At 36.6% G+C, this 144,179-nt stretch overlaps 2 long non-coding RNA genes across 2 annotated transcripts; one reads left to right on the top strand and one right to left on the bottom strand.

Annotated features, from left to right (window-relative positions):
* The first annotated feature begins 42,247 nt into the window (after positions 1-42,247).
* On the top strand, positions 42,248-67,047 carry LOC132673593 (uncharacterized). The gene is made up of 3 exons (XR_013557037.2): positions 42,248-42,414; positions 61,501-61,623; positions 66,349-67,047. It is a non-coding gene; the product is annotated as an uncharacterized LOC132673593 (long non-coding RNA).
* A 1,242-nt stretch (positions 67,048-68,289) lies between these two features.
* On the bottom strand, positions 68,290-112,007 carry LOC132671889 (uncharacterized). Its single transcript, XR_013557036.2, has 7 exons — positions 111,943-112,007; positions 107,395-107,584; positions 99,373-99,439; positions 94,329-94,469; positions 85,871-85,958; positions 79,889-79,979; positions 68,290-70,421 (listed from the first exon to the last, which is right to left on the bottom strand). It is a non-coding gene; the product is annotated as an uncharacterized LOC132671889 (long non-coding RNA).
* Between the last annotated feature and the right edge of the window lie 32,172 nt (positions 112,008-144,179).

Here is a 144,179-nt window from a genome sequence, read left to right as displayed (position 1 = left end):
TGAAATCTTTATCCCCACTGCCTCAGAATTTGACCTTAACTGGAAACAGGGTCATTGCAAATGGAGTTAGAATGAGGTCACACTGGAGTAGTATGGGCACCTAATTCAACGTGACTGGTGTCTTTATAAAACAGAGAAATGTGGACACAGATACACAGAGATGCCATGTGAAGATGTAGGCAGGATCGGGATGATGCCTCTAAATGCCAAAGAATGACAAAAATTGCCAGCAAACCATCAGAAGCTAGGAAGAGGCACAGAACAGGTTATTTCTCACTGCCCTTGGTAGGAACCACCACTGCCAACACCTTGCTCTCAGACTGCTAGCTTTCAGAGCTCTGAGACAATCAGTTTCTGTTATTGAAACCACTCAGTGTGCTGTACTTTGTCATAGCAGCTCTAGCAAATGAGTACACGGCCTTAACTGAGTGATCATATTTAACATCACCAGTAGTGCAACAAATGGACATTATGTTTTCCCCACAGAATGTGCCAAAAAGACACAACATCATTTCTGTGGGATTTTGCCAACAATGCATAACCTGAATTTCACAACGATCAAATGATAGATAAATCCACATTGAGGGACATTCTATAAGATAATGGGACAGTATCCTTCATAAGTGTATTGGTCATGAAAAACAAAGACTAAGGAATTGTTCTAGACGAAAGAAGAGGGAGGGGTGACATATAAATAGAATGCTGGTTCTAGGTTGGATACGAGACCAGAAATAAGTCATTTAGTGGAGCTATTGGAAAACTTTGAAGGAAGTCTCTAGATCAGCTGATATTATTATATCAATATTAATTTCCTCATCTTGATAATTATACTATAGTTATATAAGATGTTAATATTTGGAGAATCTTGAAGGAGGGTGTACAGATATTCTTGTACTATTTTACACCTTTGTGACTAATAGTTTTCAAAGTAAAAGTAAGAACACTAAAACAAAATGAAACAAACAAACAAACCCCAAAACAAAAAGTTATGCTTTAGATGCAAACCAACAGAGAAAAAGATTTTCCCTTTATCAATCTGCAAATTAAACCCTTACAATCCTGTGAGTGGGTTAGAAGCAATTCTGCACAATTATATGTTACCCCCCATGGCCTTATGCAATACTATATCTAAGCCTTCAGAGCCCAATAATTTGGAAATAAGATTCAAATATTAATTTCTTCTTTTATATCATTTACAATTCTTTTTCCAAGACTTCTGTGATTTTTAAGTTGTTTTAAACTTGTTCAAAGATAAGAATCAACTCTTCTGATTGTCCAAAATTGCATTTAAACATGGTAAAATTGAAGGTATATCTCATTATCTTGGGAAGGACTTCACAACTGTCATAGCCACAGAAATGTTTATTGGCCTTTCAGATAACTAGGCAACCCTGGTGGTAGACAGACAATGTTTTGATGTAGCCACATGATTTCTTTTTTTTCTTCCTCATTTTTTTTCCTCCCAAGATTTTATTTAAATTCAAGTTAGTTAACATATAGCGTAGCATTGGTTTCAGGAGTAGAATTTAGTGATTCATCACTTACATACAACACATCACAAGTGCCTTCCTTAATGCCCATCACCCACTAACTCATCCCCCTCTAGCAACCCTCAGTTTGTTCTCTGTATTTAAGAGTCTCTTATGGTTTGCCTCCCTCTCTGTTTTTCTCTTTCTTTTCCTTTCCTTCCCTTATGTTCATCTGTGTTTCTTCAATTCCACATATGAGTGAAATCATGTGGTATCTGTCTTTCTCTGAGTGACTTATTCGCTTAGCACAATACACTCTAGTTCCATCTGTGCCATTGCAAATGGCAAAATTTCATTCTTTAATGGCTGAGAAATATTCCATTGTGTGGTGTATGTATACCACATCTTCTTTATCCATTCATCAGTTGATGGACACTTGGCTATTGTTGATAGTGCTGCTATGAACATTGGGGTGCATGTACCTCTTCAAATCTGTACTTTGTATCCTTTGGATAAATGCCTAGTAGTGCAATTGCTGGGTCGCAGGGTAGTTCTATTTTTAAAAATTGTTTGTTTGTTTATTTTGAGAGAGAGAGAAAATGAACATGAGTGGGGGAGGGGCAGAGAGCGAGGGAGAGAGAGAGAATCCCAAGTAAGCTCCATGCTGTCAGCGCCAAGCCCGCTGATACAGGGCTTGATCTCATGAACCACGAGAGCATGACCTGATGCAAGATCAGGAGTTGGACACTTAATCAACTGAGCCACCCAGGCACCCCAGGGTAGTTCTATTTTTAACTTTTTGAGGATCCTTCATACGTTAAAGTCACCACATGATTTCTTAACATAGCATGGTCTCCTCAGCAGCATTCCTGATGAAGAGAGTTTGCGTCTCTTTTCAGAGAGCAGCGTCCCTTTTGGATAGAAAGGTTGATGGTACGTACAGCGTGCACACAAAATAAAGAAAGAATTTTCAGCCTTTTCAAAATGAGAAGTTTTAGTCTTCTATATAGGCTGGACTTCTCAGACCTTATTTTTGTTTTGTTTTTGTTTGTTTGTTTTTGTGGGGCCCAAGGGGGTGTGTGGTAAGGTTTCAGAAATGTTTGGAACCATAAATGAAGCACATCTAACATACAGATAAATAATATCTCACAGTGTGTTTGGGTATTTGGTGTTGTCACAATGGAGGCTGGTAGATGGTCCCTACCATGTCACACAATTAACTTACAGTTAAGTTTCTGAGATGATGTCTGCAACTGAGAGCAAGAGAGAGGCTGTATCCCGAGACACTCAGGTGGATAGATTAGAGGAAACATGACTTGGGTTGAGTTCCCTAGAAGGGAAAATAATTACCATATCTGTGTTTTCATTCAGGTTGGGATGTCATTAATTTGCTGTAGGACTATGATACACATCTTTCTATTGGTGATATGAGTGGTCATGTTCTTGTGGTGGCCACATCCTAACATGACCCCCCCAGTGAGTCACACCTTTGTATAATATCCTCCACTGGAGTGTGGTTGGGTCCTGTGACTTGCTTCTAACCAATAGAATAGGGCAAAGGTGATGGGATGTCACTCCCTAGATTAGGTTATACTATATAAGATTTCCTCTTAGCAGATTAATAGACTTTCCTTACTGGCTTTGAACAAGTCAGCTGCCATGTGCTCTGGGCCTGTGGAAAGGATTGAGAGTGGCTTTTGGTGAATAGCCAGCAGTAACACAGGGACCTCACTCCTCTAGGTGCAAAGAGATGAATTCTTCCAATCACCTGAGGAAGGCTGGGAGTGGATCTTTCCAGTAGAGCCCTGGATGAGAATATAGCCCCAGCTAACACCTTAATTTTGAGTAGTAAGATCCTGAAGTGGAGAGCCCAGCTAAGTATACCCAGATTCCAGACCCAAGGAAACCCAAGAGATACTACATGAGGGTTGCAAGCCATTAAATTTGTGGTAATTTATTATGCATCAGTTGAAAACACACTCTCTCCCTGCCCAAATCCTTGTACTACCATGAAATACTTGACCTTACTTGAATAGATGGCCACTTATTTGTCATTCACACGAGGCATGGAGCGGTTCCTGGTTGTTTTTTGTTTTGTCTTGTTTTTGCTAACAGATAGAAATGGTAGATATTATTGTAAATTTAAATGTAATCAATTATACACAAAAAATGGTACCTTCTCCAGCACTAAAGATCAGGCATTTAAGGAATGTTCACTGACATGAGAAAATGCCTGTGGCAAAAAAAATCATACTGTTCACCATATACTCCATATGTTTTCCACGTTTCTCACCCCCCTCCCAGGGGCCATGTGACTATTCCATGCCATTTACAGTAAGCAGAAATAAGTTCACTTCCAGATTGAGGTACTGAAAAGGCTTTGTATGAGGTTAATTCTTTCTTCTCCTGTGATGACTACTGCTGTGGCCTCATGTTCCAGATGGCCCAGCTAATGATGCAGCGGCCCTCAGCCTCTATCCTGGAGACACTTTCGGAGAGGAGTGCCTGCTGTCCTGTATGGTGCATCTAGCTTGATAAAAAAAAAAAATAAAGATTTGTTATCATAAATCACTGGGATTTGGGGGTTGCTTCTATAGCATAATCTAACTTATCCTTAGTAAGTCAAATGCTGTTATAGTAAGTTTAACATACATGATAAAACATTGTTTCATACAAGGAAAAACTAAAACAAATAAAAAGAGGATGGATATTTACTAAGAGGTCAATAGTGGCTATTTCTAGTTGGTGAGCTGAATGGTGAGACTGCAAGCAATGGCTAATTTCTTGTCATATGACAAGTTTTCCAAAATATTTGTGGTAAACACACTTGCATGGTGCATGTATAAACACACACATGTATTATTATCTAAAAAATAAAGGTTATTTTTTTTCAACTGGAATCCCCAATGAGATACCATAATGTTTGTTTACTTAAAGTTTTCTTTTTATATCTAAGTCTTCCTAAGTACCGAATTTTACCAATCACCAGGGTAACATGCTATCCCACACCAAGATACAAAGGAACAGTTTGATATTAGTGTTAGCATGAAACTGTTCGTGTATATTTTCAAGGCTTTCAGAAATAAAAATAAAGACCTAGGTTTCACTGGGAAGGAATAATAAAGGAAAAGTGGGGGTATGATAAAATTATCTTACCTCCTGGAGCAAAACTGTAAGCCATTGCTTTCTTTTTCTTGTTCAAGACTCCAAAACACCAAAGGCTAATGAAATCTAAAAAAATAATGTAGCAACTACTTAGGGGTATAATTTCTGACAATTTTTAAAATTCTGAAGTCTTCAGATTTCACCACAAGTGGATAATGTCTGAAAGGCACCTTTTTAAATATTTGAAATAGCTAACTTTGGTTCATTCTAGATAGAGTTGATATTCCCCTCCAAATTCTCTGCAATTAAAAGAACTTGATCACAGATGGAGGGAACCAAAGACAGGGAGCAATGGATTCTGACCTTTAGCAGCATCTCATTTGTCAATCTGTCACTTTTAACTAGCAGATATTTTTTTTGCCATTTCATGAGAGTAATCCCTGTTTTTAGCTTAAAATCAGAGAAATGCTAGGTAATACAGTATAAAACTTTTATAAAAAATAGACTATTTGATAGAACATTGTACCTAGCCAAACTATTTCTCACCCAAGGCAATGGAGCAGACAAGTCTGGGTCTTTTCTGAGGACTTCTCAACTGAATAAACCAAATGAGTTTTATCTTGAGACTGTGCTTTGGGACCTGTCTTCCTTTTGAATGCAACCACACACACACATTCAATCACTCACTCACTTATACATTTTATGGGTAAGAATACCTAGAATTTAAGGGGTGCCTGGGTTGCTCAGTAGGTTGGGCATCCGACTTTGGCTCAGGTCATGATCTCACAGTTTGTGAGTTCAAGCCCCGTGTTGGGCTCTGTGCTGACAGCTCAGAACCTGGAGCCTGCTTGGGATTCTCTGTCTCCCTCTCTCTTGCACCCTCCACCCCTGTCCCCCACCGACTCATGCTCTGTTTCTCTCTCTTCAAAAATAAATAAACATTAAGAAAAAAAAAAGCATACCTAGAATTTCAGAGAGCAGAATTTGAGAGCAGAAGGTCTTTGGCCTTCATTACTCTATAAGAAGTTTACCAGAAACTGGATTTATAGTCAATTGTGCTGGATTGAACCACATGTATAAAGAATGATTCAGATTATTTAGAGGTTCTTGCTGGTGTTTTCATTCTATGCTTCAAACATAGTTAACATTCCAATTCTAGAAAGATGACTTCTACTTCTGGCTCAACTACATTCTGATTTATGAAATGATCCATAAAGTATCACATATCACAGTACATTCTTTGATTCCACTGGCATAGTTAGCAAGGGATTAAATGCCAAGCTGGCATTACCTCATAAGGAAAAAGATGTTTGCACACTATTTCTCATGGAATGAAGGAATCAAGCACTCTTGTATTCTTCCATTGCTATGGCCCTTCAAGCAACACTAATGCAAATGGAAAATTCTGGCTTTCTAAGTTAGCTGATGACTATTACAGCACTTGGGGTTTTTCGGGGGAGTGATTCTAAGTGTGTTTTTGTTGCTATCTGGTTGAGTGCTAGCTCTAATATAAACTCACTTGTATAAAAGACACAGTTTTCCCAGCCTTCTTTTCTCTCCAACCTGGAGTTCTGACTTTATTATCTATGCTTTCGTATGACTGATGAAAGAACCAAGTGATTTTCCTAATTGTTCACTTTTTACTAGCAAATATCCAGTCTTGAACAGAGGAACTACGTGCAGAAATGAATGAAAACAGATGTGTTCAGCAGAACTCAAATGAATTGCTTACTTATATCCTATATATATTTCTTAGTTAATGAGACCTACTGGCAGCTGGAAAGACAATTGATGAGAATTCGGACACAATAGATTGCTCTCCTCTGTTCAATATTTTAGAAGCTGAAGTGGAGTGAAGAATGTGTTACAGGCAATTTTTTTCACTTATTGACCACTGATTTTATATTGTGCTTAAATAGAAACAATATAAAGACACAATTCTACTACGTTCAAGTGAAAATAAATTTTATAAAACTTGAATCTAGCACAGGTGAACAAACAGGGCATTTATTTATTTATTTATTTATTTTTTTTTTTATTTTTTAATATATGAAATTTACTGTCAAATTGGTTTCCATACAACACCCAGTGCTCATCCCAAAAGGTGCCCTCCTCAATACCCATCACCCACCCTGCCCTCCCTCCCACCCCCCATCAACCCTCAGTTTGTTCTCAGTTTTTAACAGTCTCTTATGCTTTGGCTCTCTCCCACTCTAACCTCTTTTTTTTTTTTTCCTTCCCCTCCCCCTTGGGTTTCTGTTACGTTTCTCAGGATCCACATAAGAGTGAAACCATATGGTATCTGTCTTTCTCTGTATGGCTTATTTCACTTAGCATCACACTCTCCAGTTCCATCCATGTTGCTACAAAAGGCCATATTTCATTTTTTCTCATTGCCACGTAGTATTCCATTGTGTATATAAACCACAATTTCTTTATCCATTCATCAGTTGATGGACATTTAGGCTCTTTCCATAATTTGGCTATTGTTGAGAGTGCTGCTATAAACATTGGGGTACAGGTGCCCCTATGCATCAGTACTCCTGTATCCCTTGGATAAATTCCTAGCAGTGCTATTGCTGGGTCATAGGGTAGGTCTATTTTTAATTTTCTGAGGAACCTCCACACTGCTTTCCAGAGCGGCTGCACCAATTTGCATTCCCACCAACAGTGCAAGAGGGTTCCTCAAACAGGGCATTTAAAGAGGTGGATAAACAGGGCATATCTACAGAGCCAGATCAAATATTTTAAGTGGTTTTGGTTTTTCTGTGAGAAAATGAATTTCTGTACTTGACCCCAGAGACCCCATTCCTTCCCTTTTTATCTGCATGGATTATATTTACATTGTTCACCTGCAAATAGATCTGTGGGCTTTGGAGATTCTGTCAATATCAATGTTGTATAGCATTGGAAGAGGGGGTGGGAGAGAATGAGAGAGAAAGAGCGAGTGAGAGAGAGAGAGAGGGAGCTAGTGCAAGTGCAATGACTACTTCCACTACTGAGGGGTCTGCGGAAGGTCGGGTTTACTGTGTTCCTGGTATACTAATACCTAATGTGTAGAATCACTAACGTTAGGCCATAGAGGACAAATTTGTTCTCTGATTGGCTTATCCTGCCCCACAACTAAGCAGCAAAATAGTGCCTTATAAATGAGATACTTTATTCAGTGGATGCCCTCCACTGAAGGTTTATGAGCTCTGAGGTTTATGTATCCCTTTCACTAAAATCCCTGTTGCGCATTGTGAAAGAAGGCAGGATTGTTTCAGTAGCCGCCTAAGTCAGAGATTCTTCAAATTCACCTGCACCTTAGACCCACCTGGGACCCGTGCATATTAACCTAGAACCTCAGGGCACGTGTCAAATGTCGGTATTTTGTCCATCTGTTCCAGCTATGTCTGATGAGAGGCAAGATTGAGAATCCTTGCACTGAAAAATGCTCATGGAAGGAAAACTGAGGAAAGAGCACTAGCAACGCAGGGTAACATGGCCTGACTCCAGTGCTCGGCTGTGCCTGGGCAGAGGAGCCCTCCAGACACGGGGAGCAACAGGGGCACCTGGCTTTCCAGGTTCCACAGAAGAAACAGGCAGTACCAGGGTCAGTAGGCTCCAGCATGGCTTTAGGGATGTTGGACGACAGTGCCCTCGATAGGACCAGCTGGGTTCTGGACTTCAGTGAGTAGCAGCAGTGGTGACCACACTGAGATGGCTCACACAGCATCCAGGCATAGAATTCTCTGTTACAGATGTGGCTGGGGAGATCCCACAGGGGAGGAACAAAAGGGAAAATGTCACATCTGTAACACATGTGAGATGTGCCCTGGAGATACCAAAAAATGACTTCAGGAAGAGCTACAGGGCTTGAAATAATGAGCAGGAACAAGAAACATAAATGCTGTTAGTTACAGCTAATATGATCATATTTTCCCCTGGGCTGAAGGGGCCTATTTATTGATACAGGGTAATATACTCAAATATAAGTTTTAAAGTAGTAAACAAACTTTGCTCAGTGACTCATTAGGCAGATAACAAAAGTTATTCAACACACCATGGTTTGGCACAGACAATACACCTGTGCTAATCCTGTTTGCCTGCTTGAAAAAAAAAAAGGTGTTAATGTAGGCATAAGAAGCTGCCTGCCTTAGTGGTTAAAGAGCATGGTCTGAAATTAATCTGAGTTCTGGCTCTTCAAGGAATTAGCGATGTAACAGTATTTCAACGTTTTCATCATTGAATTGTGGAAATTAAATGAGATAACACAGTTTGGTGTTCAGTTAGTACCTGGTACATAGTAAATTTTCAATAAATAATTAGTTTTTTTCATATGCTTTAATATAATTCAGTGAACAAGACGGATTTAGAATCTTAATATTTGGATTTGGCTTGTTCTGCTTGGGTGTTGTCCTATTTCCCAAACATAGAGTATGAAATACACATGGTAAGTTGCAAGCTATTTTTTAGTGGTTATGATAATAAAGTGTGCATCTTTAACTTATCATGATATATTTTTGACTAATATTACAGTGCTTTATAAACAATGTCAGAACTTGATACCAGTATGATTTCATTTTCTCCTCTCCTTGCCCTTTGTGATACTTTCAAATGTAATAAACTTCACAACATATTGTTATTATACATATACTTTTAAATCAGAGCATAGCCTTTTAAAAATATGAATATAAATTCTGACTATATATAGAAAATATGTGTTAAAATATTATATATTTGTATTCTGAGTATATACATTGACTATATATTAAAAATATTGCTATAGACATATTTTGCTTTGGTCTTACTGATTTTCTAAGATATTTTGATTGATATCTTTCATAAATCTTGGAAAATTCTTGGCTATTCTCTGTTTTGATACTGTCCCAAAGATCTTGATATATATATATGTATATATATGTGTGTGTATATATATATATATATATGTATATATGTATGTGTATATATATATATATGTATATATATAAATGTTTATTTTTGAGAGAGAGAAAGAGACAGAGAATGCAAATGGGGGAGGGGCAAAGAGAGAGGAGACACAGAATCTGAAGCAGGTTCCAGGCTCTGAGCTGTCAGCACAGAGCCCGAGGAGGGACTCAAACCCACGAACTGTGAGATTATGACCTGAGCCGAAGTTGGATGCTTAACCAACTAAGCCACCCAGTCGCCACTTGATACTTCTATTTTTTGTTCCCTTTGGGGAGAGGGGGCAATTAGTTTGTGTAATTTCTGTTGACCTCTTTCCAAAGTCACTGAGGCTTTTTTTTTCTGCTGTGTCCAATCTGATATGCCTTCAAATGAGTTTACTGATCAATGTGAAAATTATAACTTCATATCTAGCATTTTCATTTGTTTGTTTTTCAGAGTTTTCTTTCTCTGCTGGCATTCTTGGTCTGTTCTTTAATATGACATGCAGTATAGAGAACATTTCTATCTCCCTAAAACCCTCCTTATGGCCCATTGTAGGTGATCCTGTCTGTCCATTAGCACTGGGCCTGAGGCATCTACTGATTTGCTTTCTTTCACTATAGCTTGTCTCTTCTATTTATCTTTCCACTTATTTAAGTCAATCACTTTTTAAAATACTTTGTAGTTCTTAGGGTATTCATCTTACATATCTTCTTAAAAATATGTTCCTAAAAAGTTTTGATGCTATCATACCAAGAGATACACGAAAAGGTGTTCAACATCACTGACTAATTGTCAGAGAAATGTGAATCAACACCACACTGAGATATGATCTCATACTAGTTAGGAGGGCTATTCTCAAAAAAATAGAAGGTAAGAAATATTGGTGGGACACAGAGAAACTGGAAACCTTTTACACTGCTGGTGGAGATGTAAAATGGTACAGTTGCTATGGAAAACAGTATGGAGTTTCCTCAAAAAAATTAAAAATAGAACTACCATATGATCCAACAATTCCATTTCTAGGTATATACTCAAAGGAATTGAAATTAGGATCTTGAAGAGACATCTGCACCCCTAAGTTCATGCAACACTATTAACAATGACCAAGTTATGAAATAATCCAAATGTCCATATATAGATGAATGGATAAAGAAAATGTAGTATATACATACAATAGAATATTGTCCAGCCTTCAAAAAGAAAGAAATATTGTCATTTGGAACAACATAGATGAACCTGGAGAACATTAGGCTGAGTGAAATACTGTAGTTATAGAAGAACAAACAAGTTGCATGGTTTCTCTGATATAAGTCACCTGAAATAGTCAAACTTATATAAGCAGAGAATAGAGTGGTGGTTGCCAGGAGCTAAGGTGACTGAGAAATGGGAAGCTGTTCAATTGGTATAAAGTTTCATTGTGTACTGAGATGTATGTTGTGACTGTACTCAACAATTTTGTTCACTTAAAAATTTGATAAAATGCTGATTCGAAGGGGCACATGCACCCCAATGTTTATAGCAGCACTATCAACAATAGCCAAATTATGGAAAGAGGCCAAATGTTCATCAACTGATGAATGGATAAAGAAGATGTGGTATATATCTACACAATGGAATATTACTTAGTGATGAAAAACAACGAAATCTTGCCAATTGCAACAACATGGTTGGAACTAAGAGTGTATTATGCTAAGTGAAATAAGTTAGTCAGAGAAAGACATATCATATGATTTCACTCACATGTGGAATTTGAGAAACTTGACAGATGAATATAGGGGAAGGGAAGGAAAAATAAGATAAAAACAGAGAGGGAAGCAAATCACAAAAAGAGACTCTCAAATACAGAGGACAAACTGAGGGCTGCTGGAAAGGATGTCAGTGGGGGGATGGGTTAAATGGTTGATGGACATTAAGGAGGGCATTTTGGGATGAGCACTGGGTGTCATATGTAAGAGATGAATTATTGGATTCTATTCCTGAAGCCAAGGCTACACTATATGTTAACTAACTTGAATTTAAATAAAAAAAAATTGATAAGGGTAGCTAAGTCTCACGTTTAGTGTTCTTACCACAAAAAAGGAGACAAGTAAACAAAAAAGGAGACACAAAGAAACTTTTGGAAGTGATGGATATATCTATTATCTTGATTGTGGTGATGGTTTTCAACGGTGTGTACATATGTCTAATCTCATCAAATATGTATAGTTTTTGTATATCAATTATATTTTAATATATTTAAAATTTCATTTTCTTACTGTTTGTTACAAATATACACAATTACAACTAAATTTGTAAAAACATTTACCTTGCATCCTGTTATCTTGCTAAATTTAATTATAGTAACTTACAGATTTGTTAGGATTTTCTACATAAGTAATCATTAAATCTGTGTGATTGTTTTATTTTCTTCTCTCATCTTTGTGACTTTTTTCTTTTTCTTATATTATTACACTAGCAAGGATCTTCAGTGTCATAATAAATTAAAATAATGAGATGAATAGCCTTGCCTTGCTCCTAACCTAAGGTAAAAAGCTGGAATTTCAGTACCGACTGTGATGTTACCTACAGATTTTATTTTGTAGATATTCTTAAATGGTTGAGGAAATCCATGCTATTCCTAATTTGCTGACAACTTTTACCATAATTAACAGTGGAATTTATCATATGCTTTTACGACATCTATTAGATTGATTACATGGATTTTCTTCTTCTTCTTTTTAATGACTACTTTTTTTAAGAGCAGTTTTAAAATTGAGAGGAAGGTACAGAGACATCCCAAATACTCCCTACCCATCCCACCCCACCCCACATGTATAGCCTTTCCTATTATCAACATCCCCCACCACAGTGGTATATTTGTTGCAGTTGATGAATGTACATCATAATATTCATAGATAATGGTATTGTCATTCAGACAATATATATCAAGTCATTGATATATGATATCTAAAATAAACTAAAAACCTTATACAAATCTAGATTAAATTCAAGAAGAAAATCACCATTAGTTACAAAATATTATCAACACATCTTTGTTCACTGAGAAAACATTTTATTAACCAGGAATGTTAGATAAATGTTTAAATAAGAATCCATTTAAAAGATAGCATTTTTTTGGATATGTTATTGATTGAAACTTAGGTTGATTTAAAAAAATTATGTTTATCTATTTTTGAGAGAGAGAGAGACAGAGTAGGAGTGGAGACACACATTCAGAGACACAGAATCCGAAGCAGGCTCCAGGCTCTGAGCTGTCAGCACAGAACCCGATGTGGGGCTTGAACCCACAGACTGTGAGATCATGACCTGAGCTGAAGTCAGAGGCTTAATCGACTGAGCCACCCAGGCACTCTTAGGTTGATTTTTTAACAAAGCTAAATTATTTTAATTATAGTTATAGTCATTTCATTTAGAAAGAATAGGTTTAGTGTTTTATTTGTTATTGTAGTTTAAAACTTAAAATAATACCAATTAGTCCTTTAAATGTGAATAAAATGCCTCTTTTCAGAACGTTAATCCTTTATTCCACAGAAAAAGATTGTTGTTTTTGTCCTTTCTAATACTTTGTGTGTGTGTGTGTGTGTTTAAATTTATCTCCAGCTGTCAACTTCTAAATCAGTATGATAAAGCATTCTGAGGGGAAATCATATTTTTGATAACTTATCAAGTCATAGATATTCCAAGGAACATTTTCTTATTTCCAAAAGTCAATGTTAGCAAAAGACAAATATTTATGTGTTTTAAACTTCAGCTTATTTTGTTTGTCTCTCAGCTAAAAATGCAAGCAAGAAGAAAGAAATGGTTATCTCAGTGATGCAGGAGAGCAATGTAAGAAAGTAAGCTATAAAAATAATAAATATAGGTTGGAAAATAACATTAAGTTTTGACATCACAGAAATATACACAGAAGTCCCAGGACAGCCTGATTTATAGTTTTGCTGAGTCTAAATGGTTATTGATAATAATCATTGAGGAAAAGTTTTCACTTCCCATATCTCAACTGTAGACTTTTGGTTTTATAATCCATCTAGTTCAGCTACCTCATTTAACAGATAAAATTATTGAAACTCAAAGATTAAGCAATTTATTGAAGCGCCTGGGTGGCTCAGTCGGTTAAGCTGCCGACTTCAGCTCAGGTCACGATCTCGCGGTCTGTGAGTTCGAGCCCCGCGTCGGGCTCTGGGCTGATGGCTCAGAGCCCGGAGCTTGCTTCAGATTCTGTGTTTCCCTCTCTCTCTGCCCCTCCCCCGTTCATGCTCTGTCTCTCTCTGTCTCAAAAATAAATAAAACGTTAAAAAAAAAAAAGATTAAGCAATTTACTCATGGTTACGTAATTGTTTAGAAATAGCTGGTCATGGGCTTCTGACTTCCAATTTCATTAAACTTGACTGTGTCTTACCTCTTTGATTCCAGTACATTTAATCTTGTTGTTTCTAAGTATTCTTTTAACTGTATTTGTTGTGCTTAGATATTTCTCATTTAAGAAACATATATTTTTTCAAGGATCAAGCCATCAGTTTTCTTAGAGACCTACTGTCCAGTGTTGGTTCATAGCATGGCCTATATAGTGAAACAAACCTGAGTTAGAATCAAGGCCCCACCACGGTACTGTTTTTGTGATTTAGGGAAATTATTTAACCTTTATAAACTTAAGTTTCCCCAAAGCTGTTAAGGCCAAACTATTGCTTTTATTTATCAGGTAAAATAGAAAAATTACACGAGCTATTATTATATCACTCAATCGGTCTGTGTACTGTAAACCTTCGATAAATATGATTTCAGATATTTTGGTGAAAAGACCAGAAAATCAAATAACTTACTTTTAGATAATGCCACTCAGTACTATTTGTTTTGTAAGTGTGTATATACTTGCAAAGTACATACTTGCAAGTGTGCTATAATAAAATTAAAAAACAAAGTAATATTAGTATCTTCCTTGAGGAGTGCCTTACTTACTGAACACAGCTTATGAAGATAGAATATAGGGATATGGAGCTGGGGTTCAACAGATATTTGAGAAGTGTTAATTTGGGTCAGGTTCATGGAGGATGTAAACTGAAAGAAGAAGAGCACACATTTTGCCAACATAAAGGAAGAAGGACATTCTAAATAGTAATAACAGCAGGTGAATTAGCTCAAAACTTTGATTAGGGAAACCAGGTGTATAGTTTCTGACTATAGGATATGTCACCCAAAATAAGTCTTTAAATTTATTTATTCCTTATTTCCACTGTTTTAAGACAATAAAAACAAAGATCTCATAAAGCAACATAAAAATAAGAATAAAGTGATAAGAGAGTCAGAGGGAGAGGTTCTTGACCATATTTACTGCCAAGAGAAGCTTTTTTTGAACAACTATTGCTGTCATGGGAAGCTTTGTTGTGTCTGGATCTTTCTCCAGGCCATTTATTGTGTTCTTAACTTCCTTATTCTCCATTGTTATTCCACTGCCAAATAAATTTTGAGTCAGTAATAGTTTCATATCCATATTAACATGGTATTTGAACACAAAGAATACTAAACTAAGGTGATCAAAATCAGATTGGGGTTTAAGACTATTATATTGCTTATGTGATAGTTTACTTTAAAATACTCCATTTGAATTATATGATGCTAGTGGCCAGGTATTTTACCTTTAATATATAACCTTGTATATATTGTAGTATACACACTACAGTAGGATAGTAGCATTTGGAAGATCTTAGCTAGAATATCTTACTCCAATTTTGTTTTCATATATTCTTTAAATATTACAACAATCTACTCTAAAAGATTCACTAATTAGTATGAAGAATGTTAAAAATTTAATTGGCGAAATGAGTGAAGTTCAAGATATAAGACTGGCTAAAACAGTGGTATAGGCACTATTACCTTCCATGATCCAAGTACAAGATCATTAAGCCTGGCTGCCTAGCACTTATACAGTGTAGTGTTGCAGACCTTAGAGATTTATTTAGTAGTGTGTATCTTGCATGTTGCCTGTTGCTTGTCCCCAAAATGTTGGATGACCTATCAGGATATTTTTTATATACAAAATTATAAGATATATCTGTCTTTATCTGTCTGTCTGTCTGTCTGTCTATCTTAGAATGAGGATCTCCTGCATCCTGTGGTGGGCTTGTTGGAGTGAATCTGGATGGGAATTTCTTAGTGGCTGAGCATAAAAAACAGGCTGCATGGCTTTTTTTTTTTGTATCTTGCTAATAAATGTTCATAAGTTTGTCATTTGCTCTTACTATAATCTAACAGAGAGATTATTGGAGAAGGAGGTGCCTAAATTTTTCTTTCTTCTAATCACCAGAGGTCACTGATATTTATCCTAAAGAACTTGGTATTACTAACTGCCAAATGAGCTTGGTAAGTGCACAGTGCAAAATCTTTGAAAAAGTATAAGAGCACATTCCACATTTTCCCCTAGAACCTGAATGTCTAGCTGCCTGTTGATGACCTGACTTTTTATGCCTTCTCCTCATGATCATTCATAACATGTGGGGTCAACTATAAAAAGAACTATATCACATACTTCTTTTAAAGCATATTTTAATAGAAAACAAACTATGGACCTGAAATAGAATTGTAACGTTTTTAGTACAGATATATGAAGATCTATTGAAAGAAATGAAGGACATCAAGCTGTTGGACTTCGAAATTTTTGAGATTTTATTGGCCAGTAGGATGAGACCAGGAAAAGATAGAAGTCATGACGCAAAAGAACAAAGATCATCACTTTGAACAACAGAGTTTTTCTAAGTCCCTACTGTATAGAGAAACACTGGCAGAGAGGTAGAAGATCTAAAATAGAACTTTGTGCCTTTAAGGGGTGACAACAACAGGAATGTAAGTAGAAGACAATGAGGAAGTCTTAGATGAGAAATCACTGTGTGGTAAGTCTTAGATGAAGACTTAAACGGAGCGTTTTCTTTCCCTTTTCTTCATTTAATTAAGGAGTTTCATCTCCTCTACAGAAAAGAGATGGCATTAAGAATCTTATTTGGAATTGGGGTATTAAGAAGTATAAGGACTGACTGAAATGACTGTAAATGGGACAAGGATCTCTCCAAAAAGATCCCTTCTTCCTTTGGTTCCTATTGTCTGTTTTGAGAGCACTCTGGCTTTTGGTCCTTTTATTTCTGATCAGTATTTCTTGGACCCAAAGTGCACTCAACACCCAAATATAATTTTAATATCAATGAATGGAAGCCAGAATAAAACTGGCTAGTACCCAACTGCTTTATCTACTTCCAAGAAATCATTCTTTCAGGAAAGAGGAAGTGAGACTTTTTAAAATTAAAAACTGGGGTGAAGAATTATTCTTTTCACTTTTGGTTGAACGAGCTCTGACCTTTATAGTGTATTATTCAAAGATCTGGGATTTTAATAGCACACCCCTCTAGCTATGTTTCTTAGCTCTTTAATGAAAGCTAAAAATGCCCTTATTTCTTCTCCTTTTTCCATATAAAAAGATGTATTTTTTAGTTGCTGAAGATCTGAAATCGTATAAGATCTACCTTTCCCTGTTTAAACCTTATCTAAGGCATTTAGCACTTTACATTTTAAAACATGTATATCAAATGAGATAAGATTAAGGCAAGAATCTAAAAGGGGAGAATCTGTAATGTGACTCCTAGATTAGTCTAGGATACCCCATGGTACAAATTTAAAATACCTTCTGATATCTCTGGTAATTTTCATGTCTAAATCATTGATAAGATAAGTATTACTTGAATATTAATTATGTGCTCCTTTCTCTTCTATATAATTAAATAATAGGAAGTGAAGGATAAGAAATGGTCTATGCATTCTCAGCCACTTCTGACCTGTTGGAGTTTATTCTCCTGTATTGCTCATACGTAGAGACCTTGCATACATAGTCCAATATTCCCCGAGTATTATAGTATTCTGGGGCCTCCCTTTGCTTTAATGTCCTAATGAAAGAGTTCACACTCTGTGTCATGTAAAAATGGAAAGCAGAATCCTTTGTTTATATTGTTCAAGATTCTACCTGGTGGTTTTCTATCACTTCTTCCTTTGAATTTCTTTTCCTTACTCAGTTGATTCCTATCTGTCAAGATACCTTCCTAGGCTGCTGTCCCACTTTATTTTGTTCTTCAAGTGTCCTCTTCACCTTCATTACTTATAGTACCACTAACACAAGGCTCTTGTGTAACAGTCTTTTGCTGGAGATTAGTAGATAAGAGGAAGACTTAAGCAAAGCAAAGAAACAAATGAAAACAATATCAAATATCTTGAATTTCACCATTCAGTTCCTTTTCAGAAAATTGGTTTCCTTTTTTTGCCCTGGCTGCTACCCTGGTTACTGGACTCCTTTATTGAGTTTCTTTCTTTCTCTCTTTTCTCACTCTGTCAATTTTTCTCACACGTTTTCCTCTTCAAATCCCAAAGCAACCAAAACTTCTATCTTGAGCACCTCATCAGTCACATTATAAGTCTGTTTTATCCAAATCAAGAAATTCAACTCCTTTTTAAAATTTATTCTCTTATGTCCATATTTGTTCTGGGCTTTCACTTTCACACCAAATGACCCCAAGCAGATCTTTCCAAACTAAAAGCAGTATTTACTGAAATGAGGAAATCAGTTTGAAGATGGGTTCCATTTTAAACGGTGCCATTTTGTTTTACCTACAGGCATATATACACGATTGTAAATTACAAACAGTTTATATATACTGTTTACTGAATTCTTAAGAATTCAGTGGATAAGTATAATATCCACGCTGTGGATAAGTATAATACTTCTGCTGGAGATTGTACACAGGCATTCCACATTTATTCCCAGCACCTTCTAGTGCCTGTTGTGTGGGGGCTAAAAGTCCAAGAACTGGATTTTCCCAACTCCTTTGTCAGAAGGGTTGTGCCAATTGGATGCATTACACAAAATTTGGAAGATAGAAGGGAGGTAGCAGTCAGTTTTCCTCCAACATCAGTGGGCTTTGGCAGGCAGAATTTATGTAGCAACAAACCTCCTCATTTCTCTCCTAATACTGGTTTTGGGGAGTGTCTAGAAGTGGTGTCCTGAAGTTTTCTGAATCTGGATTTAGTGGTTTTCCAGCTCTTCCAACAAGTTTGTAGTATTTAATTTCCACACTAAGATCCGTACCAGTTAGTTTTTTCTTTATAAATGTTGCTTAATAATTCACCCCAAAATTCAGGGGCTTAAAACAACAATCACCTATTCTCATGTATCTGCAGTTTGTCTGGGGTTGGCTGACCTAAGCTGTGTGTGACTAAGCAGTGTGGTTCTGTTTTAAGTTATCTGTCCAGCTGGGCTTAGCTTGGGCAACTCTATGCCATGTATGTGCAATCTTGGCTCTCTGTGGAAGATGCAGAAGCTACCTAGCTGGAGGGGAATTCTCCTTATGGCAGTGGCAGAAGTACAAGGGGGCAAACAGAGACATGCAAGGGTTCTTAAATCCTGGTTCAGAATGGTACCTTGGTACTTTTGTCTACATATCACTGGCCAATGCAACTTACATGTCTAAGCTCAAAGCCAAGAGCTGGTGGAGCATAGTTTTTGCAGCAGTTATGCCAATGGTGTTAGTAACAAATATCCAAATTTATGGAAAAGACTTCTGAGACTCTGTAGAATATATTCCTGCAACATTTTAGTAACAAAAGGGTACAGTGAAGCAGGAGAAAGAAAGCACAAACACATTAAAGAGGGCCAAGTTGCTCGGGATAAACTTGGTTTTTGCATCATAAACCACTAGGAGATGCATGAGATACCTTGATTTCAAAGAAGTCATAGTCTCATCTGAGGAAGAAAGGTCTTTTATATCCCACTGGCCATATAGCTAAAGGCAACCTGTGTGATCAAACTCAATGTGAGAAATTCACAGAACATAACAAAGCCAGGAGTAAACCACCAATGCATATATTTCTATAAAAAAAATACAAGTTCATGCAGGCTTCTGTTTGGTATGTTCTGAACTCTAGCACAGGACTATGCTAATGATTTGTTTGTATATTCTCTTCAGGTCTTGTTAAGGGTCAATACCATGATTCCACAATTTCCTGGAGAAAAGCACAAGGTTGTAATGCACACACTCTGTTAATGTCGAGGTCATGGCAAAGATGTGGAGAATTGAAATCTGATGCTATCTCCAGACGGATCATGTCAGAAGTGAGCTGATGTGTGCTGGTGTCTGAGAATTGCTTGTTTGTGTGGGGAAAAAGCCTCCACACATTTGGTGATCACTATGAGCACCAGATTACATTCATGTGAGAATCCACTTCAAAATTCCTCATTGCTTCTGTTTTTCTAAGAACAAAGTCCAAGCTGCTCACCATTGCTTACTAAAACCTTTTTCATTTGCCTTCTACATGCCTCTCTAGCTCTCTCACTGTGACCCCTTTATTCTACCCTCTTGACACAGGGAACCACCTATATGGATTTCTAGGATTACCTCAGTTGTGTCCTGCTTGCCCATATTTGTTTACATTATCTTCTCTACCTGGAATGCCTAGATCCCTTTCCTTCACCTGCCCAACCTCTGCTCACTATTTCTGATCATTTCCCAGACTGCTTAGATGCCCCCAAAGCACCTTTTTTATAGTTCTGGCAAAGGCACTATTATACCTCATCATAATATTCTTCTTGTCAGTATGTGTGCTTGGAGACTGAACTATTTAGACAATGGAATGCTCTTTTACACCCTAATTCCCAGTGCCTAACACAGCAATTGATGTTTATTTTTTTCAGCAAATATTTATTGAGCAAATACTATGTACCTGCTGCTGGGCTAGGTTCATGAAATGCACCATCAACAAGATGCTCAATGACCTCCCAACAGGTGAGATAGGCCATAAACAGGAATTTGGAATGCTAGTTAGCCAATGAGAGCTGCTATAAGATCATAGAAGCGAAGATGTAGTTTGCCTCCTGTAGCTCTGAGAATTATTAGAAGGAATCTGGCAGGCAATGAAAGGGGAGCTTAAGTTAATACTGTATTTGTGGGCTGACTGAACAATTGAATGAATTACCTGGATGAATAAATGAATGAAGAGGGAGCTTTATCTTTGTGAATAATTTTTTTTCCCCAGGAACCAGTGAAAATGACAGGCTTCAAAAATAAGTTCTATTCATAGGGCTCTGAAAGCCACTTTTTTTTTTTTTAATGGCTTTCCAACAGAGATAATGTTGGCTCATAATGACAAGATTTGAGAGCTTGCCTCTTACAGGTTAATTTGAATTACTATGATTTAATAAGGATATCTGGTTATTTCCTTATATCAATGAAGTTTCCTGTAGATAGATAGGTATCAGAACTAAAGAAAAGGATTCAAAGACTACAAAATACATTATGGAATACTTGTATAGAGGATGCTAAAGAAAGTTAGTAATATGCTTCATGCATTTCCTTAGAGATAGGCATTCCATATACATATTAACATTATTGTCAAATATTAAAATGCAGTACGTGGTAAGGTGAAAATCCTTTAGATCTGTAGGGTGTGAACTCCCTCTAATTAGCTAGTTTTCCACTCTGAATTTCAAGTTCTCTATTAATTATTTGTGTTCCATCATGGAATATTTTTGTTGTTGTTGTTCTAAAATTTAGTGTCTCTGATAGAGTGGGTGCATTAATTTTCTACTGTTACATGACAAATTACCACAAACTAGTAGTTCAAGGCAACATGGTTTTGTTAATATTGCACAAAATGTTAAAATATCTCAAGTTCTTCAGGACACTATTCAGGGGGGCTCAGCTGGGTTCTCCATGTAGGGTCTTAGGAGCTCACTCAGGTTGTTGACGGAATTTAGCGTCTTGTGGCTTTAGAACCGAGGTTCCTGTTTTTGTATGAACTGTTGGCCCAGAAGGTTGCTCTCAGCTCCTGGAGACCATTCTTAGGTTCTTTTAATGTAGCCTGCCCCATCTTCAAAGCCAGCAAAGGGGCGCCACCTTCTTCTTGTGCTTCAAATCTTTCTGTCTTCTGCAACCAGATGCAAATACTCTCTTTGCTTTTACGGGGCTCACATGATTGGGGACCACACCATAACCACATGTTCCACCTACACTCAAGGAGAGAAAGTTATTCAAGGGCAAGGGTCATTTTGGGGTCATTTTAGAATTCTGCCTACCACAGTGGGGGTGAAGAAAAGTCTGTGGGTAAACCTTACTTCCACCTAGAGGAATGTTGCACCCAACCTGTGTCCTCTGAATGTCTCATCTTAAAAAGGGAAAACCCCAGTCTTTCCCTCCTATTGTAGGAGAAAAAAAAAATCCTCAGTTCAGTCTATGTCCTGTATGTTTCTTCCCTGTGAGTCTCCTTTACTTTTACATAAATACTTCACTTCTGACACTTCTGATTACCAAATGTGTGGAGATTTTTTTCCCTACACAAACCAGCAATTCTCAGACACCAGCAGACATCAGTTCAATTCTGACACTATCTACCTGGAGACGGCATCAGATTTCACAGATTAAGGGCTCATCCCCCATGACTTCCCCCTGGCCCCCCAACTTCAGATGCCAATAGCAAGCCCAGATTGTCACGCCGGCTTCTTATCAACCAGCTGTAGATCAGAGGTTCCAAAGATTCCTCCTCAGGTTTGATTAATTTACTAGAGAGGCCCACAGAACTCAGAGAAAATTTAATTTACTTTTACCAGGTTTTTATAAGAGGATATGATAAAGGATACAGTTGCCCATCCAGATGGAATGGAGATGAGTATGGCAAGGAATGTGGGAAAGGATGCGGGGCTTCCCTGGCCTCTGGATGCACCACTTTTCCAAGACCCCCTGTGTTCACCAACACAGAAGGTTTCCAAACCCTGTCCTTTTGTTTTTTTTTATAGTGGCTTCTCTATACAGTCATGATTTATTAAATCAGTAGCCATTGGCAATTGATTCAACCTCCAGCCTCTCTTGCCCTGGAGGTTGGAGGGATGGAACTTAAATTTCCAGTTCTCTAATCACAAGATTGGTTCCCTGGCAGCCAGCCCCCATTCTCAGGGCCAGTCCAAAAGTCACCTAATTAACATTACAAAATCCATTTAAATTGCTCTCCTCCCTTAGGAAATTCCAAGGGTTTTAGGAGGTCTGTGCCAGGAACTGGTGGGCAGAAAACAATATGTATTTTCTATTATCTCACACATCTGAAAGGGCCACCCAGGGAATTTGCCAACCGAGAGCTGCTAATTTCACAGAGAGGAATGTTTCTGAAGAGGTAACTCCATTTCTGATACAGGGCTTGATTTTCCCAAAGGAGAGTTGCTGTTACCAAGGCTTAAGATAGAAATCAGAAAATGTGTACTCTGTTCTCACTTCTGTTACAAATCGAGGAAGATCTTGTATAAGCCACATATATATTCTGCTCCCTATTTATTCAGGGAGTAGATCTTCTTGGCATTATCAAGAAGTTAAAAGATCAAATTTAAGAATCAATTTGGAGTAGGAAATGAAAGAGATTATAAAGAATAAGTTTGTGTTGGATTACAAAGTGTGAAAACTTCCAACTCTTTGACCTTAGAAATGTGATAAAAACTCTCAAAGCATTCTTTGATTTTGATCAAGGTACCGTTTAGGAACTTTGAGTCACTGCACAGAATTTTATTTGACTAAGTAAGCGTCCAGCTAGTTTCTAAGTTCTATATACTCTTGGCTAGTTATAATGAAGTCCTTCAGTTTGTCTTTCAGTTTGTCAACACAGGCCACATGCTGAATTCCTGCTGGAGTTTTACTTTAAGAAAAAAGTCTATCTCTAGAAATGACTGAATCTGCTTTTACTTGTCAGAAAATGAAAGTTGTACAATGAAACCAAGCTCATTGCTCAAATGCTTTAATTTTTTATTTTTATTTTTTACATTTATTTATTTATTTTTGAGAGACAGAGCACAAGTGGGGGAGGTGCAGAGAGAGGGGGACACAGAATCCAAAGCAGGCTCTAGGCTCTGAGCTGTCAGCACAGAGCCTGCTGCGGGGCTCGAACTCACAAACCGGGAGATCATGACCTAAGCCAAAGTCTGACGCTCAACCGACAGAGCAGCCCAGGCGCCCCTCAACTGCTTTAAATCAACTCTACTATCTTTGTTTTATGTCAAATGGACTCAAGCCCATTTTAAAGCAAGAAGTTTGTTCTTTTGAAAATCTCACAATATCCCAATCTTTTAGGAATCTCTTTTACTTTCAAAAAGAGGCTTGACATAACTTCAGGAATATATACTGAAAAACCTGAGAAAAATGCTTACAGCTTCCTATCAGAAAGAAAAATCATTCTTTGTCTCCCCTAGGCTCTAGAAAATGTGCAGTGTTCTCTGAGAATGAAGTCTGAACTACATAGGTTATATAATACTTAAAAGATGCATTTGTCATCACCAATATAAAGAAGGTTTGTAATGGGAAGCCTCATTTTCTGCATGCAAAAAGGCAAAAAGGAGAGAGAACTTCTGAGTTAATGAAAATGAATTTCAATCAATTATCTACTTACAATTACTTGCAAGAAATCCCTTCCCATTGCCCAGCCAGAGCACTAAAAATTTATTCTTTTCCTATACAGTAGAAGCATCTTATGTGAAACTTCAAATTTAGTGTACTTTTTTTCCACATTGACTATCCCCTCCCCTTTCAACAATTCCTTCTTTCATACCATCCCTTCTACCATCTACTTCTTCATCATGTTCTTTTCTTATTGTTTATAATGTTTTATTTATTTTTGAGAGAGAGAGGAAGAGTGCGAGCAGGGGAGAGGCAGAGAAAGGGGAGACACAGAATCCAAAGCAGGCTCCAGGCTCTGAGCTGTCAGCACAGAGCCTGAAGCAGGGCTCGAACTCAGACTTAGAGATCATGACCTGAGCCGAAGTTGGACACTCAACCACTCAACCCAGGCGCCCCTTCATCATGTTATTTTTAAAAAAGTATTAATATTCAATAGATTAATCCTCTTTACAACCCACCTATATACAGATACATTTTCACAGGAAATTATTAAAGATCCAAAAGCTTTCAAAACCCAAGGAAATCTTCTCTCATGTCAGGCTGTCGTTATGATAGACAGTGGGGAAAAGTTAATTATCAATTTATTGTTTCAGTTTTTAACAAGTTTTCCAAGAATGGGAGGCAGGTTATTTTCATGTATGTACTCAAATCACAGGGGGGAAAATACATTCACACATAGCTTCTCCATAGTCTCATTTCATTTTTTTAACTAAAAATGGTGTTCCCCACGCAACTTATTCAACTTATTCAAAAGTCTTGGTTGGTGCCGAGTATATTTGGGTTATTTCCATACAATGATTCCAAGTCAAGTAAGAAATTTGTTCTCATGGACAGTACTCAAAAGAATGCATCAAAGGCTATAATGGCATTTCCAAAAGAAAGTAATCCCCAAAGCCCTTCTGAAAAATGGCAGTATTATTGGAAACTTTATTTGTTTATTTACTTATTTATTTATTCGTTCATTCATTCATTTATTTATTGTTTATTTTTATTTTTTTTGAGAGAGTGAGAGAGAGAGAGAGGGCAGGGGAAGGGCAGAGAGCACAGAGCCAGACTTGGGGCTCAATTTCAGGAAACAGGAGATCATGACCTGAGCTGAAATCAAGAGGATGTTTAACTGACTGAGCCCCCCAGGCACCATATAAGCATTGTTTAACTACCCAGCAGAGCTACTTTGAAAAGCCAGTACACATGTTTTTAATTAACTTGTTTAAACATTGAGACATATACTATATATATTAAAAATTCAGTGATGTGAACTTCTGACATTTTTCTTAGGTAGAGCATGAACTCTTGAGGCCTGACTACATAATACATGAAAAACACATCTGAATTCTTACCTTCTGAAGTTTGCTGATGGCCTTTGGAAAATTCAGTGGAGGGAGTTCCATTCCTGTCTCTGACCAGCCCCCTCTTCTACAACTGTGAGTCGTGCAAAGAAGGGACTCCAGACTATTCTTAACTCTGACTTAAATTTTTAAAAGAAAGAGGGAATTTTGTCCATTTTCTTGCATTATTTTAAGTAAAGCCACTTGTATTTTCCTGTGTAAAGATTTCTTTTAAAAATGGGATTGTTTCTGATCTTTCAAGACTTGTAAAGACTTAATTCAAAACCTAGTTGCAATCAGGATGTTGATCATACCCACAATGGAAACTCACATATATACTTGAGTTAGTGTTGTCTGGAGACCTGACTGTATCATTTAGGAAGTTTTTATTTGCAAGTCACAGAATACTCAATCTAAATTGAAAGGAAAAAAAAAAGTGAATTTTATGTAATTCAACAGTCCAAGACTAGATATACCTTTAGCCAAGTTTAATCAGCCAAATCCTGATTAAATCCATGATTTAATCAATGCAACTAGTTCCAGTTTCTTTCTTTATCTCAATGTCTTGCTCTGTTCAGACAGTCAAGATTTTATCAGAAAATGACTCTGAGATGTGATTAAATGTGCAAGGATATTATTAGGGGAAGTGACTATGTGAATGGAAATGGGAGGAAAGCTGGGAGTATCTAGAGAGCCATCAGACTTCAATGCTGCGAAGGCCAAAAAGAGAGAGACAGAGAGACAGAGTTAGAAACACAGAGAGAAAATTGGTAGAAGTGTCCTAGAGATCTGTGCAATGTAAGGAAGTCTCAGCAAAACTTTCTGGGAGTCCCTGAGCTAAAGTCAATGAGCAAAAAATATTCTGTGTCTCCTAGGAGCTCAATCACCAGTGGGGAGCAGCGCTTGGTACACAAGACCTTGTCACAAGTCCAGTAATGAGTTTCAAAGTGCAGCTCCTGAAGTTCCCTGTCGTGTTTGTATGGTAGGAGGTCTGTAGGCTCATTCTGTTGGCAAGTTATCCCATCACAATTCCAAGAGAGCTGTTAGTAGAACCTAGGGCAATGAGTATTCTTATTTATATTCATTGAGAAATAAAAATAAAGTCAATGTCCCCCAAAGTTTAAGGTTCAGATTCAAACTCCTTTAACGGTGATTGGCCCTCCCTGGTGATATGCTCAATCTTGACCTACTCCCTATAGCTGGGGTCTGGATACAATTATTGGCTTAAACCCAAGAGGGCATCTCTGGAGCTGAAAGAGATAGTCCTGTATCTGTTGCTTCCTGTATCTGTTGCTTAGCAACCCTGGATAGGTTGTTTTTGACTACATGTGAGAGAAACTGCAGCTCAAATTAGCTTAAAAATGAAGATAGTTATGATTTTGTGTAATAGAAAAAAAGAGAATATGGGTTCTGGGAATGGTTCACATATTAACTCCATCTATTCACAATTATCTAGCAATTAACTTTATTAACAGGCTTATTTCTCATGAGGTTTCAAGAGGTCTATCAGTAGCAACTGAGGTAAAATGCTCCCTTCGTTCATACCAAGCATAAGAACCAACCATGGAATGAAAGACAGTCACCTCAGCCTAGTTGGGCCACATGTTCGTCATATACCTATTCTTGAACAAATAAGGGCTGACAGGAGAATTCTATATTCGTTTGGCTCACACCTGGCTTCTAAGGTAACCACTGGAAAAGAGGACAGGACCACTATGATTGAGTTGTAATAATCAGAATCTGACCTTGAGCTGGTGATGAGATCAGTTTCCTTGAGCCATATAGACAGGGCGATAGTTACTTTTATGTGTCAACCTGGCTAGGCTGTGGTGCCCAGTTGTTTGGTCTTCACATCACTCTTGTGAAGATAGCTTTTATGTGTGGTTAAACATTTTATCAGTCAACTTTGAATAAAGTAGATTATCCTCTATAATATGGATGGGCCTCATCCAATCAGTTAAAGGCTTTAAGACCAAGGACTGAGGTTTCTCAAAGGAGAAATTCTGCCTCAACTTTGCAACTTACAAATCTTTCCTGGGTTTCCAGTCTGCTGGCCTGCTCTTCAGATTTCATGCACAAGGACTACATTAGCTCTAATTTGAATTTCCAGCCTGCCTGCCTGCCATACAGTTTTGACTTGTCAACCCTCACAGTGGTATGAGCCAGTTCCTTAAAATAAATCTCTCTCTCTCTCTCTCTCTCTCTCTCTCTCTGTCTCTCAATCATTAGTTCTGTTTTTCTGGAGAGCCCTGACTTAAAGACCACACGGGAGAGGATTAAATACTAGAACAGAATTTTGATTTCTACGAGAAGCAAAATGGAGGAAATGGCTGTACAGTTGTCAATAATAACATTTCTTACACTGCTAGTAACTCCCATCAGGAAATTTAGAAAGGAAGGAAGAATGCGAACATGTGCACTGACAACAAATGGTCCTACAACAATGTAGGGTTTTCCTATCAAATTTTGTTGATGAAATGAATTAGACTTTAGTACATTTTGATAACTGAGGACTAATCACTCCTAAAAAAAACACCTATAGATTTCAATTTCAGTTACATTATAAAGGAAAGGCTCAGCTCGCCTAGTTTTGGTTTGAGTCTTAGGACATGCAAAGACAATCTGACACACCATTTGTGAGAGAAAGAAGCAGGAAAATGTAACCGGTACTTGAAAAAATTAAATAAATGGCATGTAATAAACTGTGCAGGTTAATCTCTAAAATTATTGTACTTATTGTCATTATTATCTGATTTTATGATGGCTAAACCATTTTCTCACAAATGATATTCTTTTTAGTCTTGGTTCCTGTGATGGAGAGAGCACACACATTAGACCAAAATCATGCTTCTTTCATGGAAGGTGCACCTTTCCACCATTTTCCAACCTGCCACTTCTTGCTCTTGACCTTGGAGGTTCCTTTTTTTTTTTATTTTTTTAATTTTTTTAATTTTTTTTTTTTAACGTTTATTTATTTTTGAGACAGAGAGAGACAGAGCATGGACGGGGGAGAGTCAGAGAGAGAGGGAGACACAGAATCGGAAGCAGGCTCCAGGCTCTGGGCCATCATCAGCCCAGAGCCCGACGCGGGGCTCGAACTCATGGACCGTGAGATCGTGACCTGAGCTGAAGTCGGACGCTTAACCGACTGAACCACCCAGGCGCCCCTTGACCTTGGAGGTTCCTAAGAGGGGTCATTGGAACAGAATTTGACAGTCCCCGATGAAAAGAAGTAATTTTTTATTTTTTATTATTTATTTATTTATTTTTACTTTGACACATGTATTTACTACATAGGATGACTACTGCATCCTAAGGATCTACACTTTTTTTGAAAATTTTATTTATTTACTTATTCATTCTAGAATAAACCAGCTCCTCTGTGTTCAGTCACACCTTTTGTCCTGCAAGAGGTCACTTCTTTCTGCTGAATGCAGTCATTTCTTCAGTGTTTATTCCCTGATTCCTAAAAGAAAGATTTCCAATTCACTCTAGTACCTGTTCCGTGTTACGTCATACTGAGTGGCAATAGTGGCTGTGGCTAAAAGACAAAGTAACCCAGAATTCGCTTACTCAGATCAGACCAGCTCTCAGTTCAACCACTCACTGTCCTTTCCCTGCAGAATCCTTTGGGTTTATTTCCTTCCCTTTCTTCCCCTGATTAGCTCATCATGCTTCTGGTTTGAAAGAAAGAAAAGAAAAAGAACGGGGCTAGTATAAATGACATTTTAAAAGTAGATACTAAATCCTGAAGTTATTGTACTATGAGAGCATTTCCTGGACTGTGAAATAATTTACCTGTGAATTTAAAATAGAAATGCATTGGGTGAAATCCTATCAATATGTCAGGAGGCATTACCAGAGTTCAGAGAACCAAGAATTTCTGTTCTAAGATATTCTTGTCTTATTTTATGTCAGTATTGCCAGTTCAGGTTTTCAGGGAAAACCAACTATGGTAGGCTGATTTTTACTTTTCAAGTATCCTATCAAACTAATATAGTATTTTATAAGTTTCAAGTACACTAACTCTAAATAAAGAAAAGAAATTAACCTCACATTTATTGGGCCCTTACTCTGTGCCAGACATTGTGTTTCTCTCAATATCTCCATTTTACTGATGAGACAACAGAGGCTCAACAGAGGTTAAACAAACTGTCCAAGTTCACACCAGTGTCAGTCTTCTATAGTCTGCTGAGCTGAATATTCCAGTGCCTTTAAATGTGTTTCATTGTGAATCCCCAGATTAATAGAGCAGTCATTTTCAGGGAGATGAGAAAGTCACCCCCCAGATATTGAACAGCCAATTTTCACCAAGGGGGGCAGCATATACATTTCACCAAGGGGGGCAGATTTGCATACGGCATCTTACATTTACTTTCTAGATGATGAAACTAATAGTTTGAGAAAGTAGGTAGGGAGCCCAGAATCACGTGGGTGTGAGTAAAGAGCAAGGAACTAAAACCAAATACTTCTGACTTCACTTTCCTCCACTGGGCAAAAGAGGCATCACCTTGGGCTAAAGTGTTTGAGACTTCAATGTACCATTGTTACTGGGACTAAGTGATTAGTATCCTTGAATATCATTTTGTAAAATTTGCAAAGCACTTAAGAGCAAGTAATGATAAAGACCAAGAAGAGGTATGTAGAAATTCGGAGACTGAGAAACATATGTCCTCTCCCCACATATGGATAGGCCAAGAAAGGTTGGGTCCTGTGAAAGCAGTTTAGAAAATGCTCCATACTCTTGTGTTCATAAATCCAATATAGTTAAGTAAAATATTAATCGTGTTGGAAGAATCCATTTTCCTCCATGCATGCTCCTTCTCCCTCTCTTATATGATGTCAATATCAGGGCATTTTCATTGTGAAATAGCAGCTTTGAAAGAATTAATTAGGGTCTTCCTTACAATGCATTAGGCCATCCCACCTTCCTTAGCATTACTGTGGATACGGCACACATATAAGGAAAACCCTAAGTATGTTTGAATTGGGAGTCTTGTCTTTTATAGCAAGATCTGAAAGTTATGTGACTATATTTCTATACTAACACATACTATGAGAGTGGACAATTTTAATTATTCTAACAATTACTTTTCAGTTTATTCCACCGTAACAAATATTTTTGGATACCTTTCATGTTTCACGTACCAGACTAATGGCTAGAGATGTTTAGGTAAGCAAAGCAGCACCTGTGCAGCTGTCCTTAAGGAGACAGATGGATAAACAGATGGTTCCCACATGCTGGGGTAGAGATAAGATAAAGATGTAGGAGAGCACAGGAAGGTGGGAATATACAGCTGGTAGACTTTCTTGGATCAGATGATTCAGATTCTGAATTCATAGACTTGTTCATGGTCTGATCTCTCTGTGGCTCTTGGCTCTTAGTGAAAGAGGACATGAGCGTTCTAAGTTCTGCTTCCTTGCATATATTATTTTCGTGCTTGCGTCTTTCTTAGATAACTTGTAAGTTAACTTAGAAGGGGCAACAATGTGGGTTTTTAAAATTATTTTTAGAATTTATGATAAATGATTAGTTACATCAGGAAAATACTTAATACAGGTCAGAAACTGACCTGAATTTTGAGCTCCTATTTAGTATTCTGTAAAGTGTTAGTATTTTTCTTTTCTTCCCCCTTTTATAAAAAGTGAAGTTGAAGGGTGCCTGGGTGGCTCAATTGGTTATGTGTCTGACTCTTGGTTGCAGCTCAGGTCATGATCTCACAGTTCGTGGGTCTGCGCCCTGCATCAGGTCTTGTGCTGATGGTGTAGAGCCTGCTTGGGATTCTCTCTACCCCTCTCTCTGCCCCTCCCCTGCTCATGCACTCTCTCTCTCTTTCTCTCTCTCTCTCTCTCTCTCTCAATAAATAAATAAATAAATAAATAAATAAACAAACTTAAAAAAATTGCAGTTAACACAATGTTACCTTACTTTCAGGTGTAAAACATGGTGAAGAATGTGGTTTTTAATGTGGGTTACTCTGAGTAAGATGTATTTCTAATATTACACTGAGATGAATATAACCATTAAGTATACCCCACATGTGTGATATGAATTGTATATTAAATTTGATCTGGAGATTTATAAATTTTTTTAATGTTTATTTATTTTTGAGAGAGAGAGAGAGACAGACCATGAGCGGGGGAGGGGCAGAGAGGGAGAGAGGGAGACACAGAATCTGAAGCAGGCTTCAGGCTCTGAGCTGTCAGCACAGAGCCCATCGTGGGACTTGAACTCACCAATCATGAGGTCATGACCTGAGCTGAAGTCAGACGCTCAACCAACTGAGCCACCCAGGCATCCCTGAGCTGGAGATATATAATTTGATCCTATAAAGCTGATTTTCAGGTTATTTGTGGAGAATCAACCATTGCAATTTATTGCATTCCCATTGTTCAGTAAATGGGCTATTTAGGTCTTAAATTAGAGCAAAGGGTTTTTACAAGACCAATAATGTTCATTAGCTGTTACAAAAACAGTTCATTAAGAGAGTGAGGATGTAAAGGAGTTAATAAATAGGTCAAAATTTGGGGAAGCTTACCTTAAATCAGGATTTAAGTTATCTCCATGTCTTTGTTGGATGTGCTCAAGTATTCTAATAAACATGCTCATGGTGGACAGGAAAGCAAAGTTTTCGATGAAGTCACAAATAGGAGGATACCTAGCCATCTGAAAAGATACGCCACCTCATTCATAATAAGAGAGATGTAAAATAAAACAATACCGATACATTAGCTTTTCCTTTTATATGGGAAAATGCAGCATTTCAACAACACACTCTATGGGAAAGAATAAATAGATACTATAATATGTTGGTGTTGAGATTGCAAAATGGTGCAATACCAGTGGGGGAGGATTTGGCAGTTATGTGGTGTATAAATTGATTAGTGATGGCTAGCAAACTACACTGAAACTTTGTAGTTTCAAACAACACATTTATTCAGCTTACAGTTCTGTGGGTTGGAGATTTAGGCTGCACTCTAATCATGGCTTAGCTCTCACATGTCTGTCATCAGCTGAGGACCAGCTTTGCTGATCATGACCGACACATCTCACATATCTGGAGCACTGGCTGAGAAAAGCAAGTTGACATGGTTCTGTCCTAGGTGGTCTTTTAGACTTCAATAGACTTGACTGAGCTTGTTCACCTGACGGAGGCAATGATCCCAAGAAAGTGAGCAGAAGTGTCACAAAACCTTTTGAGGACTGGAATCAAAATTTCATGTAGTTCACTTTCACCACATTATACCGGCCAAAGCAAGGTACAAAGCCAGTCCTGATTCAACCAGTAGGGAGATAGCCTCTATTTGTTGAAGGGAAGATTTGAAAAATCTCAAGACAAGAGTGTATAAATGCTATACATAGGAGAATAGTTGAGTTCATTTTTGCAAATAGTGTACCACATCCAGTAAAATGACAATTGCCTTTACCCTTTGACAAAGAAATCCCAAGTCTAGGCATTTACTTCATAGGAGACATGAAAAAGTCATATGTATAAAACTGTTTATTGGAACACTGTTTTTTGTCTTCTAGAAGAAGACAGAAAACAGCCCAACAGTCCATCGATAGTCAATTTGCTCAATAAAATATAGTGGACCTACTCAATGGCATATTGGGCAAGAGTACAGGGGAAATAAGTGATAGGAGTTCAACATTGTTGATTAGTTTTTCTCTCTACTTTCACATGTGTATCAACCGTTTCATAATAAAGAGGGAAAAGTGGACATGATTCCTTTTTTCATGACCAGATACACACAAAATTAGAAATAAATGAAATAGAAACTGAACCCCATAATCAAGTTCTTGTCAGAGGATAATGTCTTGTCTCCTAGAGGTAAGCTATTTACATCTCAGGTGCCGTAAACAACTTAGCAGCATTCCAGAAATACTCATCAAAATTCAAGTTTTCTTGGCTGAGGGAAAGTTTCTTCAATCAGTAAGACTGACAGCATCTCCCTAGGGGTACAAATGTTACAGGAAGAAAATAATTGCACGTTCAGAGTAAACATTCTCCAACTTTTCTACAGCCCACATCTTGTTAAATAAACTACTTGAAGTGAGTTTTAGAAACGAGCAGTTGATGTAAAACAATATGGTTTTCCCTTTTTGACATGTCTTTTTTTCTTTGCCTTTGTTATATCAGCACTTTGTGTAAAACATAAACTGCTACTGTTTATTAAGACACCACACATCCAAAAGTTTAGCTCTTATCCTGAACATAGATTGTCCATAGATTTTTTCAAAATAACCCTATTCTCATATCTCAAGTTTCATGAAGAGCTGCTCTCATCCAACTATTTGACAAATATTTCCAACCACACAAGTTGCCATAAAATATCAGACGTGTCATATATTTAAGAGGGAAAAAATCTCTCCCCTGGCATCCCTCTTGGGGCTGAGGAGCAGGATTCTGTTGTATCCCATTTTTGGAATGCGAATTTATTCTGAGGACTGAGCAAAGGCCTATAGATGTGTTGACCAGTCAATAAAGTAGAAAGCATTTTGTGTTTCCAGTTTGCCAAGTTATCCTTCTAGACTCACAACACTGAATATTATAACAGTTCCAGAGAGTCATTAATTGGGCTTGAGATTATCTGACCTGTTTTGGTAGGTGAATGAGTGCAGTGAGCAGACAGCAAGGCAGCTGTATTAAAAATTTTTTAATGTTTATTTTTTGAGAGAGAGAGAGACAGGGCATGAGTGAGGAGATCAGAGAGAGAGAGAGAGAGGGAGACACAGAATCCCAGGCAGGCTCCAGGCTCTGAGTTATCCGCACAGAGCCCGATGTGGGGCTGGAAGTCATGAACCATGAGATCATGACCTAAGCCATAGTAGGATTCTTAACCAGATGAGCCACTAGGTACCCCAGGAGGCTGCATTTTACAGTGACTTTGAGTTTTTTTTAACCATTTGCAACTGATGTCTTCATTCACTATGGTATTAAAACTTTTAATGATTACCAGACTGTGTAGCTTCTTCTCCATGTTTATTTTTAGTTGATTGCCATTTCATTTTTTTCATCAATTTACTTCCATTAGCTCACCAGGAGCCTCCCTTATCTGTAAACTCCCCCCTTGTTCATCCCACACTCTCCTTGAACATCTCTGACCTGTTTATGGGTTAGCCATCAAACTCATCCTTGAGTTTATTTATAAGCAATAACATGAAGCATATAGTAGCCAAAAATGTATAAAATATCTTACACTTCCAAAACAAAGTATTTCTTTGTGAAGCACTGAAAAACAATTATCTGGATGAGGGCATTGGATCATATGGATCTCTAGTCTTTGAAAACACAAGTTGCAGCTGTGATAAAAAATGCATTCACCAAAAAGAAATTCTGATGTTAAGGCAGATGGGGGTGAATAGAGAGAATAAAAGAAGAAAAAATTAAAGTTTATGGATTTGAATTCTATTTTATAATTGCTGAGCTATTTTAACCAAAGGACCAAAATATAATAAATTTCAACTATCTTATTTCATATTATTTTACAGAATGAAAAGTAAATCCAAAACCCAGGGAACAGGATTAGTGATTGTAGATTTTTTTGGGGGGAGGGGCTTACTATTAACATACTCATTTTAACAAACTTGGTCCTTAAAGAAGTTAATCAGAAGGAAAGATGTGACTAAAAAAGAATTTCAGTGGAAGTCAAGTTCTCATCTGACACTCAACTTCTTTGAATTACCAGCATTAATATCCTTAGTAGAATCATCCCATGACACAGATGTCAGCAAGAACATCAAAGTATTTTTTTTTTTTTTACGTTTTTTATTTATTTTTGGGACAGAGAGAGACAGAGCATGAACGGGGGAGGGGCAGAGAGAGAGAGGGAGACACAGAATCGGAAACAGGCTCCAGGCTCCGAGCCATCAGCCCAGCGCCTGACGCGGGGCTCAGAGCCTGACGCGGGGCTCGAACTCACGGACCGTGAGATCGTGACCTGGCTGAAGTCGGACGCTTAACCGACTGCGCCACCCAGGCGCCCCTCAAAGTATTTTTAAAACCTAGAGAAATGTGTGCCGATCAATTAACTTGTTTTTAATCTGTGATTCTCTTGTATGTTAAATTAAATAGGTAATTTTGTGTAAAGCAGACTCCTAAAAAATTGAAGTCTGTGTTTTTGAAGAAGGAAAATGAAAATACTGAATTGAGGTTACAGTTAGCTTAGAATCCAAATAAAATACAAGAAATTTTATCATGTAAAAAAGTGAGAACATAACTAGTATGATTTTGGCCAAAGATACTGTGGCAGAGAATATTTAACATGAGTCAAAATTATGTTGTTAATTAGCTGAATGACTCTAGGTAGCTCAAGTCAAGGCTCACATTTTCCTTCCTACAAAATAAAAAGTTCAAGCTATTTAAGCTTACAGAACATCTTCAAGATATAAAAATCTATTATTTCATTTTATCATAGGGGAAGATTTAAAATTTATCAGCCAGGGGTGCCTGAATGGCTCAGTGGGTTAACCTTCTGACTCAGGCTCAGGTCATGATCTCACAGTTTTGTGAATTTGAGTCCTGCGTTGGGCTCTGTGTTGGCAGCACAGAGCCTACTTGGGATTCTCTATCTCTTTCTCTCTGCCCCTCCCTCACTCGCACTGTCTCTGTCCCTCTCAAAATAAATTTAAAAAAACTTGAAAAAAACCCCCGAAATCCAGCATCCATATGAATATACACTTGGAGTGGTTGTATTGGGCTACCTTTTTACATGGGATGTTTCTCAGATTACCTCTGATTTTAACAGGCAAATTAACTCATCATTCTGATGAAGATCTCATTAACAGAAAAGTATTGTTCCTTAGAAAAAGGTGTTTCAAAAGCCTTACATCATTTTAATGGATCTCAAAATAATTATTCTACCTACTCTATCAGGGAAATGAAGTAACTTCATGATTAATATTTTGCTCTTTGTGAATATCTCCTTTCCAAGTTCCACCATAGTTAACTCTAATGTCCAAAATTTTTCTCAAATATTGCCCCAATGTTTTCCTTAAATAGCTTCTACCTGAAAACACGAGACTTGTTTATCTATATCAGAGTTAAATCACCATGATTATAAATTCTTTAACACTAAAAGTTAAAAGTGGAGTCAATGAATTATTCTTGATTATTAAAATTTAGAAAGAAGAGTGAAGTCTCCATAAGGAATATGAAGTGATGAAAAACAAAATTCTTTAATAGTTACTTTATTTAACAAAATAAATGTGTATATTATATAGTATGTTAAAGGTGATTAGTACTATAGAAAAAAGAAAGTACAAAACAGGGGAGGGTGATCAGTAAAGCAGGGGGAGGGGCAGAGAGGAGAGAATCAGTTTCAGATTTAAATGGAATGCTCAGGGAAGCCCACATTGCACAGACATCTGAACAAACACTTTAGAGATCAAAGAGTTAGTCATGAGGGCTTATAGGGAGAGGAGCATTCCTGATGGAGTGCAAGCAGTGCTTGCAAGCTGCAAATGAGTCTGGTTCATGGGAGGAACAGCAAAAAAGAACATTGGGGCTGGCAAGCAAAGCAAAGAATGGTAAGAATAAGGATCCGATAGATAACAGGGAAGGAAGAGTCTTTGAAAAGCATTGTAAAGACTTGGCTTTTGTTCTGAGTGAAACATGGGGCCTTTGGAAAATTTGAACAAAAAAGTAATAAGATCTGACTTGCATTTAAAAGGATCAAATTTTTGTTGGTTGTATTGATAATGGATTGAATGAAGTGGCAAGGGCAGAATCAAGGAGCCCAGTCAGGAGGCAACGGCAGTAATCTAAGGATAAAATGATGGTGGCTCAGAACAACATGATAGCACAGAAGTCATGAGCAATAGTCAGATATTGATCATGCTCTGAAAGTAGAACCAAAGGATGGTTGTATTTACTTCCTGGGGAAGGCTGAGCTTATATCAAGTGTTCTGGTACTGAACTGAATTCCCATGATAGAGTTGAAACTCCAAGTGCTTGGGCATCCTCTCCTTTTCTAATGAGGGTGGAAGGTCTGGGGGAGCCGTGTTCTTAGGCCAGTGTAGGGTCATTTTGGACCCCAGTAGGGTTGGGATGAATTCACTCCATATGTTGTCTTCATCATGCACCCTGCTGATGGATGTTCTTTTATCAAAATAAGAAATGTATTTCATGTTAATGTGAAATCAAAACTTATTTAGTAAAGGAAGTCAGTTGCAATCCTCTATACATAATTATTATAAAATGTTGTCCACTGAAGCATCTAGAGGCAGTATAGAGTAGAGGTTAATGAACGGCATGACTTCAATAGCCAGACTTGCCAGTTACAAATTCTGGTGCTGATATTTTACTGGCCTATCTTACTTACCTTATTAATCCTATCTTACACCATTGTGCATTGTAGATTAATTTATACATGTAAAGAACTTAAAACATTTTCTACATAATGATAAGCACTATATAAGTATATGCAAATATTATTATTTCCTTTTGATGCTGGGTAAATGTGATGTTATATTACAGTGCTAACTACTGTCATCAAACACTTCTCATCAAACCTTCTCCAAACTCATTAGATCCCCAGCTAATTCCTCATCTATGAAGACAGTTAATCTTCATAATTATGAAGTAAACTCTTCTTTGCTCTTCTTTGCACATGTATACACCAAAAAAACCTGGTTACTGTGTGACTTCAACTCCACAAGAATGACTTTAAATCAACTACCTACAGGTAGTCCCAGTTAGAGGTCCTACGATTATCCAAAACATATTTTAAATTTTTTTAAACGTTTATTCATTTTTTGAGAGACAGAGAGAGACAAAGCATGAGTGGGGAAGGGGCAGAAAGAGAGAGAAACAGAATCCGAAGCAGGCTCCAGGCTCTGAGCTGTCAGCAAAGAGCCCGACACAGGGCTCGAACTCACGAACTATGAGATAGTGACCTGAGCCGAAGACAGTCACTCAACAAACTGAGCCACCCAGGTGCCCCTCCAAAACATATTTTAAACTAAATTTAGAGATTTTTGTTGTTGACAATATGGCACACTAAATATTATGAAAAGTTCCTGGTACCTGATGTCAAAAAATGCTCAATAAAAACATTTTTAAATTGCCATTTTAAATGAATTGATAAGCTTACAAGTAATCTGCTGAGTGCTAGATAAAGGCCACATTCTTGGAATAATTTCACCCCACCCCTGATGGAAGTCAAGAATGCCACCAAACATTCAAGAAAGATATTACATTTTAATCTTACATAATTACTTACAGAGAATAGAGAATAGAAAAAGGAAACACCGTAACTTATTAGCTTGCAAAACCTCGATACCAAAATTTGGTAAATAGAATTTAATATCATTCAAGAACAGAGATATAAAGATCCTAAACAAACAATGGATCCAGTACTGAATGAAAAAATGATCTTATGTTATCAATGAAGTGGGGTTTATTCTAAGAATGTAAAGTAGATTTAGTATCGTATAAATAAGTAATGCAGTTTCCCTAGGAATATGCAAATGGAGTGAACTGCATTAATATTTTACTAGATGCAAAAGGCATTTAATAAAACCAACATACATTCATGATGAAATCTCTTAGCAAACTAGAATTAGAAAGGAAAGTCATTAATATGGTCAAGAGACTATACAAAAAAAAAAAAAGCAAAAGTCGATCATGAAGCATTGAAAAGTTTCCTTTTGAGATCAGGGACAAGACAAGAAAGTCTGCTACCTCTACTCCACTTCTATTCACTCTTGAACTGGTAATCTCAGCCATACATTAAGTTAAAGAAAAAGACATAAAAAATATAGGATTAAAAAAGAAAGGTGAAAAGCTATCATTTTTGCTTTACAGATAACACAATTTTGTACAAAATATTGGAATCAATAAGAGAGTTTTACAAAGTAGTTGGGCACAAAATTCAGTTTGAGAAATTTGTTGCATGTGATATATTTGTACAAACCAATTATAAAGGTTTAGAAAATATAGTTTTTTAAAAAGGTAAACACTTAAAATAGTACCAAGAATAAATATAAGGACAGATGTTCAAGGTCAATAATATACAAAATAAGATCAATACAGTGTGATAATAAAAAGACAAACTATCAGAAAACTTGTTAGTTTTGAGCAAATCCTCCACAAAAGAAGAAATCCAACTCAGTAATAATCTTATGGAAAGAGGCATTACTTTAGTAGTGATTAGAGAGATGCAAAATAAAAACACCCAGCGGTTACACAAAAAATACTGACCATCATGTGTTGTTGAAGATACGCATCAAAGAGATTTCTCCCACAGTGCTGGTACAACCACAGTGGAAAAGAGTTTACTTAGAAAAGTTGAAAATATGCATAATCTCTGACCTGGTAATTCCAGTCCAAGAGAAGGTTTCTTACGTGTGCACCAAGAAAAAAATATAAAAATGTTTATAAAAGTCCCAAGATGAAAACAACCCATTTGTCTATTGATGGTAACCAGATAAATAGTTTAGGATACATTCATACAGCAAAATACCATATGGCACTGCAAATAAAACTATAGCTGCTCACTAACTTAGATTAAGCTCACAAACAAAATGGAGGCTAAAAGTAACAAGTTACAAAAGGAAGCATGTAATCAGAATTCATACATAAACAAATTTTAAATTTTTTTTTTTTTCAACGTTTATTTATTTTTGGGACAGAGAGAGACAGAGCATGAACGGGGGAGGGGCAGAGAGAGAGGGAGACACAGAATCTGAAACAGGCTCCAGGCTCTGAGCCATCAGCCCAGAGCCTGATGCGGGGCTCGAACTCACGGACCGTGAGATCGTGACCTGGCTGAAGTCGGATGCTTAACCGACTGCGCCACCCAGGCGCCCCCATACATAAACAAATTTTAAAATCAGACAACATTAAATTGTATTGTTTAGTAATGTGTGGTAAACCATAAAGAAAAATAAGGACCTTCTTATACAAAAAGAATAGTGGTTACCTTTATAGGATGGAAAATGGGATATAATCTAGGAAAGGTAGGCAGTGGGGGTGGCTTCTAAAATATTAGTAATGTTGGAGCACCTGGGTGGCTCAGTAGATTGAACATCTGAGTCTTAATTTTGGCTCAGGTCATGATCCCAGGGTCGTGGATCCAGCTCTGCACTAGAGCTGGCTTAAGATTCTCTCTCTCTCTTCCTCTGCCCCTCTTTCTGGCTGGCACTCTCTCCCTTTCTAACATACATACATACATACATACATACATACATACATACATACATAAAATTTTAAAATAATAAAAAAATAAAATCTTAGTGATGTTGTGTTTTATAACCAAGGTAATGATAGCAGGGGATTCATCCGATGATTATTTTATTTATCTATTTGTCTATGTATCTATCCATCCATCCATCCATATATACATGTATCTATTCATCTGTTCATCTATCACTAATCTATCTAACATCTATCTATCTATCTATCTATCTATCTACCTACCTACCTACCTACCTCTATCCATCTCTCTTCTTCTGGAAATATTTCACAATTGAAGAAGATTTTTAAAAAATTCTGATAACTATCTATGTGCTAATTAGGTAAACTATGTGCTAATTAAGAAAACTCCTTTAGAATGTCAACTTACTTGCCAGATTTTTCTGAGGTATTCTGTATTAATATGCCCCCTGGATGACTAAATCATTCTAAAGGAAAAGTTTCTGTAAAGTGATGCAATATAGTATTTGAAAAGATAACCTTCAAAGATGAGGCTTTGCAAAATGCAAATTATTGTCTTGCTTTGAAAATAATTGCAGTGGCCTGTCATTACTCTTTTTTTCATATAAAATAAAGGCAAATTAGAAAATATGGTTATAATTTAAAAGAATTAATTTTTATTAAGCAGTCATATGTATTACTTTTCACAGACATTTAAAGCTAAAATATATTATTTTTGCTTATTTTCTAGCTACTGTTAAGATTTAATTAAATGAATGTCAACAGTAAACAAACCATCTCTAAAGGCTGTCATGAATCATAGGAAAATCTCAAAGACACTTGATTTGAATTCTCTCAAGTACAAAAATAATAAATTCAGTCTCACAAACTTATAGTGAATGAGTGATTTAAAAAAAAAACAAACTTGAAAGGCCTATTTTCAGAAAAATTCCAAGTGACAGAGGTTTCAATTGATCTATGGGGGAGAATATTTTTCTCTCCCAAGTGTCTCTCTTAAATTGGCCAACACAGACACTTATTATTAGATCTCTCCTACAACCTATGTTGAGATATGCGCTAATGAAATGTTAAAATTTACCTTCCCTTAAAGTAGATTCAAGAGTCAATGGTATGTGTGCCATTTCCTAGCAATGATCTCCAAGGACTTTGGGACTCAACCCTTCAACTAGAAATTAAGTGAAATCCCATTCTTTATATGTGGTGTAAAATTTACTTTTGAAACTCTTCATTTTTAAATATAAATGCATTGTGAAGGAATATAGACAAATCTAAGGAAGGTTTGGTGTAGTTTTTTATATGTATATACAAGATGCATTTTGAATGACCAGGTGTGGACCACTAGATCCTAGGTTATTAGAAAAGAAATCCAAATGGAATTAGAAGTTGTATCCACTGCTTGAAAGTACCTCTCAATGGAAAGGAGAAGGCACAGACCTTGCAAACTACAAGATGAATATGGTAATGGGCATAGACACCAAGGCAGCAAGGGTGATTCTAGAAGAATGAGCCAGAGACCCACATAGAAGGCAGTGTATGGCCCAATGCCACCTAGGGCTCAACACTGTCAGATCTGAGGGTTTGACAATGCACCTGGTTTTAGCATTTCACTGTTTATATTTTCCCAACGCAAACAACTCTTGAGTCACCAGAGAAAATGACATTGTCTTTTTTTTTTCCATTTGGGGAACAGAACCTACATTTTTGAGTCAAAGTACCTTTTTCATTTTAACCTAAAAGCTGTATCACCTGTTAAGTCGGCACATTGTGATGCAACAGAGAAGACAAGTTTGTTGGATATGAGTATGTGAGAGATTTGGTAAGCAGGGAGTAGGTTCCATTAATGCAGCAACTATCATTTCATTTGTAATTAAAAATACAAATGTCAAATACTAGTGAGAAAATGAATTTGTAGGGGAGAAGATATGAATTGGAAGCTGTCTTATCTACTGCTGATTGGTACCTGAAGAGAGATGCCAAAACTAAAGTAAGTTAGGTTGCATCTTCTGAATTCTTTACATTAGATTCTTAACATAAAGGATAGGACATTTTCTAGACCCTGTGACCACTGTTAACTCTATAACACAAGAATTATGGTTGAAATTAAATATTTACCCTCACTCATACTTCAGATTTATATTTGAGATAAACATCATGGAATCAGAGATTCTGAGGCAGATCCAGCATAGAGAAAAATATTCATTTTTTCCTTAACTTACTGACAATTTATTTACTATGAAATATAAGCATACCCTTTGAAGGATTTTGGCAAACATATATGCTCATCTAAAACAACAACAGTTAAGAATAGGGAACATTTCTTTTTTTTTAAATTTATTTTTTATATTTATTTATTTATTTATTTATTTATTTATTTATTTATTTAATATATGAAATTTATTGTCAAATTGGTTTCCATACAGCACCCAGTGCTCATCCCAACAGGTGCCCTCCTCAATACCCATTACCCACCCTCCCCTCCCTCCCAGCCCGTATCAGCCCTCAGTTTATTCTCAGTTTTTAAGAGTCTCTTATGCTTTGGCTCTCTCCCACTCTAACCTCTTTTTTTTTTTTTTTTTTTCCTTCCCCACCCCCATGGGTTCCTGTTAAGTTTCTCAGGATCCACATAAGAGTGAACACATATGGTATCTGTCTTTCTCTGTATGGCTTATTTCACTTAGGATAACACTCTCCAGTTCCATCCATGTTGCTACAAAAGGCCATATTTCATTCTTTCTCATTGCCATGTAGTACTCCATTGTGTATATAAACCACAATTTCTTTATCCATTCATCAGTTGATGGACATTTAGGCTCTTTCCTTAATTTGGCTATTGTTGAGAGTGCTGCTATAAACATTGGGGTGCAAGTGCCCCTATGCATCAGTACTCCTGTATCCCTTGGGTAAATTCCTAGCAGTGCTACTGCTGGGTCATAGGATAGGTCTATTTTTAATTTTTTGAGGAACCTCCACACTGTTTTCCAGAGCGGCTGCACCAGTTTGCATTCCCACCAACAGTGCAAGAGGATTAAGAATAGGGAACATTTTGGGGCACCTGGGTGGCTTGGTCGGTTAAGCATCCGACTTCGGCTCAGGTCATGATCTCAGGTCCGTGAGTTAGAGCCCTGCATCGGGCTCTGTGCTGACAGCTCAGAGCCTGGAGCCTGCTTCGGATTCTGTGTCTCCCTCTCTCTCTGCTCCTCCCCTGTTCATGCTCTGTCTCTCTGTGTCTCAAAAATAAATAAAACGTTAAAAAAAAATTAAAACTAAAAAAAAAAGAAAAAAAAGAATAGGGAACATTTCTACCACCATAGAAGGTCCCCGTGCCCCTTTCCAGTCAATATCCCCTTCTCTCTGACCTCAGGAATCATTTTTTGGATTTCTATCACTATAGATCAATTTTGCCTATTCTAAAACATCATATAAATGGAATCATTATGCATTATTTTGTGGCTGGCTTCTTTTGCTTAATATAATATTGAGCAATTCACCCATGTTGTGCATTTCAGTGATTCATTCCGTTTCGTTGCTGAGAAATACTCCAGCAATATATGTGGTACATATGAATATACCACAGTTTATTTATTTTCCTGTGGTTGAAAATTTTAGGTTGTTCCAATTTTAGCCATTGTGAATACAGTGGGGTTGTGACTTTGTTAAATTACCATGTGTTAAGTAGAGCCCCAGGGTGTGAAAGGGTGAGCCAGGTTTTACCAGACAACAGCAAGGGAAAGTGAAATAGAGTGTATTACTCACAGGAAGGGAAGGAGGTACACAGGCAAGCCATTTGGGGAGATCAAGACAGGGTCCAGGGAGAGAGAGCAGGGCAGGACCTGGGCCCCATGTCTTCACTGGTGTCTTGAGGGTGAAGTGCTTTAGAGTTCCCAAGCTAAGGCAGAATTTGACAATTTAAAACACTAAGCGGGATTTTGGTAAGCTTTGGGTGCGGTGGAGTGGGGTGTCTCTTCTAAGGGAAGGGCATTGACAAGGGTCATTGAGGTAGTTGTATCAGGAACTTATATTTACTTGTGACCCTGCAGGCTGTTCCCTAGGTCATGCACCTCCTGGAGGGTCTAGCTGCCAGTTCAAAGCTCCTGCATGGTTCCTTGGCCACAGGAAATGGATGAAATGGATGCGGAGGCAGCAATATTATGTAGTTCAGCTAAACTCCCAACAAGTGGCTACTAATATCTTTGGACAATTCCTTTTGAGAATAGGTTTAATTATACAAGAAAATGACAAGTAATTTTCAAAAATCAAGTTTGTCATTTTTCGTCTTACAAATGATGTAAGAGATCCATTTGTTCTACAGGCTCACCATTTGGTATTTCCAGTCTTTCTAACAGCAGCAACTCTAGTGAATATGTAGTGATATCTCAGTGTGGTTCTAATTTGCATTTTATTGATGACTAATTCCATTGAGCAACTGTATATGTGCAAAACAGCCAATCTGATTATCTTCTTTTGTGAAATATCTCTTTTACACATTCCATAAATAGAGTTGTTAAAATTCTTAATTTTGATGAAGTCTACTTTATTAATTTTTCTTTTATGGGTATACTTTCTGTGGCCTAGGAAATTTTTGCTTGCTTCAAGGTTACAAAAATATTCTCCTATGTTTCTTTTATGAGCTTTACAGTGTTGACTTATGTTTAGGTCTATGATCCATGTCAAAATAATTTTTGTGTATCATGTGGGGTAGGATTGAGCTTTTATTTTTCTTTCTAAAACAAGGATTTGAAGTCATTCCTGCGCCATTTGTTGAAAACGTTTTTCTTTTTCTTTACTCATTGAATTGCATGGTAACATTGCTGATAATTTATTTTATACTGTTGAGAATATATTGATCAAATATGAGTGTGTCTGTGGTTCCATTGATTTATTTGTCTATCTTTACACTAATGCCTCACTGATTTAACTTTATCGTAAATGTGAAATTCTGATAATATAGGCATTCCAACTTTGATCTCTCTTTTAAAGATTGTTTTGCTATTGTAGGTCATTTTAATTTCAGTATAAATCATGTAATCAACTTTTCAACTTCTACCAAGAAATCTGTTGAGATTTTCTTTTCTTTTTGTCTTTTTAAATGATTATTTATTTATTTTGGGAGAGAGAGTGTGAGTAGAGGAGGGGCAGAAAGAGAGGGAGAGAAAGAAGATACCAAGCAGGCTTCGTGCTGTTAGCACGGGAGCCCGATGTGGGGCTCAAACTCAGGAACGGTGAGATCATGACTTTAACAAAAACCAAGAGTTGGACGCTAACTGACTGAGCCACCCAGGTGTCCCTGTTAAGACTTTCTTTGAGGAGGTATTTGCATATTGTTATCTTAACGATATTAAGTCTTGTCATCTATGAACATAGTTTAGCTCTCCATTTAATTAGATCTGTATTTTCTCTCAGCAATGTTTTATAGTTTTCAATATGGTAGTCTTTCATATTTTTTTAAATTTCTTCCTAAGTATTTTATATTTTTGCTTACTAATGAAAATTAGTTCCTCATTTTTATTTCATTTTATAATCGTTTCTAATGTACAAATTTTTTTTTTAATCCTGAATCCTACAACTGTTTTAAGTAACTTTTAGTTTTATTAGATATTCTAGGAATTTCTATTGATGCAACTATGATATCTGCAAATAGAGACTGTTTTACTTTTTTGTTTCTAAGTTTTATGCCTTTTTTTTCTTTCTTCTTTGTACTATATTTCACTGGCTAGTGAAATATTGCACAGAGATTTGGAGGGGGAGTATTCATTAATTCACTATGCTGTTAGCTACACATTTTTATGGATGACTCATATCAGAATGAGTTTTTTTCTGTCCTTAGCTTGCTGAGAATTTTTTTCATGATTAGTTTGAATTGTTTCAAATGCTTTTTCCACATTTCTTGAGATAATCACATGGTTCTCTCTCTTTTTTTATATCATGGTGAATTATACTGATTTTATTTGAAATGATAGACCTTGCATTACAGAGATAAACTCCACTTGGTCATGATGTATTATCCTTTTCACATATTGCTAGATTTAATTTGCTAATATTTGATCAAGGACTGTTGTATTCATGAAGTTTATTGTTCTGTTAGTTTATACTTGCCTCATTGAACAGGTCAAGAAGTATAACTTCTCTGCTTTCTAAAGGAATATTTTTGCATATTTGATATTATTTCCCCCTTAATTATTTGATAGAATTCACCAATGAAATTATCTGGGTTTGGAGTTCCCTTGGTGTGAAGGTTTTGGTTATGAATTCAACTTCCTAAGAGCCATTCAGACTTTCTATTTCTTTTTTTTTTTTTTTTAGTAACTTGTGCTTATGAAGGACTTTGTCCATTTCTTCCAGTTTTAAGTGTATCGTCATCAAGTATTATAACATTCTTTTATTATTCTTTAGATATTTGCAGGATCTTTGTAGTGATACTTCCTCCTTTTTCCTTATACTGGTTATTTTCTGTAAGATTTGGTGTCAGGGCCTATGATGTGGTTGATCCTTAAAAAACAGCATTCTTTCTGTGGCCTTTCCATTGCAAAGCATCAGAAGGCCCCCTCTGGATCTGTCCATACCTAGGTGGGCCTGATAGAATTGCTATAAAATGAGTGAACTGCAAATATTAACCAGCATGTAACAACATAAGCTAAAGGGGTACCTGGAGGACTGGGCATTTTTGTTGATTAATTCAGGGGGCATAAGGTTGAGAAAGGGAGATATTATGGGCTTGAGGGCACTTTCTCAGGACACAGTACTGAATACCTAGCAAACATTCCAGTAGATGGTTCCAACTTGCTGCCCCTGGGGGCCTGGAGATAGTAATGGCTCATCCAAAGTGATGTTGCAATGCTTAAATTCCTGCGGGAGAAAGTGATGAAGAGACTAAAAGGGCCAGGGAAGTGAGAATGCTGAAGTGGATAAATTATGTGAGAACAAAGGACATATTCAAGTGTTACATTTCCCAGAAGACATCCATTTGCACTGGTAAGAGAGTCACCAGCATATTCAGTTGTAGCTGGTTGGGCCAGCACTGTTGGTCTGAGAAGATTCATGGGGTTTGGTTTGTTAATGGAAAGGAGTATGAAGAGAGGACGCAGTCAATGGCTCTTAACCACCCAATGCAAGGTGTTTTCATCATTGCAATGACAAGCAAGATCAATGGTCTTGACCTTCAGAGGAACATGGAGATGGTAAATGGAACATGGCCTTCCTAGAAGAAATAGATGGACAGTTAACAAGAGTACTGCTTAATTTGCATGATCAAAAGAAAAACAGAAGGGAGCTGTGAGGTTACTGTTATTGGATAAAAAGGATATTAATCAATATCCTTACAATGTGTCCCTTTCATCATATTACTAACCATGTGAGCCCCTCATGATATTTCATTAGATGTTTGATGTGGGAGATGCAGGAGAGAAGCATCAAAGGAAAAGACTTCAAAAGGGAAGGGCTGGAGAAGGTGCAAGGCCTTAGGACATGTTTGCATAGCTGAACGTGGCTGCAGCTCCTAAGGAATGCCTAGAGCCATTAACATTGTCCAAGATCAGATTCTCCTTCACACCTGACCCTTCCTAGTGATATAGAAACCAGTTAACTGGAAATTCAACCTTGAAAAACTAAACCATTAGATTGATTAACATACTTGCTTAACTGACTTTATGTACATAGTCTTTAGCAATTATCCTAATAAAAAGAAGCTTCATTCTGGAGCTCATTCCTACTTGAGTATGAGGACCTTCACTTAACTGCACTTTGTTTGCAGACTCATCTTTTGCGACTCCGGCCATACTCCCTGCTACAGTTATGCCTTTATTTATCCAGGTTTCTCCCATTTCATCAGTCAGTTGGCTGTTAAGCATATTGAAATTTAATTAATAAACAATTCACTTCAGTTTTTCCTGTGAAGCTGTTCTCATGTCTTTGAATCACAGAGCTCTGATGCTTATTAATTTAAGTTTTCATTGTACTGACAACCACAGTTTTTAATTCTGCACTTACATACCGGGTAGCAATTGGCTCTTGTTTACTACTGGGAATACAGTGGTAATGGAAATTTCCAAGTCTGCATATGTTTTGATACGTGGCTCTTACCACTGTCTGTCTCATTTCTTTATATTTATTTATTATGAATAAAATTATAATATCTATGCCAAGATAGCAAGCATGGTTCTATCCAAACTAAGGATTTATTTTTATTTCACTTTACTGCACTTTTCAAAATCTCTGGGATAGCAGGACAATAACAAGAATGATTTTCTCCTTTTTTATCTTCTTGATCCTTCTTTATTTGCCATTGTACTCAGGTACTTTTTGCTTTGTCATTTTAAGAGTTGAATAACTTTGGCTTTGGCCTTGGGTAATGATTTTTATATATTGATTACTTAATTTATTGGATTTAACGTTGCTTAACAAGTTTCTATTTTATAGCTAACACTTAAGTGAGTGCTTAAGGCAGAATTGTTGCTAATCCTCCTTTCAAGACCATTTCTTTTTTTTTTTAGTTTTATTAAAAAAATTTTTTTGAGAGATTGAGACAGAGCAGAAGCAGGGGAGGAGCCTAGAGAGAGGGAGACACAGAACCTGAAGCAGGCTCCAGGCTCTGACCTATCAGCACAGAACCCAAAGCACTGCTCAAACTCACAAACTATGAGATCGTGACCTGAGTGGAAGTCAGACACTTAACCAACTGAGCCACCCAGGCGGGATTTCCTTTTTTATTCCACATTTAATTATTAAAAAATACTAAGATATTTATGTTAAGATGGTTATTTTTCCCCAGCAGAGAAAGTATTTGCATTTGAAAGTAGCCATTAATATGAAACACTTTTGATGTTAAGGAAGCCTTGTCATGGGGCACCTGGGTGGCTCAGTAGGTTAAGCACTCAACTTTTGGTTTCAGCTCAGGTCATAATCTCACAGTTCATGGTTTCAATTCCTGTGTCAGGCTCTGTGCTGATAACTGTGGAGACTTCTTGGGATTCTCTGTCTCCCTCTCTCTCTGCCCCTCCCTGTTCATATTCTCTCTCAAAATAAATAAACATTAAAAAAAAAAGGAATCCATGTCATTTAAAGCAGAATAATTCTACTTAACTCTGTGGAAAGTAAATTCTCTTCTATTTTTATCTTCAACCTTCCAAATCTGTGTATCCAACATATAAAATAGGTTCCGTCCCAACCCTCCCATCCAACGCCACCAACCACCAAGTTGAACGATGTGAAGTAACATAAAATTGAACAAGTGGCCTGTCAGCTGAAGGCAGTCATTCTTGTCAACACTGAGCAGAACACTCCTACAGAATCAGTAACAAACTCAATTTGCTATAGGGTATATATAGTAGATAGATAAGACGAAGGGGAAGGAAATGACCATATTAAGAAAGAAAGCCATATGTAAAACTAGTAATGACTTTTCCATTGAATTGGTAATTTCTGATTTATCACAGACACGTGGCTGAGCAGGACTATTCCAGCTTTCTCTTCAGTCTGAACTTCTGGAAAGAGAAAATAATGGATGATTCACAGTTGTATTTCAGATTGTATTAATAATCCTCATCTGCAAGTGATCAAAACCTAATTTAAATCAGCTTAAGCAAAGAAGGGATTTATTAACTCATATAAGTGGAAACCCCAAAGGAGGCAGCTATTCAGATGTGGCTGGATCTTAGTGTTCAAACAATGTCATCAAGTCTTTATGTCTTCATCTTTCAGCTGTCCTTCGTCTGTATTGATGTCGTTTTCAGACAGGCACTCCCATGGTGGAAAAGGAGTCTCTCATAGCTCCAGGCTCTTACATTTACTGTTTAGTAACATGGGGAGGGAAAGAGCTTCTATTCTGCTAGCTCTGAAGGAAAATGCAAAACAAGATTCTATTTGATCTGGATTGGGTCATGTGGGCAGAAGAACAGAGGTCAGACTATCCTGCCTGCTCAAAATACCCTCATGAAATAAAGAGTATGTTACCAACAAAATGGAAAAGGAATATTAGACTGGCAAAGCTGGAGGTCTCTACAAATGCCCACTTCTCCTACCCTTGAACTATCCCTCCTTTCCCGGTGGGTGAAACATTACGTTATGATCTGTAAATTGGGAGAGCACATTTTGCATAACTGGTGCTACAGCAGCCAGTTCCAGCCTTAAGGAAAGGTAGAAAAAGAGTTGTTGCCCTAGGTGGAGAGCAGAGAGGCTGGAGCTTCTTTGTACTCTCTGTGCATCTATAACAATCTCTGTATATACTTCTACCCCATTGTATTCTGATTTCTGCTGACCCATATGTCTTCTTCACTATGCCAAGAATGTTTCCAAAGTAGGGAATCTGGCTATTCATCTACGTACAATGGGTGTTTAGCCCAGCCTCTGACAGTAGGTTCTGATGTGCTTGTTGAATAAATATATAAATGCCAAAATAAATAATTTTTAAAAAGGCAAAGTTTTTTAAAATTTTTTTGTATATAAAAGAGGATTCTATTTATACAACATTCTAGGAAATTCCGACTAACACACACCAATGCAAAGTTTATTTTAATTACCATCAGTGTCATGACTAAAATGGGAGAAAGAGGCCTGTCAGTCTTGTTTCAGAATTTATGAATCCAATATTTTAGTATCAAAGATTTCATTCTTATTGTTGTAAATGAGAATAGAAAGCCCTTAAATTTGTATGGTACTTCATATTTTTTTCAAGGAACCTTTACTACCATTAGCTTTTTTGGTCTGAAACAATTAGTTTCTTTATCTTTGATTTTCTGTAGTTTGAAAATGATATACCTAGGCACAGTGGTGTTTGTTTGTTTGTTTGTTTTGTATTTTTCCTGTTTGGTATTCTCTGAGCTTCCTGGATCTGTGGTTTGATGTCTGACATTGGGGAAATTCTCAGTCATTGTTGTTTCAAATATTTCTTCCGTTCCTTTCTCTCTTTCTTCTCCTTCTGGTATTCTCATTATGTATATATTATGCCTTTTGTAGTTGCCCCACAGTCCTTGGATATTCTGTTCTGTTTTTTTTTTCCTTTTTTCTCAGTCTTTGATCTCTGCTTTTTGGATTTTCAAGAATTCAATTAGTGTATCCTGTAGTTCAGAGATTCTTTCTTAGCTGTGTCCAGTCTACTAATAAGCCCATCAAAGGCATTTTTCATTTGTTACAGTATATTTTTATCCTTAGCATTTCTTTTTGGTTCTTTCTTAGGATTTCCATCTCTCTGCTTACATTATTTATCTGTTCTCATAGGCTGTTTCTTTTATCCATTAAAGCCCTTGGCATATTAATTAAAGTTGTTTTAAATTCCTAATCTGATAATTCCAACATCTCTGCCTGGTCCGGTTTTGATGCATGTTCTCTTTAATATTTTCTTTTTCCTTTTAGTATGCCTTGTTATTTTTCTTTATAGCCAGGCATGATGTACTGGGTAAAAAGAACTTCTGGGGCCCTTAGTAGGTTAAGCATCAGACTGTTGATCACAGCTCAGGTCTGGATCTCAGGCTCTTGAGTTGAAACCCCACATTGGGTTCTGCATTGGGTGTGAGGCTTACTTTAAACAAACAGACAAACAAACAAACAAACAAACAAACAAACAAACACTGTTGCAAATAGGCCCTTAGTGATATGGTGGTAAGGTGTGCGGGGAGGGGAAGTGTTCTACAGTAGGTCTCAGTTGTTTAGTGAGCCTAAGCTTCTGAACTGTGAATTTCACAAGTGTTTCTCAGTTTTTTTCCTCCCTGGTTAGGTGGGACAGGATGGGTAGGGTGGGTTGAAGTTTGGTACTTCTCTTTCCCCAAGTCAGCTAGGCTCTGATCATACCTCCTGCAGATTAGGCTTTGGTTAGCTAGTTTCCCCTGAGGGCAGGCCCTGTTAAGAACAGAGTGCTTGCTCTGGCATATTTCAAAATTTTTCCTTATTCCCTCTTATTGCCAGAAGACCTAAGGCATTTTTCTCCAGTTAAAAACTGTGGGAACCTGGCTGAACTCCTGGAGGTAAATCTCACAGTATTGTAGGGCACCCTCTACAACTAGGTCTCCCTGGACTTTATAACTCTCAGAATTGTCTGCACTGAGCTTCCAGTATTTTGCCAATTACGAGTCAGGTTTTCTTTCTTCCTCTAGCTCTGGTTTCTGTGACAGTTTTTTCTTGTAAGTCTCTGCTCCAGTGAGCTGTGACTTGTGGTATTCACCTGTCTTTCCAGTTTTGGAGGCAGTGGTTTGCCTTGCATCCCTCTCCCCACCCCCTTCTCTTATAGATCCAAGAAGAGTTATTGAATTTTCAGTCTGTTCAGCTTTTGCTTGTTGTTAGGACAGAATGGTAATTTCTAAGCTCCTTACGTGTGGAACCAAAAACCAGAAGTCCAATAAGTTTCTCAGAGCAGTTGTTATAATTTTTATATTGCAGATGAGGTACAGTGAATTTAAGACAGATTACTGTGGGTGCACAGCTAATAAGTATTTAAGCCAGTAGAAAAGCTAAATATTCTTGTTCTATAATGGATTGGGTTTGTCCCATGTTTCTTCTCCATTATGGGTAGTATATTGCAGCATGAGATCCCAGGACATCTGAAAATAAATAAAAGCCCTGAAAAGTAGGAAAATGTGAAAAAGCAGATGAGTGAAGTCAGCAAAGTTACAATGCCATTGATTCATGCTCTATATTAACAAAACACGCACACACACACACACGTACACACACACATTTCCTAGACTGAAGACAAAAGTTTAATCAGTCATTCATAGAAACATAGATCAAGATTTTCCTTGGGAAAGTATATTGAGAGCTTTTCACATGGTTGTGGTCCAGAAATAAATAACCATAATGTAGAAAAAAAGAATACAAAAAGAAATATGACTAGGATGCAGAGACCCTAACCATTCCAGAATACATGACACGGAGAGTTGTTATTAACAACTTAAAGGCTCAGTTTGGGCTTGAACAATACTAATATCAAGATTATTCAAACAGAATATCTTGATATGAGCACTTCACTCATATTAATAGTAAAAATATAAAGGTCAAATACTGCTCATCTCAAGGTATGATCTTTGCTGGTCACTGGAGATTTAAATAATCACAGAAATGAGTGTAAACTACAATGGGCAAATTTGGGCATGAGAAATGGAAGCATAGCTCAAAGGTGGCAAAGCTGAGCATTTTTAATGGTGCTGCCTGATGAGCATTTCTCTTCTCTATTTAAAAGATAGAATGAGTATGTAAATAGCTTGGCAATAAAGTCTTTCATAAATAGAATCTGACCAGGGTGTCCAGGATCTGTCCTAGCCCCATCTCTCACTTTGTGAAGTAGGACTCAGGGCTACTGACAAACAATAGTCAATAGGGATCTCTGTGGTGATGGATGGTGGCTTAATAGATCTTGGTGAGCAGGATTCTTTAATCCTGAGTATGTGTATAAGATCCAGGGGACAAATGGATACCTCAAACTGGACAAAAATGTTGTTTGCATGAACTTGGAGATATTGAAAGAGAGGAAATAGAGCTTTCTTTATAATATCGAAGACATTTTTGGCAAAAAGTTTAAGAACCACTGTTGTGGATTTTCACTGACTGTCCTCATAACACCTCTTGCAATGTAATTACTCTAAATCTCACATGCTTCACCTGTAACATTACTATTAATCATTTCTATCTCCCATTTCCCCAAAGCCATGCCTAATATTACATATATTAATTTCAACATTAAATATTACATTACATTCTAAAACTATTTTTTCTATATGAATGCGTTTGCATTTATGTAGTCTGACATGCAGTCTAATATTTCCTGGACTATTTGAATAATGTCCAGTTTTCATATAATTACTTTCTCTCTTTTTTTGCCATTACTCCCAAAGGTACTCAGGTTGCTATTTAAATTCCAGATATCCAGGAGAAAGACTAAATGGAGACAATGACTGTAGTTTTTCTCCCTTTTAATGTCTTTTCACTTGGGACACATGCATTCTCAACATTGACAACCAGCTGCCATGTGTAACTGAGATAAGGGCTTTCTTTGATCACCCCCCAGCCTGAAGCCCTATCTCCTTGGGAACACTGACACTCTTAAATCTTTGCCAGTTGATAACTGATCGCTTTCTGCTGTTCCCCATGACATATGTTTTCTTTCATTATCATCTTTTTTATTTTGTCTTATTTGCTGCATAACATTTTCACACATGCATATCTTTTTTTTCTCCTCATAAGTTACACACTATTAAAATGAAAGAATTGGGGCACCTGGGTGGCTCAGTCGGTTGAGCGTCCGACTTCGGCTCAGGTCATGATCTCACGGTCCGTGAGTTCGAGCCCCGCGTCAGGCTCTGTGCTGACCGCTCAGAGCCTGGAGCCTGTTTCAGATTCTCTGTCTCCCTCTCTCTCTGACCCTCCCCCATTCGTGCTCTGTCTCTCTCTGTCTCAAAAATAAATGAACGTTAAAAAAATTTTTTTTAAATGAAAGAATCATAACTCTTCCTACATTGTATGTTTCCTAGTTCTTAATATAATGGATACCAGGCATTTTATTTATCAAGTAAAATATATCAGTGTTCTCATGCCCTATAATCTTTGCATCCATTAAATTGATCACTTCTTCCTCAACTCTCCTTAAGAAAAGAATTAGCGAGAATTTGGTTAGAATTTTAGGATTTGGTTCCATATCTACTATAAGCCATAGGTCAAAGCCTACAGGTCAGCAATTTCATGTTTCTTTCTCACTGCTATCTTTAAAAAAAATTTTTGTTAACGTTTATTCATTTTTGAGAGACAGAGTGTGTGTGGGGAGGGGCAGAGAGAGAGGGAGACAGAATCTGAAGCAGGCTCCAGGTTCTGAGCTGACAGCACAGAGCCTGATGTGGGGCTTGAACTCACCAACCATGAGATTATGACTTGAGCTGAAGTTGGATATTTAACCTACTGAGCCACCCAGGCTCCCCTTACTACTATCTTTTAAATAGTGAGTCTCAAATTCAAATGCCTACAGAGGCCAAGCAGATGACCTGTCTGTGTATTTATGATGAAGCTTTTAATAATTCCCAGGATACTCAATGCTATCATAAAACAAAGGAGCTAGAAAAATGAACGTCCCTGATGCTGTACTATGTATGTGTAGGAATTAGATAAAATGTTCTTTGAAGAGAGAAGAATAGCTCATTAGTGGCCTCAATTAGGTCAGCCTATTAATCTCACAGAGTGGCAGTTCCACAGCTGAAGCCAAATGAAAGAACCTTCAGAGACATTCACAGGAATCCAGGAGTCCAGAGGTCCTGTGTTATCATCAGATGTTTTCTGGTCCATTAAACAATCACTGTGACCTCATGGGTGCATCAGGGAGAAAAGTAATAGCAGGAAGACAATAAAATTGCCTAATTGGGTATTCATGATGACAGTTGAGATCCTCCTCCAGGCACAAAACACAAAAATGTGGTTGAATCAGTCAGTAACAAAGGGAGAGAAAACAGAAGGGTAAATGTTCAACACATAGGTAAACTATACACAAAGAAGGCCAGATTGGCATGGGAGAAATTAAAGGAAGATTTGGAAAACCGTGCAGATCTTCATAGCTCTTTAGGAACATATTCTATCCTCTAAAAAGGATCAAGATAGTTTAAAATCAAAGAGTGGTTCTAGCTGAGATTAAATATAATATGAAAAGTAAAACACTGATATTTTATTTTTTATGCTTTTCTGTATTTTTTTTTTTACATAAGCATGTAAAAACACTGATTATGTAAATCATTAGTTTTAAGTTTTCATGTTGTTGTGTAATGAGCAAACATAGAAAAGGCTTTCTCATGGGGTTTTTGGGAGACAATTCTCCACAGGTCTCCCAAATTTCTATATAGTTTCTGAGCAGTTGTACTGACTGCCCTTTGTTCTAGACTATCTTTCAAGAATGCTTGTATAGTCCATAGCTTGGGTAACATAGATAGTTTCTTTCCTGGGACCAGGAGAGGGTTTGATTATAGCCTTGGATAATGGAGATAGTTTCTCTCTGAGCAAAGGGCAGGTATGCTTACTGCCCATTTTGAGTTCCCTAAGCTCTGGGTTCCTCTCCTGTAACACAATCTATCATGTGTTCAGTTACCATCTGGCAGTCTTCATTTCCCTCTGTGGGAATTAGTCTCAAGGAATCACTGCAAAAAATGCTGATAAGTTGACTTCCATTATTGCTGAGTAATAAACTGTTTCTTGTCTCTATTTCAGAAGTCTTGTGTCTTCTATCAATGTCCATAAAATCATATATTTAAACTATTCACAGCTCTTGATAAAGTTTAATTACTCCTTAGGATATATCTTAGTACCTTCTTTCAATGAGTTGACAAAAAGCACATATAGTACATGGCTATGTACTCTTTGGCTAAAGCATAGGGCTTCCTTTTGCTTTCTTGCTTTCTTTCTTTCTTTCTTTCTTTCTTTCTTATCTTAGTTTACTCTTACTTGTCTTGTCTGATATTCAATGAACTGTATCTTTTGTTCCTTTTCAGTGATAGAAAATCATTTATTCAAGTTGCCATTTTATCAGAAAAACAATAGGTTAGGGTATTAGCACAGTTTAGTTGTATTTCAACTTGTTTTACCTACCTAGACTGTAATAGGTTTATAATTACTTTAAAATCTAAGACTGAGTCTGGGTGTACCATTTTTGTGTATGATTCCTATGTCAGCTATTCCGTTAAGAATTTATCTAATCATTTAAAAATTTCCAAAGGAAGGAATTGTCTTTTTGCTTGCTTGAATTTCTTTAAATAAATTTAGAAAATATCTTCAAGAGTTACCATTACACAACTGAAAAGCTAAAAGTAAAGATGGAGAAGCAAGAACACTTAAAAATCCAAGGAAAGTCTTCTTTTACCAGTAGTCCCAATTGGCTGGCAAAAAAAAAAAAAAAAGGGAAACACTCCATTTTTGAGGTGGGTGGAAATATCTACTTAATACTTAGCTATTAATAAGTCCATAATCTATGCTCTATATTAGTGTTTGTTTATTAACTATTGCAATACATAACCATAAATCTCAGTTACTTAACAAACAGGGCAAATCTTACTGTATTCTCGTCTGATATTAGTTGATTAGTTGATGGGTAGACTTAGGCTCCAGGGAGGCCCTTAGGTACCAAGGATTCATTATGTGACTACTCCACCTACTAAGATCTCCAGCAAATCCTCTACATAAGTCTGTCAGCCCAGAGAAGAGAAAGAGAGGAAATCAGATCTGCTTTCCATTATGGTGGCAGGATGGGTTCCTTAGGAAGAACCCTCGGAGATGAAGATCTGTGTTCAAGAAGTTTCCTGGGGAGTGCTTTTGGAATCAAAACCTGGAAAAGAATGAAGGAAGTATAACTGGGCAGAAAGAAGACTTAAGCTGTGATGCCGTCAAAACAAAGGCTTCTGCTGACCCACAGGGAACCCTGGAACTCAGATTTGTCCAGAATTTAGGGTAAAAGGCCAGGACTTTATACCCATACAGCAATATCACTGAATGTGGTTGTCCCCAAGAAGCAAATGCAGTCCTTGGAGGAAGTGCAGCTCTCTTCAGGTGAGAGCCATCACTGGAAGAGGCTATTTAGCTGTGAGCATTGAACTGTCAACACTGACAGCAGATAGCAGAGTGAGGGCTTCAGTCCTGAAAAGGGAGATCTGAGTGGCACAACAGTGTTCACTACAAATATCTTGGCTGGAGTTGACTTGTATCACTTCTCACATTGCAGTAGTGAGATCTAGTCACATGTCCCCAGCAAGCTCTGAGGAGTTGGGGGAGTGCTGTCTACAACAGTGCTGCTCAGAGTAAACTGTTCTACTAAATCCTTGAGACTTAAATGAAAATATAAATCAACACATTACTTCCTTCATTGGGAAAGTTTTTCTGGGGAAAAAATGTTAGCTGAACTTAACTGTGTGCTTAGTGATGTAGTTGATTCATAGTCTGCTCTTAGTTCTTTATTTTTGTTTATGTGTTTATTTTGAGAGAGAGAGAGAGAGTGCATGTGAATGTGCTTGTGCTTGCACCTGAGTCGGGTAGGGGCAGAGAGAAAGAGAGTATCCCAAGCAGGCTCTATGCTGTCTGTGCAGTGGCCATCTTGGGACTTGATCTCATGAACGATTATGACCTGAACTGAAATCTAGAGTCAGTAGGTTAATTGACTGAACCACCCAGGTGCCCCTGGTCTTATCTCTTCACAGCATTATGAGTTATAGAGTTCATAGAACAGTGCCAAGCACCACACGCTGAGGAGCATAGGACTAGCTGTGTGCCCAGGAAGAGGAGAAGGCATGGATATAGTGAGTGCTACTGATCTCTACCACTTCCTGGTATGTCTGCCAGCTAGCTTCTGCCTGTACCATTCTGCTCTGTCCCCCATCTTGATTTAGTCTCCTTGCGTCTCAATTTTATAATCTGAGATCACCAGTTGTCTCTTCTCTTCTCTTTGCTGACGTTACATTGACTTTCAGCTGCTGGTGAGATGCTACTCTTGCTGTTCCTTATTTCCTAACTCCACAACCCAGGAGATGCTGTGAACTTTGGCGAAAGGACTTATGAAGATTATTCATAGAGCATTGGGACAATGATTCTGGAGGCAGGTATAGGAGATTCTGGAAAATCAGGGGAAGAAAATAAATGTGTATGATTTCATTTTAAATGTTTAAATTTGTTTTAAAGGCCAACTGTTCCTCAGTCTGCTTTTTCACCTATTTTCAAAAAATAGGTAGCCCTAAGATTCTTTTATTAAGTTCATTGGGATGATCTTGGAAACTGAAATCCAACAAAGTCAGATGATTTTCATGTATAATAGATTTATGCCTCTTAACTATTTGATAGACCCTACTACAGAGAAAACTCTATTGGAGTTTGAATAGTTTCAGGAAGTTGGAGAAAATACAAGAAGAGAATAATTTAGGATTTGGACAAAGAAGCCATTTATAAAAGAATGGACAGAATGACACTGAATGGTGTCAACAGATTCTACCAGACAGACCACATGCTTAGATCAATGGTGACTGCAGAATAAAAAGCTCTGACGCAGTCTGATGGGCTGTTATTCAACTAATGTAAGAAAATTTTGTGCACCAAATAATGACAAAGTGGAAAGGATTGAGGTCCTCAAAAGACTGCCCTACATAGTGGTAACCCACTATCAAGAAACACTCACGTAGGTACTACGTGAGTACTATGAGAGAAAAACGTGTTTATTGTCAGACATATTTAGGTGACCTTGGACAACGTCTTCTTAGCTCGACTATCAAACATTCAGTATATTTGATGGTCAGATTCTCAGAGGTGTTAAATTTCTCTCAACTTTATTCCACACATCTTCGTGTCCTAAATAAAAGGTGAATTTTTCTTATTTGACTAAATAATGTCTTTTACATTTTCATTCTAATTTATGCAATTTCATGATAATAAAAATAAGGAGTTTGCTTCTTTCTTTCTTTCTTTCTTTCTTTCTTTCTTTCTTTCTTTCTTTATATTGCTTAGGGACCCTTTAATCTTAACTCCTAACTTGTGACAGATGTTTTTATTTTATTTTATTATTTTATTTTATTTTATTTTATTTTATTTTATTTTATTTTATTTTATTTTATTCTATTTTATTTTATTTATTATTTTTACCTTGCAATGACGAATACTCATCCCAAATTTTGCTACACTGGTGTGTGGCATTATGAAATTTGTGCCCGTAAACTTTATAGCTATTTTGGGATAGTTTCTTTTTTCTAAAGAACAAGAGTCTTGCATCATTCAGTTATACTATTGTTTATCACCTATCAATTCTTCTCTGCAGAAATGAATTCACTGAGATAACTACAGTATGATTATTTCTAATAACCAGACATTTAGAAATGACATTTTAACCTAATGTGGCATAGCTTCTTTTAGAAAAAATCTAAAACATAAAATTGTAAATATGTTTTGATTCAGTTAGTGTTGGCATACAAGGTTCTGATCAAATGGGATGCATTTGAAAAGCTGTAGATTTTCAAACATAAATTCAGACTGCAATTATACATTTTTATCTTTTATCCTCCAAAGAAGCTCCATGAAACAGCAAACCTTCTGTTGCCAGTCATTTCACTTCTGATGAATGGAAAAAGACATACAGCTTCAGAACCAACTATGCTAGTTTAGTTAAAAAATTACTCAGAAAGTATCCTCAAAATTGAATCAGATGACCACATCAAAAAAGTCAACATGTCTTTTTAGTTGCTGGATGACTTTGTACTCTTAAAGATTATTGAAGACTTTTGTTCATGTGGATTATATTTATAATATTTATTATATTACAAATTGAAACTGAGAATTTTAAAACTATGAAGCTTAAAGACTATTTATTTATGAAGAAAATCCTGCTTTATCAGATATGTATAGTTGGAAAAGGTATTTCATATCACTGAACTATGTTACATTAAAATATGCTGTTTTATCTTGTACTTCAAATAGATCTTTCAACCATGTAAGATTTTGAAACATCCGACATTGGTTATTTTGGTTATCATGAGTTATATATTTGGCCATCCTGAGTTACACCGATCTTCCTAATGTCAAATTTAATTATTAACATCAAAAAATAGTTAGGATCCAAATGCATTCAACATAGTTAAGGTTTTATTTATGTGGTTTGTGTTGTCTGAGAATTAAGACTCTTAATATTTATTTTTCATTTAATTAGATCTACCTAACCCCAGAGAATGTAAGTAGAAGCCATATGATATGAATCAGCTATCATGTGAGATTGGAGGCTATGTATACTAATACTAAGCCTGGGACACCTGGATGACTCAATTGTTTAAGGATCCGACTCTTGATTTTGGCTCAGGTCACGATCCCTGGGATTGTAAATTTGAGCCCTGTATTGGGTCCATGCTGTGGAGCCTGCTGGGGATTCTGTTACCCTCCCCCCTCTCTGCCCCTCCCCTGCTAGCTCCCTATCTCTCTCTCAAATAATTAAATAAACATTAAAAAATTAAAAAAATACTAAGCCTGTTAGCATATATGGAAATAATAGATTTTTTTCTTAAATTCCACGTTTCTATCTCATTATGAAAATGTAAAATATATTGTGTCCCTCTGCATCACCTGAGATGCTCAAATTTATGTTCTTTTTTGTTTTTTATAGTTGCAGAAAAGTAATTGAAACCTAGCACCAAAAGGACACAAAGTGGAAAGTCACTGGAGGATAAAATGCTGACCACTCATAAATTCCACTTTCTACTTAAATTTGTAATGGTAAAAAGTACAGGTATAGTCCCTTGCTCACCTGATCACTAAACACCAGGGTTGACCGCAGTCCTGGGTTCATACCACTTCTCACCACTCAATGCCCAGGCTCTACGTACTGAAACTCTAGCCACCATCATTTTTCTCTCTAGGAAACCTCTCTTAGTGTCACTGGGGATTGTTTGTGATTCTTCAAAACCCTGAAAACGTATAAATCAAAGATCCAATAATACAGATAAGAGCTAATACCATGAGCCAGACACTGTTTTAAATAACAGTTTATTAGATTAGTTAATCCTCGTGATTACATGAAAACCTATTATTATTTCCATTTCATAGATTGGGAAATTAAGGCAGAGAGAGGTTAGCTTACTCACAGTCAACCACATGGAAAATGGGAGGGTCAGAATTCAAACAGACGCAATCTGATATCCAAGCTCTCACTCATAAACTTATGCGATATTAAGAAAAAGGTCTGGGGGTGCCTGGGTGGCGCAGTCGGTTAAGCGTCCGACTTCAGCCAGGTCACGATCTCGCGGTCCGTGAGTTCGAGCCCCGCGTCAGGCTCTGGGCTGATGGCGCGGAGCCTGGAGCCTGTTTCCGATTCTGTGTCTCCCTCTCTCTCTGCCCCTCCCCCGTTCATGCTCTGTCTCTCTCTGTCCCAAAAATAAATAAAAAACGTTGAAAAAAAAAAAATTTAAAAAAAAAAAAAAAAAAAAAAAGAAAAAGGTCTGGTTAAAGTGAGAAAGTTACTTCTAAGCAGAACAAATACCCCTACTTTCATCTTAGTATATAGTTTTTAACTACCTAAGTCTTTTTATTTTGTTTTACTATTTTACTTACAACATTATTTTATGCCTGATATTCCAAAATTTCCTATTTAGTTAATTTGTCAAACTATGATTTTTTTTTCAGGTCTTTAGCAAATAGTGCAACATACTATTTTGGAAATTTATATTTTAGTGTAATGTTAAACTTACAGAAAAGTTGCAAGAATAGGACAAAGAACTCAATATAGCTTTTCCAGAATTCACCCTTTGTTAACATTTTCCCTAATTTTTCGTCATTCTCTCTTTCCTTCATTGTTTTTTTTTTTTTTTTTGAGACATTTGAGATTGAATTGCTGAAATGATGGTTTTTTGCTCCTCAATTTTTCACAGTGTATTTCCTAAGGATATTCCCTTGCAAAATTACAGTTCAATTATTAAAATGAGGAAATCTACATTGGTACAATACTATTAATACAAGTAAATGTTCAAATGTTGACAATTGATCCAATAATCAACTCTATTATTCTAGTTTGCTTTTTCCAAGTCCAGCATCAATCATGAATCACATTTAGCTATGATCTTTCCTGAGTCTTTTGATCTGGAACATTTCTTCAGCCTTTCTTTCCCTTTCTTGATCTTGACAGTTTTATGTGTCAAGTAATTTTATATCATGTTTCTCAAATTTGGCTTGTCTGATATTTCCTCACAGTTGGATTCAGCATATTCATTTACAGATGGAATATCACAAAATGTGTCTTTCTCTGTATCACATCAGAAGCCACATGATGCTGGTTAGTTCCATTAGTTGAGGTGGACTTTGATGACCGGGTGTTCTCCAGGTTTCTCTGCAGTAAAATTATTATCTTCCCCCTCTATAATTGCTAATTAATTTGTAGCGAGTTATTTCAAGACTGCCATGTAAATATTCTCTTCTTTATCAAATATCAGTTTTTGTTTGTTTGTTTGTTTACCTCCACTCCTTTTTCATTTGTCTCTTTGGTGTCTGGGTTCCAGCCAGGACACCTTGCCTCCCTCCCTGTATATTGCTTTCATTCTAAGATCATCTGTGACCTCCTTCATGGCAATTTCAGGGGATTTGTTTTTATCTTCATTTGTTTAAATGCCCTGACAGTTCTTAACACTATTGACTTTCTAACTTCTGAAACTCTTCATCCGTCATTTATATAATACTCACTTTTTCTTTCTTTTTTTTTGCCTATCTCCCCCGCCCACCCCCCCCACCCCCCCCACACTCTGCCCTATATCTTTCATCATATCTTTACTGTGGATATTTCCAAATGCCTCACTGTGGGAACTTCTCTCAATGGTTTCACCTCCTCTGAATGTTGGCCTTCGGTGTATCCAGTTTATTCGTCTGGATCAGTGGAGAAATAGTATGGAATAAGGAAAAACATATGGTTGCTAAAAAGAGAGGTTGTGTAGAGAGATGTCTTCCTTTAAATCCTCATTCTTCAACCTACTATCCCTGTAGTGTTGGTATTTTATTAAAATTTGCAAAGCCTTAGTTCTCTGGGTTCTTTGTGGTATCCCTGTCCTATACTGTGTCACCTGAAACATGGAAAGCAGACCCTTCCAATCACACATCTACAATCACTTACATTTTCTATTATTTTCTCTTTATCAGAGAAATAAGGAAATAAATGAATCTTGGTTATATAAGTTCTTGAAAGTCCTTCAGCCTTCCCTGGTTTCTAAAACTCCCTACTTCTGTATTTCCAGGTACCCCTTCCTTAGGCTCCTGGTCAAATTCAATTTCTCGCCCTTTATGAGACAAAGCTCTTTAACTCCACAGTCTCTTCTCTGCTCCAGGAACTACTCCTGCCCATGTAGACCCTCTCCTGGGCCCTGCAGACCATGTGCCTTCCTGTGGTCCAGAACCGATGATGCAGGGATTTTCATCTTTCCTGATTCCTACCCTCACTGATGTTAAAGAGATTTACCCACCTACTCCTACTAATGTGAATCTGCAACATCCTTTAGAAGACAGAGTTACAGTCTTGGCATATCATATCATTTTTGTATATACAAATATATATTTCTATAAAGAGCTTTAGAAAATATTGAATTTAGAAATACATAGAAATATTTAGAGAATATTAAATAGAGCTTATGTCTCTAGGCTGTGTGACTGTAAGATTTTTATGTTCTTTATGCTTCAAATTATCTATTTTGCAATGGGCGCATGTTACTTCTATAATCAGGAATTAAAGTAAGGAAAAACTCTCCCGTCCTCCCCTCTTCCCTGGCCTTCAGTTCTGTATTTCCAAGAGACGATGAGATGCCTCCCCCGGGCTTATCAGAATTCACAAACATGGCTGTTCTCTCAAATTAGCTTTGCTTCCCACCAACTCCATTAAGCCTCCTTTCATCTTTATTTCTCCTATTATAACAGACCCTGTGCTCAGTGCCGGGCCAATCTGTGAAATCGTACATTTTCCTTCTTTTTATGTGTTCCCATAATAAGTAACAAGAGAGGTATTCTGGCATTTAAAAAACAATAGTGTGAGACCCGGAATTTAAAAACTCTTCCAAGCACTAAAGTGAGTTATATATGTGAACAGTGTTTCCACTGTAGAGTGCTGTAAGTCATGTATTGGTATATATTAGTTTTTATTTTCAAGAGTTTTGAAACTCCTCAAAGGTTTTGTTTAAGGAGTTGCATTTTGGGAAATATGGCCCAAAATAGTTTGAAGAAAGATGTTCATAAGAGGCTGGAAATGATGAAACATACCAATGTTTGTTGTAGGCAACCTCTAAGATGGCCCACAGTGACCTCCACCTCCTAGTATTCAGGCCTTTCTCATGTAATTCCCTCCCCCTGAGGGTGGGCTGGTGACTAGAAGTGACTCACTTCTAACACATAGAATATAGCAAAAGTCATATATATGTCATGAGATTAGGTCATGGAAAGGCTATGTTCTCTCTTTCTCTCTTTCCCTGTCTGGGGAGCAAGCAGCTATGTTGTGAGCACTTCCATAGAGAGGCCCACACATCAAGGAACTGATGTCTTTGACTAACACTCACTGAGGACCTGAGGTCACTCAACAACCACGTGAATGAGCTTGAGAGTAGATCCTCCCTGAGTTGAGCCTTGAGATGGTTGAAATCCTGGCCAATGCCTTGAATGCAGCCTAGGAGAGACGCTGAGTGAGAGAACCTAGATGTCATCTCAAGAGTCTGGATCCACAGAAACTATGCAATTATAAATGTTTGTCCTTAAAAGCTGCTAAATTTTGGTCAGTTTGTTACATAGCAAGATTATTCATATGGCCTGGTGAAAAATTACACTTTATATATAATGCATAAAATAAATGTTAAATGTTTTATACTTATATAAAAATTTTTTTTTAATGTTTATTTATCTTTGAGAGAGATGGAGACAATGTGAGTGGGTTAGGGGCAGAGAGAGAGGGAAACACAGAATCTGAAGCAGCCTCCAGCGCTGAACTGTCACCACAGAGCCCAACGCAGGGCTTGAACTCATGAGCTGTGAGATCATGACCTGAGCTGAAGTCAGACCTCAACTGACTGAGCCACCCAGGTGCCCCAAATGTTTTATATTTATTATGGCGTGCAAGTGAACAAGCTAATTATTCAATATTTTTGAACTGGCATATAATATTTCCCATACACATCTGTCTGTATAGTCTACATGTTTATAAGTTTACCGGCCATGTGGTAATATCATTAAGATACATCTGAATTTTCATAATGATTAAGAGTGCATTCTCTAGAACCAGACTGCCTGAGTTTTATCCCGGTGCCCTTCTGCAAGTTTCTTTACCTCTCTGTGAAATTGAGAGACTAATAATGTTTGTCACATAGGTTTGTTGTAAGGATTACATAAATTAACACAGGTGAAGTGTTTGAAATAGAGCCTAGCACATAGTAAAAGTTTCAATGAATGTTAACTAATTTTTCTTCTTCCTTTGTTCTCCTCCTGTTGGATGGTTTAGTTGCATCCAACTTGTGATGCCTTTTGACCTGCATCACCGATGCCAGCTGGTTGGCTGCTTCTGGACTTCTTGTGGCCCTTTTGTCAGGGTGTCTTGTCAGAACACTTGGCAAATGTGTATCAAATGCCCAATGCCTGCCATGTTCTTGAACAGCAGCTGTACAGAAGAAGTAGAAGAAGTCAAGAGAGATCTGACTCCAAACTCACGTCTGCTGCTTCCTGGCTTTGCGATTGGGCAAATTGCTTTCCTTTTCAGTTTCCTTGTCTGGAAGTGGGGCTAATCGTCATGGTCTCTTAGGGTTGTTAAAAGTATTGGAGGCGGGGAATATGAAGATAATGTAAGTTGAGCCTGTGGCATATGGTCAGTGCTCAATAAGTTGGAGCTGCTACTTCTCAGCATGTGGCTAAACCCTCCAGATGCTGTACCTTTCCATCTACGTCAGGCTCCTTCCCAGGGCCTTCAGGTGGGACTGCTTCTTTCTCCGTGGCTTATTCTTTATGATATGAATAAGCCACTAAAGGGCTTTGTTTATTTATAAATGGTAACTTACTCTCTCAAGTGGCTGTAGTAGGACAGATGTCTTCATGTTAAAAGTAATCGCTTCTCAAAAGATGTCAAGGGTAGAATTTGTGAGGCCTGTTATATAGTTCATAACGTGTGTCCGATAGAGTCATCCGAGGATATTTTTGAGATGGACTACCCGAGGCCCTAAAAAAAGATTGTGATTCAGCAGGTGTGGGATGGCATTTGTGTTTCAGAAACAATTTAAAGCAAGATACTCAGAGCAAATCAATTCTCAGCTCCTGTGAGGTTTCTCTAATCTGGAATCAGATGAAAAACACTGATGCCCCGTCTGAAATTTTCAAGGCTGCATTTGAAAATGTTCTCTCCCCTCAGAGTAAGTTTGAACACTTGACACTAAAATATTTTGGCACTTACTGATTTTTAAATCAGAAAGCAATTCTAAAGTTTTATTAACAAAGCCATATTTCAGGAGAGCAACAGTAGCCAATAACACCAAACATATATTTAAAGTAAACCCTAAACGCTGATTATGACAAAAAATCCAATAGTTTTTATTTAAACCATATTGACTGGCAGGGCATTCACTTTAGTGAAGACCAATGGTTCTCAAATTTGAGGGAGCTTCAAACATCTCCTGGAGGCTTGTTAAAATAGATAGTTGCAGCTCATGGCCAGAGTTCCTGATTCACCTGGTCTTGGGCAATGCCCAGGAATTTGCATTACGAACCAGTTTCCAGGTGATACCGATGCTGCTGGTAAGGGACCACACTGTGAGAACACTGCCCTAGCCAAAACGTGAGGATAGATTCCTATTGGAGAATGGTGACAAAAGTCTCTCTCAGCTGTCAGGTAGACAGAGGACTACTGACAGTCTTGGGATGAAATTTACTTGTGATTCATCTATATTTTGTAAAATGTTCACTATTTCCTTCTGGGAGAAAGAACTGAAACAACAAAAGAACATAGATTTTTTTTTCCCCAAAAAATCTTAAAAAGGAGGACCCTGGACATTTTTGTGCTTCCTTCAGGAGTTTTTATTATGCAGTGCAGACAACTCATAGATTCAATCATTTCCCAAGTTATATTGGCTCCCCTGTGCTCTGTTGAACACATGGAGGCACACGACATGCCTGCTCTCTGTGTGGCAGCTTGTGGTTTCTAAGAGCTCATGATCCTCTCTGATGCCCTGCCTGAAGAGAGAAAATCTGCAGCTTTGCTGGCAAGCCCGGACAAACACCGCCCCACCCCCCAACCCCCCAATAATCCAGTGCTGAAGGGGTTTCAGTTGAAAAGTCTTCTTGTCACTCAAGGTTCTTTCCCTGACCACCTGAAGGTCTGCTGGGAGATCATTAATAATTAATAATCAATTAATTATTAATCAACCTAATTAGCAAATTGGCTGACTCAGAATGAGTCACTATAAATAAGCAATAATACATCTTGGTTGGATTATGTTTCCCCAAAAGATGTTGAAGTTCTAACTTTCAGTACTTATGAATGTATTTATTTGAAAATAGTCTCTTTTTAGACAATCAAATTAAGATAGGGACATTTGTTCTCCGTATTTAAGAGTCTCTTATGGTTTGCCTCCCTCCCTCTCTGTAACTGTTTTTTCTCCTTCCCTTCCTCCATGGTCTTCTGTTAAGTTTCTCAAGTTCCACATATGAGTGAAAACATATGATATCTGTGTTCTCTGACTTATCTCACGTAGCATAATACCCTCCAGTTCCATCCACGTTGCTACAAAATTTCACTCTTTCTCATTGCCACATAGTATTCCATTGTATATATAAACCACATCTTCTTTATCCATTCATCAGTTGATGGACATTTAGGCTCTTTCCATACTTTGGCTATTGTTGAAAGTGCTGCTATAAACATGGGGGTACATGTACCCCTATGAATCAGCACTTTTGTATCCTTTGGATAAATTCCTAGTAGTGCTATTGCTGGGTTGTAGGGTAGTTCTATTTTTACTTTTTTTGAGGAATCTCCACACTGTTTTCCAGAGTGGCTGCACCAGTTTGCATTCCCACCAGCAGTACAAGAGGGTTCCCGTTTCTCCACATCCTCACCAGCATCTGTTGTTTCCTGAGTTGTTCATTTTAGCTACACTGACTGGTGCGAGATGGTATCTCAATGTGGCTTTGATTTGTATTTTCCTGATGAGGAGTGATATATATTTTTTTAAGTAGGCACCACGCCCAATGTGGGGCTCCAACTCATGACCCTAAGATCAAGAGTTGCGTGTTCCACTGACTGACCCAGCCAGGTGCCCCTAAGCTACCTAGTTTGTGGCATCAGGTTATGGCAGTTCTAGAAACTAATATGGCATTTATTTATGAATACAAATATTATTGTTACCCATGATATTGTCATATTTCCACTTCATTAAAACTTTTCTAATTTTTTCTCAATGTTAGTTTTATTTGGTATAAACTGTCAGGGAAAGCAGAGTGCATTTCAATAAATAGTTGTTAATATGATTTGCTGTGTACTTTGAGTGGGGAAAAAAGTGTTCTGAGTGTATTTCTGTACTTGTTTTACTTCTATAGGCACTTGTGGCCTTAGGTAATTAACACTGCTTACAGATGTTTTTGCCTAAAATGAAACCCACTTGTCAATATATTTAGGTAGATCCTAACTTTACAAATCTTTCTCCTCAGAGCAAAAGGCATTTTTTTTTTGTAGGACAGGCATAAAATTTATTTTTCTAAGTGGTGAGTCAATTGTTCCAAAACCACTTAAATGTTAGCTTCTATTTCCTTATGAGACACTCTCTAAAGGAAGCAAATTTTATCTTCAGTAGGTTAAGAGATAAAGGTTTTTGTTTTTGTTTTTGTTTGAAAGTTCATGTCCTAAGGGAGAGAAAAGTCAGAAGAAGAAAGTCTATCAGATGAAAATGTCAGCCAACTATTTCATATTTTACACACCAAAATGTGTCCTTTCTTCCTCATTCATTCTCTCATCTTCCCCCACTCTCATACCTTAAAGACCACAGTGTAAACAATATTAAAGGAACAGTATCTCAGTTTTCTTCAATAAAGACCCAAATAATAAACCAGTTTTCAATTTTTTTTTTTGAAGCGCCGAAACCCTCTAAAATTGTTTTATGGCACTTTGTGTAGTGAGTCATATCATGTAGAGGTCATGGGTGCTGTAATTAAATTTTTTGTGCAGTGAGCTCTAGAAAATGTCCACCAAACCTGTCATTTCTTTGGAAGTCTTTGGGATTCACTGGTATAATAGCATTCTCCAAATAATTTCTTTTTTTTTTTTTTTTGAAATTTTGGTTCCTTATTAATTCCTACAGGTAAAAATGATACATTTTCTGATCTCTCAGTGAGGTGAAAGGCATACAGTTGTTTGTTGCCTCAGACTCCACCGACTGGTAATACTGGAGGGGATTCAGGTTTCTGTCTTCGAAGAGCTACACATCTTCTCAAATGTCAGTGTAGTGGTGATGTTCTGACCAAACTGCCAAGTCTACGGTTAAAATCCAAGAATCCGGCTGGCATATGACAAGTTTTCTGAAGATCATGTCTTGTCTGAAAAAAAAAAATTAGAACATAAAGTGATTCAGAGAGCAAAACATTTGCCATTTCTGATTTTGAATTTTGTTAAATGCTTGGGAAGTTTTTGCCACCAGGATGAATCCACAAGGCAAGCTTTAAAAACTTTGACCTTCAATTTATTGCTTCTAGGCTTTTTTGTCTCCCTGTGCATCCCTCTCTCTCTCTAACCCACTAAACTTACAGGCCCATAGGAGCTGCCCTGCCTCTGGTTCTGTGATTTTCAGAGCAAAGTTTTCTAGGTTCTTCTCAGTTTTTTGATTATTCTTCATCAACATCTATGTAATACTTTGTGCATTTGTGATTTACACAAAATATTATCCCTTTTCCTGGTTGTTGGGATAATTTGTCCTTGTGGACTTGAGAGAAACTGGATATGGTAGACACCCCAGAAGACCTTTTATTCGTTTCAAGACTAAGAGATTAAAACCCAAGAAAAGAACCCTGTTATTCTGATCCTTCATTCTGCCTGCAATGCTAATCATTGCCTCTTCATAAGCCAAGAAGGAGAATTGCTTATGTTCACCCTCCTCTGAACTCCCACCCACAGAGGTCACATATTATCTTCAAAACAGGGTCATCTTATTGTTTAAATGTAAGTCATATGCTAGGAAATTTAGTGCTAAATCAATGATCTGTTTTCCAGCTCTCCACCATGAAAGAAAAATCATATGAATTTTACTTTCTGTGGGGGATAAGCTTAGGAATCCCCCGGGCTTACACTAATGGGTTAACAAGGCATAAAGAAATACAAAGCCATAAAATGCTCACACCCGAGTTTGGGTAAGCCAGATTGGCACCCCAAGAATGGGGGGGTGCAAAGACACCTAGAGAATAGGGAGGCACAAAGGTGCCAGGAATAGGGAGGTGCAAAGGCACCCCAAAATAGGAGGTGCAGAGCCCCCAAAAATGTATAGAGAGAGGCAAAGGCCTGAAATAGAAACAGTGCAAAGGTGCTCAATACATAGGAATAACAAGATTAGATATTCTGGGTGAAAGCACCCCAAGTTTAGTACTATAGCAGAAAGCTGCTTTCATAGGAGAATAGGGCCAGGTTGGTGAATTGGACTATGGACCACTGCGCTGCTGGCAAAGCAGCCCGGAGTGGAGATGGTTAACAAAAGAAAAGGTGTCTTATCAACCCTGAGGTTATTCTCCCGATCTGTCTCATCCCCAAGGCTGGCAAAGATAAACAGGCATGGCACCTCCTGTCTTCTGTTAACAAACATATACCCATCTGCCCAGTGTCTGGAATTTGTTTTATATTGACCCAAACCCCAAACATTGTATATCTTCAAAGCCCCCTTTTCCCCCTCACATCCTCAAGTTAATGTTCACAGTTTCTTTTGTTTCTTTGTGCACACCCATCACATTTGTAAGCCTTCTGATCTGAGTAAATTCCAGGCAAGGACACTTATTTGGGGCTCTTGTCTTTTCCCCAGACATTAGCCATCTCTTGTTTTAATCCTGCATGTGGTCTTTTGCTGGCCAAAAGAGAAATTTAGACCTAGAGTCTACGACAACTTTGTAAAAGAAAGGGCACAATCATAAGTAAATCTAAGAAAAACAAAATCACAAATTCTTATAGAAGTTGTTTGATACTATTTTGTTTTGTGCATATTATATGTTGTTTGAAGTCTGAGGACCTTCCTGGTATTGGCTTTCCTCTCACAGAGAATCTGTCCATTAGGAATCAGTGTGGTTTTTTTGTTTTTTGTTTGCTTTTTTTGTTTTTGTCACTGAAAGGTAGGTACAAAGGCATCAGTGTAATTTAAAATGAACTTGCCTACCATGTACCAAAAAATGGTTCGTTTGATGGGGAACCTAGTTGGCTCAGTTTGTGAAGCGTGCAGCTCTTAATCTTGGGGTTGTGAGTTCGAGCCTCACACTGGGTGTAGAGATTACTTAAAAAGATAAAATCTTGAAGAAAATGGCGCAGTTGAAAGCTCAAGGCTTTGGAAAGGCTTATTCTAAAGAACTTGCTCGTTTTGTCGCCTGATTTTTTTCAGTTTTAGAAAACTACCTTTGTTGTCTGTTAAAGAACAAACATTCACAGAATGAATTTGAAGATCAAATTTCCTTTATTCAATGATTCATGAGTGGGGGGAGTGGGCAGTGTCCCTTCTAATAAATGGATAGGTACTCAGAGGAGCTATACAAAGTGAACGTTTTTTAATAGGCAGGAGGGGGATGGGTCAAGGAGGTTGTTAGCAAAAGGAAAGATTTTTTTCAGGCCACATAATCTTTTTGGGAAGGTGGGAATGAGAGGGGGTTTTATTATGCAGATGACCTCACTAGTACTGATCAAGAAATTGAAGATTGACTGTTTAAAGGTGACATCTCTGGGCAAGGTTGAAACTGCAATTAAGTCTTGGTTTACTGTCATGGGGACAAACAACTCTATTTAGGGCCAAATGAGAACCAACACAATCTATTCAGAGTTTTCTAGAGCAAGGGAGTTAGCTGCCATCACTTGTGTTTGGTGGAGCCTCAAAGGCAGGCAGGGGTGAGGGAAAGTTTTATAGTGACAAAAAGGAAGATCTCACGTATACTCTGATTGGAGGTTGTATACATGGAGAAGCTGGAGGCAGATTAATGAGAAGGGTTATGGGATTTGTTTGGGAGCACATTGGCTTTCTCTGGTTGATCCTGAGTTGCAAGCATGGACAAAAAATTAAGGAAGCTAGCAGTCACTAAGTCCTGATCATTTGGGGCTGATGCCTGCAGAGGTTGCTGCTTGCGTCAGAGGTCTGTTGTCATATATAGTCTGGCCATTGTCCATTTATGTATTCAATGTCTGGTATAATATATTGAGCCATCGTCCTTTTGATGAAAATTTCCGTGTTTTTTTTTATGCTCTATTATAAGTAATGCGGGTATTTCAACTTGATGAAATTAAATGAGTGTCTCAATCAACAGATATGCAAATTCCTTTGTTTCAACAGATACTTTTATCTGGCCCTCAAAACTGCCCTTCTAATTTACCTAATTATACAATTGTGAAGCTTCGTTTCAAATAGATGAGTTTGAGAATGCTCTTCTCTTCTAAAACATTGATTGATGAAGATTGAGTTAGACATATTCTATTGACATTAAATCTAATGAGATAATTTACAAGTGAAAAAGAAATTAGGGATCACATAAAGCATCAATAAAGTGATAAATAGATTAGGTCAGTTTGGCTATTTTCCATTTACTACTTCTGTGTTGTACTAAAGAAGAGCATTGGCAGTTAGGATGGGATTTCATAATCCAGTTGGAAATAGCATAAATACTTTTTTAAACAGTAAAACCCAAAATGCCTGGAGTAAGAGCCAAAGGAATAAAGATACTTTATACACAATTAATGGAACAAGTATGAGAGGAAATGAGAAATGAGATACAGGCAAGAGATAATAAACGGGCTTTAAAATATTAAAAGACACCTGGAATGGAACAGAATGTAAAAATTGGAAAAAGCAGTGTTTTAAACATTTGAAAAAAAAAGGATGATATGATTCTGTCTCCTTATCACACATTATGCTATAGGAGGCATTAAGAAAATCAGAGGTTCTAATCTCAGAAACCTCACAATTTGATTAACATAAGAAATGTTAATGGTATAAGTAAATAGAAACCAACTCACACTTCCTAAAAGAATAAGGAAATTTATTCACTCATGTGTCTGCAAAGCCAAGAAGAAAAGCAAATGCCAAGGTGGTTTGACACAGTGGCTCAGCAAAATCAATAAGAATCTGGGGACTATTTGGTTTATTTGTTTTTATTTTCTTCACTTCAACTTTCGTAATGTCACCTTCATTGTAAAAATGTCTTTCCTCCTGGACCAGCTGCTTTTGTGCCAAAAGCTCTCCAAACAACTTGTTTTGTCTCCAGACGTTGAAGGAAGACCTGAGTTTTGCCTTCATAAGCTAACTTTGGTTCATTTGTCCATCCATGAACCAACTGCTTATGGCAAAGAGGATGGGAATGTGCGACGTGTCTTAGATCAGTCAGGGCTCACACCTGAAGTTCTGAATGGGGACCATGCAGCCATGTGTCCTGGCTGTTACACAACGGAGGAGGGCAGGTTCTTAAAGGAAAATCTGGGCGCTGTAGGCAAAGGGGAAGGGAGGATTGATGATGGGGCTAGACTGGCAACTAAAACATGTCCACTACCCTATCCCAGTTGAGGGCAGTAGTCGAGTGTGCAGATAACCCCAACCCCCAGTGGACAGAGTGTAGCACGTGTTCTAAAGTCAAACGAATATGCATGGGAGGGGTCCACATTTACATGAGACCGTTTTGCTTAAATTTTGTCAAAGTAAGCTCCTTTGACTTTTATGTTATTTGTTTAGTATCTTCCTATTGCTAAAAGACCATTTTTAAAATAGGGTAAAATCAGGACTCTTGTACACATCTTGTACAGATTAATGAACGCAAGTTAAAGATTTTCTTTAACTCATTAATGAGGAGATCTGTAAGGTATTATAACCAGTTCCAAGTAAAAGTTCAGAAAGTACAAACTTATTTAGAGTAAAGGAATACTGAAGTGAGTATGCAAATGAGGACAAAACTAGCTAGGAAAGTCTACTGAACAGAAAAGAATTTGCGTGTTTGTAGACAAGAATTATTTTGCACTGTTATCAGTTATTGATAATTTACAAAGGTGCAAAATGGCTCCCATAGAGTCACAGTCATAAAGAGCAAACGGGTGAGCTATAAGTAATGCATAATTTTCTCCCGAAGCACACACATTTTCCCTATACTGTGGCTCCAAGAACATTCAGGTTAAAAAATTATTTTAATGTTTATTTATTTTTGAGAGGGAGAGAGAGAGAGAATGGGGGAGGAACAGAGAGAGCCAGAGACACAGAATCTGAAGCAGGCTCCAGGCTCTGAGCTGTCAGCACAGAGCCCAATGCGGGCTCCAATCCATGAGTTGTGAGATCTTGACCTGAGCCCAAGTCAGATGCTTAACTGGCTGAGCCACCCAGGCATCCATACATACATCCAGGTTAAAAAAGTCCATTAACCTTCCTGAAAGGGAGGTTACACTCAATATTTCTTTATTCCCCAATCATGGATGTAAATTTATTCGCTATATGTCCCAGTGAAAGGAAGAGTGGTGTGTGTTCATTTGGAACACAGTTTAAGTGTAAAAAGCAATAAGATTATAAAGTGGCTAGAATTAAATCAAGACCATCATTATTGGCAAAATTATAAGACTTCCATTTTGTGAGATTTAAATACAAAAATATAAAGATTTAAGGGTTTTTTCATAGGCTTAGTGCCAAATCGATGAAATTATTTAACCCCTAATCACTATGCTGCAGATTTCATTAAGCTTGCATGTAGTTTTGAAATAAAAGTGCTTGATTGAATTAAAGGACAGTTCAAACACAGGTCAGAGATTTTAGCTGATTGTAGTGTAGGAGGATGGTTATTAAGGACCCTAAGGAAGTTCCATCCCTGGAGACTTTCCACAGGAGAAAGCCTATTCCTTGCCTGTTCAGCTTGCTCCAGGGGCATCTCTCTTTGTAGCTTAGCTCTAAAGCAGCTCTCAGGTAATTTGCTACAGCATGGGGAGAGAGTGCAAGAGTGGACTCGCCTTTCTTTGCTTCTACCTCCATAACCTCTGGAGCAGAGAAAAGAACAGAAATATGTTTCTCAAGAATGAGAGAAAATAACCCAAACGTTTTAATCAAGCAAACAGAATTAGGAAATAGAATCATTCTCTTCTCAAGTGACGATGCTCTTTAAAATTTGACTTTGCTAAAGAAACAAGCATGAATGCTTCCTTTCCATTTTCAAGGTGCAACATCTTTATATACACAAAGGCATTCAAGCTTAAAAGGAGAGGCTGAAAGAGTCTGAATGCCTGTTTGAGTTTAGATACAGCATCTGAAGCAACCTACAGGTAAAGCGGATTCTAATCAGATACCCCAATTACCAATTACCCAGACCTGGATTTGTGTGTGTGTGAGAGTGTGTGTGTGTGTGTGTGTGTGTGTGTGTGTGTGCGCGCGCGCACCTGTGAATGTTGTTTCCTTCTAAATTAATCTTTTTTCCCTTCCAACTACAGTTTCAATTCAAACAGAATCCTAGCTGTACTTTGTCTTTCACTACCTCCAAAAGAGGCCACAGAAATGAGGAGAGAGCTAGCAATCATTCCTCTCTCTATGAACCGCCATCTCCAGAAATTTCCCTAAAGGGCCAGTCTACACTTTTGGAAACCAAGATAAGCTTATCTCCAAAGGTATGTGGGTTTTTTCCCATACTGATTTCTATAAATTTTTCCAGCTGGCTGGAAAGCAGGTACAAAATATACTTTTACACTGATATATTTGATACTCTAAACTTCTTTCCTGTGGCAAATATTCTACTGATGCATCTATGCTACAACTTGCTTCAATTATTCTGCAGCGTGTGCCAAAGACTCTGAGGAAGGGGATGGGCTCAGAAAGTCTTTGCTGCTCATTTGCCTTCCGAGTTGAGAACAGTCGCCACCTTGACTTTAGCATAGGATAATCAAACTGTATTATCCAGAGTTCTGCTTACATTTTTATAGGGATGAGTACTTTTGCATCTGTAATCCAATTCATATTACATATTTAATATGCATCATTCACCTGTTTGGCCCATCTCTCCACTCCTCTGCTCTGACAACCACCAGTTTGTTCTCTGTGTTTATGAGTCTGTTCCTGTTTTTGTTTGTTTCTTTGTTTTGTAGTTTAGATTCCACATATAAGTGAAATCATATGGTATTTGCCTTTCTCTGATGTATTTCACTTAGGTCTCTGCCCCCCACCCCCAGATCTATCCATTTGTTACATATGGCAAGACCTCATTCCTTTTTATAGCTGAGTAATATTCCATTATATATCACATATATAACACATCTTCTTTATCTAGTTATCTATTGATGGATATTTGGGTTGCTTCCATGTCTTGGCTATTGTAAATAATGCAGTAAATGCTATTGTAAAAAATGCAGGGGTGCATATATCTTTTTGAATTAGTGTTTTTATTTTCTTTGGATAAATACCCAATAGTGGAATTATTAAATCATATGATATTTTTATTTTTAATTTTTGAAGAACCTCCATATTGTTCTCCACAGTATTTTCATCAATTTATATTCCCACTATCAGGGTTACCCTTTCTTTGCATCCTTGCCAACATTTGTTATTTCCTGTTTTTTTCATATTAGCCATTCTAACTGGTGTGAAGTGAAGATATCTTGTGGTTTTGATGTGCATTTTCTTGGTATTTAGTGATATTGAGCATCTTTTCATGTGTCAATCAGCTATCTGTATGTATTCTTTGGAAAAATATTTATTCAGGGCCTCTCTCCAGTTTTCAATTGGATTTTATTTTATTTTATTTTTTTTGGTGTTGAGTTGTATAGGTTTTTTATATATTTTGGACATTAACCCATTATCAGATATATCATTTGCAAATATCTTCTCTCATTCAGTAGGTTGCCTTTTTGTTTTGTTGATGATTTCCTTTACTGTGCAAGAGATTTTTTATTTTACTGTAGTCCAAATAGTTTACTTTTGCTTTTGTTTCCCTTGCCTAAGGAGACATATCCATAAATAATGTTGTTAAAGCCAATGAATAAGAGATTACTGCCTATGTTTTCTTCTAGGGGATTTATGGTTTCAGGTCTCAAATTTAGGTCTTTAATCCATTTTGAGTTTATTTTTGTGTATGGTGCAAGAAAGTGGCCGAGTTTCAGTACAGCATTGTTGAAATACTATATTGTAAACCTGAAACTAATAGAATACTGCATGTTAACTATACTGAGAAGAAAGACAGAAAGAAAGACAGAAAGACAGAAAGAAAAAGAGAAAGACAAAAAAGAGAAAGTAGTCCAGTTTTTCCAGCACCGTTTGTTGGAGAGACTGCTGTTTCCCCATTGTATACTCTTGCTTTCTTTGTTGTAGATTAATTGGCCATATAAGTATGGGTTTATTTCTGAGCTCTCTATCTTGTTCCATTGATCTATGTGTCTATTTTTGTGTCTTTTTTGGTGATTTTATGGAAATTTTAGTGTTTAGACCTTTTATAATGCTGTTGCAGCGTTTGCTTCTTTAAGTGCTATTAAAGTTGATACAAAACAAAACTACATAATTCTATAAAACCTAATCAACTCATTTATGTAAAGTATATGGGATGATTATGCAAGAACAAGTTGTGTTTTTGCCCCAAATCACCAGTATCTATGATAACAATGGAAGAACATAATTCATATTCATGAAACATCCTTTAAGCTGCTGAAAGCCTTCATTTCATTTGTGGATAATATTATTTTGTGTCAGTTTTGAGCAAAAGGTGAAATATAAAAAGTGCTTTTAATCCCACATATAAAGTATTCTGTTGTTATTCAGAGCTTTGTTTTGTAATATTAACAACTGAACATAGATGTGACAGGTTTACACAGATTCAAATTAATCTCAGGAAAAGAAGACACTTCAGAAAATTACTATCCATACTGAATGGGGTAAAATAATACAAATGCAGGGGTCAAAGTTGGAAATGAGAAGGCAGCTGCTAAATGAAGTTATTAAATGCCTCTGCCCTGAAGAAGAAAGGCTTATTTAAGCAGAAAACTGCTTGGAAAACAATGCTCAGTTAAATAGAGTGAGACAACAACTACATTTGCTAAAACTGAGACATGGATCTTTCTTTAAAAATTTTCTTCTTGTTAATAAGTCTAAATTTTGAAGCTGTGCTCAATAACGCCTTCCATGTGTGTTGTTTTAGATTTCATAAAGCTTTGTGTATCTGCACACTAATTGCAGATCAGAAAACTAAGCTTCTGAGAAAAGAGATGGTGATGTTGAGGGAGATTGAGTAATTTATCCAACATCGTGAATGTATTTACTACCACTGAACTGTATGCTTACAAACTATTAAGACGGTAAATTTTATGATATGTGTATTTTGCCACAATAAAAAAAGGAAAGAAAAAAGAACAAGCAAGGAGATGGCCCAAAGCCTGAAAATGAGGCTCCCTTGCATTTTGTGAGCTACTTATTCTATTTCTGTAATTCATGTCCCCCTTTTTTTAAAAAAATGTTCATTTATTTTTGAGAGAGAGGAGTGCAAGCAGGGGAGGGGCAGAGAGAGAGAGAGAGAGAGACAGAGAGACAGAGGATCCAAGGTGGGCTGCACGCTGACAGCAGAGAGCCCGATGTGGGGATGGGGGGCTCAAACTCACGAGCTGTGAATTCATGACCTGAGATGAAGCTGGCCACTTAACCTACTGAGCCACCCAGATGCCCCTCATGCCCTCTTTTGTATTAGATTGTTTTAGCAGATGTCCCACTAAGCCTGAAAAGTAAGTGTAATCGTTAAGCCCATTTTATAGATAAGAGACTGAGCATTTTAGTTGACTTTTGAAGTGTAACAGACTGTCACAAAATGGTTTATGACCAAAAGAAATTTATTTTCCTTACTCATAAGTCTGTGGGTTCAACGGAGTTTGGCTGCTTCAGCTGGGCGAGTCCCAGACTGCTTGTCAGGCTCAGGTCTGTTTTCCTGAAACATCTTCTCACAGCCGTTGGCAGAAGTACATGAGAGTAAGCAGAAAAACACATTATCTGAAAGGCCTCAGTTTGGAACAGTGCCCTGTTCCTATCCCCACCTTCCACTGATCACTGCCAAGCTCATAGTGTTTGTCATTAAATTACCGATTCTGCGCTCCAAACCTACCTTTCTATACTCTGATTTATGTTGCTGGATCTGGGGCCATTTTTCTACTTTGTCAGATGGCTCCCAGCCTGGGCTCATTAACTGGAATTACCAGAGGGGATTTGAAGACTGGAGAAGAGATACTCATTCCCCTGTTTTCTTGTTCCTGACACTCCTCCACAGGAAAGTTTCTTCACCCTGACAACGGCAGTTGGCTCCAGTGTTTAGTTTAAAAAATTTTTGCCACATATCACCAGAAAAAGTCTCATTGATGCTCCCTCACGATACCGTCACTAGCCGGGCATCGTTTCTCTTCAGAGGCCTGAACCCCCCAAAATGGGCCCCTCCTCTAATCAAGAGAACCAGCAGCAGTTGGGCAACACCTTCAAGCCATGTTTGGGCATCACATTCCATACCTTCAGACTCTGACTGCAGGAACTCTCCTCCTTGTGTTCCTACATTCCCAGAACCTTCTCATCCAACAGAACTGGGATGGGGTGAGGTGAGTGAAGTGTCACAGGAGTCCTTTGTTGGACATAGCCTTCATTTGAAACTTGCTGTTTTGTTTACTGTGGATTTTCACATTCATATTTTTTATGTTGCTTTCTGAGGTTTTTGGTGTCCTTTTACATTTTTCCCCTGAGGACAGTGCCTCCCCTGCCTGATTGTAGTCCCTGATGGGTAAGGCACAGGTGCCCACTGCAGATGTCCCAACACTCTCTTATCTAGTTACTGACTGTTCCTCAACACTAGCTCAGTATTTGTGATGACAGGAACCACATTTCAAAAGGAAGGCGCTCCTTCTGCCTGCTTGCATGTGAGGCCGACTTCCAGAGTCCGTCTCAGCCCTGTTTCAGATGTTGAAAACAAACCCAACCATGAATGTTTTCCGCATAACTTTGTCAACCTTGATGCCTTTTTTGCCCTTGGCACTAACTACAACTTCCAGTATGTTGTTGAATAGGAGTCATTAAAATGAAAATGTTTGCTTGATTCCTGATTTATACGTGGGTTTTAAAAAGAGGTTTTTAAAAGAATGGCCCTTAAAAAAACCATAGAGATGTGGTGTTCCAATCAGCAGAACCTCAGGCGGTGGACCCGGCCATCTACTTTGCCGAGAGTTTTATGCTACGTTGCTATAGGAATTTAATGGATATTTTTCCTGCAATAACTTGAAGAGTACTTGCTTGTCTTGAAGAGGTCTATTGATTCTTATGCATTACTTTTGTAATTAAGAGACATGAAACATTTTATTTCTAAATTTGTTCATGTTTTCTGAGTACATATTTAGCTATTTTTTTTAACGTTTATTTATTTTTGAGACAGAGAGAGACAGAGCATGAATCGGGGAGGGGCAGAGAAAGAGGGAGACCCAGAATCCGAAGCAGGCTCCAGGCTCCGAGCCATCAGCCCAGAGCCTGACGCGGGGCTCCATCTAGCGGACCGCGAGATCATGACCTGAGTTGAAGTAGGTCGCTTAACCAACCTAGCCACCCAGGCGCCCCCACATTTAGCTATTGAATTGAATTAAATGAAAATATTTCTTAACAAAATAAACTTTATTTGTATTCTCGGAATTTGTTCATCCTCATCATGGTACATTCTAGTTCCAAAATACTGCTAAGAGATATCTCCTAATACTTTATTCAGATTTGCTCTATGTTCATAAATGTGATTTACCTATAGGTTTCTGTCTTTGTGGTAATTTTCAGCTTTGGGTGTCTGTGTTATTCTGGCTTTATAAAACATTGGGAGATTTCTTTTACTTTTTACCACTTAAAATGTTTAAACTGTATGGCCATATAGTGTTTCTTGAAGGCTTAGGAAAATTCCTCTTTGAAACAATTTGGGGCTTTAGATTTTTTTTGGTAAGGAACAGTGAGTCAACTCTAATGGGCTTCATTAAAGTTGATTCCTACCACTATTGATTCTTAGAAATAATTTGTATTATCCAAATGGTAAAATTCATTTGCTTTGCAATTTGCATGCTACTTTTATTATTATTTTTTAATATTCCCCATGTATTTGGTTATTTCCCATTACTTTTTTTATTTAGTATACTTTGGCTTTTACTCTTTTTTACTTCATGTGGCTGGCTGGTGATCATTGTATTTTGCTACTTTTTTTTCTTTCTGTTTTCAGACACAAAATGTTCGTTTTATATATCTGTCCTAATTCTTTTTTTATTTTAAAGTTACTTATTTTTATGTATCCTTTACAATTTGCTTTTTTTATGTTTACGATTTGCTTTTACTTTCCATAGATTTACTTGTGATTTTTCTTAATTTTTTGAGATCAATAGTTTATATATTTTTATTATTTCTTATTTATCAAGCAAGATTTAAGACTATCAAGTACAAGTGGTTTTTAGTACATATTATAAAAATCCTGAATTTTGTATTTTTTTTCTTGACCTCAATGTTCAGAGATTATTTTCTAAATTCGAGTTTGTTTCTAATGATTCTTAAAATATTTTGTTCATTTTATTGCCTTGTATCTGAGAACACAATTTCTCATATTTCTACCTTTTGAATTCAGTGACTTTTTTCTTTTGATTCAGTGTATGATCATTTTTTTCTCTAAACCCTGTGGATCTGAAGTAGGTGGGCCCGTCCAAGGACCCCGAGGACCTTGGCTTCCGTAGGATAAAAATCAAAGATGAGCCAGAAGGAAGTGAAAGCAGAGTTTATTGAATAGGGTAAGTGATAGATATTAGTACATGGAGTGTCTGGGAGACTCAGAAAAAAAAAGGAGAGTAAGTCTTGTCATCGCTTGGGGTTTGGAGTTTATATTGGAAAGGGGTCTAGGGTATGTGATCCTTCAGGAATCCAGGGTAATGTCCGATCAAAGGCAAGTGACAAGTGAGTAGTAGGTGCTATTTCATAAATCACTGAAGGTAGGGGCTATTGATGCCAGCATGGGCCAAGGTTTGTTTGAAGCTGAAGTCCTAAAGTTTTAAGCTAAAGATCCCATGTTTGGGATCCAGTTGGATCCGGTGTTGGGGACCCAGGATGAAACTCAGATTAACTTTCTTGTTTCCCCCTTGGAGGGGGAAATCATTTTTATGGTTTATTCAGAATCAAGGTGAAATGTAGAACATGAATAAATGGGGCCTAGCAGAAAAACAGCAGAGATGGAGCCTTCCTAAAAATGATGTCAGAAACTGAGGGGTCAGTTTCCCTTTCTCATATCCTTCAAAAACAGTATGTTCTTTGTGTTCAACTTAAACTAGCCAGGATAATCATATTCAGATTTTCTACACCTTTCATAAATCTTTTCCTACTTGATTTGCTACAGGCTAATAAGTGAGAGGTATTGTCTCCTACTACCCCGAGATTTATTTTGATATTCACTATGGCATTTTTTTCCCTTTTGTCCACTATTATGTCTGACTGGTGCATTGTCATTGTGAATTGCTCTTTTTTTTTTTTATCATTTTCAATGACTTTTTTTCCCCCTCATTTAACTTTTTTCCCCCTTGAGCTCGAACTTACCTGACATTGTCCTGGTGAGTTGGGCTTTGATTTCCTTAGCATTTGCCAAGCATATTTTTTCATTCTTTGACTTCCATCCTTTGGGGCTTTAAATGCAGCATTTGTATGAGGCAGGTAGTTAAGTTCTACTTTTTAACTCCCTCCTTTGAGAAATACACATTTGTGTTTTTTTTTTTTTTTTCTTTTCTTTTTTGGTGTATCTACAATCCCACTCATCTCATTCTTTTATTTAATTATCTATCATCCCTTTTTTCATAGATTTAATGTTCTTTTCAATTTTCTCCAAATGGCATGTTTATGGCAAATTCCACCCTTATCACATAGGGTGTTGCTGCTGTTATAGTGGATTCTCTATCTCTTTTGTGGGTTATATTCATTCCCTGTTATTTTTCCTCCTCAGAATTTCGCTGGGGTTGCACACAATCATAATTGAATAGGTTTGGTTTCTGCTATATATTTTTCCCATAATTTTTTAAAAGTTATTTTTCAGAGTTTATGTTTTTCTCTTCTGCCATCTATTCTTATCCCCCTGGGGTTGCTCACAGATTTTCAAGCAACTCTCAAATTTGGGTGAGACTTTACTAACGTAATCAAAACAGTAGGCATTTAGTGTTTATTCTGCCCTTACCACACATGTCAACAGCCTGTCTTTGGAAGCCCTATTCATCCTGCTCCAGGTGCACAAGAGAAAACCTGGACCTAACATGTTCTGTGTCCACAGCATTAGTGATCCACATGGAAGGAGGAAAGGTCAGTCCTTTCCTGTGCCCCCATTAGTTGTTCCTGTAGTTGGCTGTTTCTCTTCCATCTTGATAAATCACAGTAACTCTGTTGTTGGAGACCATTGGCCCTGAGTATTATTCTCTTTCCTGTATGTCTTAGCAGCAGGTGCTAATAAAAAGGATGCCCTGGAAGATTTTCCTGTCCTTGGTGAGACTCTTATAATTCATGGTGTCAAAGAGGCTTTTCCCTAAGACTGCCTATTCATTCCCTGTAGGCCACTTATTTCATCCAGGGACTCTCATGAGATTTTTTTTCATTAAGTACCTACTTTTCCCCCTTATTGGTAGACAGGCATTTTTTTTTTAATGTTTATTTATTTTTGAGAGAGAGAGAGACAGACATGAACGGGGGAGGGGCAGAGAGAGAGAGAGAGAGAGACACAGAATTGGAAGCAGGCTCCAGGCTCCGAGCCATCAGCCCAGAGCCCGACGCGCGGCTCGAACTCACAGACCGCGAGATCGTGACCCCAGTTGAAGTCGGACGCTTAACCGACTGAGCCACCCAGGCGCCCTGGCAGACAGGCATTTTTTTTGCCACGTGCATTTTTCCTTCCTCTTACTTTGAACTCAGATACAAGAGCTGGAGAGATAACAGTCATACTAAGACGAACCGACAGAATTGTAGAGACTGGCCATGCTATTACTCTGGAAGTGTTGAACTGATGCTTGCAAACAAGGTGACCTACTGTGGAATCCTACTAGGTGTGAAGAGAGGTCCCTGAGCTCCATGTACTTTTGGAACCGCCTCTGCCCTTCACTTCAACCCTTTTCTCAGCAGGGGTACAGAGGAACCCAGAGCTGGTGGAAACACTCACAACCTGCTGGTAGGTTAACTTTTCATTCATGCTCACTAGCCTCATGTGAGCCCTTAGTGCTACCCAGAAATCAGACTACATTTTCCTGACATACATTTTCCTGATAGATTCATTCTCCTTTTCTCCTAAGTGACGATTTCATTATTCTCTCCTTATTCCTCCAGCACCACAACCCCCTCTCAGATGATGACCTAATTTCTAATCTTCCCTGGGAAATGAAGGCAAGCAGGAGAGGATTTCCATAGATGCCCACAGTCATGCCTCCCACCTACTTGCATCTATAGTCAGAGGTCCTGCCTTCTCTATTTTTATAATAGATTAATTTAAATAATAATTCAATTCATCTTGCTCAGAACGGATGTTCTTAAAGTCTCCCACCTCTACCAATCATTTCTGAGATTCCTTGTGGGCACCCAGGCTTTCTGAGTTCCTCAGTCAGTCATTATGCTCTTTCCTGGGTCCACCACATTCTGTTAGTAGGATACTCTGGCATGGCTGCCGGCAATATGGTGCCCGAGAGAGTTTTTAATGGAAGTCTGTTTCCTTTTCACTCACAGCATCTTTGCTCTCTACTGGATTCAGACAGAAGTCCCTTTAGGTCACGTAAGGCAATTCCCAGTACCATAGCTAGGAATGACTTTGTAATAGTTTCTCACCTCTGGCAAATAAACTCAGTTTTCTTCCTAGGCCAGTTACTTCTTTGCTCATGGATGAGTTCTTTCCAAGGGAGCTCCTCAGACTTCCCTACAAATACAGTATCGATAAGCCTCCTTTACCAACTGATTCAGCAAACTCAGATATATATGAATCAAACCCATGGTTTCCAAATTTTATTTTACCCTTCTACCCATTGCAGGGAAAATAAAGGAAATTCTTTTATGAGTAACTTCTACTTTCTTTTTTTATTATTATTATTTTAGAGAGAGAGAGAGTTTGAGTAGGGGAGAGGGGCAGAGAGAGGGAGAGAGGGAGAATCTTAAGCAGACTGCACACCCAGCTCAGAACCCAAGTTGGAGCTCGATCCCACAACCCTGAGATCATGACCTGAGGCAAAAATCAAGAGTTGGACGCCCCCTAGGCAGCCCTGAATGCACTCCTGAGTAACTTCTACTTTCAAACAAAACTGTTGCTATGGTGCCTATAAGTGAAGGCACTGTCCATACAACCACCCTCCCTTTTCTCCCAAAGACATGGGACCATGTTGACACTCAGCTGTTGTTTTCTTAAGACAGTACCAGAATCAAAGAAAAGGCAAACTGAAAACTTTATCTCCAAGTCCAGAAAAGAGAGGGATGATCAGCAGCATCATACCCACCCTCTCAAATGAACTGGCTTTCCTCTGTTCCATTCCCAGTATTCTGTCTTAGGTATGGGGTAGCTTTATGCATTGAGGCTACCAATTTATAGTGAACAACCCCACACAGGAAGTATGAACAGAATAGAGATCTTATCACCATATTGCAATTACTCACAACGATTTTCTCCTTTGCTTGTGCATCTCTCCCTTTCTCTTTCTACTAAGCATATTTAGTCATAGCCTCCTTTAAAGTGGTTTTCCCTAACTGGCTCCCCAGAGGCTGCTGAAGCAATGGAGAAGTAGGAAGAGGGTTCTTATCCACTTAACATTGCCATTTAGTGCCATGTAAACTGGGTTAAGGTGCTTGACAAGGGTAGAGTGTAGGACCAGATGCTGGCTTACATAGCTGGCTGAGGGCATCCTTCCATGTTAAGGAAATTTAGTCAGGGAAAGAAACAATGGAAAAGTAAAGAAGATAAGTTTCACTATTATTAAAGTTTCTTTGGGGTGCCTGGGTGGCTCAGTTGGTTAAGCATCCCACTCTTGATTTTGGCTCAGGTCATGATCTCATGGTTTGAGTTTGAGCCCTGCATTGGTCTCTGTGCTGACATTGTACAGCCTGCTTGGGATTCTCTCTCTACCACCCCCCCACCCCCCACCCCCTGCCGTGCCCCTACCCCACTTGCTCTTTCTCTCTCTCAAAATAAATAAATAAACTTAATTAAAAAATTAAAGAAGTTTTTTCACAGCCTTGATAAGGCAATTTGCGTGGGTGTCATCTATTTTTTACCATTGTATTCCTTCCATCAAAAGAAGTTGTCTGCCTTCTTTTCTACCATTCAGAAGGGAATCACTTTCATTTTTAAAACAGCTAGTTCTCTGTAGATATTCCCTGTATAAAGCTGCATCAGTATCTGCTAAATCATAATTTGGGGTTAAAAGTAGTAACATTGCATGATCCCTAACTTATGTTACTCTTAACCTCCCATACATGCTTCTGTATATGGTGTATATTAGTTTTTATCTCTAAAGGTTATGTGGTGATATTACTCATTGATGTGCAGGAAAATATGTTTTGCTTTTTCTTTTTTTTAGTGGTGATTGAAGGGTTAGTCTAGGCATTCAGATTCTTTAGCCAAGAATTCCCATTTAAAGAAAATATTTTATGCATTTATATTTTGAGTTAACTGACTAGGCTATTATCAACACCATAGAAATATATTTCATGGAAGCAAACTTAAAAGTTAATTTTAACTTCAAAAGTTTTCTGTTTTGCTTTTAATTTTCATTTACCTTCTTTGGTAAGCCTAAAGCAGATATAATAGAAAAGGGAAGATTCTGGACATAGTTAATTAAGAGAGTTGAGAATTCTCTTCCAGCCATATTATACAAGGTATTATACATCATGGATAAAGCTGTAGGATGGCCATTGTCGTTGCTATAGCCTTAAAGTTTGTGCCCCCTCCTAAATTCATATGTTGAAATCAAATCCTCAGTGCAATGGCATTTGGGAGTGGGATCTTTGGAAGGTGATTAGGTTATAAAGGCAGAGCCCTCATGAATGGTATTAGTGGATTAGTGCCTTTATAAAGGAAATCCCAAATCCCAAAGAGTTCCCTTGCCCTTTTGGCCATGTGAGGACACAATGAGAAGGTGCTATCTATGAACCAAAAAAGGGAGCTCTCCCCAGACACTGAATCTGTTGGGATTTGATCTTAGACCTCCCAGCCTCCAAAACTGTGAGCAATAAATTTCTGTGTTGTGTATAAGCAAACTATCTCTGTTATTATGTTACAGCAGGCCAAAATGTCTAATATAGTCATATTGCAATAACATTTCTTTGAAGTTACTAAGTTAAAAAAAATCGTTTGGTGTCAACATTTTCAGAGGAAAACACTTTCTTCTGGTATTTTATATAATACCTCATGACTAAATAAATGACATTTAACCCAAGAACATAAGGTTGTGTTAGCATTTAAAAATCAATCAATTTAATCCATCATATTAACAGCCAAAAATAAAAGCTGAAAAGTAGAATATGGTCACCTCATGAAACACAGAGATAGTAATTGTCAAAACCCCATATCATTTATGAGGAAAAACAAAAACAAAAATGCAAAAGCTCAGTAAATAAGAACAGGAAGGAACTTCCTCAATATGATAAAGGACATCTATAAAAACCCACATAGCTAGTATCCTATTTAATGGTGCAAGATTAAATACTTTCCTGAAGATTAGAAGCAAGGCAAAAATATGTGCTGTCACCACGTGTAGTTAATGTTCTAGAAATGGTTTTAGCCAGAGCAATAAGGCAAGTAAAAGAAAGAATGTGAATAAAACTGGACTCAGAGAGACTTAATCATCTATGCTGAAATTCTATGGAAACTACAAAAAAGTTCCTAGAACTAATAAAGGAGTTTAGCAAGATTGGAGGGTGTAAAATCAATAAACAAAAGTTAATTCTATTACTATAAATTAGATAAAAGCATTTAGAAATAGAAATAAAAATAACAAAAGCACAGTAGCATCAGTAAATATGAAAGTGATAATTTGACAAAAATATTTAATACTTATAAATTGAAAACTATTAAATATTGCTGAGAGATGTTAAAGAAGATGTAACTGGAGAATTATACCATTTCCATGGATAGGAAGGTAGCATTATTATTATTATTATTTAATATTTTTAATGTTTATTTATTTTTGAGAGAGACAGAGACAGACTGTGAGTGGGTTAGAGGCAGAGGGAGACATAGAATCCAAAGCAGGCTCCAGGCTCTGAGCTGTCAGCACAGAGCCCGACAGAGCCGGACAGAGCTGGACAGAACCTGACGCGGGGCTCACACCCAGGAGCGGTGAGATCATGACCCAAGTCGAAGTCGGACGCTCAACTGACTGAGCCACCCAGGCGCCCCGGAAGGTAGCAATATTATTAACGTGACAAACGTATTTCCTTGGCATTTCCATATAGATTTTTGAATTGGTTTGGCAATTTCTTTCCTGTTGGAGTTTTTATTGGGACTGTATACTCCATTTGTTAATAACTATTTGTTTTTATCATCATTCAATTTCTATTGTTGATAAATTTATAAGATAAGATGTTTGTTAGACAATTCAGCTGAAGAATTTATGGAATATGTAGTTTCATTTATTTCTTATATACAATTTTTTTTTTTTTTTTTTTTTTTTTTTGAGAAAGAGAGCATGAGAGCAGGGGAGGGGCAGAGAGGGAAGGAGAATCTTCAGCAAGCTTAGCGCTCATCACACTGAGCTCCATCTCACAACCCTGAGATCATGGCCTGAGCTGAAATCAAGAATTGGATGCTTAACTGACTGAGCCTCATCTGTGCCCTATAGTTTCATTTTTTCTCATGTTAAGACTATCTGGTGATTGGTCAGATTTATTAAGTGCTAGCCAACCTGGAAATAAAATTACTTCTTAGGGAAAGTTACTTATTTATTATCACTTAAAAAATGATCATCATTAGCTAAGTGAAAGGCTCTTATTGTTTGTATTATAAAACTGACTTAGATTCAAGAAAAAAATGCTCTTATCCTTTAATTTGTAATTTTGTTTTGCATTTTATTGAATTAATGATTTGTTTAGATCTTAGAATCTGGGAGGCAACAAGGGTGTTTCGTCTTGGAAATGATTCACTCTAAAATAATAAATGTCTCCCTGGGCCTTCAGATTAAAGATTAGATAATTTGAGAAGTAATTTGAGTTTTAGTGTTTACAATTTGTCATAGAAGGTGGTTGCCAAAGTAGCAATAACATTTGTGAGGAACTGAAGAATTAAAAAGAATAATTCATACTGGTATGAAAATATATAAGTCAAAATAATTTAACCTACAATAGAAAGTTACTGAAAGCAAAAATTTGAAAGGATACTTATCTTAAAAAGAAATTTTTGGGGGAGGTGCCTGAGTGACTCAGTTGGTTAAGTGTCCGACTTCAGCTCGCATCTGATCTCACCGTTTATGAGTTCAAGCCCCGCACTGGGCTCTGTGCTGACAGCTCAGAGCCTGGAGCCCGCTTCAGATTCTGTGTCTTCTGCTCTCTCTGACCCTCCCCCCGCCTCCCCCTGCACTCTGTGTGTATGTGTCTCTCTCTCTCAAAAATAAACATTAAAAAAAAAAAACTTAAAAAGAAATTTTTTTTGGATTTATGTCATGTGTCACATGTTTTTATATCTGGAGTTATGTTACATAAAACAATAAATATAGATCAACCAATGATTAAGTCCTGGCTATGGCTAGTTTACTGTTACTGATTCATTCATTCATCAAATATTTATTAAGTGCCTACTATGTGCCAGTTTCTATGTTGGTGAAAGGTTGAATTAAAATAGTTTTACATTTCACAAGGAGCTCACAATGAGGTTTAAGGCAACTAGGGTCCCTTGGATTGGCTGTGTATTATAAATGAATTTCTGAAAAACCGTGGTTGTCTAGAATGGTTAATCTGGCAGACAAAGAATAATGAATTCATGTATAGCCTAGAGTGAGTTTAAATAATTAAACTAAGATTGCCTAAGGAAAACCATGAAATAAATAGCTTATCTCTGGCAGACCACATGTCCAAAATGTAACAAATATAAGAATACTATCTGAAGGCGCAGCCAAAGATCCAAGAGCAATCTTTGTATATAATGGATGGAAGAGGACAAGAGAGAGTGGGTGTGTACGTTTGTATTTTTCAGTATTGTTTTCCCTAGTTATACTAGCACATAGCAATCATATTAGTAAAAAATAGGGCTTCCATAGAGCTGTGGTATCTGTGCCATAAGATTGTATCTGAAAATGGCTGGAATAGAGAGATTAACTGGTAATTTAAAAAATAAATTTTTATTGGATATTATCATCTGTTCAGAAAATACACATGAGATGAAGAACATGTGAGCATTACATTGTGATGTGTATTTCTGTAGTCTTTTCCTCCAGTGTGAGATCTGTCTTTCTATTTGGAGATGATTCTATGTATATATGTCTAGTCTCTGTGAAGGAATATAGAACTATGGGTTGGCAATACACTCGCTCCCTTCTGTGCCTATCCCCAAATCAGAACACTTGGGAGCTACATTTTGGAGACTTTTTTTTGTCAGCAGAGTTGTGTTTAAACCCCGCTAATTAGGCATTCACACCACATCTGAAAGGTAGACGTGAAGCAAAGGTCATTATCCCTTCCTCTAGCAGCAGCTGGCAAATTCACAGCCTTTGTCAAATACGAGATTTTATAGCAGTCTCTAGGCATAACCCCTCAAATCCTACATGTGGGTGCTGAAATGCAAGCGACTGATAATAAACAATCTCATAAGATTATGGCCAAAGCCACATTATCTACCTCCAGCGTGTCAAAAGGCTAGCAAAAATCTGAGGACTAGAAACTCTTCTCATTATTCATAAGCATCTAGTTCTTCTTCTTCTTTTTTAAAAATTAAACCTCTTCCAATTGAAACACTCAGAGAGGGTTCTCTTTTTCTGCCTCAGTCCTGACTGATACACAGGAAATGGCCTACCCTTCACTATGGGATCCAGAAAAGCAGAGTCCTCCCACTGCTTTTCTGAGGGAGCTAAGGCTTAAGTCCCACACTTGGCTCATTGCTGGGAGGTGAAGCTCAAGTGGATAATTCACTGGTGACAGCAGCAGAGACGTGGCCAGTGGCAGAAACATCAAAGTCCGGTGATAGCAGATATGTCCAGACGAGCCTTATTCCTGACAAAAGAGATTTGCTTTGCTAGTTGATCCTTCTGAACTGTGAAGTGTTTGACTAACTTTTCATGCCTATCAGTTGTCTAAACCCTGTATATCTTTCTAAATACAATTTTAAAAATTTTAGTCAAAGCCCAAGAATCGTAACTAATATAACATCACCCAGGGACAACTCATACCATATAAACCATCTGTAATAATGGAAGCCCAGACACCAGCCTTCAGTGAGAAGTATTGTGGATATACAGGATGCTGACTCGCTAAATCTATAACACATCCTGCCTTCTTATAATTACATCACTTGAATGAGGTTGTTTTATCTTCCTTGTCTTTATATAAGAGTTAGAAACTGTTTCCAAAACTCTAAAGATATATTTATGTCAATTAATATCTTGAAAGTTGAAACAATAAAATTTAGTCCATGTAGACCACATTTTAGCATATGGGACTATTGCGAAGCATTATTGGTAAACCTAATGTCTGATGACACTAAGAACTCTAACAATCGGTTTATTGCAAAATAAGTTTGTCAAAGATATGTATTACCAAGTGGAGGACAATGATGATATAATGTCCATGTAGAAACATTTCTTATTCTAATCTCCTAATAATTTCCAATAAATGTTTTGCTTAGATTTGTCATTCAGTTATCAAATGTTTTTCATTTTTTTAACGTTTATTTTTGAAAGAGAGAGACAGAGCATGAATGGGGGAGGGGCAGAAAGAAAGAGGGAGACACAGAATCTGAAGCCAGCTCCAAGCTCCAAGTTGTCAGCACACAGAGTCCAATGTGGGGCTCAAACTCACGAACTGTGAGATCATGACCTGAGCCAAAGTTGGATGCTTAACCCACTGAGCCACCCAGATATCTCTGTTTTTCAAATTTTTAAATTAAATGGCAATAATTTTTTTTTCTATTCTTAGACATATGTGGATCAATTTTTCTAAAGTTTTTTCAAAGACTGGAAACTTAGCAAACTTATTTTCCAATTTATTTTGTGCTATATATTTTGAAGTATTTTAAGTTTTTTTGAGATTTCAAAATTGCTTTTCCCAAATGAATACACTGTGCCTTTTATACATATCGGGTTAGAAGATGTTTTTTACCCTACTTGAGAGTGAGTCAGGAGATGAATCATAAATAAAGTGTTTCTTGCTCTGACTTATAAGTTTTCATTTCCTTGTGTTTAATCCATCTTTTGTTTTGCTAACTATTTATTTAGAAATTCATATGATTTTTCTTGGGGCTCTTATTCAGTTAATATTTCTCCAGTTTAAATATTTTAAATCATAATTTTCATTTAAAACACAACCTATTTTGCATGTAGACATCCTTAAGTAATAATCTGCAAGTTTTGGGATCAAAATCTTAATGAAGCTGTTATTTGCAAAACAACTTTAAGCATGATGTAGGAGAAAGTATATAGGATCTAAAGTCACTATGGTCTAGTCCAGCTTTTATGGTTGTTATCAAAGCTCTGTATGTGTTCTCTTGGGGAAATTATCTAAACTCTCTTAACTTCAAGTACTTTATTTGAAAAATGAGTATGGTAAGGTCTACCTTTCAAAGTTGTTTTAAAAGTTAAATTATAACACAGAGCAGATATTAAAGAATTATTAGTTGTCTAAAGTTTAATTGTTAGGGAAAAGCAGTAACTATGGAAATGGTAATATTGAAGAAAGCCACTTCTGGAAAAGAATGTTAATAAAACCTTAGATTTTGTTATAAATTACACAGGTTCATTGTAAGATAAATTTTGGTCCCCTTGTGGAGTATGAGCATATCTTTCTTGGTTCAAGAGACAAGGTGATGAGTGTTATGATTAGCAAAGCCATTGGGAAAATGTCTCAGAGAAAAAGCCCAGAGGCTCAGTTATATGGTTTATTAGTGCATAGGACTGCTCAGCCAATGGATTCTGGTCCTTTTAGAAGATTCCAAGTTTTGAACAAAGTAACATCAAGTTATCTCTAGCTGTTTAAACAGAGAAGAAGGAGGTAGTAGAAGGGGAGAGGTTTAGTATGCCAAGTACTGTTACTCAATACCTGAAGCAGGTAAAGGCAGGACTTCTCTGGGTGAGAGTTGGCTGCAAGTTCAGAAACCTACCTTCTCTGGGCTGATTTCTCTGCTCAGAGGCCTCCCATGAAGATATAAGATATCCTGATATCCTGAGATAAGGAGAGGAAAACAGGGAAATGTGGAAACAAAAGTCCAGCTAGAAGGCTTCCTTAAACAAGGGGAAAAAATCTGTCAGAGGAAAGAGAAAGAGGTGATAATAGAGAACAGATTAATATATAAGATGTAATTTATTGCCAGTAATAGGCATAAACAGAAGGGAAAAGCTTTAATTAAAATAATGCATTTTGAAAGATAAATTTTTGAATTACCATAGACTCATGGAAGAAATATTTGACAGTGAGAGGTCTTCTATCATACTCCAGAGATAACTGCTCACTTCAAAAATATATGTACAGCCTCAAATTCCTGAAAATAGCCCTAGTACATGGTATTCATTGAAACATGTGTTTCAGAATAAAAATAATTTGGGTTTGAGTCATGGGTCAGTCATTAAGAGTTTTGAGACTTTGAGCAAGTTACTTACTGTAGTATTATCTTTAAACTATGAGTATATAATAATACCTAGTTCATGGAGTTGCTATGAGAGTTACAGGAGGTAATGCATGTAAAGTACTTGACATGGTTTCTGAATACTCTAAGTAATTAATAAAAGATATCTATTAGCTAGGATTTCTGTGGAATTGCTGTATCAATAACCAGGATTCTGGCTCAGCTTCATGCTAAAGAATTAAAAGGGAATTTATTTCAATTAATTCAAGAACAAAATGTACTGGAAAATAAGAAATATATACACTCAAAGTAGTCTGCTAGCTGTTCACAATTTTATTAAATAATGAAAAATACAAGAATAGAAGTAAAAATATATGGCAAGAAATTCCAGAAAAAGGAATCTGGAAGAGAGTAAGATATACTGAATTCTGGTCATAACATGTTTGAAATGCATTAGTTCTGAAGATGTGCTGCAAAGAATGTCTTTCAAAATTCTGACTGTTATTCACAGAACATTCTCCAAAATAGATCACTAGGTCACAAGTCAGGCCCCAGCAAGTACAAAAAGATTGAGATCATACCATGCATATTTTCTGACCACAAAACTATAAAACTTGAAGTCAACCACAAGAAAAAAATTGGAAAGACCACAAATATATGGAAGTTAAACAACATGCTACTAAATAATGAATGGGTCAACCAGGAAATCAAAGAAGAAATAAAAAATACATGGAAACAAACGATCATGAAAACATGGTGTTCCAAAACCGTTGGGATGCAGCAAAAGCGGTCCTAAGAGGAAAGTATGTAGCAATACAGGTCTATCTTAAGAAGCAGGAAAAATCTCAAATAAACAACCTAACATTACACCTAAAGGAGCTAGGAAAACAGAAAAAAAACAAAGCCTAAAGCCAGGAGATGAGAAATAATGAGGATTAGAGCAGAAAGAAATGATGTAGAAACCAAAAAATACCAGTAGAACAGATAAATGAAACCATGGGCTGGTTTTTTGAAAAAATAAAATAAATTGATAACCCCCGAGGCAGACTTATCAAAAAGAAAAGAGAAAGAGCCCAAATAAATAAAATCACGAATGAGAAAGGAGAACAGAATACCACAGAAATACAAACAATTATAAGAGAGCATTATGAAAAACTATATGGCAACAAACTAGACAATCTGGAAGAAACGGATAAATTCATAGAAACATATAAACTACCAACACCGAAACAAGAAGAAATAGAAAACTTGAACAGACCAATAACCAGCAAAGAAATGGAATCAGTAATCAAAAAACTCCCAACAAACAAAACTTTAGGACTGGATGCCTTCACAGGTGAATTTTACCAAACATCTAAAGAAGAGTTAATACCTATTCTTCTCAAACTATTCCAAAAAATAGAAATGAAGGAAAACTTCCAAATTCATTCTACGAGGCCAGCATTACTGATACCAAAACCACATAAAGACTCCACTAAGAAAAAAAAGATCTACAGGGCAATATCCCTGATGAATGTGGATGCAAAAATTTTCAGTAAATGAAGAGAATCATTCATGACTATCAAGTGGGATTTATTCCTGGACTGCAATGATGGTTCAATATCCACCAATCGATCAGCATGATACTCCACATTAATAAAAAGATAGAAACTATATGATCCTTTTAACAGATGCAGAAAAAGCATTTGACAAAGTACAACATCCATTCATGATAAAATACTCAACAAAGTGGGATTAGAGAAAACATACTTCAACATAATAAAGGCCATATATGAAAAACTTGCAGGTGATATCATCCTCAATGGGAAAAAACTGAGAGGTTTTCCTTTATGGTCAGAAACAAGACAGGGATGCCCCACTATCACTATTGTTATTTAGCATAGTACTGGAGGTTCTACCCACAGCAATCAGACAATACAAAAAAATAAAAGTCATCTAAATCAGCAAAGGAGAAGTCAAACTTTCACTTTTTGCAAATGACATAATACTCTATGTAGAAAACCCAAAAGACTCCACCAAACTATGGCATGAACTGATATGTGATGTTTTACTGATAAAGTCACAGGATACAAAATCAACATGCAGAAATCTGTTGCATTTCTATATACCAATAGTGAAGCATTAGAAAGGGAAATCAAGGAATTGATCCCATTTACAATTGCACCAAAAACCATAAGATACCCAGGAATAAACCTAACAAAAGTGGTAAAAGATCTGTACTCTAAAAACTATAGAACACTTATGAAAGAAATTGAAGAGGACACAAGGAAATGGAAAAAAAAAAACATTCCATGCTCGCAAATTGGAAGAACAAATATTGGTAAAATATCTATATTACCCAAAGCAATCTACACATTTAATGTAACCCCTATTAAAATACACCAGCATTTTTCAGAGCTAGAACAAACTATTCTAAAATCTGTATGGAACCACAAAAGACCCTGAATAGTGAAAGAAATCCTGAAAAAGAAAAATCAAAGCTGGAGGTATCACAATTCTGAACTTTAATTTATGTTACAAAGCTATAGTAATCAATACAGTATGGTATTGGCACAAAAATAGACACATAGATCAAAAGAACAGATTAGAAAACCCAGAAATGAATCCACAACTATATGGTCAGTTAATCTTCAATAAAGCAAGAAAGAATATCAGACAGTCTCTTCAACAAATGGTGTTGGGAAAATTGGACAGCAACATGCAAAATAATGAACCTGGACCACTTTCTTACTCCATACAAAAAAATAAACTCAAAATGGATTAAAGACCTAAATGTGAGACGTGGAATCATTAAAATCCTAGAGGAGAACACAGGCAGTAACCTCTTTGACAATAGCCACAGCAACTTCTTAGTAGATATGTCTCCTGAGGCAAGGGAAGCAAAAGCAAAATAAAGTGTTGGGACATCATCAAAATAGAAAGCTTCTGCACAGCAAAGGAAACAATCAACAAAACTGACAGGCAACCTATGGAATGGGAGAAGATATTTGCAAATGACATGTCTGATAAAGGGTTAGTATCCAAAATATATAAAGAACTTATAAAACTCAACACCCAGAAAAACAAATAATCCAGTTAAAAAGGGGACAGAAGACACGAATAGATATTTTTCCAAAGAAAACATACAGATGACCAACAGACATATGAAAAGATGCTCAATGTCACTCATCATCAAGGAAATGCAAATCAAAACTATAATGAGATATCACCTCACATAAGTTAGAATGGCTAAAATTAACAACACAAGAGACAACGGGTGTTGGTGAGGATGTGGAGAAAGGGGAACACTTGTGCATTGTTGGTGGGAATGCAAACCTGAGCAGACACTCTAGAAAACAGTGTGGAGGGTCCTCAAAAAGTTAAAAATAGAAATACCCAATGATCTGGCAATTACACTACTAGATATTTACCCTAAGGATACAAAAATACTAATTTAAAGGGATACATGCACCCTGATATTTATAACAATACTGTCAACAATAGGCAAACTATGGAGAGAGCCCAAATGTCCACTGACTGATGGATAAAGATGTGGACACACTAGAATACTACTCAGCCATAAAAAAGAATGAGATCTTGCCTTTTGCAATGACATGGATGGAGCTAAAGAGTATTAGGTTAAGTGAAATATGTCAGTCAGAGAAAGACAAATTTCATGTGATTTCACTCACATGTTGAATTTACAAAACAAAACAATTGATCATAGTGGAAAAAAAGAGAGGCAAACCAAGAAACAGACTCTTAACTATAGAGAATGAACTGATGGTTACCAGAGAGGAGGTGGGTGATGGGATGAGTGAAATTAGTAATGGGGATTAAGAAGTGTACTTGTGATGAGCACCAGCTGATGTATGGAAGTGTTGAATCACTAAATTGTATGCTTGAAGCTAATTTTACACTGTATGTTAACTGGAATGTAAATAAAAACTACAAAAAAGTTCTGACTGTGATTATTTAATATTGGTGAAATGAAGAAAACAGAAAACAGAAATGAAGCCTGTGAGGCTCTGATCATGTTTATTATGAGGACTTTTCCACAGAATATCTCTTATGGTTATCAAACTTTAGATAATGAGAATTAAACTCGATGTTGAATATGTTAGATATTGAGTACTTTTTCCTTTAAAATGAATACGAAAGCCAGGCTACAAGGATCATATAAACAGATAAAGTAGTTGAGCCATTAATACCCCACTAACTCATTCTTAATAGAAAGTGAGTTAATGAAAGAAAAACTCCCACTTCAGATTTAACATTTATGAGAAAATCTGCTTCTCATAAACAAAGGTCTTTTGGGCCTTTGAGAGACCAGATATAGGAAATAAGTGAGCCCAATCTTCTGTAACACTAAGGACTAATTCAGAGGACAGAATGACTATTTTTTGAAGTCTAATTAGAACCCAGTGAGACTCCCTGAAACAACCAGTTGTAATCCAAGAATGCTTACTAACATGTGATCTGTACACAGCCATATTCATTCCCAGTGAGAATGGCTGGGCCAGACAAGTGCCCTATCCTGAGGACAGAGCATAGGGAAAAGGGCAGTTGGTGCCACTTCTGTTCTTACCTTGATACAACTCACCTAAAAGAGTCTTCTCCATCTTTTTAAGTGCATAGTGCTAACATGGGCTCAATTCAGTAGAAATAGGCTGAAACAAGAGGGAAAATCTGATAAGGTAGCCAGAAGCCATTCTGTGTAACATGCGTTTATTTCATTAGTTAGAACCAAAGCATCTGACCAGGAACTTGAGTCTTTTTGTCTCATTCTGTTTCAATACATTAACACTTGCCTTCTGTTAATAATAATGAATACTTCATCAGGAAGAGGTTTTCATACTGCCTTTACTCCCAAGTTGTCATTAAAATATCTCCAAAGAACAATAAAAATATAACTAATAAAACTATAAAAAGAGAGTGAAAAAGCCAGTAATCATATTTATTTATAGAGCAGAAAATCATCCTTCCAAGATTGTTATTTTTCTCTTATAAACATGTAAGTTCTTAAAAAATAACTTGACAGGTTAGAAGTGTTTTTGGCTTACATCAGCTTATTTCCCTCTGCCCACAATGAGAGCCAAAATGTAGGACACAAAAAACCTGTAAAACCTGTTGTGTTTCATATACCTTAGGAAGACTGCTTGACAGCAAAATCATATTTTTAATTGTTCAAAAAATAAACATTATAGCTTGTTAGAGCAAGATCATAAACCAAGTTCTGCATAAGTGTTTTGCACAAGATGTATTTGTAACTGCAAGGTGACATTGGAGTGGAAAAAATTTCCTTGAAGGAGTGTTTCTGCCATTCTCGTATCAAATTTCTTTAGATTATTGTGACCTCAACCCTGCTTTATGTTTATGTTCTTTGTGTTCTTGTTCTGAAGGGCATGTACTTTGTTTATACAAAGACTCCAAAACTGTGGTCCTCAAACCTAGTCCCAAGACTAGCAGTTATCAACATCACCTGGAACTTGTTAGAAAGGCAAATCTTGGCCCTATCCCAGCCCTACTGAACCAGGAACATGGGAGTGAGGCTCAGGAACTATGTTTTATCCAGCCTTCCGTGGGATTCTTACACATACTAAAGTTTGAGAACCACTGCTCTGGACACCATCACAAAAGAGCCATAAGCCAATGGGAGAAGACTACCCTAGTGAGGTACATGTATATTTTGGTATAATTCAGAAAAAATTTTCTCTAGTAACTTAACACTTCTGAAGTAATTTTGAAAGATGGTTTGTAAATGTCACACATTTTGTTTGGTCATCTTTGTTGATTTCTTAATTAGTGGGAAATCCATGGCATATGGATTCATTAAGACCCCATTAGCTCATCCATATTTAACCTATCCATCACTAATGAACACATTTATTTTCTTTCTTTTTTAAAACATGTTAATCTTTTTTATCTCTCCTAATCACCTATTAATTATCAAGATTTTTTATTAAACCACTGATTGCTTAATTCTGTCTGGAAGATAAACATCTTTCCACGTTCAGATACAAGAAGTTGCTTCAGATCTATTGATAGTTTAAGTTCATATGTGGCTGAGTATTTGTAGTTCCTATGTTGCTTTCTTCTATAATGGTTCTAAGAAAACCATTGGTTTCTGGTTTAATATTATCCATCTATGTTATTTATGTTATTTTATTTATTTCTTGTTAAAGTAGTCTGATTTTACTTTTTTAATTCTTACTTAGCTGCAGATACAGATATATAATTCATGATTTCAAAGTAATTAATTGGTTGTAATTATTATTAATGCCAATGGAAGCATTTATGAAGTATTTACTATATTCATAGTACTTTAATATCCTGCTAAGCACATTGTATGGATGATCACGTTTTTTAAAGAGGGTCTTAGATTTTCTAATAAGTATCACAATTGAGTACATATTAATGCCACTATATCGATGTAAAGTTGACACTGTTTTAGAAATAATACTTTCCTTTTTTTTAAATTTACATCCAAGTTAGTTAGCATGTAGTGCAATAATGATTTCAGGGGTAGAGTTCAGTGATTCATTCCCTATACATAATGCCCATCCCAACAAGTGTCTTCCTTAATGCCATCTACCCATTTAACCATGCCCTCACCCACAACCCCTCCAGCAACCCTCAGTTTGTTCTCTATATTTAAGAGCCTCTCTGTTTTTATATTATTTTTGCTTCCCTTCCCCTACGTTCATCTGTTTTGTATCCTAAATTCCACATATGAGTGAAGTCATATGATATTTGTCTTCTTCTGACTAATTTCTCTTAGCATAATACCCTCTAGTTCCATCCACGTAGTTGGAAATGGCAAGATTTCATTTCTTTGGATTACTGAGTAATACTCCACTGTATATATATATATATATACCACATCATCTTTATCCGTTCATCTGTTGATGGACATTTGGGCTCTTTCCATACTTTGGCTATTGTCGATATAACTGCTATAAACATTGAGGCGAATGTGCCCCTTTGAAAGAGCACACCTGTATTATTTGGATAAATACCTAGTAGTGCAACTGCTAAGCCATAGGGTATTTTTATTTTTAATTTTTTGAGGAACTTCTGTACTGTTTTCCAGAGTGGCTGCACCAGTTTGCATTCCCACCAGCAGTGCAAAAGAGTATCCCTTTTTCGGCATCATTTGTCGTTGTTGCCTGAGTTGTTAATTTTAGCCATTCTGACTGGTGTGAGGTGGTATATCATTATGATTTTGATTTGTATTTCCCAGATGATGAGTGATGTTGAGCATTTTTTCATGTGTCTCTTAGCCATCTGGATGTCTTCTTTGGAAAAGTGTCTAATCACATCTTTTGCCCATTTCTTCACTGGATTATTTGTTTTTTGGGTGTTGAGTTCAATAAATTCTTTATAGATTTTGGATACTAATCCTTTATCTGATATGTCATTTTCAAATATCTTCTCCCATTCCTTCGGTTGTCTTTTAGTTTTGCTGACTGTTTCCTTCACTGTACAGAAGCTTTTTATCTTGATGAGGTCCCAGTAGTTCATTTTTGCTTTTGTTTCCATTGCCTCTGGAGAAGTGCTGAGTAGGAAGTTGTGGCGGCCGTCAGAGGTTTTTTCCTGCTCTCCCCTCGAGGACTTTGAAGGCTTCTTGTCTTACATTTAGGTCTTTCATCCACTTTGAGTTTATTTTTGTGTATGGTGTAAGAAAGTGGTCCAGGTTCATTCTTCTGCATGTCGCTGTCCAGTTTTCCCAGCACCACTTGCTGAAGAGACTGCCTTTATTCCATTAGATATTCTTTCCTGCTTTGTCAAAGCAGGAAACATATGGCCAACATATGTTGGCCATATGTTTGTGGGTCCTTTTCTGGGTTCTCTATTCTGTTCCATTGATCTGAGTGTCTGTTCTTGTGCCAGTACCATACTGACTTGATGGTTACAGCTTTGTAGTATAGCTTGAAGTCTGGGATTGTGATGCCTCCTGCTTTGGTTTTCTTTTTCAGGATTCCTTTTGCTATTTGGGGTCTTTTCTGGTTCAATACAAATTTTAGGATTGTTTGTTCTAGCTCTATGAAGAATGCTGGTGTTAATTTGATAGTGATTGCATTAAATAGGTAGATTGCTTTGGGTAATATCGACACTTTAACAATATTTGTTCTTCCTATCCAGGAGCATGGAATATTTTTCCATTTTTTTTGTGTCTTCAATTTCTTTCATAAGCGTTCTATAGTTTTCAGTGTATGATTTTTTCACCTCTTTGGTTAGGTTTATTCCTAGTATTTTATGGGTTTTGGTGCAATTGTCAGTGGGATTGATTCCTTGATTTCTCTTTCTGTTGCTTCAGAATTGGTGTGTCGAAATGCAACTGTTTTCTGTGCATTGATTTTATATCCTGTGACTTTGCTGAATTCATGAACTAGTTCTAGCAGTTTTTTGGTGGAAATCTTTTGGGTTTTCCATATAGAATATCGTGTCATCTGTGAAGAGTGAAAGTTTGACTTCCTCTTTGCTGATTTGGATGCCTTTTATTCCTTTGTGTTGTCTAATTGCTAAGGCTAGGACTTCCAATATTATGTCGAATAACAGTGGTGAGAGTGGACATCCTTGTCGTGTTCCTGATCTTAGGGGGAAAGCTCTCAGTTTTTCCCCATAGAGAATAATATTAGTGGTGAGTCTCTAATATATGGCATTTATGATCTCAAGGTATGATGCTTCTATCCCTGCTTTCTTGAGGTTTTTATTATTATTATTATTATTAAGAAATGCTGTATTTTATGAAATGCTTTCTCTGCACCAATTGAGAAAATCATGTGGTTCTTGTCCTTTCTTTTATTAATATGATGTATCACATTGATTGATTTGCTGATATTGAACCAGCCCTGCATCCCAGGTATAAATCCCGCTTTTCGTGGTGAATAATTTTTTTAATGTATTGTTGGATCCAGTTGGCTAATATCTTGTTGAAGATTTTTGCATCCATGTTCATCAGGAAAATTGGGCTATAGTTCTCCTTTTTAGTGTGGTCTCTGTCTGGTTTTGGAATCAAGGTAATGCTGGCTTCATAGAAAGAGTTTGGGAGTTTTCCTTCCATTTCTACTTTTTGGAACAGTTTCAAGAGAATAGGTATTAACTCTTCCTTAAATGTTTGGTAGAATTCCCCTGGAAAGCCATCTGGCCCTGGACTGTTGATTTTTGGCAGATTTTTTATTACTAATTCAATTTCCTTACTGGTTTTGGGTCTGTTCAAATTTTCTATTTCTTCCTGTTTCAGTTTTGGTAGTGTATATGTTTCTAGGAATTTGTCCATTTCTTCCAGTCTGCCCAGTTTATTGGCATATAATTGCTCATAATATTCTCTTATTGTTTTTATTTCTGTTGTGTTGGTTGTAATCTCTCCTCTTTCATTCTTGATTTTATTTCTTTGGGTCCTTTCCTTTTTCTTTTTGATCAAACTGGCTAGGAGTTTATCAATTTTGTTAATTCTTTCAAAGAACCAGCTCCTGGTTTCATTGATCTGTTCTACTGTTTTTTTTTTTTTTTATTTCGATAGTATTGATTTCTGCTCTACTTTTTTTATTTACTGTCTTCTGCTGTTTGGGGGTTTTGTTTGCTGTTATTTTTCCAGCTCTTTAGGCTGTAAGGTTAGGTTGTGTATCTGAGACCTTTCTTCTTTCATTAGGAAGGCCTAGATTACTATATACTTCCCTCTTAAGTTGACCTTTGCTGCATCTGAGAGGTTTTGGATGTGGTGTTATCATTTTCATTGGCTTTCATGTACTTTTAAATTTCCTCTTTAACTTCTCGGTTAATCCATTAATTCTTTAGTAGGATGTTCTTTAGTCTCTAAGTATTTTTGTCTTTCCAATTTTTTTCTTGTGGTTGACTTTGAGTTTCATAGTGTTGTGGTATGAAAGTATGCACGGTATGATCTTTATCTTTTTTTACTTTTTGAGGTATGATTTGTGTCCTAGCATGTGATCTATTCTAAAGTATGTTCCATGTGCACTAGAGAAGAATGTGTATTCTGCTGCTTTAGGATGAAATGTTCTGATAATATCTGTTAAGTCCATCTGGTCCAGTGTGTCATTCAAAGCTATTGTTTCCTTATGGATTTTCTGCTTAGACGATCTGTCCATTGTTGTAAGTGGGGTATTGAAGTCCTCTACTATTATGATATTATTGTCAATGAGTTTTTTTTTATGTTTGTAACTAATTGATTTATATATCTGGGTTTTCTATTTTGGGGGCAGAAATGTTTACAATTGTTAGATCTTCCTGGTGGATAGACCCCTAATAATGATTATTGCCCTTCTTCATCTCTTGTTGCAGTCTTTGTTTTAAAATCTACTTTGTGTCAGGGTGCCTCGGTGGCTCAGTCAGTTAAGTGTCTGACTCTTGGTTTCTGCTCAGGTCATGATCTCATGGCTTATGAATTCAAGACCTGCATCACACTTTGTGCTGACAGCTCAGAGCCTGGAGACTGCTTCAGATTCTGTGTCTCCCTCTCTTTCTGCCCCTCCCCTGCTTGTGTTCTGTCTCTCTCTCTCTCAAAAATAAACATTAAAAGAAATAAAAAAAAAATAAAATCTAGTGTGTCTGATATAAATATGGCTATTACAGCTTTCTTTTCGTGACCATTAGCATGATAGATGGTTCTTCATCCCCTTAATTTCAATATGAAAGTGCCTTTAGGTCTAAAATGGGTCTGTTGCAAACAGCATTTAGATGGATCTTATTTTCTTATCCATTCTGGTACCCTATGTCTTTTGATTGGAGCATTTAATCCATTGACATTTAGAGTGAGTACTGAAAGATATGAGTTTATTGCCATTATGTTTCTTGTAGAGTTGGAATTTCTAGTGGTGTTTCTGGCCCCTTATAGTCTTTGTTTCTTTTGGTCTTTTTGTTTTGTTACATTTTTTCTCCCCTCAGAGTCCCCCTTAAAATTTCTTGCAGGGTAGATTTAGTGGTCATGAAGTCCTTTAGTTTTTGTTTTTCTGGGAAACTCTCCCTCCTTTGAAGAATGACAGCCTTGCTGGATAAAGAATTCTTGGCTGCATATTTTTCTGATTCATCACATTGACTATATCCTGCCACTCCTTTCTGGCTGGCCAAGTTTCTGTGGCTAGGTCTGCTGCAAACCTGATCTGTCTTCCCTTATGGGTAAAGGGTTTTTTTCCCTTGCTGCCTTCATAATTCTTTCCTTGTTTGTGTATTTTGTGAATTTGATGATAATACGCCTTGTTGATGGTCGGTTTTTGTTGAATCTAATTGGAGTTTTCTGTGATTCCTGGATTATGATGTCTGTGTCTTTCCCCAGGTTAGGAAAGTTTTCTGCTATGATTTGCTCACATAAACCTCTACCCCTATTTCTCTCTCTTCATCTTCTGGGACCCCTATGATTTGGATGTTATTCCTTTTTAATGAGTCACTGAGTTCTCTAATTCTTGTATCATGATTTTTTGCCTTTGTTTTCCTTTTTTTCCCTGCTTCATTATCCTCTGTAAGTTTGTCTTCTATATAGCTGATTTGTTGCTGTGCTTCATTCATCCTTGCCACCATGGCATCCTTTCGAGATTGCATCTCTGTTATGAATTTTTAATTTTGTCCTGACTAGATTTTACTTCTTTTATCTCCACAGAAAGGGATTCTATGCTTTTTTTCAACCCCTTCTGGTATTCTTATTATCGTGATTCTAAATTCTGGTCAGACATCTTGCTTATATTAGTGTTGATTGAGTTCCTATCATTTCTTCCTGTTCTTTCTTTTGGGGTGAATTCCTTTGTTTGTCATTTTGGAGGAAGAAATAGAATTAACAAAATAAAAAATAAAATAAAAAATATTAAAAACAATACCCCCAAAAAATCAAATAAAGGAAGCTAGATCCTAGATGTGTTTTGGTCTGGTTGTTGAAAGAATCTTGATAGAATAGAGAAAAAAGGGAAAGGAAAGAAAAGAAAAAAAAGGGGAAAAATGTAAGAAAAAGTTTAAAAATTTTTAAAATATATACAATAAAATAGAATAAAATGAAATGAAGAAAGTAAAATAGACTAAGAAATTATAAAAATAATTAAAAAACAGTAGAAAAGAAATTAAAGAAAAATCTTTTTCATAAATATGGAAAATAAAAATATTTTTTTCTCCTCTGTATCAAAGAATAAGAAAAGAAAAAAAATAATAGATGGACCAGCAAATAGAATAAAATCTAAATGAAATTACATGTAGTTTCTCCTAGAGGTCAAACTATGAAGCACTTTATAGTCTGTAAACTAAGCAGGTGGAGAGACTTATGGTGGTCCTCTAGGGCTTGGTTGGCGTAGTTGGATTGGTCTTGGTGTAATGGCTCTGTTCTCCACTAGGCGGCACTGCTTAGCTTACTGGGGTAGATTGTTGTGGTGTGTGTAAGCCTGTATGCACATGTCTGGGAGAGGTGAAAATGGCATCATCCAGCTTCTCAGCCTCTAGCATCAGAACTCTGTGCTCTTGCCAACCTGTAATCAAGCACCCCTCTTTTGTCTCCAGCTTCCATCCACTCCCGGCTTCTACACTGTCTGTGACCATGCTGTCAGTCTGCCAGGCAACACCTCCTTCCAGCTCCCTACCCTCTGTGGCTTCTCTCTTCCCCAGTTCACCTCTTGGCACCATGTACCTGCTGAGTTCTGTGGCTCAAATGATGCAGATTGTTGTGTTAGTCCTCAGATCAATCTTCAAGGTGTGCGAAATGGTTTGGTGCTGATCTAGCTGCATTTCAGGGATGAGAGGAGCAGAGAATTTCCATGCTGCTGCACCATCTTGGTCCCCTCCCCTGGATGATCACTTTTAATGTCACAATTATTAACCTACAAAAACCAAATACACACACTATTGATTTGTATATTTTATATGCAAAGAGTGAATGAATTTTTTATGTTTACTTATTTATTTTGAGAGAAAGAGAGAGAGACAGGAGGGGCAGCAAGACAGAGGGAGAGAGAGAGAGAATCCCAAGCAGTCTCTGCACCATCAGTGCAGAGCCCAATGTGGAGCTTGAACTCACGAACCTTGAGATCATGACCTGAGCCAAGACCAAGAGTTGAATGCTCAACTGACTGAGCCACCCAGCACCCTGATATGTATACTTTAGAATCTAGATTTGAACTAGTGTTTTAATGCCTCCAAACATGAAGACAAATACATCATGACCTTGAGACATCTTTAGAACCATTTTATGAATCACATGGAAATTCTGCCTCATTATTTTGGGTACATAAAAGGGAGTTCTTACCCAATAGCATAGCATTCAGTGTTCTGATTTACTTAATTTTATAACCATGGCTCCAACAAGATTTGACTCTTTTCCAGAACCAGATTTGCCTTCACATCTGTCTCTATTATAATTATTTATACTAATGTGAATGCCTTGAAAGTGTAAGGGCCCATAGGTACATTTCATTAGAAAAGGAAAAGAGCAGAATGGCACTGAATATAGGCTTGGGAGTCAATAAATTGAATTTTAGTTTTTACTCTCCACTTGGGCAATTCAGAAAGCCTCAATTTCCTTATCTGTAAAGTAGAAATGTCCTGAGATGTCATGACATAAGGTTGTCATGAGGATGACATGACACAGAACATGTCCGTAGGTCTTCCACAGTGGGGGAAACATGTGGGGGAATCACATTAAAAAAGGAGTCAAAGGCATGAGGACTGAGGACTTTCTGGAGTTGGAGATGGGAGCTAGAGTAGAGAAGATAAAGATGGATATTGGAAGGAGAGAAAGGAAAGGGTGAATGAATTAGTATTACTGTGGCCATGTCTATGTTTCCTGGAAGATAATAATAAAGAACTTGACTTATTTTGAAATAGTTTTAGTGACATGGACTATTTTTATTTATCAGAACATTTTTTCTTCACAGGTAGGGAATGTAGTTTCAGTTTTCCATTTGTGTGAGCACAGCCACCAGATGCATTTCTGAGTTCTTATTTACAACATAGTGAAAATGATTTTCTGAAGGTAGAAATTCAAAATAAGTGCTCTATATTTCCATTATATAATTTATAATTTTAAAAAAGTGATAGGATTTATATATTCAACCAAACAATGCTTAACAACTCTGTGTTATTTAGCTTTAAAAATTGTTATCTAGGGGCGCCTGGGTGGCGCAGTCGGTTAAGCGTCCGACTTCAGCCAGGTCACGATCTCGCGGTCTGTGAGTTCGAGCCCCGCGTCAGGCTCTGGGCTGATGGCTCGGAGCCTGGAGCCTGTTTCCGATTCTGTGTCTCCCTCTCTCTCTCTGCCCCTCCCCCGTTCATGCTCTGTCTCTCTCTGTCCCAAAAATAAATAAAAAACGTTGAAAAAAAAAATTAAAAAAAAAAAAATTGTTATCTAAATCTCAGAATGAGTGCAGGTTTTCAGAAGCACCTTTACATGATTTGATGCTTCTTATTCCCTAACGATATTTCCACCACTAGTAGTACAAAGTTCTAAAGCAGCTAGCCAGGTTCTGTTTGTAACTCATGCATATGAAATGGAGAAAGGCAAGAGGGTATCTCCAACTTTCAGAGTTACTGTTTTTTTTTCTCTAAGCTCTCTTGATCATATGAGTGCATGTGTGTTTGATTGGCATAAGCAGTAACCTAGGGATATTCTATACATCACAGCAGCTGTCCCTAAAATCCAGGAAAATTGGAAATTTGATGGGAATTCATGTATAATTAGAACTAGAAGGCAGTTGAATGGCTGGTTTGGCCCAGTTTTGCATAATCCTGAGAAACTACAATGTAAACATATTATCAAAAAATGTAAAAATTTATATTTTCAGCATAAAATAATGTTTTTCAGGTATGTAAATAGTACCAAGAGACATGCTGTTTTCAAAGATGTTTTCTTGTACAAAATCAACCTACAGTTTAAAAAATCCATGTAAGGGGCGCCTGGGTGGCGCAGTCGGTTAAGCGTCCGACTTCAGCCAGGTCACGATCTCGTGGTCCGTGAGTTCGAGCCCCGCGTCAGGCTCTGGGCTGATGGCTCGGAGCCTGGAGCCTGTTTCCGATTCTGTGTCTCCCTCTCTCTCTGCCCCTCCCCCGTTCATGCTCTGTCTCTCTCTGTCCCAAAAATAAATAAAAAACATTGAAAAAAAATTAAAAAAAATAAAAAATCCATGTAAAATAACACATTTAAATGAAGTCTTCTTTCATATCTGAGTCATCCAGATAACAAGTAATAAGAGACATTAACTGCACTGATGTCTGATATTTGTCATGTAAAGCAACAGAAAAATAAAAGAAAGCAAAAGACATAGAGGGGCATTGATTCATCTTCTAATATGGATTAGGTTTTGTGTTTGATGCTATTATATACATTATACATCTTAATTCCCAAAATAACCCTTGAAGTGGTTATTAGTCCCATTTTAAATGAAAGTAATTAGGCTCAGTGAATTAACATGACTAGTTCAAGGTCATATATTTGATGCATTCAGTTTTTCCAGAGCATCATAAAAATAGAACCATACAGAATGCACTCTTTTGTGTCCTTTTTTTCCCTCAGCATAATTTTAGCCCTAAAACCTCATTGAAAACAAAAATGTAGTTCCATTTAATAAAAATCAATGCCAGCATGTGAAACAAAACTTGTCAAATTTCAAAGTTCATGCTGTTTTTTTTTTGTTTTTTTGTTTTTTTTACTACAGGGACAGAAAGCTAATGTGTGATATATCTTTGATTTCTTTAGGAGATATGAAAAACAAAACATATGAAAAAGGCCTTCAATAACATTGATGATTATGTACAGAGAATTAAAATCAGATATGACTAATGGGGTGCCTGGGTGTCTCAGTCAGTTGAACATCCAGCTCTTGATTATGGCTCAGATCATGATTCCAGGGTCATGGCATCAAGTCCTGGGTTGGGCTCTTCAATTCAATAAATTGATATAGCAGGTTTTAGAAAACAATTTGGCATTATTTAGTAAGTTTGAAGATTTGCATTTTTTATAAACCAGCTATTTCACTTGTAGGATATGTGTGTGTATATTAAAGGAACGCTTGCATAATTATACCAAGATACATGCAAAAAAAAAAAAGCTCTGAAAGTATTGTTTTCAAGAGCACATAACTAAAAATAGCTCACAACTATTGTAGCCCCAAACTGAAATTATTCTAAATATCTATCAAGAGGAGAATGGACCTATGAATTGTACATTCATACAATCAATTTTATATAGTGATGAAAATGAATGAAGTACAGTTATATATATGAATGGTGCTCCTCAAAATGCTGACTTAAAGGGCATTACACAAAGTGTATTTCTACAGGATATTTCATTTATATTAATTTCAAAGACAGGCATAATGTATTTTTTAGATAAGCATCTATAATTGACAGAACTCTAAAGGAAAATCAGTAAAATTAATAGTCACAAAGTTAGGATGGTGATTACCTTGAGAAGAAAGACCAGAGAAGGAAAAAATGAATATTGATTAGTAGGACCTTAGGAATATGTAAATGTTCTTTTCCTTGATCTGGTTGTTTCCATGACTATTTGCTTTAAAATGATTTTTAAATATGTACACACTTGTGTGTATGTTATCTTACAAATTTTAAGTGAAAAAATGAAAAACAAACAAAAAAGAAATGACAAACTTCCCATCCAGAGACAAAGAAAAATTAGATCCCCTGAAAAGAACTTTGATCAATAGTGTGACTAGGAGAAAAACAAGAAAAACAACAAAAAGAGAAATAGGAAGATGAAAATCTCTCAATTCATTACAGGAAACTAGAACACTCATATGCAAAAATTAAACAACTATACCAATTATGAATATCGATGTAAAAACTAAATATAAAATATTAAAAAATTAAATACTGTATTAAAATATTAATTCATTTTGAACAAATTAGATTCATTCCAAAAATGACAAAAGAGAAATTCAATGTGAGAAAATCTATTATTGCATGATAAATATAATGCCAAAGAAATTATTAAAACTCTAAGCAGACCAAAAATAGAAGAACACTTCTATCACCTTGTAAATTGTATGTAACAGAAATCTGACAAACCAGATAAATGTGAACCATGTGAAGTAAGTCATCAAATTCAGGAATAAATTAGCAATTCCTGTAATCTCCACTTCTATTTAGCTTGACGCTCTAGCCAACGTAATAAGCCAAGGATAGTGAATAAGAGGAGTCAATATTAAAAAGAAAAAGATTGGGGCACCTCGGTGGCTCAGTCGGGTAAGCATCCGACTGTGGCTCAGGTCATTATCTCACAGTTCATGAGCTGGAGCCCCGCCTCAAACTCTGTGCTGACAGTTTGGAGCCTAGAACCTACTTTGGATTCTATGTCTCCCTTTCTTTCTGCCCCTCCCCCACTCACACTTTGTCTCTCTCTCTTGCTCTCAAAAATAAATAAACATTAAAAAAACAATTAAAAAGAAAAATAAAAATGCCATAATTTAGATTCTATATAAGCGTTTCCCTAGGAAATTCATGGAAACAAGTAAAAAACTTAGAAATAATAATTAAATTCCTTCAAAGAGGAAACTGCATGCATTTTCAGTGATGGTAAACCTTCCCTTTCTGAAAATACTACAAATACTACAAATAAACTATGACCATTAGATAAAATATGGGCCAACATGTATTACACACATTCAAAATCTGACTTCCAATAGTATGATGACCCACATAAGTGTATTAAAAAGGGCATTTTCCATGAAATAATGTCATTTGGTATTCACCAAGAATACTGGTCCTTTATTGAACCAAACTATTGTTCTCGTTTATATAACTACAAATATGTATATTTATATATATGTTCTGAAAATGTTAGATTTGACAAAAATTGGGCAGAGTTTGCTAATATAAATGAACTTTCTTTCAATTCTCTAGAGGTCATTTATGAAAATGAGATTCACCATTTTGGGCTCATAGTTTTCAAAACTGTCTTCAAAGATTCAAAATGATTTCCTTGAGACTTATTTCTGGAAAACTATGATCTAAGTTTTAACTCCCTTACACAGTACAGAGAAAATACCTATGCAAAATACAATCATTTTTACTCACTTTGTATTTATTTGATAACCCTTCATTTCAGATGTCGAATTATTCACTATAAAAATTCTATAATTAGCCTAATTGCCATTCATGTATGAGAGCAAATAACAATAAGAAGGCAGCCTCAGACATGTAGACCTCCAAATTTATCTTTCTTTAAAAAAAAGCAAACAGAAATATTCACCTCAGCTGACTGACTTTTGAATCAAAACCAAAGTTTAAAAAAAATCTAATTCTCAAGAATGATGGGTTCAACAGTGAAATCAATTGAGTGTATAAATTTAGGCCTTGAAAACTGTAAATATGTTCCTGAAAAAATGTTATTTGACAATAATAATTCATAGGTAATGTAAATTTAATAACTTAAAGGAAATACTGTTTACAGGTAATATGATTGTGACATAGGACAGCCAGTAGAATCTACTATACGTGTATATAACTAATAAAAGAATTCGGTAACTTGGCTAGATTAAAAATCAATAGCAAAAGTCAATAACCTTTCTGTGTTTCAGCAGTGGTCAGTTAGAACATTTAAAATACTATTCACCATAGAAACGATCAACAGCAAATTTAAGTCAGCTGGGAAATATAGATAGAAGGGAGATATGCATGCATACTCAGTCTGTGCTTTTGAGCCACTTCTATACTATGTCATATATATATGGTATTTAGTTAAGAAGAGCTTCATGGATCTTGTAGATATAATTCATTCATTTTACTATAAATGCCTATTAAAGAGTTACATAACTTAGCAAGGGTCATTCCGCATTTTGTTTTACTGAGACATTATTCCCTAGTCTTTGCTTGACCTGTGTTATCAGTTCCAAATATTTGAACTAGTAGGGTCCCCTGATATACATCATTTCTCCTCAGTCACATTTTATCTCTTCTACCTTCATGTAACCACATACTTGTTTATATTTTCCACTCATCCAATGGTTGCTTGTTGTCTCCATCTTGTTTTTGATCTTATGATAGTTATTATACTGCTAAGAAACTCTGTACCTTTGAACATCTTCAAGTAATTTTTTTTTAAATAAGCATTATCTTGTGTAAATCTGTTAATAGTAAAATGTGTTACTGTTGGAATTTGTTTATAAAATTCTTTAGTTGCAACTTTTAAAAATTTTTATTTATTTATTTTAATGTTTACTTATTTTTGAGAGAGAGAGAGACAGAGCATGAGCGGAGGAAGGGCAGAGAGAGAGGGAGAACGGAATCTGAAGCAGGCTTCAGACTCCGAGCCATCAGCATAGAGCCCAACGTGGGGCTCGAACTCATGAACCATGAGATCATGCTCTGAGTCTAAGTCAGTCAGACGCTCAAACCGACGGAGCTGCCCAGGCGCCCCTAGTGGCAACGTTTAAATGAAAAGTTTTGTAATAATTTTCCCATTGTATTTTGGCATCTAATACTGCAGAAAAAATATCTTAGAACATCATGATTTGGGGCGCCTGGGTGGCGCAGTCGGTTAAGCGTCCGACTTCAGCCAGGTCACAATCTCGCGGTCCGTGAGTTCGAGCCCCGCGTCAGGCTCTGGGCTGATGGCTCGGAGCCTGGAGCCTGTTTCCGATTCTGTGTCTCCCTCTCTCTCTGCCCCTCCCCCGTTCATGCTCTGTCTCTCTCTGTCCCAAAAATAAAAAAAAAAAAAAAAAAAAAAAAAGAAAAAAAGAACATCATGATATTTACATTTTGTAATTCTTTTTAGAATACTGATTTTGTTTGTTTATTTGTACTTTTGTTGTTGTTTTTTTATCCTTATAATCTTTATAGTGCAAATATATTGCCAAAACTTTTGTCTAGGTACGGATTTATTTCGTCATTTTTTCCCATGTTTAAACCTATGAATCAACTCAGTTTGAAGGCACAGGTCTTGCTTTAACTCTGGTGATTATTTGAAATCTGTCAGTCTACTCATTCTCTTTCTTTTTCTTTCCAAAATATCTGTTTACATATTCTCCTTATTGCTTATCTTTCTGTAGGGATTTTTATTTGTTTACCCTTTTCTTAGACGTCTGTTTTTATCCTTCCTGTCACTGATTTCTTTAGGTATTTAATGTCCTTAAGTTATGTGACTATGCGTAGACCAACAATTGTAAGCTGGAGAATCCTATGTCCTATCTGGGCTTATGTCTCAGTTTTGCATAGAAGGACGGAGTGAAGTGGACTCTGAGTAGGCAATAACCGCTGCCATTTTAAAAAGTGAGGCAATTTCACACAATAAACCCAGATTTTGGATTTCTAATGAAAACTCAGAAACTCTGGGAGCAAAGGACTGTATTACCAAAGAAAACACTGGCCAGTGTTGCAGAATTCAATGACGACCGCCCTCTTGGGATACATTCTTGCTTCTGTTGGCTCTGCTTCCAAAGATTTTTTTATGGTTGTTTTTTTGTACCTTGTTCACTTGACTCCTTTAAATCACTTGGCCCTTGTAGGTATTTATGGGCATTACTTCTGCTGTATTTTCTCTTTCCAAATAATGCAATTTCCTCTAAACTTATTTTGAGATTCCTTTATTCTAACACTGTTATTTCTTTTGGGAGAGTTTCTACAAATTTCACTTACATATGGGTTCCAGATTTAAAATGTTTAGGGGCGCCTGGGTGGCTCAGTCGGTTAAGCGTCCGACTTCAGCTCAGGTCACGATCTCGCGGTCCGGAGTTCGAGCTCCGCGTCGGGCTCTGGGCTGATGGCTCAGAGCCTGGAGCCTGCTTCTGATTCTGTGTCTCCCTCTCTCTCTGCCCCTCTCCCGTTCATGCTCTGTCTCTCTCTGTCTCAAAAATAAATAAATGTTAAAAAAAAAAAAGACGATTTAAAATGTTTAAAATCAGTTTGACTTTTTTTCAGGAAAAAACTTTTCATTTGAAGCTTATATTTATATCTTAGCTGTATCTATCATCATCTAGAGCTAATCTATGTCATCTATATCAATGCCTATTTTTATAAATGGGAGACAATTGCAGCAGAATTCTGTTGTCATCTACAGTTACCGGATAGTAAAGAACCACACAATCTTTTCTACTTATTCCTTTGAATAAAGATTGTTTTTTAATTTGAGATATGCCAATATTTATTCATTATTTGTTATTGCTAGTAATTATTACTTACTATTTATTATTTACTAGTTACCTATCATTTTTCAGTTGGCCATACACGCTAAAACACTGTTCTGTGCTTTTCAAATATGTGCTCCTTTCAATCTCCATCCTAAGGTACATCTAATAAAAAGAATTTTTATGTATGAATCTAAATAGTAATCAGAGTAACAGTTTAGAATTCCTCTTCTTGATCATAATACACCCTGGAAACAGTTTGGTATGGGCTGAAATCCAGAGGGGTAGGAAATATCATTTTAGGTATTGTAAGTTGTAGCTTCTGTATTTATATGCTATTTTTTCTTGATTTGAGTATAATGACACAATGTTACATTCGCTTCAGGCATATAACAGTGATTCTACAAGTCTATACATTATTCCCTGCTCACCACAACTGTAGCTACCATCTGCCGCCATACGACACTATTACAATCCCATTGACTATATTCCCAGTGCTCTACCTTATATTCCCATGACTGATTCAGTCCTTAACTGGAAGTCTGTATCTCCCTCTCTTTCACCCATTTTGCCTATCCTCCCACCCCCCCCCCCCACCCCTCTGGCAACCGTCAGTTTATTCTCTGTATTATAGGGTTGGTTCTGCATTCTGTTTGCTTGTTTGTTTTCTTTTTTAAATTCCACATATCAGTGAAATCATTGTATTTGTCTTTGTATGACTTATTTCACTTAGCATGATATCCTCTAGGTCTGTCCATGTTGTCACAAATGGCAAGATCTCATTCTTTTTTTATGGCGGAGTAATATTCCACATCATGTATATACTACATCTACCTATCTACACCATATGTATACCGTATCTATTTATCTATCTATCTATCTATCTATCTAGCATCTATCTATCTATCTACCACATCTTCTTTATCCATTCATCTGTTGATGGACACCAGGGTTGTTTCCATAATTTGGCTGTTGTAGATAATGCTGTGATAAACATAGGGATACATATATCTTTTTAAATTAGCGTTTTCGTTGTCTTTGGGTAAATACCCAGTAGTGGAATTATGGGATCATATGGCAATCTACACTAATGATTTTTATTTATATTTGTCCTTAAATATATATTTCCTCTGATTTAGTCATCTTTAAAGCTGATGATATTTGAAGATGATAATGTCTTTTATGTGTCTGGATTATGAACATCATAGAAATTATAAATAACTTTTTGAAGGTACAAACATGCTGAGTGAAAAGAATTCAGTGGATCATTTACAGTTACTTCTTCAGCTACTGTTCTGGAAATAAGTTGATTTTTAAAGAAGCCAGTTCTTCCCAGGCTTTGGAATACTGTGACTTTCTTCATCCTTCAGTTAAAGTCAATGATTTGTTCAGAAGAAATAAATACTATTGGTTTAAGTAAAACGCAGAACTTCATGATGATAAAGTGCTTTGTAACAAAAATCTTCCCACAGGTAATGATTTTTCATATAAAACCATTTAAGAAATACGCGTCTTAAAAACATGTTTTGTCCCATGAAAGGTATGATTCAACCTAGTACAGAGTTATGCATTTTTCTTATTTGCACTAGCCATCTGTTTTACCTCTCCAGGAGGCAGAGCTTTCCATATTTTAGAAAATTATGATACGAAAAACTTAGAACAAAAGTTATTGGAGTGGCATTGTTCATTAAACTGAACATTTCCTAATTGAATAATTCTATTTTTCCTATTAAGCTACTTCTTTTCAGCTCCCCTTGAAATCACACAGTAATGTTTAAAAGGATAAGGGCATTTTTTGGGGAGGCACCTGAGTGGCTCAATTGGTTAAGTGTCAGACTTCAGCTCAGGTCATGATCTCGCGGTTCGTGGGTTCCAGCCTCACATCTGGCTCTGTGCTGACAGCTCGGAGCCTGGAGCCTGCTTCGGATTCTGTGTCTCCCTCTCTCTCTGTCCCTCTGCTGCTTGCACTCTCTGTGTGTCTCCCTCTTTCTCTCAAAAATAAATAAACATGAAAAAAAATTAAAAAAAGAAAATAAAAGGATTAGAGCGTTTTTAAGTGACATTTATGGAAGTATGGTTTTCATACAAGAAAACACTCCAATTTTAATTCTTTTTAATGTTTGTTTTTGAAAGTGAGAGCTTTCCCCTGTGAGCAGGGGCGGGGCAGAGAGAGAAGGAGACACAAGATTTGAAACAGGCTCTAGGGTCTGAGCTGTCAGCACAGAGCCCGCTTAGAAGGAGCCCATTCTTAGCTCCTTTTTTTGCTGACATTGGCCTCTGTCCCACACAATCTGACAGTCATGATCACCTCCAGCAGTATCACTCCATGTGCCAAAGGACAACAGCAGGGTGCTGCACAAAGGTCTCCTCAGGAGTCTCCAGGACATGCAGTTGAAAGAAGGGGACGCCTTGTTAGTGTCTTGGTAACCCTGTTTATTCACATCCCACTTTGGCTGGCCCTGCCACTGTTGTGTCGGGGCTTTGCTGGACATTTCCTGTGCTTCTGCCTAAGCTCCGTAGGCAGCAGGCATATCAAGCCTCGTTCTAATGCTAATGGACAGACTACGTGGCAGGATCTCATGGTCACTGTGTCTCTTTGTGCATTTATTATTACTGCTGTTGAGGGATAATTAGTTTTATTCTTTTCCCCCTAGTTTTAGTATGATACAATTGACACACATCTTTGCATAAATTTAAGGTATACAGCATAATGGTTTGACTTACATGTATTGTGAAGCGGTCACTGCAGTAGATTCAGTTAGCATCCATCATCTCAGAAAGATACAAGAAAAAGAGCAAAAAGAGAGAGAAAAAATCTCTTTGTGCATTTGAAGTTGAATGCAAGCGTAAGTGGCACAAAGAAAGTGGGTTAAATATCTTTGAGAAATATGAGCTCTCCAGCCATGGTGGACATGCTCAGAGCCTTCCGGGTTAGTCTAGGGCTGAGTGTTGCTTCTGGTGGCATGCCTCATTCCCCCACGGGAGCAGGGTTTTGTCCGCTGCTTCTCTTCAGCACGGTGTGTGCCTTTCACTACAGTATTTCCACAACAGCTTTCTGCACTAGATTGCCACTGAAAACCACTGAGTGAATATACAGTTACTCTGGAATGAATCAACCACGGTTTATTTGCTTAATGTCAAAGGCTTTTCTCATTTTTTAAAAAAAGTCTTCAAAATTATCTGTGATGGCCGTGTGTGTGTATGTGAGTACACACGTATATATTCATCGATATATTTCTGGGTAATTCACGCTGAAATGGTTTTTAATTTGTTTGTTTTTTCTTAACCAAGATCCATTAAGCAAAAAGGAAAGCTAAAATTGTGTGTAAAGAAGCTATTTCTGTTTCTGAGCTTATTCATTTATGTAACAGTGTGAGTAAGCTGCTGACTCAGAAGACTTCATGCTTAAATGATCTTATAGAAAGGTTTACACATTTTAATTTTAATCGTATTAGCTGTCATATTCACAGATTTTTAAAGTTGCATACTAAAACATTTACATAATATTTTTCCAGAAGAAAGGTTTATATATACACGAATATATATAACACATGTTTATTATATATGTATATATATATGTGTATATATATGTATATACATATATATGTATGTATATATATACATATATACACATGTATATACATATATAATTTATATGTAAGAATTAAGAATTTGTTGGTTGTCAGGGAGAAAAGATTTCAGAATTGTATTTTCATTTCTACTTTTCAGATTAGCCAGTGAAACAAGACAAAATATAATTAAGAAATTATATTCATATAATATTTTATTCAACATATGAAGTGGATACACTCATTCGTAATATATTCTTATTATCTTTAGTCCCATTCCAAAGGAGGAAGAATCTATCCTGTGTTTTCTTTTGCTCTTGATCCTTTTCTCTCTCATCTCCTGCTGGATTTTATTTTTTCCCCAAAGTAATAGGTCTTATTTTTTTCATACCTTCAAATTCTCCTGCTTTATCTGCTCATTCCTCGCTATATACACAGATTTCAGTTACCTTTTCCTCAAACAAAGTCTCCTTCAATCTTACAGTAAATCAGCTCACTCTCTCTTCTTTTCATTATAGAACTTTGAGAAGGTCTTTGCTACTTTGACTAAGTGTTTTTCACCCACTGCTTCCTGGCCCCATCAGACTCCACTGACTTTTCAAAGATTACCTATAACCTTTGACTTAACACAACTGTGAAATCCAATAATCTCAAATGCATATTAACTCTGCTTATTACTGAAGTCATTTATTTTTCAAAGCAACTAAATTAAAAAAATTTTTTTTAATGTTTATTTATTTTTGAGAAAGAGAGGGACAGAGTGCAAGCCGGGGAGGGGCAGAGAGAGAGAGAGGGAGACACAGAATCTGAAGCAGGCTCCAGGCTCTGAGCTGTCAGCATGGAGCCTGATGCGGGACTCGAACGCACAAACTGTGAGATCATGACCTGAGCCGAATTCAGATGCTTAACTGAGCCACCCAGAAGCCCAAAAGCAACTAAATTTAGAAAGTAGCATGTCTTAAGTACTCTGGAAACTGGTGTTATAAAGATACTGCTCATTGACTGAAGGAACTTAGAGTTCAGTGAGGACAATGGACATGAAACAAGCATGAAATGTAAGGTAACAACTCATAAAGGTTTATTTTCTTGACAGAGGCACAATACTCGTTATATGCTAATCAAGAATGTTTACTTATATAGGAACATGAATATTTTCTAATGTAAAGAATTCCATAATTTATTGGAACTTAAGGATATGTTAGACCTGGAAAATGATATTATTTACAAAAACTTTGATTTCTTAGATATAAACCATGAATTTTCAATTCAGTAACTGTTTAACATAAGCAAATAACAGCATCACACTTTTAAAAAATTAAGGCAAGTTGTTTAATTCTCCAAATAACTGTTTTTCTATGCCATGGAAATGCACGTGTTACACCTTCTAGAATTCTCTCATAGTTTGTTAAAACCTGATTATTATCTTTCAAATGCTTAAATCCATATGACACATGGTCGAGAATTCTGTAATATTTAGTGTCTTTGTATTTGTATAGAGATATAGATAAATAAATAGATAACACACAGTTTCCTAGGTAAAGTGATACATGTCATTTTAAGAAGTCAGGTGGTTACCCATTTTAAAAAATTTGTATGCCCTATGATAAATCAAACTCCGATTATTTCAGGAAGGGAAATTTTATAAACCTACAGAGGAAGGAAAACCTAGAGCTCTTATGAAGACAGTGTAAGTAAGATCCTACACTGAAGACTCTGAATAATGGGTCAAGACCGAAATCTCCTTGAAAAACAGGAATTTTCCTTGATCATTTTTATAATCTGTGTAATACAGAACCTTGCATAACTGTGCAGGAAACAAACCCACAAAACACTAAGTGCCTGCTGGAGTTGTGCTCCCATCTGAATAATGTGGCCCCAAGCAGTTTCTTTACAATTCACCAAAAGTTTGTCATGTGTTTTGGCTTTCATGGGCACAGCTGATTGACCAAACTCTTTAGCCAACAGACATTGTCTATATAGGCTAGATATCCAGAGCCCATAGACGGTGAGGTGACTGAGTTTGAGAACTCTGCTCGTATGAAATGGAGACTATAAGGATACTCATTCATACCTCTCTTTTGACTTCAGGAGAGAGGAGTACAATAAGGAACTGTATTACAGAATCAAGGATAATGGTAGAGTCAAAAACAGGAAAGAAACTTGGTCATAATTACTGGGAAATCAATAGAGTGGGAGGAATCAAAAACTGGCTTCTAAAAAGATGGCAGGCAGGTGTCCAGGGTTTCTTTTGGGTCACAAGGGTAGTCATAGTAACTGGAATGGTTTCAATTGTTGTTTCAGTTCTCCAAGGCATCAAAAGATGTTTGGATTTTCTTAGTTCGTTGTGTTCGGATAATAAGTGCCAAACAGTTTACCTGGCCACGTCCTGTTCCTTACAACTTGAAAATGCCTAATGCAATATTTATGCACTATTTAGAATTGAATGGACACTCTACTGTTGTCTCACGCATTGGAACAACAGGCCAACCTTACACCATATTATTAACATATAGCTTTATGCTTCTTCTAGTACTTTCCCATCAGCAATGATTATACTTTTGCCAAATAATATGCAAAGCATTATGTGCTATTGGTTGAAATTCTGTGCTTCTTTATGTAAGCTGATAATGTAAAAATGCATTACAAAGAAGCCTAACCAATTAGAAGGACTTTTATAATACAGATGCTCTTAGAAAAGTTAGAGTTTAAATGAAAACATCTGCTTTTATTGTATTTTTTATAAATTCCAATAAAACTATAGAAACAAACATGATTTTTGCTAGATGGGGTCTAAATTATTGGAGATTGGATATTTTTGTAAAACTTGGTTGTGTGCATTTGAAATTTTATGTTATCACATGAATCACCAGAAGCAAATTTACGTTATGCAAATTTATTTGGGGGGAATTTTTGAGGTTTTAGCTGTTGTTTTTGCACTTGTTCCCCAACCCACAGAGGTAATTAAATAGTATGACTATAGGGGCGCCTGGGTGGCTCAGTTGATTAGGCATCTTACTTTGGCTCAGGTCATGAACTCTAGATCTGTGAGTTTGAGCCCCGACTCTGTGCTGACAGCTCAGAGCCTGGAGCCTGCTTTGTATTCTGTGGCTCCCTCTCTCTCTGCCCCTCCCCCGCTCATGCTCTGTCTTTCTCGTCTCTCAAAAATGAATAAACGTTAAAAAAATTTAAATAGTATGATTATAAAGGGGAAACCTTTATCTGAATCATTTCTTTAAAAATGTTTTTTTATATTTGAGAGAGAGAGACAGAGCGTGAGTATGGGAGAGACAGAAACAGAATCCAAAGCAGACTCCAGGCCCTGAGCTGTCAGCACAGAGCCCTTATAATGTAAGCCTAAATCGTAGGCTGAACCGAAGTCAGACGTGTAACCAACTGAGCCACCCAGGCGTCCCTGAAGCATCTCTTTAAATTGATGTTTCACTTGGTAGCAGAGCATACAATTTTGGTATCTCATGTTATCTAGCACAGCATCTCAATCATATTAATGTCTTAAGAATGTAGACTTATGGACTCTATTCTTTGCATTATTTTGGACTGGTTTTTACTTCCCCATGTGATGTGCTCCTATGCCCACCATCAGTCTGTTAATATCCTTTAATGAAAAAAATGCATTTTTCAATTTGGTAAAGCTCACATTGGTTTCTGATTTTTTGCTTTTGACACCTAATGGTGTCCCAGTGATTGAGACAGTCATTATTTGCACAGTAAGATCAGGAATTCAAAGTAAAATGGAAAAAAGTCACTCAGTTACTCAGAGACATTTGATTTCATACAGGTGATACCCATTTGTGGTGTTAAAGTTTGACTAGAGGTCTAACATAAGATATCCTACGTCACTGTTTTAGATTAGTTGAATTTAATTATTAACCCAACTCAAGGGTATTAGCATTTTATTGCTCCTAGACAGTACCCTCTCTATTAATTATTATAAATAAATTAATGATTTTTAATAGAACATGATTATTAATATTAATAGATTATCAATAGATTATTATTAATGATTATCTATAGATTATTATGATTATTATAGAACATGTGATTTCTTCCATTTTTCAGTTATATTTTTATATTTTAAACTGATAATTCTCTACTTGAAATGTGAATTAAACCCCTTAAGTGTTCTTATGCTCATTTTTTTTTTTTTAGAATGGTATTAGAACCTTCTTGAAGAAATTGCTACATACAAAATCCTTGACAGGTAAATGTCACAAAAAGCATCTCTGACATTGTAGCTTCAAAAAAAATCATAAAAATATCTTTGAAGTAAAAATGAGGGGAAAAGGCAGCAAGAGAAATAGACCAAAAAAGTTAAGAAAAACTGAACAAATAGGAGAGAGAAAAATAGATTATATGGCATATAGGATCATATAATACTTTTTAAAAATTTATGTTTTACATTTTTTTTAATTTAAAGGAAGAATTTTTATGTCTGAAAAATGGAATAGAAAACAAACTTTAGAAATAGACACAACATGTAGTTCAGTTGGAAAACAATTAGTTGCAGGATTTAAAGTAATGACATCAAATGGAAACAAAAATTTATTAATTTACAAACTTCTTCCCCGAGATTTTGTGGTCCTGGTCTTAAGCAGAAAAATTTGTTATATGAATGTACATTTATACTTAGACTATGAAGGAGCATTTTTATGAATGTCTAAAATAATTTTATTTTTTATTGTGATCTTTTTTTGTTTCAAGTTTTTATTTAAATTCTGGTTAGTTAACATGTAGTATAATACTGGTTTTAGGAGTAGAATTTAGTGATTCATCATGTACATACAACATGCAGTGCTCATCACATGTGCCTTCCTTAATACCCATCACCCATTTAGCCCATCCCCCACCCACCGCCCCTCCAGCAACCCTCAGTTTGTTCTCTATAGTTAAGTGTTTCTTATGGTTTGCTTCCCTCTCTCTTTTTTTCCTCCCCATATATTTATGTTTTGCTTCTTAAATTCCACATATAAGTGAAAGCATATGGTATTTGTCTTTCTCTGACTGACTGGTTTCACTTAGCATAAGGCACTCTAGCTCCACCCATGTTGTTGCAAATGGCAAGATTTCATTCTCTTTGATGGCTGAGTAATATTCCATTGTGTGTGTATGTATATATATATATATATATATATATATATATACATACACACACACATATATATGTGTGTATATACATACATACACACACACACACACACACACACACACACACACACACATATATGTATATATATACACCACATCTATGAAGGACCATTCAGAATTTTCAATGTAAAAAAATATAGAATTTTAACCATTCTAAAAATGTTAAATTGTACACATTGAATCATAAATGAGAAAGCATATTGCTTTATTATACAGTAGAAATGCTATTAATCACAGCAAAATAACCATTTAATCTTAGGAAAGACATACTAAGCAGAAATTTTTGTCTCCTGTTGGCCATTTTACATTATAACACTGAGCACTTAAAATATAACTACTTGAAGGCTAAATGAAACATCTTGGGGAAGACACTGTGTGATAAGAAATAACATCTCATGAAATCTAAACAACAATACTAGAGCTGTCCCAAATCTCCATTTTGTCAAATGAAATCCAGAGGGATAATTGAGACTTAATTCTTTAAATTCGAGGACAGATTGGTATTTAATATGGTTAAGGTATCACTAAAAAGGTATAAAAGAAAGAAGTGTGATTTATTTTTTCATCAGTCAGGGTCTCAGGAGGTAACAAAGTCAGGTAATTTATTTAAATGGAGAGAGTTTAATAAAGGGACTACTTACAGAAGAGTACACAGGGCTAAGGAAAAAGAAAGAGATGTTGATACATGCAGGAATTAGCAATGGTGTCCTCTCTTAGCACTCCTGGGACTAGACCTTTCAGGGGAGGAAATGGAGCTACAATTACCTTGTCAAATCACCAACCATGGAAGACAGTCTGCCCTGCAGGAGCTACAATCACAGAAGAATGTAGTTGTGTTCAGAGAAGCTCCCTGAGACAAGGCATGGAACGACAACAACAAAATGCCCCTAGCTTTGTCTCTCTCTGGTTGTTTTGTACATAGCTTACATTGGTAGAACCCAGTCTCAAGCCAGCCAGCAAGGGAGCCTGTATGTACAGCCTCCAAGGACACAGAGAGGGGAGAATACAAGTGAAAAATTCCTTGAGAGAGGGGGAAAAGGGAAGGAGCAGCATGAGAAAGAATCAGCATCGCTATTGAGAATAGGCTTTTGCATTGGATTATGAAATTGTCTTCCTGCATCTTTCTCATTCATACATTCAATCAAATCTTGTTAAGTTTATCAAGTACCTACAGAAGACAAGGCCCTGGACTTCCATTTCATATTAAAAGATTTACATGGGCATGGAGGCTCTTGATTTTCTTAACATTGACAGCACATTTGATCATATCACGAGCAATATTTACAGACAGTGTAAGGGATTATGCAACCAAAAAGTGGGCTTTTGTGAGAACTTATAGGATGTAACTAATAATGACAAAAATAGTAAAGCATATGATTTCTTTCCATAGAAGATGCATCTAGTCTACGTAACATGCTTTTTTTGGTGCATGTATTGACAATAATTGTGTGTGTGTGTGTGTGTGTGTGTGTGTGTGTGTGTGTGTGTGTTTTTAAGAAATAGAGAAAATAAAGAGAAGAGTAAGCTGTCAGATGATAATTATATTTTAAACTAGAAATGAACTTAGACCCACTAAAGAAATTGTGTGCATCATGTACTGTGTGCAAACACCATTTAAGTATTTTACATCAAGGAGGGGACTTAAACTGGAGGGGGCAGGCTTTAAAAATAGAATAGTACCCACATAGGCAGAAAGGAGCAAAGGAGCGTTAGCACAATTTGATTTAATATCAGACATGAGATTAGTATCAGTAAGAATTATTCTTTACAATAATAGTCAAGTCCATTATATTCTGAATGGGAATGATTCTTCTTATAATACATAATTTTATGTTATGGCCAATGGCTGTCTATGAGATGAAAAGTAAGTAGTTGATGGTAATGGTTGGACCAAAAAATGAGTAAAATAAATAATTGTTAAAATTGAAAACATGATTTAGTTCAATTGCTGGAATTTCTATTGAATTAGTACATTTATCAGGTAGTCTTGTGAAAATACACCTAATTGAAGAATTAACTGTAGCATATTCTTTTCCTATATCTTTCCTCAACATGCTACCTTTCCCACCATTTATTTCCTCTTTTACTGAAATAAATATGATGGTATACTTTTGTATAACTTTCACTGAATATATAAGAAATAAGAAACAGTATTTGTAAGGTTGAATGACCTATGGATGTGACTATAAGGAATCATTTACAGTATATTGGGTTGAGGTAAGTCTTTGTAATTATTTTTTAATTTATATTCTAGCCGGACAAACTGACTTTTGCACCTTTTTTTATTTTTATTTTTTTTTATTTTTTTTTTTTATTTATTTTTGGGACAGAGAGAGACAGAGCATGAACGGGGGAGGGGCAGGGAGAGAGGGAGACACAGAATCGGAAACAGGCTCCAGGCTCCGAGCCATCAGCCCAGAGCCTGACGCGGGGCTCGAACTCACAGACCGCGAGATCGTGACCTGGCTGAAGTCGGACGCTTAACCGACTGCGCCACCCAGGCGCCCCTGCACCTTTTTTTAAAAAAAAAAAGTTTATTTTTGAGACAGAGAGAGAGAGAGAGATAGCATGAGTTGGGGAGGGACAGAGAGAGAGAAAGAAGGGAGAGAGAGAATCTCAAGCAGGCTCTCTGCTCTACACAAAACCTGGCGTGGGGCTTGAACTCATGAACCGTGAGATCATGACTTGAACTGAAATCAAGAGTCAGACACTTAACTGACTGAGCCACCCAGTGCCCTGACTTTTGTACTTTTTTAAGCCCATTGTCAATATTTACAGAAGGAAAGAGTGTTCTTTTAAGTTTTGTTTTTGCAACATTGAAAAGAATATGACCAGTGACCAATTTCAGATCAACCACTGGGCAAACATTGCACTAATGGTTAAAAGTGGAATAGAAACATTAAGTCTAAAGGCATGACCCCGCAATCTCAGATCACTCAACACTTTGAGCACATTAAACCTGAATTTTTCTCCAGCTTTTCATGCAGGAAAGTTATTTTCTGTTTATTTATTATGCTGTCTGAGGTGTTTCCTAGACATTTTACCCAGTGAGTTTCAATTTTACAACTTAATTTACAGTAGGTCATCAGATTTAGCTTCAAGGATATGTATTTGACATTATAATTTTTACATTTATAATTTCATGGTATAGGTTTTTAAATCTCTGACCAAAAAAAGCCACAAAAGTGAAATATAAATTCTATGGTTTATTTTTCACCAGAGTATTATTTTCAAAAGTCAAGTTGTAAATAATACCTAAATGCTGAGAAGCAACATACTGAAATAATCAGCTGCTGAATTTGGATGTGAGTAAGGCTTAAAATTCAAAAGTGTCATAGTATAATTTTATTTGCATTATAAAATATACAGAGGCCAGCTTTATTCATATTTATGTTTTTATTAACATTTTATATTATCCATATTTATGTATTTTATTAACAGAAATCTAAAGTTATGGCTTTCTATTTTTCATCAATATTTTCAGAAACCCAGAATTCACTTGCAGGTATTGCCAACATAAAGCTTTTGTTATATCTTCTAGAAAGAAAACCCTGAGACCAGGATTTGAATGCAAAGTTTTTGTTTTGTTTCTGTTTTTTTTTTTTTTTTGGAAGAGTGTAGGACACAGGTTGATGATTAGTTTTATGAGTTAATTTGGCTAGGTTATAATGCTGATGTTGTTTGTTCAAATACAGTCTAGATATTGCTGTGAAAATATTTGAAAGATGTGATTAACACTAAAATCAGTAGATTTTGAATAATTGCCCTCCTTAACATGGGTGGGCCTCATCCAAGTAGTTGAAGGCCTTGAAAGCAGTCAGAGGATCCAGGAAGGGGAAGCAATTCTGTTTCCATGTTACAACATAGAAATTCTGCATGAGTTTTCCAGCCTTTGGACTCAAGACTCCAACATCAACTCTTGCCACAATTTTGAGGCTGCCAGCCTGCCTTGAAAATTTTGGACTTGTTACCCCCTCCCCCCGCACTCACGTGAGCTAGTTCCTTAAAGTGTCTGTCTACCTATCTATCTATCTATCTATCTCTATCAATGGATCAATCAATCTATCAATCTAGCTATTTCTGTGTAGTTGGAAAGTGTGATGAATACAACTGGAAAGGAAGTTGACAAGTCATAAAGGAAGGGAAGGCAGCCAACAAAGAGCATATTATTAAGGCAATAACCAAAGTAGGCAACTGCAATGTAATTTCTGTAGAGAAACTCAAGGATGTCATTTAGATACATGCCTCAGAATCATCTCACCCAAGATAAGGAGGCTGAGATACTTAGATACAATCTTCCAAGTGTCACTGGTTGGGGGCTGCTTCTAGGAGCTGTTAATTCCTCAGCACCTCTATCTGTCTGTCCCCATAGACAAAGCAGCCCCCATAGTCCTGAAGAAAAACTTCAGAGAGAGAGATGTCTATGCTGGTAGTTGGGAACCAACCTAGGATACATACAATGTATAAGGTCTGCAGGTTGTGAGCACAGCACTGTGACAGCCATGGGGGTACACTACTCAAATCTCCTTTCAAGACAGAACCTGCCAAGAGGAATGAAATTGTGGATACTCTCCAGCTGCAGTACCTTTAGCATCTGATGCAGAATTCTGGCAAAGGACACACTCCCTTTGAGTAGCTCCAGCGACTCATTGAGCATGGCAGGAATAGTAGGGTCTGGCCATTTATGCCCCCCACTAGACTTTCTAAAGGAAAATCTTTGCTCTGAATTCCCACGTTCAGCTGACTGTGATTTTCTGAAGTGTGGTAACATGGTTTGAGTCTTTTTCTACCCGACCTTCCTTTCTTCCCCCTCTCCTTTCACAGACGATAGACATATATCATGGTCTGAGATCTTTCTTCCTTATTCCTGCTAATTCTCCACTTTATCATGTATTAGCCCCAATAAATGTCTTGCATTTCTAACTCTGCTTTGGCCTCTGTTTTCTGGAGGAAGTGTGAAGCAGTTTGGACTGTCTTCAGATTTCTTACAGAGTATCGCACTGATTTATAATGTTGATGACATTATTTTGATGGGGCAGGATTATTAAGAGGTGGCTAACATGCTCAGTAAGACACATGTGCTCCAGAGGATGAGAGATAAATGGTTCAAAGATCCAGACACCTGCCCTTTCAGTGAAGATTTTAGAAATCCAGCAGTAGGGGCATATCAAGATATCTCTTCCAAAGCAAAAAGCAAATTGCTGCATTTTGCAATCCCTACTATAAAGTAAGAAGCATGATGCTTTCCAAACTTCTTCAGGTTCTAGAAAAAGCACATTCAACATCTAGTAATACTTCTTATATGTGGGGTGAAATAGAAGACTCATATTTGAGAAGAGCCTGGCATAGGAAAGGGCAGTGAAGCAGGTTGTGGTCCAATCAGCCTTGCTGACTTGACAAGATAAATGACTCTGAACATGAGGAGAAGGCAGGTTTTGTTATACAATGGAGGCAGGGAGGGGTATGCGTGGAACTCCTACTACTCCCTTGCCTGACTGTGAGTGGACATAAATAACAAACCTTCCCGCAAAAGAGTATATTAACCAATGGCCCAGATGTCCTCAGAAATGAGGGTTTAAGTAGCTCTCCCAGGTAAGACAAGAACTGTAGAGGTGAAAGGTCAGAATTAGACGAACTCAGAATGGATAACGCAGGAGGGAGAGGATGAGTATTAGGTGTAGTCCGGGACGATCTGCAATCATGAGAGCTTTACTTCTTTCCACTACCCTCCCTTTTCCAAGTTCCTCTCAAGAAATAAGGATCACAGAAGTTGCTACCCAATGTGTAAGAAGGAGTGGATTTGCGTGACACAAGATGTAGTCTGTAGCAGCTCTGAAGTACAGCTCTCTCCAGTTACACGTATAGTAAACTGCTTGATACTATCCTAGAGTCTATTGGACCTTGATTTTTCTCAACATTTTCTCTCTTTGCTTTTTAGACTCAATAATTACTTTCTCCCTCCCTCTCTCTTCCTCCCTCCCTCTCCCTCTCCCCCTCTCTCTCCCTGTCTTCCATTTCACATTTATTCTATCATCTCTAATGTCTTAAGACCTCTAACTGTATTTTATATTTCAGATAGTCTCCTTTTCATTTCTATAATATTTATTTGGTGTTTAAAAGTTGTTTCTATTTTTTTCTGCTAAAATTTACCAGTGCTATCATTATGACCACCTTTTTCTCTAAATCCCTAAACATTCAAATTTTAATAGTTTTGAAGACCTGTGTGATGATTTCCTCACCAGGGTCATCTTGTGGTTGATTTCTATTATTTTCTTTTGCACATGGGTCATATTTTCCTGTTGCTTCTCATATCTAGAAATTTTTAACTGCTCATGTAGTGTGTATGAAGGTTACCAAGACTCCAGAGTCTGCTACCTTCTACATAGTTCTATTCATTCTGGCAGTTAATGTGGCTCAGTTCAAACTCTAAACAGTCTCCCTGTGGTGAGTAGCAGGCGAGATTTCAACTCAGGTTCTTTATCCTTTCATTTATTACTTAGAGGTTGTCAGTTTACTCTATGCAGATATATAATTCAGGAATCAGCCCCGAATTTGGATACAGTTTAAAAACTGATTTTGTGGTTCCTTTTACTGTGGCTACTTCCCACTGGAAATTCTCCCCTTAGTTGACTTGCAATTGTTTTGGCAGCCCCGAGCTCTATCTTTCTGACTCTTCAAGGCATTAAATATTTCTGAGCATTTCCACAGTGTGAAGTTTAAAGAGTGTATACCAGTGAAAAGCTACACAAATCTCAATCTTACAAAGTGCAGTTTCTTGTTTAAAGGGTAAAATTTACTTCCATTTCTACCTGCATTCGTCATTCTCCAGTACCATCAATTATTTTTTTTCCCAGAGACTACAATCAATATCTGCAGGAGGGCAAATCCAATATAAGCTATTTTGCCATTTTGATGAGCAAAATGAGTCTGTTCATACCAATGCAATTGATAACATCTTTTCTCTTAGAGCTATCATTTTATTATTTTTTCTATTTGTTTCACTTGTTTCTTTTACATTTTACCTCCATCCTTATATTTTACTGAATAATCAAATAATCCATCATTAACTTTATCATTATGTTTTCCTTTTTATTATAATAATCACAAGTTATTTATTACCTTACTATATATTAGTGGTCATTCTAAAGATTGCCTCATGCATCCATGGCTATTAAAGTTTAATATAAATAATTTTACCACCTCATAAACAATGTCGGGATTTTATAACTCTAATTCACTTTCACTACCACCTAATTTTTGTGCTAATATTCTTGTGCATTTAATTCTTCATATGTTTTACATTAGACACAATTTGTTAGTTTTGCTATATACAGTTAATAGGCACTTATGTATACCAACACATTTTCTCTTTCCATTCCTCTTTATTCTTTATGTATATATGTGCTTCAGTCTAGCACTGTTTTTTTTTCTGCTTGAAACTTTTCCATGAGTATTACTTTTAATTATCTCAGTATTTTTTGATAGAAAGTATCTTAATTTCCTGTCGTTTTCCAGTTTGTTTTCACTGAATATTGAAATAGAGGTTGAGATTTATTTTAGTTTATCACTAAAAGATGCTATTCCGTGGTCCTTTGACTTACATCATTTGTGTTAAAAGTCTACTATAAATGTTATGGTGCTTCCTTGGAGAGAATGTGTCTTCCCTTCTGTAGCTACTTTTATATATTATTTGTTTTTCATTTTCCTCTGTTTAAATATCATGTACCTAAATGTATACTAATATGGCTTCTTTTCAGTGTCTCCTAAGTCTTCTCTTTTTAGAGCTGCAATTACATAGGTGGTTGACATTTTAACTGTTTTTCTTTTTGAAAAAAATATTTCATTTCTTCGTATTTTAGTCTTTTTTCTGTCTTCTTCATCTAAACATTTTCTGTTGACCTGTCTTTCAGTTAACTATACTCTCTTTTACTGTGTCTAATTTTCCTTGACCCTATCTATTAAAAATTATAACTTACGGTAATTTTAAATTATGTCATTTCCATTTTATTCTTAATTTTTTTGACTCTGAATACTTTCCAACTCATATCTTATATATCTTTTGGCTGTTTTGATGATGAAAACCATAGTTAAATGCAAGGTTTTTTTTTAATGTTTATTTTTGAGACAGAGAGAGACAGAGCATGAGCAGGGAAGGGGCAGAGAGAGAGGGAGACACAGAATGTGAAGCAGGCTCCAGGCTCTGAGCTGTCAACACAGAGCCCGATGCAGGGCTTGAACTCGTCAACTGTGAGATCATGACCTGAGCCGAAGTCAGACGCTCAACCGACTGAGCCACCCAGGCGCCCCTTAAATGTAAGTTTTATTATGATAACCCCAATATCTGGGTCATTTATATTCTTTATTACTTCCATTTTCTCTATTATGTCCTGGGTTTTAATTATTTCTTCAATCCCTTGTCATAACTGTGAATTAAAAACTATATACCATTTAATAATTTAGCAGTGGTGGGTAACATTACTTTCCCTCTTCATTAGGGAGATAGAATGGAGGTGGGTCCCCTTAATCTAACCAAGAATCCACAAGACTCCAACTTGCATTAAAGTTTGATAAGGATTTGTCCACTTGTAGTTTGTCCCTCACCTCCCTTTCTCTAGGGTGTAGCCTTCCAAGGATTGCAAACCCTAGGGAAGTCACAGTGGCCACTCTACCATGCATCTGTTCTCCTGAGTAGTATGAGGTTGCTTAAAACTACATCCTGCTCTTCTGAATGTTTAGCTTGGCTTCTATTTAAACTGCTTTCTGCCCGGCTTTAGAATACATCATTTTGTCACAGTTAAACCAGCAGAGAGATCGATTCTCCAATATTCCTCCTTATTTAACCTTCATGTCTCCAGTTTTTATATTTTCAGACTCAAAAAACTTCCATAATTTCTGCCAGTTTTCTGGTGTTTCATAGTGGAAATTACCTGACTTGTTTGCTGCGTCCTCAGCCTCTTGACCTCAGCCCAGTATCTGCAAATACTGAAAGAATACAGCCACTTCAGAATGTTGGCTTTCCTCTCTGTGCAATTCAATCATCTGCATGACTTTCTCATTCGAAGTTCTGGTCATCTCAACAATTCTCTCATCCCTTCAAGCACCTAGATTTTCCTTTCCTTTCCTTTCCTTCCCTTTCCTTTCCTTCCCTTCCCTTTCCTTTCCTTTCTTTCCCTCTCCTTTGCTTTGCTTTGCTTTCCTTCCTTCTTCTTCTTCTTTTTTTGCTTTTTTTCTAGTTGTCATCCAAGGAAGGTGTACTATGGCCACTTTATCATAGCCTTGAGTGGTGCTTTGGTATCCTATTTTAAAAAGAACAAAACAATTTGAAATAAGAATATTTCAAAATATCTTCTCCAGCTAGTAGTTTATGATGGCACCTTATAAACATGAAGTGAACACATCAAACAACTGATAAGTTTTTGTTAAATTAGATTATGCAAATCAACCTTCACTAAAGTGCACGGTTTCTTAGAGCTATAAAAGCATGTGTGTTCTTTTAAAGATTTTGTTGTCTCCATGAGTTAGATCTCCACGGATTGCACTTCTTTTAATGAAATTTTCATTGCCTTTGTGCCTACTTAGGCAATAGATTAAAAAAAAACATGTTTTTTTTTTCCTGTTAATGCTGTGGGCTGATAATTTCCTCTTGTCACAGCTGCTAATTGTTTAGGAAAGATCTTTAAAGTATCTGAACATTGGTAGAAGTATAATTGCTTCAGTGATTTTTTGATTTCCAAGCCATTTATATCTTGAACGTCTTCTACTTCGGTATCTTTAAGTACAATTAGATAGTCTGACATGTCCTTGTTTTTAAAGAGATGAGATAATGTGCACACTCTAAATTTGTTCTTTGGGAGATAGATATCAGTTACTAGTGTCTCACATTATATTTCAGTCAATATAATGTTATCTTTTGATCACTCTAAAGCAACTTGTCTTTGCTTTTTTTCATAATTTACTGTTTTTGTGAAGAATGCCAACTCTTCACAATTTTACACTTGCCAATAAGTATGAAATTAATGTCTTCAAGTTCGTAATGAGGGAGGATTTCTGTCTTTTTTGCTCCTTCCTCATCAGGGAATCTGGGCTGAAAAAGATGTGACTTCAATTAATGTGAACATTCAAGATCTTTCAGTTAATGTCAAATGGGACCTCTAGGTGTCACTGTTCCATTTGTAAACTGTTCTGTAGACACTCAATCGCCGTTTCTCATCCAAAGATCTATATAAATAGTTAACCACCTTCTTACTAAGAAGTTTTCAAATGTTTATTGATTTATGAACACTGGACTTATTGTACTTATAAGAGAGATAAGCGGGAGTATTGTTAAGATTATACTTTGTCTCTACCATGTGAAAATAAGACTCTAATGAAAGGTTCTTTCATAGACTTTGATTTCCTGTAATAACTAATTACAAATGAAAGAGGCACTTAAACAGCAAAATAAATGGTGCCATAAAATAAAGAAGCTCTCATAAAACAAAAAGATAGGGCTATGTCAAAGGGACAAAGGGACCACCTGAAAGAACTATCAATAGCCAAGCTGGAATAATTTGAGCAAAAAATAAATAATATAGTACTGAGTTATATCTCGAAGTATGAAATAAATATATATGAATCCATGTTGGTATAAATACATAAATCACTATATAAATAGATACGGGAGGATGGGTAAATCTTCCTTACAGAAGAATTCCAAATAATTTATTTAGATACTCTAATTTTTCTCAACCCCCCTGAGTGCAAGCTGGAATCTGTGACTTCCTTCAAAAAACCTAGAATGTGTAAAGAGGAAAAAAAGTAATTTTACAGTAGAAAAACCCAACAAACATTGCTTTGGTCAAGAGATAAAAGTTAACATCATCAGTCATAAGTCATGTTGATAGTATCTTCATATAATGTGATAAGAAGGTTGCCTCACCTCTGTGGTATCTGTTTAAAAAACCTATAACCCTACTGTAACCATAAAAAATCAGATAAGCCCAAGTTGAAGGTGATTCAACAGAATACCCAACCAGTACTCCTCAAAACTCTCAAGATCATGAAGAACAAGGAGGACTGAGAAACTATAGCAGGCCAGAAGAAACTGAAGAGACATGATACCTATAATAATGTGTTATCCTAATGGGCTTCTAGAATGGAAATAGGACATTAGGGGAAACACTAATAAAATTTGAATACAGTCTGGAGTTTAATTAAAAGAAATGAAATAAAACATTACATGTGGCTTAACAAGCCATAGTTTGACTAATAGTGTATGTATTATATAGAAAAATTTTGAGCATTTGTATATATATTAATATGGAGAGTTTTGAGTTGCACAGGCATAGAATTAATAAGTTATAGTTTTTACCTTTGTTAAATTTAATTTCTATCATCTTCCTGTAGATTATGTAATAGTGATCATTGATATTTTTTATAGGCGAAGTGGGATTTAATAGAGGTACCATGCACAAATCACCATCTGTATAAATATGCCAAACAAAAATCATAATACTCATGGCAGTTTTATCACGTCAGTAACAGAGAAGGCACTCATCAGTCTCTAGTCCCACACTTGGTTATCACTATAGCAATAACACAACAAACTAGCATTAAACCAGAAGTGTCCCCCGTGCCCAGAACTGAGATCTAGATCATTATTTTTATCCTTATCTACAATTTTTGTTCTAGAAAAAAAAAAACTTAAAGATGGAAAAAATAAAACTTAGTGGTTAAAAATTTATTTGAGTATTACTTTGGATGAGAATTTCCATCTCCTATTGTGTATGTATATATACACCTATTTGCCTATCATACTTTTTTTAACACCAACCTCACCATGCTGTGTGATGTCTTATCCAATTTAGCTTTCTTTTCACAATGGAATGTTTGTAATAGTGAATTTATTTTCTTAAACTGATTTTTGAGGGAGTCATATCCAACACAATACTAACTGTCAGATTTGATTCACTCAAGTCAGATCTTACCTAGCATTAAGGTTTACTAATAATTTCAGGGATACAATCAAAAGGCATTGGCAGAGAATTCAAGAGCAGCTCTCCAGATCTTATCTTCCTTGATTAGACACCCACTCACTGGTGGTGGTATCTCAATGTAAGGTAAAATTTATTATCTCATATAGTGGGAACATTTAGTTTTTGAAACTTACCTATTTTATACCCTAGTCAGCTAGCTTTTATGACATTTTCTAAGGTGTCATGCCCATAAATCCACACCTCTTAGTTTTGTTTATCATAAATGATCCTAAAGTTGGGACCTGCAACTAAGATATATTTTATCAGGCTCTTTTAATTGTTCCTCTGATTATGCTAATAATGTTAACATAATTAGTCTAACTGCTATGATGTCAATTATCAGCATGTTTATAAAGAAACTACACTAGGCCATCTGCAATCTTTTTTTCTCAAGAAATCCCCTCAGTATTCAAGAAAGAAATGAATCATCGGTCAGTGCTTCAACCTTTTTTCTCCAATGCCATTCACAAAATTAATGGGAGCACTATTTTCAGAAAAGTAAATTCCTGTTTATAACTACAACTTTTCACCAAGATTTCCTTAAATCCTACCAACTCTCCAATCAAATTATAATTATTTAAGCCATTAAACCATTTTCCAGGGACAGTATGTAATTTTATGTTAATCAATTATTAGAAATTAACATATCTTAAAATGTGAAAGCAGATGGAAATAAAATGATAAAAAATAGATCATGATTGATCATAAAAAATATTGAGGCTTTGCTAATGAGTTTAAAATGACAGATTCTATTAAGTTATTGTAATCAGCAAAATAAAGGTATAGAATAAATCAGATTAACTAGGTACAACCCTAAAATTGGATGCAATATTTACAACATGTTTATGAAAATTGATTCTGATTAATGTCAAAAAGCTGTAATTACAGATTCAACATTCAAAATAGGTAAATCTTATCAATTCACAGGGCAATGTTTAGCTCTTTGAGTACTGTCCTACACTAAACAATATTACATTGAATTCTTCTTTTCTTTTATCCTTGAAGCTTTTCAAACAGTAAGGGAAATCAACAGGCAGAAAGCAAGTTCCAAATTCTAGCCACATGCTGCCTTCTCCTAGCAAATGATTCTCAATCCTGGTAAAATATAGGCTATTAAGGCCTCTACTTAGCTATACATATCCACATAACTCACTGCTCTTTACCTCACAGGTCCATCTTCCAGGTTGGGTGTGTGAGAGTTATGAGGTCTCATAAAACAAATGAGGAAGTATTTTCCCTTTTTCGATTCTCCGGGAGAATTTGCGTAGGACTATGTGAAATTATTTCTTTTTTATATATTTGAAGAGATTCCTCTGTGAATGAGAAACTGTCTGGGGCTGAAGTTTACTATGTGGAAAAGTTTTGAAATTATAAACTCAAATTCTTTAGTAGATTAAGAATATTTAGATGTTTGTATCTTTTTTGGCAGTTTTAGAAATTTATTTTTCAAGGTAATTTTCCTTTCATCTAAATAGCTGAATTTGTTGATAAATAGCGTTTTATTCCTTCCTTTTAAAGACTTTTTCATGTCTGTTGGATCAGTAATGATGATGCCTTTTATATTTCTGCTATTGGTAATTTGTATTTTCTCTCATTTTTCTCCTTTGGTTTGCTAGCACTTACGTATTTTGTTAAATTTTTCAAAGGACCACATTTTTATCGAGTTTATCTTTTTTATTGTATATCTAGATTTTTTTCTATTGCATATATGCTTTCTATCTTATTGGTCTCTGTTCAGTTTTTAAAATATCTCTTTCCCTTTATATACTTTGGGTTTAATTTGCTCTCCTATTTCTAGCTTATGAGATAGAAGCTTAAATCATTGATTTTTCAACTTTTCTTCTTTTTAACACGTACATTAAGAACTAAAATACCAAAAAATCTAAAAAATCTCTAAATGCTGTTTTAACTGCATTTTATGATAATACCATCTATTTATCATCGCTTAGTTTTAAATATATTCTAAATTCCATTATGATTGCTTTGTTGATCTAATTATATAGAAGTGGGTTGCTTAATTTTCAAATGTTTGGAAAATTCCCTGAATCTGTTAGCCCAAGGATTTAACTCAGAAAGCTTTTTCTAATCCTCAGAAAGTATTTTCTCCTATTATTCTTAATGATTATGGTGCTTTGTACCCAATTTATAATATACAAATAGATACTTGCCACTGTCTCTGAAAGGTGTCTAATAACTGAATGTCCATAGAACTAAAACAAAAATTTCATGCCAGAGATGGCTCATTGAACTTGTGGATTTCTAGCGATGGTTGTTTGTGTCTTCTTTTCCCGTCTCTCTCGATTTACTCAGTCAAGAAAAAGTAATACCAACAAGAACAAATGAAATTTCCAAAATGAAAAAAAGTAACTTTCATAAAGAAGAATTGAATGTGTCAGAAATAATTAAAACATTTTTTAATGTTTATTTATTTTTGAGAGAGAGAGAATGAGAGAGCAGGGGAGGGGCAGAGAGAGAGGGAGACAAAGAATCCAAAGCAGGCTCCAGGCTCTGAGCTGTCAGCAGGAGCCCACATGGGGCTCAAACTCAAGAGTAGTGAGATCATGACCTGAGCAGAAATCAGATGCTTAACTGACTGAGCCACCCAGGTGCCCAGAAAAATTTTTTACTTCAATGAACATGTAACAATGATGAAAGATTCTGATTTGGCTCCCATTACTTATTCCAGCTCTATCCCTAATTATTCTATTTTAAATCAAAATCCTTAACTACATCCTTTTTGTTCATTTCAAAATCTTTGTTCACATGGAGAAATAAAAATGATTTCCGTCACTTACCCCATTAATAATAACATTTTATATAAAACAAAATCCTTGAAAGAATACAAAAGAGAGTTTAGACTATATCTTAGAATGCATCTTTAGAATACATGTTTTGCACTTTATGTCTTTAAAAGCTCATCCAAAAACCTTTGGTATTCATGATTACCCAAAGCTATGGAATGAGAAGGCATTTTCCATGGGTTTTTCTCTGGCTCTGCTATGTTTTAGCCTTGTGTTCTTGCAAACAAGTCTGGAAAAAAGAGCAGCAGGACTCATGCATTTCACAGTTGCATTTAATAAACTCTAACAGAATTTATTTCTGTTTCTAAATCGAGAACTTTGGGCTATGCTGATTGATGTGGTCTTAGTGCCCAAGGGACACTGTTTGCACAAGGAGATACAATAATGTTTCTGTTGAATTGGCAATTGAGAATAGCTGGTAATTTTTCAATTTTTCATGGCATTGAACTGTAAGTCCAAAAAAAAAAAAAAAAAAGAGCAAAGGGTTACTGTGTTGGCTGGATTGTTTGATCCTGAAAATTGTAGGGAAATATGGCTGCCACAAATGAGATTGGAGGGAAATTCATATCACATCAAAAAGATCCCCTTGGGCATCTCCTAGTACTGTCTCAACCAATCATAAAGGTTAAAGAATAGTGACAGGAAATCAATGCATACAGCACAATGGAGCTAGGATTTATACTTATCTATAATTTCTTCTTTATTCTTAGGTGTATATGTATATGTGTGTGTGTGTGTGTGTGTGTGTGTGTGTGTATATATATATATGTATATACACATATATATATTAACCAATTTATTTAATGTCTTTCTTTCCTCTAACATTTTATATACTCTTCAGCTGGTGTCAGTACTGGTTATCTTTATAACTTTGTACATTTCTCATTATCAGTGTGTAATCATTACTAAATTACAAGAAGCATGACAATCACTTGGAAATAAAGGCAGAAATTGTTAGGAATTTAGGTCTCCCCTCTTTGGGAGATAGTAAACAATTTGCATTTGTATGTGGGATGGTTGCATAATGTTGAGTGGAAGCACATTGTAGTTATTGCTGTTTAGAACCTTTCAACCTTAAGTTGAAAAATCAACTCTTCATACTCTGCTCCCAACATGTTGGTGGTAATAGGTTAAGTGTGTGAAATCTCCATTTGTAAAAGAAGATAGAAAACACACAAAGACTCTCCCAGAGCACACATTGACACTTGCTAACACTGCTAATGAAGGAAGCTCTGGGGATGTGTTTGATACTTTTTTGACTGAAACTGACCATTCTGAAAATTACCAGCATTCTGACCCACTGCTGCTGGTTGACACAGCCTATCTTTAGATGTGTTAGTTCAAGATGGCTCCTCTAATTTGTAAATTTATATGTAAATTATGTACTTAAGCCAAAAATAAAAATTACAACTGCTGTTCTAGTGTAAATATTAACATAATGAGACACCAGTTCCCAACAGCACTTGTAGTAGCTTTTGGATCAGAGGATGGCCCCTGAGTGACATTCAGAGGACTCCTAGAGGGCATCGATAGTTTAGGCATGAGCACTTAGACAGCTGTTGCCTTTGTTCTGCAACACATGCTCCTCTGTATCTTGAGTAAATGTTATGCAGAAAACATATTCAGAAAAGGAACAAACAGCAGGGGAAAAAAAAGGTAGAGATGCATGGGTCCAGGTGGCCAAACAGCTCTTGATTAGCGCATAGAATGCTGCCATCTGAAAGTGACGATAAAGAATAATTTAGGCAGATATTAATGTGTATTCAATGATCACCCCGGCTACTGTAGCCGCTGATGGAAATTGCCTTTTTCTTACCAGCATAGCAATTTAAAGCTCAGTGGTTATAGTTTAGCAGTAGTTCAATAATGTGCTTCAAAATGGCCCATCATAGCATTCATGTTTCCAAGCAACTATTTCTATAGCAGGGTTCTACCAACCTATGATTAAATAAATTAGTCCTCTCTGCATATGAGGGCTGAGTAATAGCCTTTTGGGAAATTTGAAATTCACGAAAAATTTTGCATCCTGATTCTTATTTTGGCACTTTATTAGTTTCATCCAGTTTGCATTTAAGATATTAGAAATTCAGGTGTGTGACATGGAGGGGAAAGCACACATATGAATTCCAATTAAAAATACCAGCAAAGGGACGAGAAGTGAGATAACTGGCTATGTGATGATTAAAACATGTTTTGGTTTCATATGCATATGCAGAGTTTAGGCAGAGAGCAGTGTTTGATTAGCTGCTTTTGGACTCTGTGAACTATCGGACTTTATTTTTATTTATTTATTTATTTATTTTATTTTTTTAAACTTATTTTTTAAATTTTTTTAAATATGAAATTTATTTTCAAATTGGTTTCCATACAACACCCAGTGCTCATTCCAACAGGTGCCCTCCTCAATACCCATCACCCACCCTCCCCTCCCTCCCACCCCCATCAACCCTCAGTTTGTTCTCAGTTTTTAAGAGTCTCTTATGTTTTGGCTCCCTCCCTCTCTAATCTCTCTTTTTTTTAATCGGACTTTAATAGTGTAGGTAGATGAACCATAACTTCAGGTCTCCCATGTGCATATCATTCTCAGACAGGAAAGCTTGGGAGAACACTTTGAAGTTGAATCAGCCAGTAACGGTGTCCATGTGAAAGTTGACAATGAAATGAGGAATGAAAAAATAAATAAATAACTATAAGACTTACTTGGAATTTTGTGCTTTGTGATAGTTGCCATACCATATTTTTTCATGAGTCAGTAAGGTTGAATGGAACCCCAAATTAGTGTGAAGAAATTACTAAAGCAAAAAACCCAAAAAGGTAGAAAGGTATGGGTCAAGGTGGCTGAATGGTTATTGAACTATGAATAATCTAGGCAGGTATTAGTGTATTCTCAGTGATCGCCCTGCGTTGCTGTAGCTGTTGCTAGAAATGACCTTGTCCTTAACGTCTCACAGATTGAAGCTTGGTGGTTATAGTTAAATAAAGTGCTTAGTGCTTCCAAATAATGTTTTTGAATAACCTCAGTTTACAGGTGAGAGAAACTTTAAAGTAACAAAGTAGAAGAACAAACTAGACTGCAACTCAGTTCTTTCAGGGAAGGAAGAATATTAATGAGAGGAATGGAATAGTAAATGAATCCTAGAATGTCTGGGTAATAAAACCATATCTTAAATAATGTAGTAATGTATTTACAGCGTTTTTTATAGAGATCATGCATATGCAATGTTATCTATTTATAGAACAGATACAACAAATTTTCTTTATTCAGCAGCACGTAAGATTGCCGGAAGTAAACAGTTTGGAAGTTTGATTTCACCTAAATTCTTATACTCACTGAGAATCGATGATTGATAAAATAGGAAAACAGTGTTATACTGAGAAATTGAAGTCCTCCCCCCAAACCTTTGATGCATTCCATACTAAAGTGTTTGCATACTTAGAAATTACTCACTTTTTCCTCTGTGCCTCTTCCTGAACCCAGAGTGGGTCCAATAATCCAGGCAAGGAAGGCAATGCGAGCAGAAGATGGCCTGGGTGACTATGCATCCTTACCCAGGGCCCTAGGAGAGAGAGAATCTGTTTTTTACTTATCTAGAGATTCTACTTTTTAGGGCTTTCTGCCCAGTTATGATGCTGGAGAAGATCAGGTGAAACAAGGAGGTTCTAGAATTACCTGACTTGAAACAATGCTGACTCCAAAAAAAGTCTATGGAAGAAGACACAAAGTTCTCTTAAGCACCAAAGTCAAGTTATCATTTATATCCATTAGTCATAATGTCTCTCTTTATAATGTCATTTTGCATGTGGAACAAATATCTCCCTAATTTCTTCAGATGTTTCCGCAGGCTTGAGTATTGATACCACATGTAGCCCTTTCTCTAATCAGTGCATATTTCCTGTGCATGTAATTTTTCTATATATAAACTCATTCTTCAAGGAGGTTAACTGGGAGTAGAGAGTGTAAAAGGTCACTTTGATTTAGACATTGAGCCCTCCCTAGGATAAAATAAATTCTTGGTTTCTTTTGCTCCTGGAATTAAGAAAATGGAAAACATTTTATATTCCTGCTAGCTTTCTTCTCTACTTCCTCCTCCTCCTCCTTCTTTTTTCTTTTCTTTTCTTTTCTTTTCTTTTCTTTTCTTTTCTTTTCTTTTCTTTTCTTTCCTTTCCTTTCCTTTCCTTTCCTTTTCTTTTCTTTCCTTTCCTTTCCTTTTCTTTTCTTTTCTTTCCTTTTCTTTTCTTTTCTTCTTCTTCTCCAGGTTCTCTCTCTCTCTCTCTCTCTCTCTCTCTCTCTTTAGGTTATTCATTCCTCATAGTCATCCTTAGTCCTATTTGTCATCTGTTTTACCTACTGAGTGATTTGGGCAGATGGCTTTTTAGCATAAAGGGAACAATAACACCTGTCATTGGCTGCAATTTTGACACATTCAGAGACCATCAAAAGTTTGATAAAAAAAGAGGAAGTAGACAGTAGGGAAAATTCAGTACTGTCTGATAATGTCACAAGCAGGCCAGAAAGAAAAAGCATAGAGAGCAAGGGCATAGGCAGAATGGTTGGGTTCTAAGATGGAGAGCAGAAGATGCCTGAGAGAGCAAGTCGGCCAATATTTTCTACTCAACCTACTCACCTATCATGGCATAAATACTTTGTTTCACAGTTGTCTTAGCTCAGGCTGCCATAACAAAACACCATGGACTGAGTGTTTTAAGCAACAGAAATTTATTTTCTCACAGTTCTGGAGGCTGGAAGTGTGAGATCAGGGTGGTAGAATGATCGGGTTTGGGTGAAGAGCTCTCT

The sequence above is a fragment of the Panthera onca genome, chromosome C1 (genome assembly GCF_046562875.1).
Source record: "Panthera onca isolate mPanOnc1 chromosome C1, mPanOnc1 haplotype 2, whole genome shotgun sequence".
NCBI lineage: Eukaryota > Metazoa > Chordata > Mammalia > Carnivora > Felidae > Panthera > Panthera onca.
This window is presented reverse-complemented; position numbering and strand designations above follow the sequence as displayed.